The sequence below is a fragment of the Pezoporus flaviventris genome, unplaced genomic scaffold, assembly GCF_033815535.1.
Source record: "Pezoporus flaviventris isolate CSIRO_AGI_PZ_B2104156 unplaced genomic scaffold, CSIRO_AGI_Pfla_v1 ptg000213l, whole genome shotgun sequence".
NCBI classification, from domain to species: domain Eukaryota; kingdom Metazoa; phylum Chordata; class Aves; order Psittaciformes; family Psittacidae; genus Pezoporus; species Pezoporus flaviventris.
The window spans coordinates 15,410,489-15,554,667 of NW_026892761.1; positions in this window are offsets into that span (position 1 = coordinate 15,410,489).

Sequence of the window (144,179 nt, forward strand, 5' to 3'; positions counted from 1 at the left end):
AGAAGTGGAAAAGCTGAAAGTTGCAAAATGAATCATTCTTGTGTTACCAAAAAAATCCAAACCCAAAACTAACAACTGCTCAAAGTTTCAAAGTTTTACCTTAACATCTACCTAAAATATATTGAAAGCATAGGAAATGATGCTAAGTCTAATATCTGTCACCTCTACAGAACTTACACTCTTGAAAGGTGTTTGAACTAACCCTCTGTTAGAACACAAACTAAGCATTTATTAAATAAAATATTTCAGATTAATTTTCCAGCAAAAGTTAATGGATCTTTTAAAATTGTATGTTTAAATATATCTAATATATTTTAAAATTAAAGATTTGGCTAAATACATACAATCTTGTCTGTGGCTGACAAAGCTCATTCTTTTTTGTCTTTTTTTGACTGTTAACAGTTATAATTTTTCAATTACTATCTTACCTACATTTAGACAAGAAAATAAAAACATGTCATTTACTTAAAGTTATCAAGTAACTCAGTTTAGACCTAAAATCCACGTGGTTGGATAAACTTTGCTAATTGTTCTCAGTGAAAATACTGTCAAATTTAAACGAAGGAGGTATGAAGAAATAGTGAGAGATCTGGAGTTCTTGTTATTTTCAGTTCTCTTGTAGGCTTGTTATATAACCTTGTAGGCACAAAACATTCATCTTGTCATACAATCCAAATCCTAACTCATCTATCAAACAGGCTACTTCAATAGCTAATTGAATTGACTTTCAAATCCTGAGCAGGAAAAGGGAGCAGAAACGCATTAGTATTGGTAACCACTAGCTTGCAATTGGATGCTCCTGCACTCTGGAGGTGACAGCACTCACATGCACCTAATGCAGCAAAGAACAGAGGTTCACATATCAGATTGAATGCAAAAACATAAAAAAAAACCATGCCTGTAAAGTAGAGGCATAGTAAAATAAGCACCTATTTGAGTGGAAGCAGCAGCAAGCGTTGGAAGATGTCCACAAGGAAACGATGTTCAATTGGAGGATCAATTCACAACCATAACCTATCTACTAAATAGAGTAGGTTTGTCAGTGAAACTACAGTTCCTGGCTGTGTAGGTGAGTGGATCACAGCAACAGCAGTCCTATAACTTCTCTCTGATGTGGATTTCCAAAGTTTGAAGCTTGTATCAAGAAATCATTAAGTAACAGTAAATATGGGGGGGGGGGTGTAACAGACAAGCTCTTCCCAAATGAGCACACTGATGAAGGAAAAAATATCTATTGTTAATAATGTTCTTGGGGAACGTGGAAGATCTGTCAAAGATGCCAAGTGATTCTCACACACTAATCTGTGTGTGCAAGGGGAGCTCAGCACGCCTCGCGTAATTCTGGTTAGGAAGAGGGACTGGGCAGGAGCCAGACCTGGATTATCTCAAACCGATAGAGAGAGCGCACACATGTTTAGAGAGAAGAACGAGTGCCAAATATGCAGCTTCTCGCTCCCATAAAACATAAGGTGTTTTATTTCTGCATCAGATGTTTCAAACACAATTGACTTCTATTAAGTTTCAATGTAAACTACTTTGCTTTCCTAATGTAGCATAAACTTTAACTGTGGCAATTTCAGAGCCATTACATGGATACTGTATTACCAAAAAGAAAATACATATTCACTGTCTCTCAGAAAATCTTTGGGTTTTTTCCCGTCTGTCTCCCAAACCCGGACTTTTTTCCAGCTTTCCAGCTCCTCTTCACTTATATCCATGCATATGTTCCTGGGATTTTAAGAGCTAATTATTCTAAATACTATATCCTTGTCAGTAGATTCCCAAAAAGAGAGCTGGCAATGTTCTGTTTTACAGGATGCAAATAAAAAGAACCAACATAGCATGCTACCTAGAAGGTATTTAGTGGCTCACAGGAAAACTTCAAGAAGAGACTTTCCCTTCCATCATGAAGGTCAGCTCATCTAGTGCTATTTGCAGTGGCAGTGCAGCTGTGTTAAAATACTTCTGGCAGAAGACTCGTTGTTCTACATTCACAGTTACTGGAATATGCATCAGATTGCATTACTGATCAAAAGACAGGATGGATGAAGGATTTCATTTAATCAGGTGATAAGAGAGGCTGCTGATTAGTTGGCTACTTCTGGCTCACAAGCTAGAACTTGATCACAGGTTTTCTAACAGCAAATTAAAGGTAAAGCCAAGGAAAAGTCAGAAATTGCAGCTGGCAAAGGGTCACGGGACTCTCTTCTTCAGTTTTGATTCATAAGCAAGTTTGCACAGCCTGAGTTCCAGGTCTGCAACTCAAAACCTGACAAGAGAAGGCTGAAAGTCCTGTTCCATGTCAGCAGAAAAGTGTTGCACATCCTGTGAGAGCAATGGTCACTTCAGGCTCAGGGCTGCAATTCCTGCTGAACTCTTCAGGCCAAGGTTTGCAGGTTGCATTTGCCTGCTTCAACTAATCCCATTCCTTCTTCAAGTAAGCAGAGAGAAACAGATCTATAATGAGCTTCTACAAGGCCCCTTCTTAACAAAGGGGGTGGGGCAGAGGTGGATTACACAAAACCTTATCTGGAAGACTGCTACTCCAGCTTCCATCCCACCTGCCATCCCTTCCTTTACAGGAGAGCTCCTGGGAAGTGCCACTCTCTGAGAGGGGTGCCCACAGCACTCCCAGGCTGGCTTGTGTGATTTTGCTCTGGTTTTCCCAAGCTGTGCCTCTGTGTCCTGCCCGCTGCCAGGCTTGTTTGCTCAGAGGACACAGGCACAATACACCCGCACCAGCAACACTCCATCCCAACAATACTACAATGCAATTAGTTCTCAGCCTCAGCTGCCAGAACCTTTTCAAGGGTCTCCAAATCAGCCAGTTAATCCAGAACTGACCAGAAAGTGACCTGAAGGTATTCAGGAGAAAACAGGACCTCTTGAGTAGTATTTATAGCATATTAAGAGGAAGCAAGAGCTGCCAGTGGAAAAATCCATGCCATGTTCTTGCCCTCTGAACGAGGCTCTTCCAGTGTAGTCCAAACCAGAAGAGGAAAATGATGCCCTGTCTTAGCAGTCTGTACCAGCTGCAAGAGCAACCAAGTGAACCCACTGCGCACAATGGATGAGGTGTGAAATTCGTTCTGTCATCTCCACACCCTCACCGGGGTGAACCAGCCTTCCTGAGGGGTTCAGCTGAGCAGGATTTCCAGTTGTTTAACTTGACATCAAGGCAAGAGCAGGCAGGGCCCTGCCCCACTGCTCTTCATTGGGCAAAGTAAAACCGAGGCTTCACAAACCCACCGGGAGCAGAGATGAAGACATGGGGGGTGGCAAGAAATGACCCCTTCCCCTTTTGCTGCTGCTCGTGGGTTCTCATTAGGAATCTGGCAGTGCCACCCACTCCGCGGGAAGGCCACATCATTACCGCTGGCACCAGAAGCAAGCCGACTGCAAGCTGCAGGAGCGGCTGCCCAGCTGGCACAGCCTCCCCTCCGCGCTTGGCCCAGGAAACACAACAGATGTCTGCAGGGCTGGTGTTTCTTTCCCTACCCCTACCCCCTCTTCGTATGACCTGCTGCCAGAGATTACATGTACAAGTGCCAAGGTAAAGGTTCTTAATGGGTCAAAGAAACATCCTTAAGAGGATATTGCTTTTAAACATCTCTACTTTTAAACGGTACATTGAGGCTGTGAATGAGCGTTCAGACTTGTGAGGGACCGGAGAAACGCAGAACCATTCAGCTGTAATTATAGTAATCTAGTATAGTCAGTGCAAAAAAACAATGGCCTTTCCTCTCTTGTTATTTGGAATCATTTGTAGATGTTCATGTTTTAATCATATTTTCCACATGAATCAATACAAGAGAGGGAACGACAGAGAGATAATTATGTGCAGTGAACAAATCTTCTACCTAAGTGAGGTTGGGCTAGGGAGGGTTGTGGGTAATTAATGAAGCACTGCCACACACTTGTCAAGTACAAGCAGCTCTTTAAGGGCGAGCCATCATTTCAGATTGTGAGCTCCCTGAAATTTAACCAAATTGGAAAGAAAACAATAAACTTCTGTGCCATCTCTTACAGCACCGGCTTCCAGGGCGCAAGCAAAGGAGGTTTGCGCATGGAATGCAAAACTTGCCTCTGTCTGGTTGTGTTGTTGAATGCAAAGCACAGCCTCAGCTCTCATGCAAAGGGTGACCAAGAAGCACCATCTTCCCAAAGAGATGTGGAATTAAAAGCAAATTTTACAATGGCATGGGCAAAACGCTCAGTGTTTATTCCAGCTCATCTTTCTCCTTGGAAAGTCTCTTCACTCACACTAAGGAAAATAAAATCTCCAAGATCTGAGTGGGATTTTTAAGGTTCCACATTTGAGCAGCACCTGCCCCAGACCTGCTTGGGGTACAGACCTTAGTGGGGGAAAACACGCCAAACTAGACAGACAGAAAAGCTTTCCTTCAGCAAAACACAGAAGCAAAACTCTGATTCCCAAACTCACAAGCAGCACCTCAATGCCTGGGCTTCCCAACACCTCCCTGTTAAATTCAACTTCCAGCATTTAAATGAATGTTACAGTCACTCCGATGCAGCAGCCATCTAGCTTGAGTTATAATCCACTACCAGCATCATGTGCCAAAAGCACTTCCCTCTCTCCCTTTCCACACTAGTTCTTCTATTTCTCAGCATTTAAATACCCCCTTGTTCTTTCTGCGCATTCATTCTGCAACACAATTTATTCCTGCAACACATCATTACAGCGGGAGAAGTGTGAGAGGAGGTGGGGACAGAAGACAAGTAGAGGTGTGAATGGGTGGTAACATACTATGTGCTATAGTGAGCCTCCAGTCAACACCTTCAGGTCTCAAAAGAAGGGGGAAAGGTGGGGAAGAGAAAGAAACGTATCTTCATGTGCTTAAGTTTCATGAGCGTTGGGGAGCTCTTGTGCCAAGCAGACACTGCCTTACAGAGGGATACCCGCAGTGCACTTCAGCCAGCCACAAATAAAAGACAGATCTGTCCCTATGCCAGCACTAGCACTCCATCACCTGTCCCTTACACTGATGCAGCCCTCCTCTACCTCCTTTCTTTTTGCAAAGCTTCTTTCTCCAAAAGAAGGAAAGAGATGGGGGGAGCCCCTGCCATTTCACACATGCATCCAAAATAGCATTCCCAGGCACAAGATAAAGGCACTAAACAACCATATGGAAAACCTCATACATTTCTATGTTCATAGTTTTTCAAAGCCATTTTTTAGCATTATTTTTCCATACAAAAGGTTCAATAACAACATTCATTTTATTCGGGGGGTTGGGTGAGATTTGAAGGGCCCCAAATTGTCGCTTGCCAACCATTTTAAAACCAGTCAGGGAGAAAATGCAGCTTAATACAATGGCTACAGATTCAGTGAAACATTTATACAGGAAGAGTGGACCACAAACCATCCTTTCTGTGGGTGTGATGAAACTCTACTCTTTACTGACTTCACTGAGGCTATAGCTTCATCCATAAATGCCACAAAAACAGGACCAGAAAAGCTGTGATGGGAGAGACAAGTAGACAGGAGAAAACAAAGAAAAAAAAAGGAGCTTAAAACTATTCAGTATCTTAAATAAATCTCATCCAAGCAGCCAGGGCTGGACCTAATCCAGAGGGACTTGGACAGGCTCAAGAGGGGCCCATGTGAACCTCATCAGGTGCAACAAGGCCAAGTGCAGGATCCTGCACATGGGTTGGGGCAACCCCTGGTATCAGCACAGGCTGGGGATTGAGGGACTGAGAGCAGCCCTCAGGAGAAGGACTTGGGGGTACTGCTGGGTAAACAACTGGCCATGCCCCATCAATGTGCCCTTGCATCTTGGGCTGCAGCCAGAGGAGAGTGGCCAGGGAGGTGATTCTGCCTTTGGTTTGCTCTGGGAGCACCCCCCTGCAGTCCTGTGTCAAGCTCTGGCGTCCTCAGCACAGGAAAGACATGGACCTGCTGGAGAGGAGCAAGAGGAGGCCACAGGACTTCTCCTGCTGTAGAGACTTTCTTCCCACCCCTGTTCTTCCTGTGCATGGTACAGCCATGTGCTGCACTGTTCACTGCTGTGCCTTCAACAGGTATTTTTTCTTAAATGTGAGAATTCTTCCTTTCCAACTAGGCCATCATCCAGCCTTTACAGCACATACATTCCATGAGCAGGTGCTTCACATTGAGCACAGATGCCCAGAAATCCATAAGCCGATACATTTGGGTAAGAAACCTTGCCAGCTCGAGCTTCCTCATTACATCCCAATTCCATCCTAATGCTGCAGAAATGAAGCAAACAGACCTTCTCACAGAGCCTCAGCACTTCTGTAGCAGCCAGGAGTGGCTGTGGTCAAAAAAACATGCAAATCCAGTATATTAAAAATAAATAATGGCCAGGTCCTGTTTTCAAATGGGACTCTCCTAGCAACAGATTATGGATGCTTTCCTTACTCAGCATTCAGTAGGGATCTTACAAGAGTAGCCTGCATTTTTGATCCTCACATGCAGTATAACACACTTTCAACATCTGATCATTACAACTGTGTCTGTGCAGAGGAGGAAATGCATGCATGTGTTCATTTGTACCTGCAAATTGAGCAACAACCAGTTACGAGTCAGCCATCAATGGCTTGTACACAGTGCACATCTTCAAGTGCCAAAGATGTAGTAGACAATTCTGGTCAAATACAAGTGGAAGCAATGTTGAGGCTCATGTACATATGCTGATCTGCTGGCACGTTCATTTCCAAGTGAGCCAATACCACAACACCCATTTCTCATTAGAAACACTATGTTGGTACTTGCAAAGGCAACAGGGTTGAATTTGTGTAGTTTAAGAGTTTCGGGGAGCCTGTTCACACACCTATCATATAATCTCTCCTGTGACTAATGCTGTAGCAACAGCAGCCCTCACTGTTGGTGTGGAGTGCAGCAGCACCAGGAAGAGAGAGAAGGTGGATTTATGGGTGACCTGGTACCTTTAGAAATAATACTCTTAAATTCAGCATTGCTGGAGTTTCTGAGTTATCACATCAAAAGGAGGTGGTTGTGGGGACGGAGCTTGTCTCAAGTCACTCTCTTACTGAGTTGGAGTGGAGCTGAGGAATCACATTAAATGACTCGTTGGTTGGGTTTTTTCCTCCCCCTCCCTTTTCCTTCTTTTCTTAACCCAAGACTCAGGCAGGAAAGCAGCAGCACTTCCCAGCACGGCCAGGCTGCTTTGGGAAACATCTCAACTGGCTTCTGATTTCCAGGATCTGGGAGAGCTTTTCAAGAAGTGCTCAGGACCACCCTCATCCAAAGAGCACAGGCTCCAGAGGAGCCATTGCCAGTCCCAGCCTATTGCAGGACACATGGACACTTGCTGAACAAAATAATATTAAAATACAAAACTGGGAAGGGAACTTCAAAGGGAAGCAGCTGAAGCACGTCAGGAATTAATGATGCCTGGCCGGAAAGACGATTAGTGCCTTCTCATGCTCTGCTTTTCAAGCTATTGATCTTGGACACAGGAAGGAGCTTTCACATTCTCCCCAACCACAGATGGTCAAAAGTGTCCTGAGAGGAAGAGACAAAAAGCAACCAGAAGGGAACTCCAGAGAGTAACAGAACTCATTGTGCGTCCCAGGGACCCAATAATACCACTGAAAGGGAAAGCAGCTTTTTCTGCTTTTCCTTTCTCAGCATTCTCAAACCATTGTCCAACCTTTTTGCCCCTGAAGCAAGTAAGGTCTCTAAGACATTTTCCAACACACAAAATACACCACATCAGAAACACCAAACAAAATACTTTGCCAAGACTTTGGTGCTGTTTTTAGATCTACAGACCATAAATACATGGCTTACAAGCAATACGGTTCATGCAGCAATCGTAAGACAAAGAAAAGGCCTTTCATCTAAACCAACTGAAATCGAAACTGAAAGTAGTAGAATGTATCTATCTCTTTCTGGCCAATTTTATGCACTTTCTGAAAACTGAATTTTTCATGTAAGAGACAATCATTTCATAAAACACAAACTACAATCCCAAAATTGCTTCCAATATAGTCTTGTGTGGGGTCAAGCTTTCTTCTGGGAAGCACTGTCCATTTACATCTCCAATCAAAATACAATCAGATGTAGGAAATCACCACCATTTCTCCATAGCTAAGATGATACATATTATTCTTTTCATTATAGCAAAACCCATATCTTTTAATGAACTTGCCCAGGAAACTTTAAATTATGTTGGGTGATAAAATGAAGATGCACTAAACAGACCAAATTGCTCACCCAGAAGGTGCTGGTGGCTGCTCACATGTCTCTCTCCTCTGAAATGGGACTTGCTGAGCTTCCTGCTCAAGCAGAAGGAGGTGGCATGAGGCTGTTCAGAGGTCCTGCTCTTCGCATCCATTCGGAAATCCAGGCACTGGTCATTCTTCATCCTGAAATATATGAAAACTTTTGTTTCAGTGCCTGTACATTAGCATACCCACACTGGCCAAAATGAACACTCAAGCAATTACATTTGTCTGTCTCCCATTTCCCTTAAATCACCTTCGGTTTGTGCACCCAGTTCCCTCGTGGCAAGGAGCAGCAACTGTAATGGCACAATGACACGCATGGAGCAGCAGAGAAACCAATAGCAGGTGTGTGGGTGAGGAGGGAAAATGGGGGTTGTTTCGGTTGGTGACTACATCTTTAGGAAGGAAGAGAGAAGCTCCAAAATGCCTTCATGGCAAATAAAGCACATTTAAACTCTGAGCAAGAAACTGCTCCTCTGATCAGAACTCTCTTTCTGAAATCGATTCAAATAGCTGAGGCAGCCCGGGAGCTCCTGATGACTATATTAACATTCTGACATTTCTTTGCACAGTCACTGGAACTGCATTACTAGTAAGGATCTAACAGCCTTCTGCTCCATTGTGGAACAGTGTATTGGGAGAGTGAAGAGAAAAAAAAAACAACACAGTAAACACTTTTCTATCCTTCTGACAGTAGTCTTCCCTCAGGAAATACAAACCAGTGCTGCCACTGCCCGATCTGAATATGCCCCCACAGAAGGATCCATCTGAGAAAAAACAAAAACTCAGACAGTTAATGATTTATTTCTAAATAGATATAAATAAGCAGATTTAAGAAAGACATTTATGTTTCATACTAGTGGTTATTCCAGAGCCTCTTTTTCCTACATCCAGGGCTAAGGAAGACAAGCAAAAGACATCAGTAGTCAGAACGCATTACCTGCAATATTCTTTAATTGTCTGGGAGCAGAGCAAGGAAGAAGGGAGAATGAAGAAAAGGAAACACATACCACTCGAACCAAGATCATCCCAGGCCTTTCTACCACAGCTGGCACAAGACCTATCTGCTTGGACCCATGATCTGTAATTCCTTTTCAGGATATTATTTATAACACCCCTGTATAAAACTGTGTAAACTGCTGCCACTTACACATTAGTTATAGAGTTGACTTTTTCTTTTTTTTCCCCCTTAATTTAAACTACTCTAGGGTTTTATCTTCTGTATTTATTTCAGTCCAAAGTTAATGAGAGCCCCTATACTGCTGCCAGATCCTCTGTCTTCCTTTGTTACTTCAGGCCACTGTGGCTTCAAATGAGGTGACCCAGTTGCCTCATCAGGAACAAAGTTCTTATCTTGTGCTGGTATGGGACCAAATGAATAGCTCTGAGAACAGCAGCAGCATCAAAGTGAGTATCCCAGTCTTAGTTTTCCTTGTTCACAGCACTTGTGGTAAAGTACCTCTCAATAAAGGTCTGAGACAATTAATTAGGAAGTACTCTCAAGTGTAAACAACAGAGAATTATCATCATCTGAAGCTGATTTTTATTAATCACTCAAATTTCTGTTAGGAATGGTTACATAAAACGTATTCTATTACACATATTTGCTTTGGGTCTTTCTTCTGCAGGGTAATAAAACTTAAATGCAGAGGGACCCTTTTGCAATCTTTTAAACTCAACTGTTGAATATGACTTTACTAATAACTTGGCCAATTTTGACACCTGAGTGAGCACTTCAAAAGGTTGAGGTAGGCTGTAGAGTAGGAATCAAAGGAGAAATATCAGGTCATTTTCCACAGAATACTAATTTCATTTGGAAGCTCAGGAGGCACGACCAACCTGACGCCAAGAGATGTTCTAAAGAGTTTGATGTTTAAAGCATCTATACTGAGAGAAAAAGAAAGAGACCTTTAGTCTGGATGTCTCAGCTTTTCATATGGGTGGCTGACAGCTGGGCTATAGGGTAAACCATAATGTACCAAGGACCACGGAGCCTGGAGCCAAGAAAGGGATAATTTCAGGCAAGAGTCAGTCTCTAAAGCCAAAACCACTGGCCTGAAAGCTCTTCTCAGAAGGCTTGCTGTTCCCATCACTGCTGGGATGAATTTTAACTCATTATTGATCAAGGGAATTTTAAAATCAATTTTAATTAAATGAAAGATTTCTATCATGGCTTGTTCTGTGTGGAAGTCACACAGACGACATATAAATATATGGAGGCAGATCATGCAGAGTAGATTTGTAGCAGTTAGCCCCTAAACATGTGAGAAAGAAGCCAAAACTACATCAGAAAGCAAATTTGCTATAGTAAATAATCTACAATACATGTCTATTCCCCCCTTTTTGCCTTTACCATTGGAATTTAGTCAAGATCTGTTGGGTTGGTTGGTTTGTTTGCTTTTACCAAAGCAAGTATTTTAATTAGGGTCTCTCTCAAACCCCAAAATGACTGGAAAAGGGATAAGTGAGCTTATGACATGCTAACTACCAAAAGCCATGGCTTGCTCAGTACCTCAGCTGAGGCTCAAACTCTTTAGACAACACTTCTTTCAGATCTCAAACCACTTGTATTTCCAGGGCAGGCAGGTATCAGATCCGCTGTGTGAAACATAACAGACAGGATGGAAATAACATAATAAACTATCTAATGAAAAGCCTGATCAATAGCTTCAAGGTAGTCAAGCAAACCCACTTACTCCTTGCTGCACTGGAGGGAGCCTGGGCAAGCAGGTTACACTGCAAGAAGCAAGTATATGCCTTTGCTCCCCCACTCCCTTAGCTAGACCAGGGCCTGTGTCTGGGGTGCCTGCATTTCCTCTGATTACACCACACAGGAGAAAAGGGGTTTGTTTCATCTTGTTTGAAGTGCAGTTGCCTGTCTTTCCATGCTGCTTATAGACAGGCTCTGTGGGAGCTCCATGAAGATCAACGGACTTCAGGCCCTTATTATAGAATCCCAGACTGGTTTGGGTTGGAAAGGACCTTAAAGATTATCCAGTTCCAACCTCCTGACATGAGCAGAAACACATTCCACTAGACCAGGTTACTCAAGGCCTCTCCAATCCTGCCTTGAACACTGCCATGGATGGAGCATTCATAACTTCCTTGGGCACCCTGTGCCAGCACCTCACCACCCTCACAGGAAAGAATTTCTTATTTCTAACCTAAATCTCCCCTGTTTAAGCTTGCCCTTTGTCCTATCACTATAGTCCCTGATGAAGAGTCCCTCTCCAGCATCATTGTAGGCCCCTTTCAGATATGAAAAGCTCAGAAACAGCCAATCTGCATCTTTCAACACCTACTTACTTTGAAGACCCCAGTTGCTGGCATTCCGCCTCAGGCAGAAGGTCATCACACCGCTAATGCCATGTGCCGTAAGTTCAGTCCCCAAGCTCAAGCTTGGGTTCAACTGAGGCTCCAAAGTAAATCAATGGGAGGTGACTTCATCATACACAGACAACGCTGTACAGGCTCACGAGACTCCTGTACCATCTACCACTAACATAAAGCTTTTCATGTACTACAGGCTTTACAATTATTAATTCATTAGCATTAATTCCTTAGTCTTCACAACAAGCTGTCCGAGTAGCAGTCTTATGCCAGTTCTTTGGGTAAGAAATCAAAGAGCCAAAGGGTTAAGTGACTTGGAAAGGTCAAAGAGAAAAATCAATGGCAAAACTGGAATTAGAACTTAAAAAAAAAAACCAATTCCTTGCTTTGTGTTTTCACTTTAGCTCACCTAATCAAAGGCAACAAATAAAATAATGAAGGTCCCACAAGGCTCCTCATAGCCAGAAGAGCTTTTTTCAGCTGCAAGGTCTCTACCAAGCCCAGTTAGAATCTACAAGGCTTCATTGTGTTTTCAAACACAATGCACACTGCAGTAAATAGGTTATTTTACAACCCTGGCCCAGTTTTCAAAGTGGCCTCAATCAGCGTTGAGCAAAACATTCATGTCCAACCACAAAATTACAATCGGTCTTTGTCTGAGTCCAGCCCCTGTCCCGGGCCAGCAGTGGTTACCCCGAGCTCCCAGGCTCTGGGAACTGTTAGGCAAAGGTTTTTGCAACGCTTTCGCCCTGCCTGGATTTCTCTGAATATTTATAGGCTCCTGCTCTCCAGTGACTTTCATGTTCAAACTGTGTTGGCTGGCGGGGGTGGGAAGGGGATGTAAATAACGGAGAGTGTCACATGTTTTCCACTAGCCCCACTTGTTCTGCTTCCAGTAAGAGACACGTGTTGCAAGAAAACAACTGCAAGGCTTGACTGAGATTTAACTGAGTATAACAGTATTTCTACACACTTGAATGTTTTCAAACATCAGCTATTGTGAAACAAGAGTCAACTGGATGTTCAAGGAAAACTGTGGAATTGAAATTTGTAGCATTGCTCAACATTTTAGGAATGGGGATGAGAAATGTCCCTTCAAAACCTCTTGATGAGGACTTTGAAGTACCGGCAGAAGGAATTAGCTTGGAAAAGCCATAGTGCTTTACCCTGCAAACAACGGATCCCCAGACAGGATCCACAACATTTAGTAACTGCTGTGAGGAAGCTCATCCAGTGTTCACGGGATTGATGAAGAACATTGAGCACATGGTGGTTACTGCCACTGGTATTTACAAAACACCAAATACTATGAAGAAATCAGAAAAGCATGCAGATTTCCAAACAATTTTGTCTACTATGCATAAGGCATAGACAAGACCTTACATCACATGTACCTGCTGCTGAATTCACTCCTAAACATGGCATATGTTGTGCAGAATGGGAGGGGCTGCATATTTCTTACAGGGTCATGTTAGTTCTAAGACACAACATGGAGATATCTCTATTCTGATGAACCCAAGGTCAACACAGGTTCAGATTTGCCATCTTTTGCACCCAGATCCACATAGTAATTGCCTGTACATGCAACCTTGGCTATTAGATGGCTTGCTGCAAACACAAAGCCAGTTTTGCACAGGAGGGAAATAAGCTGATGGCACAATCGAGAACTATTTTTGGACATTGGGCCCTTGTGGGCTGCATCTGCTCAAAACATTCCCAACAAGGGCTAAACAAAGAACATATCATCCTTTCTTATGATGACGGCAAAATATTCTTCTCTTCAAAACTCTGATGAAACAGAAGTCTGTCCATGTGGATGACAATTCATCCTACCTGGAGATGTTCAAGGCCAGGTTAGACGGGGCTTAGAGTAACCTGCTCTAGTGGAAGGTGTCCCTGACCATGGCAGGGGTTGGAACTGAATAAGCTTTAAGGTCCCTTCCAACACAAACCAGGCTGGGATTCTATGAAATGTCTGCAAACCTCAAGTGGAAACTGCTGGGACCACAGAAGTTAACTGTTGAAAAGACACAGCTAAGAAGCAGAAGGGAAGAGAGAACAGCCTATGAACATCTAATGTAAACCACCCATAGTGTCAATATACAAAAGCTGATCCACGTTAGTAACATAAAAGTTTTATGTTGACCCAAGCCGCTTGTAAAATGCTCAGATCTCTGAGGACTGCATGGAGACTTCCTTCCTCTGAGTGCAGGGCTTTTTAGAGAGATTTCCAGTAATTCCTGTCTCCCACTAGGACAAAAGCACTGGAGAATAGTCTGGCTTAGGGTATTTTTAGGGTATTTTTGTACTTCTATACAAATCTATTCCAAAAATCTAGATGTGCACAGGGTCATAACAGGGACAAAGATAAGGAAAGAGAATGAAATAGACAGTAGAGTTCATTTTTATTTGCTTCTTTTCTTTCACAAAAGTTTTGTTACTTACGGTGTAACTGTTCCAAAGAAAGTGAATGGATTTCTAGATGTGGCCACTGAATACTCTTTGCCTGCTACTCATAAAACCAGCTGGATAATTGCATTAAGAGTTCACAGAAATGTTCTATTAATGCAGACTATATTTTGTTTTCCCTGGCAATTCTGAACAGACCATTCGCCCTTACAGCTCTTCAGTTTTGACTGACAAGAAAAAACCTTTTAGCCCGTAGCGCTGATGAAAAGAGCATATTTTCTACAGAAACTACTTTTTGTTTAACAAGCTCATTCCTTCAGTGAAAAATAAAATAAAATAAAATTCAATTTTCCATGAAAACCTCACAGTAGATGAAAAGCCTTTCATTGTTTCCAGCTCTTTGCTAATTCACTTTTAAGCATATGAGAGAGGGAAGGATCTTTCTGTGTTTTGCTGTCATGTTCTGTCCATCCTTCCTGTATTGAACACAAGAGGATTGCACCATTCATCACAACTGCAATACAAACTGGCTGAAGCACGAGCAGTGTGGTGTGTAGACTAAAACACAGCTACATTACAACGACCTTTCAGGATTATCTTGTACTCTGTCACAAGTTAAATGAGGTCATTACTGATGTTACTTGTATTCCTCTTCCTTGGCCCATCACTTCAAAGACTAATGGGCCCCTTATTGTCACTGAATTCTTGTCAAAGTGTTCAGTACAATCAAACCCCTAATAACTGCATGCAGGGTAACAGTCACAGATGAAAAGAACATGCAGACACATGCCTTATACATAATTAATCCTTCCAAAGAACTTCATGAATTTCAAAATTACACAAAATGGAACAAATCCAACTGATAGTCTCCTGTGGGCATATGAGGTCACGTATCCCGCTAGGAGGGTCAGAAAGCATTATTCTAACGTGAATACCCAATAGTGACTTACACAGATTCATTAACTGATGTATTTTCTCTTCCTGCTGTCATCTCTACCACTAACCTGAGCTCTGACAGTGTTAAACAAGACACCAAGACACCTGTTTATCGTCCTAGACAATGATGCATCAAGACGGACATGGAGCTGTTGGAGCAAGTCCAGAGGAGGCCACGGAGCTGCTGCGAGGGCTGGAGCAGCTCTGCTCTGGAGCCAGGCTGAGAGAGCTGGGCTGGGGCAGCCTGGACAAGAGAAGGCTCCTCAAGGGGAGACCTGAGAGCAGCTCCAGTGCCTGAAGGGGCTGCAGGAAACCTGGAGAGGGGCTTGGGACAAGGGCCTGGAGGGACAGGCCAAGGGGAATGGCTTGAACCTGCCCGAGGGGAGACTGAGCTGAGCTCTTAGGCAGAAGCTCTTCCCTGGGAGGGTGCTGAGGCACTGGCACAGGGTGCCCAGAGAAGCTGTGGCTGCCCCATCCCTGGCAGTGTTCAAGGCCAGGTTGGACACAGGGGCTTGGAGCAAGCTGCTCGAGTGGAAGGGGTCCCTGCCCGTGGCAGGGGGTTGGAGCTGAATGAGCTTTAAGGTCCCTTCCAACCCAAACAAGGCTGGGATTCTACGAGTCAAAATAAAGTCTAGCCTCTCAGGAGAGGCACTGCTATCATCAAGGCAGCAAATTCTGTATCTGGCCAGCTCTTGTTATCCACATGATCAAGAAATTGGATTTCTATCCTGAAGGCTTTCCTCCCTGCAAATAACAGCATTGGGAGTGGGGCTGGGGTGAAGGACTCATTCTTGGAATCATGTAAAAGCAGCGGTTGACAATTTTCTTTCAAATGAAATGTTTGCCTCCTTTGTTCCTGGCAAGGCCATGCATATGTGGCAGCCACATGAAAAGCATGGGCACTGGCATGAGAAGCAGCATGGCCTGAAGTGGGCTCTTGTGCTGCTACATGCCAACTGTGTGCTCAAATCCCAACACTCACACTTAACTTCTCTTGTCCAAGCACTTACTAGCTCTTCAATAGCAGGAATCTAGTCTTCTAGATTGCCCAAATATATGAGTATTTTTCTCCTCTCTCTTAGTAATTCCATATCTATCTCCCTATGTGTTACCACTGAAAGGCACCAAAACATGCCAAACATATCAAAATTAATATTTTGCATTGATCTTTCCCAAATTTTATGGAGTTCATTTGGAAAAAAAATACTTTTCTTTCTTCACAAGTAGGTAACAATACTCTAGAAATCTCTGTATTTTCCATATAGAAAACCATCATTCTTCATCCAGCCCCATACAGGTCTTAAAGCCAACACACATCCACAAGTGTGAGGCAAAATCAAACATAACATGTAAGAGAAAAAACAAAGTGGAAAAGAGTCACAAAACCAGCTTTACGCACAGGAGAATTTTAGAAGCTGCATTTCTGGTAGGCAAAATAGCAGGAATCGATTTTTGAGACAGATTATCATAGAAAAGGAAGACTCAAAAGGTCAGCAAGTTCTTCCCCTTGCACAACAGTTGGATAAATATTTCAAGACTGCTCCTGATTGATTTCAATCTAATTTGTTGCTAAAAATGCACAGTGAAGGAAATTCAAAGCCTCCTCGGATACATCTCACAGTGCTTCATAACTTTCATAATTTAATCTTTTCTAATATCTTACATATATCAACTTGCAACTTCACAGTCATTTAATCCAATTACTTTTTTACTTATTCCATCTGACATGGAGAATAATCTCAGTGTTTTCTTGATAAGAACTTCTTACATACAGCAAAAGTAACCAAACTGCCTCCTGAGCTCCATATATGGTACCCTCACAAACAAATACCAGAATAAGATGTCTTTTTTGCAACCACAAACCATACTCATCTGCAGTCTGAAAAGTTTTACATATTCCACACCCTTTCCTGCACTTCCACTAACATGCAGCAACCGTGCATTTCCTCAGTGTCACACCTGGCATTTGCCTTTACTGAATTTCAGTGTCTTAAATACAGTTTAAAATATTTCTTCTATTCATCAGGAAGTTTGGAATCCCAGCATCATGCTAAAGGACACTGGCAGCCCTTCACAATTCACTCTTCTTTGCAAATCTCATATGTCATCTTTCAATACATAATCAAGGATAGCAATAACAATGTTGACCATATGTGCGCCAAGCACAGGCAGCTACAAAACTACTCCTTTGATATACCCTCCAAGTCTAACGTCACACCTTTTTGATTATTAAATTAATGTTCATCTCCATCCCCTTGCAGCAACCATGAACCTATTTTATGGCCACTTAATCCTGACCACATTTCCCTCCTTCCTCCACTCCAAGACACTCTGTCAAAGCCTCACTAAAATCAGGACCTATCATAGAACTGGTTATCCAAAAAAGAATAAAAAATTTGAGCCATTATTATTTCACCTGTAGAAAATCTGGCAGTGAGCTGAAAGAGGAACCCAGACAAGTTCCATCTCTGAATTTACACTTTTCAACTGACTGGTCTTACCTGAGTAATCCAGGACCTGCTCATCAGTACCAAAGTACCAGAAACCCTGAGCATTCTGAACCAGGTATGAATAGCATCGTGTTTAGTGCAAAACAACAAGTACAGCTCTGTTCAATAAAAAACATGGTGTGGGAAGAATACACTGGTAAAAGCAATAATATATTTCTGTGTAATTGTCTAGAGGCAAAAGCACTTCCCCCAGAGTCAGGAAACACAGACCGAAGGCCCCTTTTTCATCAAATGATTATAAACTCAGTGGCCAAGGACTACCTATTTAAAATAATCACCTGCAGCAGGAAAACAATGGGCTATTCAGACCAAGTGCCAAAGCAAAGGATGGAAGTTGCATTTCAAAGGTCAGAGGTGTCAGAAGACTAGTCTTACAGGAGAAGAAGGCAGGAGAAAGGAAGAGAGCAAGGAAAGGAAGAGGAGGGAAGAAACTGTGCTGTAGTGAGATGCTTCTGTGTCCCATTTCAGTATCAAAACGCCTAAGAAGCTGTAACAAAATTTAATGTCCATTCCTGAAAGAGATCTGGAAGCTCAGTGTGTGAAGAGGCTGGGATAAAAGCATTCTGTTGGAAAGATTATTTTGCAGAGAGAAAGCTGTGTTAGACAACTTTCTCTAACAAAGAATACAGCTTCCACTCCTAATAGAAATCATAGGAATTGGGTTTGGTAGCACAAGACAGTTAAAACTATATATTTTGCCCTCAACATTTAGAAGGGCAGAACTATAATCTGGAGCAACCACACATACATTTGCCCTGGAGCGATGGTGTGTCAGTACAACAGCCTGGAAAACAGGAATTTATAGCAGTCTGCACTTAAACTTGAGGTTTTCAGTTCTTCAGTGGTTAGATGAGGTTCAGCCAAATAAATTCAGAAAACAAACAGCAAAATATATAATACTGCAGTAGCAGAGCGGTTAATGCACTCTATCTTATTGGATTTGTCACTATTTAAGTAAAAACCAGAAGTCTGCTGGTACTCCAGTTTGAGAAGTGAGGTTTATACAATTGACTCCAACTGCCTATGACACTTCTGTAGAAAAAAAATGTTTTCAAAACAAAATCCACCCTCTGTGGAAAGGAGATACAAGGTCAGAGTCCTCCCAGAGGAGCCATAAACAACCCCAGATAAGGGCAGAGAATTTGCTGAACGTGTGCTCTTGCACTCGAGACCGACTTCTTGTCCTCTCCTGCAGATGTAACCTTGAAAGGCACGGTCATGTGCTGCTGACTCATGACAATGCTTATGAAAAACAAGCAGAGGGGTATTTTTCCTCTGCATCTTGCAGTTTATCAATCATCTGCTTTAAGTCATACAGAAACTCCTGAGCAGTTGATGGGAGCATACAAGGCCAAGCCAGGACTCTATTGGTCTACACAATGGATGTTGACCCTCACATCCTGAAGAGTTTTCCTGAATTTATAGGGAGATATTTGCACACTTTGGCATGAGATTAGCATTGTCCATGGGCAATGAAGTATCACAAGCAAGATTAGCGCATCACAAGAGATTAGTATTGTCCATGGGCACCTTCTGAAGTATCACAAGCAAATCCCTCATCTTGGTGGCAAACAAAATCTCCAACCTAGACATAGATCTGACGTTTTAAAATGGGCAACCTGTCACCATGCGACTGGGGGAGCAGAAGAGATCAGCAAATCACTGCACATCACAATTTTGGAGTGAATGAAACCAGACTGCATGACAAAAACTAGATAGATAATCCAGCTACCCCCAGATCGCTGCCCTCAATCGAAGTACCTCCCTGTGTCTTTGATGCCCAGGACCCTCAACTAACAGTTTTAGAGGAAACTGCTTCTGTACATTCAGTATCCTGAAAAAGCATGTAAATTCAGTATTTCAAAAATGAAGTGCCAGTCTTGCCACAGATAATATTTGTTATTGGGATTCTATCAGTAAACTTTATTTTGCTCCACCTCAGTATCTTCCATTGAGGAGTATGAGCCTCAGATCTGGAAGATCAGGTCTAATGGCAAAGTAACATTGAACTGCTATGCTGAGATGCCCTAGAAAAAGAAAAAAGCATCTTTTAACGGTTTATACATGTAAACCTTGACTTCAGTAGTTGACATTTTTTAAGGCAAAAATTAGGCACTTCTTAAAAACTGCAATTTTCAGGGATTTAAAAGCTGAAGCCAGACCTAGACAAATGACTACATGTTCAAGTTCTATTTTAAAATCAGATTTTGAACACCAATACCAGCAGAATATCTTTCTGAGGAGCTGCATATAGGCCTTTAGATCATATTATCTCCAGAAACAGATTTTCCCTGCTGCTATCCTTCTTTTGTTAATCTGGGGGATCCCCAGAGACCCTTACAAACTGCATACCAAGGCCTTCAGGAGACTTGAATGTACAGAGAATGCCAAGATTCAACTCAGAAGTATAATAGTTTCAAAAGACTTTTAATGGGGCCATAAACAAAGCACGCCACTATCTACAGAGACTCACCAGCACTAGTCCCCTGCCTGTTTTCCACCCACAGATTCACAGGAGCCTGTACAGGAGACAGTGGCTATTAGGCAACTGCTTAGCTTTTGTGCTGTGTTTATTTTGGGTGGAAAAGGTCATGTCATATAAGCAGTGACAAAATTACAATCTGGAAGCTTTGTCAGTACAACTACTCTTACACCAGTGCCTCTTGCTGGAGTAGTTAAGTTGGCCAAAAATCACAAACCAGCTAACTCTGCTCTCATGTCTCTGTTAGCAGATGTCAGTCCTGCAGCACAGGCTGTTGCCAGAACTATAAGCATAGGTTTTCTGTTACAGAACACAGCCCTGAAACAAACCTGCAATCAACTCAGAACTCAAAGCTGTAGAATAAAAAGAGTAAAAATAAAACCCAAAGTGACAAGCTCTTTGTTTCTTCTAATTTCTCTAATGGTCCCAGATTAACTTTGGAAGTAGCCACATGGAAAAAAGGGTAGAGAATGAAAGCCTCCCAGTTTAAACTGTCAACATCTTGGTACCTTTGGCAGGGATGTAACATTTGCAGGGTCCAAGAACTGGAGACCATTCAGTTGGACTTTTGCATGTAAGACTAAATTCCTTCCCACTTGTATTTGAGGAAAACCTGTGACTGTTTATTTGTTTAAGAGATGGGCCTAGTTTTATCTTCCAGACCAAGTACCAGTGCTCCTCATTAAGTTCTGCCTCTCAAAGTTCCTCCTGCAATTACAGTTGAATCAAGCCCTGTTCCCTCCCTGTCCTTAATGCTGAAAGCAAAACTCAAAGTGCTTCAGAGCTCCACTCCTGCAATGGAGGGAAAGGATGCAATACCCATCTACTGAACAATAAAGAATTTGGCTATTAATATTTTCTCAGTTTTTCATAAAGTTTGAGACTGGGCACAGTGGGAACAAAAAGATGCATAGAATCTTAGAATAGTTAGGGTTGGAAAGGACCTTAAGATCATCTAGTTCAACCCCATGCCATGGGCAGGGACACCTAACTCTAGACCATGTCTAGAACAAAAAGATTTACAGGAATGCAGGTAAGCGGTTTGAAACATTCACTAACAGATAGGAGGGTGAGATGCCCACCATTGTGCAGATTCATGGCACACAGACATACATTCATTTAGCATAATGCTCAATAAACAAGGTTATGAAGTAGCATGACTGGATTTATTAGCTTTTTTACTTCATTCACTGATTTGAAGGCTAGCAACTCGTGTGCACTGGATTAAAGGAAAAAGCCATAAACATTAACTACAAAGCATACACAGTATTCTTCGTAAGTGTTTTAGGAAGACATTCTCCCCAGCAAATAGAATAGACTTTCTAAGTCTATTCTTTCCACAGCAAGAAGGGGCTTCTCAACAGCCAACATCTCTGTTCCTATTACAGCCTTCATCCTTCTGAGTTTCTGCACAGCTGAGAAAGAAAATGCCTAATTTATTTCACAGGAAAAATTCAGTTTGTTATACCTTTTCCCAGAAGAGGAGGCCACCAAAGAGATACAGAAGAGGTAACACAACAAGCTCTACCTCAAGTACTTTCCTATATAAACAGATTTACAGAAGTCATTTTATCAAGGCTACATACTGGTCTTGCTACACCTCTCTGTGTGCTTTCACCCCAGGCTGTAAGAGAAACCTATCCATTAAAAACATTAAATTCAGGGCTCAAGGTAGAATTCAGGTCAGCTCACTATGGCCCCAGGACATGCTATGGAGACTTTTAGGTGCTCTCACAAGACCTTGTTACTCTAATAAAACATTTGCAACCAATGCATTTATCCCACACTGAGACCAGCATACCTCAGAACAAAGCCAATGTGGTCTAGTTAAGATCATAGTGATGAAAATTCATTGTGTCAAATACCACCAGAATGAAGGACCATCAGCAGAGGGACCTCAGAGACACCTGGGATGTGAAAAGCCTTCTCATGGTGGCTTTTCACCTTTACTGACTGGAGAAGGAGAGGGACAAGGAGAATGAGCCTTCCAATACAGGTGAATTATTTAGAGCCTGAAGGTGTGGTTCTGCACAAAGATAACCCTCTCCTCATTGCCTGCCTTCTCCCCTGCTGTGTTTAGGATCCCTCATTTGTGCTGGTGTGAATTTGCAGTGAACCAGCTCAGGGAGCTCAACCAAAAGAAAACTAACTATACAAAAGAGTTTTGTGCCAGCTTCGCTCCCTGGAGGTACTCACCAAGCACTTGACTTGATGCAAGACAGGAGGGGACCTCAATCAGGTGGGGTGAACCCAGGCCATGAGCTTCTTCCAGAGATTATCCTAACATCAGACTGACTTTACAAGGTAAACTTAATGCTCTATAGACACCTGTGTGCAATTTTGACTGTGATTGGTACACAGAGCTTTACACATTCATCTGCATATCACGACATGCCTGTGAATCACTGGTTTACATATACAATGTAAACTTTATTTGCCAAAGAGACTTTAGGTCGCTTAAAGAGTTTAGGTAAAATACATTCCACGCATTGGGTTTTATTAAAAGCAAAACAAAAGCTTGTTTTCTTAAAAGAAGTTGTCTTTTGGAAAGGCTGCAGCCAAAAGAAATCTGGCCCCATTTTCTGGTGGCTTAAGCAGCATTTCCTTAAAAATATTCTTTTGAAGCATTTGAAAACATGAATTCAGGATCACAAGATCCAGACAGGATCCCCAGGACTGGAAGCTTATGGGAATTTGGCCAGGAAAAACGTAAATCAAACTTTTATAGCCAGAATAATGTAAAGAATAAGTAGGAGGAGATAATGAAAGATGGAAAAGAGCTTTGGGAGGAAGAATACTGAAAAAAATGAAAGGGTTAAACAAATACAGGACAACTTCAATACAGAAAAAAGTAGGTACAGACTGAACAAGAACATTTTGAAGATTAAATATATAAAGAAAACCATCAGAAACCACAGAACTAAAATTAAACCAATGGAAAGCAACCAATGGAAGCGTTAGAGGGAGTAGCTCAGATTGACTACAGGCAGAAACATGCTGCCGAAAGGCTCCCCTGTCCCTCTAAAGAGGGCAAATCCCTGCATTCCTTAAAAAAAAGTCAGTTCCGAGTCCTCAGTTCAGTATTTAAATGAAAGCCCACACTGTCATCACTGAATCCCAGCCTCCTTTGTGTTGAAGGGACTTCAAAGCTCATCCAGTTCCAATCCCCTGCCACGGGCAGGGACCCCTTCCACTAGAGCAGCTTGCTCCAAGCCCCTGTGTCCAACCTGGCCTTGAACACTGCCAGGGATGGGGCAGCCACAGCTTCTCTGGGCACCCTACAGAAGTAACTTCTGTAAGTTTCCGTCAAGCATTCTTACTCTGAGCTCAGTTTACGACACCTTCACATTTACATAAATACCTTCTGTCCAATTCATTCCAGTACATCAAAATCAAACCTCCAACCCACTGCAAGAAGTCATCTGAAATCCAAAGAGGAAAAGCAGTTAAAGAGATGAAATTTGCAGGGGCAAGCCATTAATGGCTGCCAGTCCTAAATGATGTTTCAGTTAGGGCCTCTACTGAGTAACGAGGCACAGGCAAAAGTCTATGGGTTGCTGAATTCAAATATTGCCAGCTTTAGCTTTTGAACGCTTGCTTAGCTCCTGTGTCTTTGAAGGACAGTATCTGATAATGCCATTTCCGAAGTGCTCTCAGAGGCAGAGCATCCTTACTCCAGCAACCCTAACCTAACAGAAAGATGTTTAGTATCTCTTCTCATCTCCCATTCATTGGGGGTTTTAATATACACAAGCCCGGTCCAGTTACCAGGAAGGCAAAGAAAAGGTCAACAAACTCCTTTGCTGCAAGTTAGTTTGTCAAACTCTGTTTTCAGCAGCATGACTTTACATGATAATGTGAGTGTTTGCCTCTGTGTCAATAGCCCCTATTGTGTGCATTTGTAACACAAGTTTTATGGTAAAGCTTGCAACATTTTTCAGGCATAATAAGCGTTTATTCCCCATCCCAGGTCTATAAGCAGAGCCCTGACAAGTAATTATTGACACATTGTGCAGAAATAAAAGCAGTGGGCGAGCTGCTGTTACGAATGGCAGCGTGGGTAGGGAGAAGGAGGGGCTGTGTCAAAGGAGTGACAGCCTTGGTGCCCAACATTGTCAAAGCCGAGGCTGACTTGCACTGTTCTGAGTGCCTGACTGTATTTGTGCTCCCTGTCACTTGGGTGTGACATGCCAAAACACAAGGAGCGCTCCTTTTCTCATGCTAATGCTTTGTAATGACAGCTTTGTGATCCCCGGGGCTGTGTTAGTTAGTGCTCAACAAGTCAAGGTGTGACAGGCAGCAGACCCTTTGTCAGCCAGTGCTGTACTGCCCACATCAAACACCATCTTGCTCCTGGACTAAAACGGACCTAATGCCCAGAGAGTACCAGCACCCTGTTGCTGGGCAGACATCTGGGAATATCAACTATACACGTACCTGTGTGCACAGCCCTGAGTGATGCCTGTTCCTGCCTGCTTGCCATGCCAAACCCACCTTTCTGTGCCTATCACAGAGCCTTGCGCCACCATGAAATGGTAAGGGAATGAGTCTGACAATCTAATCCTAATTCACTTTTGATAAACTGCTTCCCTCTTCGGGGTTCAAAGCTGCTTTTCTCTGTTGCACGGGGAACAACTCGATCACTTCAAGCTAAGCCTAGGAAAGCTACGCAGTGGTTTTATGGTGCTTTTGCATAAATGGTAAACTCTGCTCAGCATTAATTCAGCCTCTGAACAGCACAAGGTATCACCAGACAGGATTAGGATGTATTAGCAAAGCAGAGGGAAGGGAAGTTGCAGGGCACCTACTTATACTTGGCTGTAAAACTGAAAGTCACATTAGCATCAAGTTCATTCAAAAAAACAAATTGGACCTAAAACTGTGCTTTATACATGAAAGAAAACTGGGCAGGAAGGGGCAGAGTTCAGGCTGCCTAAACTAAGCAATGAATTGGCTTCATGGGATTTGAGTTTGCAAATGGCTTGGAGAAGCACAGAGCTTGGCTACTTACATGGAGTTTATTCAAATGATCCAAAACTCAGTGATCAGCAAAGCTGGGCTAGGAAACGCGCCAGAACAGGCTTTTCCACAAGATTGATGCTGCTTCCTGCTTCATGTTCCCAGGCACAATCAGGAAGTGAGCTGGGTAAAAATGGAAAAGAGTTTTTAGAAAAGTTATGAATCTTTTTCAAAGGTCAAAGAAGTTCACGGTAAAAATCCAGTGTCAACTTTCAGGTCTTTGTTTCTTTCCTACCCAAGTTTTACCCAGCAGCTGAGTCATGGGTTATTAATCTGAAACGTTCAAAGTATTGATGAGAAAGACAAAGAAGCTAACTACAATCCAAGCTCAAAGCCATCATATTAGCGAGTGAAGGTTACTTACTATAATTATTTCTTATCCCCAGCCATACCACTGGGAACGAAGGATCCCATTAAATTAGGCATCTGAAACACAGAATGACAATCTCCATCCAGCTTGGTCCAACATTTCAGCACATACACATGGGGGGTGGAGAGGGGGACCTGAATGAAAAATACTTCTGAACTGTAGCGTCGCAGAGGTTGTGATTTTCAAAGCTGTCCGTGACATGTGGAGACCATGGCCCCGTACGGAGGTACCAGCTCAGGAATGCACAGGGCCACATCAGAATGTTTTCCTGCTCTATCATCCCACATGTCAGATGCAGCTGAGCTGTGATCTGCTGAGCAGCTGAGCCAGGGAGGGAAAGGCGATGGTGCTGCACAGCAGGAGTGGTGGTGCTCAAAGGACACTGCTTGAAGGTACTTCCCAGCTGCAACACAGAGATGAAGCCCAAGCCTACCACAAAGCCCAGTGAGCCAGACAGCCATTCCTGCCATGTGATTTAACCCAGCACACAGCCCTGCATGTCTCCCTTACAGGAAGTTCAGGTGTCTGCACCCACATCAAGCTTAAGAGCAGCCTTAGGATATTGAAAAATACGGTGTTCGGCTTTAACAGTAAGGGAAGGGAACAGTTTTGCCCTCACACTTCAATATGCACATATATATAGCAAAGCCTATTCAACAGAACCTGTAGTTTTGCATTCCTGCTCCTTGCTTTAACCAATACCTGAAGACACCCACCTGGGGTCTGAACTTCCTGGGTAACATGTCTCAAATGCCAGAGACTTCAGATGGGCCGGGCCACAGGCCTCGAATGCTGGGTACCTGTAGATTTGCTTGGAAAGGAAACGTGAGCAATAAAGAAACATTGGTGTAAAACCCAGCAGGAGTAATACTATCACTTCTGGCCAGGGCCCATCAGAAATACAGGATGCTGCAGCTCTCCAGCAGCAAATCGATGTGCTGATACCAGTCTGCTTTCAGCCACTTGGAACTGCTCTGGTAAACTGTCCTGGCTTAGACATCTATTTTACATTTCCAGTAAGACCCGACATTGCAGCTAAGGCTGCCTAAACTCTGCCTAGAAGCAGGCAGGTAGGGGAGGGAATGTGGGGCTGCCCTAGGGACACTTCAGCCTGGTCTCAAGGGCTCCAGCACAGCCCGTGCCTGCAGCTGGTTAGCGTGGGGCTAAGCAGAAGCCAGCATTTTCTGTAAACAAGAAGGTATTTGCCACATAAATTGTGGTTTAATCAACAAAGAAAAAACTTAGATTTTTCTTAATCTATTTTAATTTCAGAAATGGAAAGGTTCCAGGACAAGAGTATTTTACTGGAAGTGTTACTGGGAGAACTACTTTTGGCGAGGCTTCACTGAAACAGGCTGGATGTAGCCAGGCTCCTGCGCTGTCACAAACAGCCCTATGTCACCAGGCTGCCTTGGGGCCAGTGGGAGACTCAGAATTGCCAGTTTCAATCAAAGACATCACACTCTCAGCGCAGCTCACCCTGCCCATTGCTGCCCGACATGGGAACCTGAAGCATGCACACAAGCACCACATGTGCCACTTCCTTTCAGTGGGAAACCCTTTGGAACACCTCTGCTGTTTTTCTCTTTTCTCCTTCCCCACTCAGAAGTGAGGATATTGATGAATGGGCAAGGTCCTGAATGTGGCAGCCATGAGATACACAAACACAGGGCTCAGCGAGGGTGAGCCTGTGATGTCTGTACAGTAGCACTAGTGTTGTAGGCCATTGTCAAGGGAGATTGTTTTGCACCATGCTGACAGGGAGCAGCTGCTGAGCTCTTTGGAAGCTTTTCCTCTTGGCTATAATCTCCCTGGGGAGCAGCAGCATGGCGACCCAACACCAGCAGCCATGCAGACTCCAGAGAAAGAAGTGCTATTTCCAATTAATAGATATCTGCATGGAATTTTGACAGATGTGACCATCTCCTGGCTAATACATCAACAGAGTTGAGGTGGCACAAGGCGGGCAGACAGTGGCCTCTCATTGTTAGACCTCATGATGGAGAACCATGTCTGATGGGCTGCTCTGCACAACTGACGTGGGGAGAAGGGAACCAGGAGGGTGCGGTGGCTACAGTGGAAGACATCCCTGCTCATGGGCAGGGGATTGAAACTGGATGAGCTTTGAGGTCCCTTCCAACCCAAACCAGTCTGTAATTCTATGAAACTCAAAAGAGATGATCAAATGCAAGGCCCAGGGAATATTACACAGAATGCATATCTGCCTGGGCTTTGACACCAGTTTAAACCATACAGATGTTATTTTAAACTCCAGCGCTTACAAGCAATATTTTCTTTGCTAATCATTAGCGTAAGCCTGCAGCAGAATACTCCCTAGAGTTTCTTCCCTTCTCTGAATGTTAGTGGTGCCAGAAGTCACCATCTCTATCAACAGTGTATAAACACCAAAAAACTAACCTGGAAAAGCAAAGCACGGCAAGCTTTTCCTCAAAAGCTATGGCACCCATAAACAAGACAGAAGTGCAAGTGGGGACGCAGAAGGCAAGAGCAAGCCACACTGTGGGAAGATAATAAAGAACAATGCCCAGGTCTTCCAAGTCTGATGTCACACCCCCATGCAGTCACCTCATACAAATACACAAGCAGCAATGCACATATCCTGCAGGTACATTGACATGTATTCCTAGACAAAAGTGAAATTAGAAAGAAATTTGGATTAAAATTGGGTAATTATTGACATACTGAAATCATTTCAGAAATCAGTCTCAGGAAAATTCAATAGTTAGCTTCAGATAAAATGAAATCCAGGCAAATTACATTTCAATTATCCTCCTGAGTTCACCTCTGCCCCGGAGTGATGCAAATTGCTTTGATTAAGGCATTTTAGTGGTTTGGGCCCGGGGTCACCGACGTTTTAGTGGCACCATGCATTTGGGGTTTTGGTTCTTTTCCAATTTGCTGAATTTGCCTGGTCTGGTTCACACTCGCTGAACTGGGGTCACATCAGCCACAAACTTACAGTTTTCTAGAGGACTGAAGTCTGTTGTTAGCTCATATTTCACAGTTGGGAATGACAGTATCACCATGAAAACAGCTATCACGCACAGACTCATATTCTTTCCTGGACACATTCTGGTCTAATCCAGCTCTCCGAGCCCTTTGTCCTGGGTGTGAGCTATTGCAGTGATTGCTCCATTGCTCAAGCCATTGGGAGCCCAAAGAACTCACATTACTAAATTTAACCAACCAAACACCAAATGAAACCAAAGAACACACATTACATAGCACTGGAAGCCATCTCATTCATAGGTAAGAGCCATTTGGGCCTCCACCCGGATCTCTACAAGGACAAGATCAGACCCTCTGCCAACTGCAATAACCCAACACCACCAGAGCCAGCAGAGCCTGGCTGGCCTCCCCATTTCTGAGGGTGCCTGGAGAATAACTTAAGCATGTAATCAATTAGTCCTAAGCCCTGCCGTATAATAGTAGATGCCCGTGACTGGAGCAGTCACAGTATACATAAGTAGAAGCAAGTATGTGTGTCAGGAGGAGGAGGATTAAGTGTCCAATCACAAATATCTAGTGGAGAAAGTGATACTCCATTTTTATTTTTTTTTCACTAAAGCATTGCTTTCTCAAATGAAGAAATTCATTCTGTCAGCCCCATGAGCGCTTTTTGTAGCCCCACACTGTTGCCAGGTCGCCTTTCCCCATTCCTGTTTATTACCTTACCACAATTAAGCAACAATCAGCAAGAGGCCTCAGAGAGGCAGCCATCCTTCAGGATAACTCTGAGGTTCTAAACTTGCAAAGACCATTTTTTTCAACCCTGAATAAATACAGCTCAAGTTAGAGGCCTCCCAAGTCCTGCTGAGCTATTCTGTTTTCCAGAAAGCAAATGACTTTGAACTACGCTCTTCATCTGACACAGGTATCTGGCATCTATTTACATGCAAATACAAGTGGTATTTGCAGTTAAAGGCAAAATCATGCCAACCCAGCTGTCATGGAATTGGTTTCCTCTTAGCACAAATAAATAAATAAATAAATTACATTTAAACAAAATTCTAACAGAATTATTTAAATAAGAATAAATAAAGTTACTCTGGAAATGTTTTAGCAGTTAACAGGTCCTTGTTGAAGAGGCCAGTCCCCAGATAGGGAAAGGTACCTGACAAACCACTTTGGCTAAAGTAATCTGGACAGATGAATGACTGATCTATCTTTAGGCTGATCTATTTTCCATCAAGTTCAAAATAAGGGAAGGCAAAACAAGGACATCCTTCCCCTCTCATTATTAGACATTTACTTTATTCAGCACAGCCCTCCCTTCATGACTCTGTGGAAATATATATTAAATAGCCTAAGTTTTCCAACCATAATAATTCACTTGTAAACTTCTAGGAAATTCCATTAGTACAAGCTCTCCTCTAATTTAGCTTCACAACATCTGGTGAACACAACAACAGTATCACTTGCAAGAAACCTTTCAAGTTGAACTTGTAGGAAGTTTTGAGAGGAGGCAGTGGGACATCATGGAGAGCGGAGCACTGCTCCACACAGCAAAAGCTGCAAATCCCCCCAGGAATGCCAGGATGATTAAAACCACTTTAGAACTCTTTGCCTCTAATTTATGACAGCTGATATAATTGGGAGCATGAGGGAACAACTTGTTTGGTCAAAAGTAATACAAAGCCTTGGGTATAAAGGGCCTGGTTTGCTCCCATTGAAATCACTGACAAAACTCCACTTGTCTTCAGCAAGGCATAACTGAGATCCTAAGTCTTGCTGATGGCCTAGTTTCCAGAATGCCTTCCTTTACATCCTCATGCTCCTGAAAACACCCACCCACAGACCATATACATCATATACATGATGGGACTGGGCCAACTCCCACTCCACCCCCAGTAGCATTATACAATAGTCCTGTCCTGCTGCTAACTGCCAAACTCGCTGTTAAACCCTTTTTATCTACAAGAATAATTTACTCATTATTGCAAACTTAATGCCCACCAGTCTGAGAAATTCCAGGGCAGAAACACAATTCCTAACATCTGATCCAACCTCCCAGCTGCAAACAAGACAACAGCTTGGCATTCTACATACTTCCTTTCAGAACCACACTAAAATGGTACAGAAATATGAATTAATGTTTTTCTGCTTATCTATTCCTTCAGTGGCTGTTCAGTCTTCCTGGCTAGAACAGTTCCATATACATTTAAAATATCAATCTAATCTGCCAAAAGAGCTATTGATTTATCAGCTCCATCTCGGTGTCACTATTGAATGTCTTCAGAAATCTGCCAAATACATCTATCCTTTCCACTACTTCTATCAGTCCTCCAGCCTCAATGTCAGCTCATCTATTGATCTGAAAGCAGTTCTGCTCTTCCAGTCTACTAGCTCTCTCTCCTTCCTTCCTATTGTAGATATACTTGTAACTGGCACATAAAATTTAAGGGCAATACTCACACTCCCTCCCCAGTGACATTCATTTCATTAGTCCATTTCCTCTGAAATAACATTTATTTTAGGGGGGAGCAATGAAGACAGCATAATTTTTAAATTTTTAAAGTATATGTGAAATAAGGAAGGAGAAAGTGTTCCTCCTGCCCGTGCACCTTATTTGTGATTTCACAGAGTATCCTGAAGGTTAACCTAAATTTGCTGGAGATTCAGTTTCTACTCAAAATCGAAAGAAGTTTAGAATTCCTTGAGTCTACCTTGCACAGTTTCAGCAGTGTGGTAGAGCCCAGCCCATCCTTTCCCCATTACCCTGACCCAAGTCCCTTTGGGGGGGACCCATATCGAGACATACATAATCATAGAATCAACTAGGTTGGAAAAGACCTTTAAGATCATCAAGTCAAACCGTTAACCCAGGACTGCCAAAGCCACCACTAACCCATATTCATCTTTTTGTCCACACATGACATTTGTAGCTCAATTCTGAAAAGACACTTCTGCCCCAATTCATGCAAAATATGCAAAAAATATCCTAAGTGACAACTTGAGGAATTAAAAGAGTCACACATCCCACCAGGTACTGGCTGTTATTTGAGAGCAAAATTAATCTCTAATAAATGATTATTCCCTCCTCACCACTGTGTTCCCATCACCTACTGCTTATCTAACAAACTCCTGCAAGAGCAAAAGGCAGGAAGGGAAGCCGTCATTTGTTTCCATCTGTGCTGCCTTGAGAAGTCATTGACACCTGGAACTCAACAGAGCAGTACAACATGGCAATTCCAGCAGAAAGGAATGGCTCCCATTCACAGGATGTCTTTCACACATGGTTCTGCTGATAACAGAGAAGTGGCCCAAGGACCCAGCTGACAGGCAAACAGACTCAGCTTACCCTGCCATTCCAAATGCCATTTAAATGTTCAACTGATAGCTTCACTAGAAGTCCAAAAGCTTTTGAAACTGTAATTCATGTGACCCCATTTTTCAGTAGTAGGTTTTCCTATGCAGTAAATGCCATATGACAGTAGACTTCATTTCTAGGAAGGGTTTCACAAGCATACCAATTATTCTGCATGCAAACACGCAACAGTCACTTGGGCAAACAGAATCCCAGACTGGAATCCCAGATTGCATTGGAAGGGACCTTAAATCTCATCCAGCTCCAACCCCTGCCACGGGCAGGGACCCCTTCCACTAGAGCAGCTTGCTCCAAGCCCCTGTGTCCAACCTGGCCTTGAACACTGCCAGGGATGGGGCAGCCACAGCTTCTCTGGGCACCCTGTGCCAGCGCCTCAGCACCCTCCCAGGGAAGAGCTTCTGCCTAAGAGCTCATCTCAGTCTCCCCTCTGGCAGGTTCAAGCCATTCCCCTTGGCCTGTCCCTACAGGCCCTTGTCCAAAGCCCCTCTCCAGCTTTCTTTTTGGCCCCATTCATTTTCCTGTTCTCGGTCTGTCAGCTCCAAAAAGTGAACAGAGTTCTTGAGATACATGGCTAATTAAAGACGCAACTGCCCCTGAAGAAAAAAAAAACCTGAAGACATCTTTGCATAGGACAAACCCTTTTTTTTTATCTTTGTGTGGATTCTAGGACTTGGTAAGAACATGCCCCAAGGGAATTACCCTGTTATTGTAAGGTAATGCAGCTAATGCTGCAAACCTGATTGGACACAAGTACAATCAATAGAGATAAGCAGAAGCAGCAGCGAGATTTGTTGAATAAATGAATTCTTGCAAGTTACTTGCTTAGCTGCTCCATCGACAACAAAACTGCCATTGATTTCAGAGGAAAGTGAGATCAGGCCCTGATTTCTGACACTGCTGATATCAGGAGTCTATCGTGTAACAGCTGGTATAGAACTAATTAGAGTTATAAACAAAAAAACCCAAACCCTTTCTCTGTCCATAAACTTCCCTGGACCCCTGCCCCACAATGCATCATTTCTATTAGTAATTTCCCACAAAACTGTAAAGCAACAAAACAAAACGGCAGTGCTAGCATTTCTCTTACGATCTCACAGCTCTCCTCAATAAACTTAAATAGTGGCACTGGAGTACTTTAGGACTGTAGCAGGTTACAGACTAAGGGCTTTCCTTTGGGTGCAATTTTTTATTCTTGCTTCACACAAAAATAATCTATTTATTCCAGGGTCTTTGTCTTTTTGTTTGGCTTGGGTCGTTTAAGCACTCAGTTTAGAGATATCTGCAAACTAATAAACACATAGCTGCCCACTTTATCAGCCAAAAGAGAAAAAGAGAAATTAAACCCAGTATTAATCAACTTGTGTAGTTGATTACACCTTACAGTCCAAGCATCCCTGGGGCTTGGGGAGAAATCTTGACTTGTGCCCTGAAACTGCTCCTTCCACAAAGGCAGGAGGCCATGGGTTAAAGCCAGCAGACAGCCATTTACCTCTGCAGGCATAACTACGTATGGGGGTTAAGTTATATCCCTGTTTCAATGGGTGCAAACCCAGAACAGTTAAAGTTTCTCTAGTTTTCTATCTATGCCAATGAAAACAAATCCAGACTATGAGTGCTTACACATCTTGCTGTAAGTAAAATGGCACATTTAAATGAAAAAGAGTGTGAAAGAAGAGAGGTTATTTCTACCTGCCCAGCTGATCACTAACTGAGTAAAGGGGATGAAGTAAAGCCACAAAATCTTCTACAGGGAAAGTTCCATGTCACAGTTCATAATACAGCTTCACAAAGAGAGTTTTGAAAGCACTCTCCTCCCACTTATAACCTCCCTCTTGCTGATGAAAAAGTATCTCTGCAGAAACAGTAGTAATTGACCCCCTGGGAGATCAAAGTGAGTGTACTTTTCATCTGTCTAACACAATGCAATGACCAGAACAAACCTGGAGTCAACGTGGAACCCCCAGGCCACAGGATGCAAGAGGATGCAGAACCACAACAGTAACAGAGTGCGGAAGGACCACCAGCGTGTTGGATGGACAAAACAAGACAGCTCTTTTATTGAAGAGTCTTGCATGATAAGAATAAACCTTCATCAAAACGCATTCAGTATTATTGCATCCAATGATGCAGCTGATGAAAAATACGCTTAGAGCAGACATTTCAAAATAGCTTTGCATCAGCCAAATGTTTCTAAGTCTGTGGCAGAATCCCCATCAAATTCCTTAGAAGCTGAGTTCAGTTGAAGGTGATCAGCTCTGAAAACCTTTTGACATTCATCAAAGGATTTTAAGAGATACCTAACACCAGATATCTACATCTTGGTTCTCATTGTAAAATCATTTGACACTTCCCTCATTCTTTTATTAATTTTTCTTTTTAAGGTGTAAGATCTTGCTAGGAAAAATCAACTGGAAGCAGTATGAATGAGAAGTAAATGGTACAAAAATAAAGGCCAATAACCTACTTTGTACTATCCCTGGGGCACAAGGAGATGTGTCCAGCCATGTTTGGATTAAAAATAACATTTTGAAGCAATATGAATACCCCAAACCATCAAAATGCAGTTAATTTAATTCACAGTTTTAATGGTTTTATTTATTTCAATTAGACCATGATGGCTTTAGCCCATTACCTAGTTAATAAAGTGAAGTAGCTAATATTAGAGCAGCAGTTAGCACGAGTGCTTTCTATTTTTTTGAGTGTCCAAGATCTATTTGTCAGGAAAGCAGTGCTGTTTGCATGGAGAGACTCAGTAACAGTCTGATATGCGTTTATAATACTGTGGGTCAGTTCTTGATTCTTTTCTTCCACACCCTAGAAAGGGACCAACTCTAAAAGCAATTCCAGCATTTCAGAGAAAGTAATTCCTGCAGGATTAAGCATGAACAGCCAGTACTTTTAAACAGTTTTGTCTACACAAAACTATATTCTATTTAAGACTTTGCTAAAGGCCTTTCTTCCAACATGGACTGTTTCTTACCATACAGAATCACAGAATCATTTACAGAGTGATGAGGTCCCCTTGAGCCTTCCCTTCTCCAGACTGAACCCCCCAGGTCCCTCAGCTGTTCCCCATCACACTTGTGCTCCAGGCCCTGCACCAGCTCCATTGCCCTTCTCTGGCCCCACTCCAGCACCTCAATGTCTCTCTTGTAGTGAGTGTGGCCTCACCAGTGCCCAGTGCAGGTGAACAGTCACTGCCCTGGTCCTGCTGGACTATGCTATATACAAAGATTGCAAAGGTTTTGAGCTAGTACATGTGTTATCTTTCTGCGAGTTTGTAAATGGTCTTATCTACACTCTCATACTGGAGGGGAAAACCATCCAAAACCAGCAGGATCTGAGTAAAATCTAACGTTTTAGTAACGTGGGTTACCCAAAGTGGTATCAAAACAAAAACCACAGGGATGCATGGATTTCTACACAGATACACTTAATATACTGGTCTTTTGCCTAGCTTCTGGAACTCAGCACTTGGTTATACTAGAAAACACATACTGCCTTTTTGTTGTTGTTTCTAAATTAAAGGTTTGTTTTGAGAACCATTTTTACAGCAGGGAGATAGTTGAGGGTGTGGAAATTGATTTATATCTACTTTCTGTAATGACAAAACTAGTACTCAACACTAGGAATCAGAGGATATAGGAAAGGCTCTACATATCATAATCAGGTATATAGGAAAGGAAACAGAATTTAGACAAGAGCTTTAAAATGTTATGGCAATCTTTGCCAGGCTGAATTTGCACATTTTATAAATAAAGTTTATTTATTTAATTAATTAAGGTTTTTAATTAATTTATTTCTAAATTAAGTTCTTCAGACACCCTGTTTACATGCTGTTTCCTTCTTTTCAGTTATTACACAGTCAATGCACTGACAGTTCCTTTGCACTTTTTCTTGGGTGTGCAAGAACTTGAAACGGGCTCAGAGGTCCTTGATGGAAGTCACCCATCTTTTCTATCTCTCTGTCCCTCTTGATGATCCTCCTCTTTTAGGCTGTGTAGGCACAGAAGAAGGGTGAAAAAGGAAAACTCTCATTTATCTCCACCTATCAGATTATCCAGAACATGAAAACAACATTAAAAATGGATTTATAACCTGTAGATTACCAGGAACTACAGAGAGTGGATGGGAGTTTTCTATCATCCATTGTACAGCCTTGAGAGAGTCCATGCCATTTTTACCACTTGTGTGCCAGCTCATGAACATTCCCCTCCGCTGCTTCTTTCTCTATACATTGTCACAGCCACACAAACTCATTTTGCCCTCTGAACTGAAGCAATGACCCATTCCTTGTGATTAAATTAGCGTAAGTAATAAGATATCATAGAGCTGATTGATTTCCCCAGCAATAGTTATTAACCAGCTCAATTCGGAGGAAAGCAGAGCCATTATTCTAAAACATTGATTCCTGAACAGGACTGCAGGAGAGGAGTGTGATCAGACAGATGTAGCATGCATGCAAACAAATCTCAATCAAAAAAAAAATGGAGGATCCCAGCCTCAGAATCAGTTTCCCCTTAGAAAAGGGGAGCTTCACCTATTTCTCATGGCTGACTCTTCTAGTAATGAACACATCTGGCACAGCTGCATCTCTCCAAGATCCTTGGTTAGTCCAATTCGGCACATCCAAACACAAAGACACTTGGCTTCTGAGAACACCCAACTAAACACCAGGATTACTGCTCACAGGCTTGCCCCTTATTCTTCTTCACCCATTCTTCCAGCTTCTTTTGTGATCCAAAAATGCCTGTTAGATCCCTCGTACTGCCTTCAGCCTCACCTCTCAGCTGCTTTCATGCCACACGTCACCATCATGTCAGGTGGTCATAAGCACTTCTGCTTCCCACAGATGCTGCCTTGAGTCTCCTGCCATCCTGCTTCTTCCTGAGCTCAAGCACCCTTCCCATTATAGACAGGATAGAAACAACTTTTCCTTCTCAGGGCTATGCTTCACCTCTGAGAACCTGCCACCCATCCCTCAGTTCTCCACAAGAGAGTCCAGTCCAATTGGGCTGTAATTACCACTGTCTTCTCTAGGGGCCTCACCAAGATTTGGCATGCAAGTTGTACTCTGAAAGGTCCCAGGGCCCTGACAACCAGAAAAGACCTACCTTCTTACTGGAGAGATACCCAGATATCTCCCAGAGCTACACACTAAACTCTTTCAAAGACAACATTCAAGCAATTAATGATATGGTTGGCATAAGGTAGAAGAAGACAGAAGAGTGAGACACACTAACACACAGCACCAAACAGAACAAATTTCCCTTCTCACATCAGTCTTGCTGCAACCAACCCTAGAACAGAAGAGTCTCGCTATATGTTTAAAATAAAGACATAAAAACACTCACTGGGCCATGGGTCTGTCAGGAAGAGGTTCAGGGAGAGCATGACAAGGGGGAGAAGGCATACAGAGAACCAAAGTACCCTCTAAATTCCTGAGTGTGACCGGAACACAGGCTTCCTGAGCCAGGAGGACTTTACTCTGTTTAACAGCCCTATCTAGACTTTTCTTCCACAAAACAACCCAGAAGCCCATGTGAACGTTTCAGGATGTGTGACAGGCTGTGGCAGAGCTGCAGAGCTTAAATCTTCCTTTTTGGAAAAGCAACTTGCACTTATTTTGAACTTTTCCAATGGCTTATCTCACTTGAAGCCCTCCTGGCTCTTGTAAGACAGTTGTAACATAACATACTTGCTTTTCCCTTCCACATGGTAAAGTGACACAACATATACATGGTGTGGGTAACCTCAAGAAAGTAGGACTGTAGGGGCTACAGAAAAAAAACATGTCAGAACCCAAAGGAAGTTCACAGAGCCAGTGAATGAAGCAGTCATACACTGAAGCGATTAGAAACACTAAATAGCAACAAATAGCCCCACAGTACTTCAATTATACTGCCATCAGTTTCAGTTCTGGTCCAAATAGCTCTCTCCTCTTCTGGAATTCAAAATGAGATGTATTACACTTTAAAGAATCTGTGAGAGTGTATGTGTGCCTATGGGATTTTTTCAAGTCACTTATTTGTCTGAATGCCATTGATTTTTCTCCTAATTGTTATTCACTATGCTAATTTCCCTCACAAATCTCACATGCTATTGATCAAAAAGTAATAAACTCTCCAGCAAACAAAACAAGCATTATTGCAATGTTGGGAAAACATCATTTAATATCAATACCATATTTACAATTATCTTTAACCCAAATTTCACCCTCAATGCAATGCATAATCAAAATCAGAGAGATACAGGCAAAAGGGTAATATTAAAAGACTCCCACTAGACTAATTTCTAGTAGATTATAAGAAAAAAGGCTGAAATAGTACAATCTCAAGCAGTTTAAGATATATAGTTAATGCTATAAATAAATGCTGCTGAATAAAGTGTAGCCTGCCTAGTCTGTCTCCCATCTTCTGGTATTTAGAGATAGTCACCATGAAGATAAAGCAGAAGTAAAGGAGGCACCAGTATATGTGCCAAAATACTAACACAGGGAGGATCATTTAAATTGTGGTTTCTGCATTTCATTTTATTTTTTGATAAGGACACACTGGATTTGATCCAGTTTCCAGTTACATGTCTGCTGATTTTTCTCCTCTTCAGTGGTAATGGTAGTAGCAACTAAGTGGTAGCAATTTATAATCATCACAGCCCTGAACCTTGTTCCAAACATTAAGAAATCCCCCAAACTACCGGGCTTCGTTTTACACCCATAATTTTCTGGTTTTTTGTCTTTATTTTCTCCACATTAGCTTGGAAATTGTTGTTCCTTTTCTTCTCTAACATATTTCAATGCAAACTCTAGGCAAGATACTGAAAAACAGTGAACTCAATCTGGTATAAAGTAACTATAAAGAGAAGAGCAGCTCCCGTAGGGGACCAAAGAACTATCCCATGTTTGGACAGTCAAGTCAGATTTTTAATAATCCAAACAGAACACATTCAGCTCTTCTTTTGTTTCCTCTATTCCCAAAGTATTTATTGTTAGAGAATCGACTGTTCATGCTTCAGCTCACTGTGTACATGTTTGCTGCATTCAGATGGGAACTTCACTAGATACGGCAAACTGGGTTTGACTGTGGACTGAAGACAAACAGGGATCACTGGCAGCAGATACATCCAACTTTAACAATTCTATGATTCTATATAAGAAACCTTAAATGTGGGAGGATAAGGCAGCCAGACAAGAGTGAGTACACACAACTGGATGCCAGGACCAAGACACACAGCTGTAGGGAATTCAACAACTTATTTAAGTCCCAGCAGATATCTTTATTTGGCACCATGGCCCATCTTTATTTTCCACATGAGCATGGTCTCTCCTGTTTGGGTCTGTATCTTCATAATTGGTAGGGTTTGGATCAAATGTTCTCGTTCAGTCCTACTCTAAGGGAATCTAAGGTTCCAGTTATTTTTCTATAGTTTTTTCTTCCTGCCCTTTCTGGCCAGTTTAAAATCTCTCTTTGACGAGTTCAAGCACACTCAGATTCAAAGATATCATTTCCAAGTTGCACATTTCCAAGAGCTACATGTCACTGAACGTGAGGAACACAGAAATCCATAGTGTGGGTGGATTTGGGAAAGAAGAGCTTTTGAGCGTGACCCGTCATTCAACTCTGCACCTGGCAAAGAGGGAAAACAATCCCAGCACGCCAATGAAAACACAACAAAGAGCAGGAATGGACTCAGCAATCTCAGGGCAACTCTTGCCACAACCCTCCTCGAGTTTCACGAATCCCACATTGCCTCCAGCTGGAAAAGCAGCCAGGTTTCTGTCACTAACCCAAGCCACCAGCCCTTGTGTGACAGGCCAGTGAGGATTACTGAGGTACTCACTAGTGTAGAGTGGCTTCATGCCAATTGTGACATACCAGCTAAGGATCCAGTCCACGGGTTTTGCATCATAACGGGCAGAGACGGGATTATTTTGTCTCTGCAATTATTTTCTGACTAATTCCTACCATTCCACCTCTGCATCCAGCATGCCCCTGGGAAAAAGTAGATTAAATTCTCTGGTGATATCAAGAGAAGGTGCCAATCAAAGCAGAGGTGGTTAATATATAAATGAAACATGTCTGTAATTAATTTCAGAATATTTCAAACTCACATTCTGTCCCCACACACCCACTGCAGCAGAATTCTGAAAATAAGTCCATTTTTGGAACAATCTGCAAACAGTGATATTAATAACATTCAGTAAATTGATGGCACACCCTTCCTTGGATGCCTGTTTTCACTCACTCTGTTTCAAAACCAGATGCAGCAGAAATAAGCAGCCCAAGAATGGACACGGAAAGGTTTTTGATTCAGGGGAAGACTTCCATATGATATTGGTGAGAAGACTTGATTTGGTGAGAAGACTTGATTTAGTGAGAAGATCAGGAAAAGTGAGCAGCAGCGAGCATGGCACTTGTGTTCTGGTTTATCTTTATAACACAGAAACAAGGGAACATCAGGTAAAGATGAATGAAAATAAATTCAAAACCAATTTAAACGAAAGGAAATTCTGTTTTCAAAGCAGCCAACAACCAAGTTATGGAGCTGGTGCTTCATATAAAATAGTATTTCTTAATACTTAATACTATAAATACTTAATAGCATTAAGCATTTGTAAAGATCCAAAGAGCAATAGTCATTGGCATTGATAATCAAAACAATAAGTTACAACAAAAAGATAAAAATACAGTTGGGAATGTGTCAGGTATTAACTACCCAAGATAAAAACACCTCATGTGCAAGATGTGATTCCACAGTTATAGGGTATCATGTCAGGTTTCTTCTGAAGTGTCTTGGCTGGCTACTGATGGAGGCGGGATATTGGACTAGAAGGCTTATGGACACGATGTGCTTAGTGCTTCACAGGGCAGTAGCTGAAGTACTGTGGAGGTACCATAAACGGAGTTACTACAATGGGTACGAGGAGCATTTTGAGCAGAGATGTCAGTGGATAAGGATGAGAGACCTGAGAATAAAACATTCTTTCTGATGAAGAAAAAAGTCATGTAATGGAGGAAGCTGAGAAAGGTCTGTGCTCTGCTGCTGATGTGGCTCACATTGTGTGCAGCACCCGGACCAACACAGCACCTCTGCTTCCTGCACCTCTTGTGTACACTAGAATTTAAACAGAATTTGCAGCTGTTCAGCTTCTGAGTGCATAAAGTCTAAACACAAACCCCCTGCTCCTCCATAGCAAATGTATGCATCCGCTTCCCCATCTCATGTCCAGAAAAATGGTGTCAGGCTGCCAGAAGGAGGAAAAATTAAGAGACGGCCTGCAAGGTTTTCCTGTCCTACAGAAAACTCAAATTAAAAGAAATACATGCGTGTGTGCATATATATACACACATATATACATGTGTATATATACATATATAAACACATATATACACATGTATATATGTGTGTGTATATATACACACATATACATTATTTTAAAGGTAGTCATACAGTGTGGAAAAGGACACTTCACATATTTCCTCGAAAGCTACAAGCAAGAACAGTGTACATCTTGGTGGTCAGACCATTTTTCATAGATGCAGAAACTTAGGGTCACGTCTGTGTTCTGCCTGATTCAATATCTGATCAGGTGGGCTCTCATGCGAGTTAAATATCCCACTTTTCCCTAGAAATCTTTCCTGAGGAAAAAAAAGTCATCAAAACTCTTCAGCGCTTGGGAAAAGTTTGAAACTCAAAAACATTATTTCAGTAGCAAGGCTTTCCTTCAGACACACAGCTTCAGCAAGGACAAAAGCTCTAAAACCAAATCCAGATTCACCAGAACACCCTAACTCTTCAGTGTGACAACCTTCATTTAGCTTAACAGGTTGTTCATCTTCACTGGCGCTCTCTCCAGATTACTATGGGCTATAGGACATGATCAACAACAACATAACTAAGTAGCCAGTGCAAGCACCACCAACCAAAAACACCTCACAGAACTCATTTGCAGATCTGTATTTAAGAAATGACAGAAGTCCTTTCCAGTTTTCAAGTTATGATGGCACCTCACAGTGTAGAATCATAGAATCACAGAGTGGTTGATTGGGTGCCCCACTGGCAGGGACACCTTCCACTAGACCAGGTTGCCCCCCAGGTCCCTCAGCCATTCCTCATCCCAGTTGTGCTCCAGGCCCTTCACCAGCTCCGTTGCCCCTCTCTGGACCCACTCCAGTACCTCAATATCTCTCTTGTAATTAGAGATGCTCCTCAGGGGACCCCAACCTTCCTTCTCTCCACCCCTATGAGAAGTGGTGAGGGTGTCCTCAGCAATGTTTCCAGGATGACTGCATTGACATTAGAACACTTTCATTTACTGCTGACATGAGAGAACACTTTCTAGAGTGTGTGAAGGATGAGGGGCAGGGATGCATCCATTTGTTTTCACTAAACAACAGTGAACTAGACTACACGGAACCAGTCAGAAACCACACTCCTTTGACTTCCCAAATTCTCTTGGCTTCCTTGCCCAGAACCTGTAACAGAATTGACTGTACAGTCACCACTACAGAGTAGTGTTTTTTCTTACTGAACCAGCTTACCCCGTTTTTCCACTCCCAGTTCAGTCCTCCTTGGTCAAAAGTTATCTTCAACATAGCTGAAGAGCAAGAAACATTCCACAAAGGCTGCACAACATTATTTTGTTCTTAACATACTGGGAAATGAAGTGTGTGGGTTTTGGATTCTGAGATCCAGACCATCTGTTAAACCTATCAGAGGTCTGAATTCTAATTTGCTGTTGATTTAAAAATAGTCCCAGCAGTACCCTGTCATTTTCTGTAAATTATATATTATTTAGTTTGCCATTTTTAAATATTATAGCGTCCTCTTCTCTCTTCTCTTATGGTTTAATTTAGATTCCTTATCATCTGCACTAGTACCACTCTTCCCTCACAGTAACCGATCCTTGCCTCTATTCTATGCCAGGGAATGTACCAGACTACTCACAGGCTTGAAAGATGGCTCAAAACCCAACACTGATGTTATAAGCTGAACACAACTTTATTCCTGCTGCAAGATGTCACCTCTGAATAGAAAGCAAAAGCCAGCACAAGTTTATTCATTCTGTGGATTTCACCAGTTTACCTACAGTCACCATACTAACAATATATCTTGCAGTAACTTGTATTCCTACATAAATGACCATCAATTAGGGTATCACTGACACTGTATTAAACTGACAACCTTCAGAAAAGTTTTCTTTGAGAGCCTCAATCTGTGTTTTTCAGAACTGAGATGGATCTCATGCTCACATTTTACCTTTTGCAACCGGCTGAGCATAGAGCATCATGGACTCTGCCATGGTATTGCCCTCTCAGTCCATCTCACAGTGTTAAATGTGACCTGCTTTCTCAGAACATAAACAAAAGGGCTTCAGCTTATTCATAATGGGCATGCAAGAGCCTAGTTCTGCCCCAAACAACACAGACCTTTGCTGCTGAAATGGCTCTCAGCTAGAGCAACAGAAAACAGATGGTTTAGCTGTATGGCAGATCACCTGCATGCTCCTGTGTAAAGTCCTACAGAAGTTTATTCGTATTCATACACAACACAGAAATGAAAGCTGCTGTTTTCAAGCTCTGGTTGCAGCAGGAGACAGCACAAGCTCACCCAGCAAACAAGAACAGCAACTGGGACTGATTTAGGTTTAATCAAAACCTGACACTGCAGTTCCCCACTGACTCGGCTTACTAAGGAATGATACAGCTGAGCTTTGTGAGGATCAGGACTTGTAACACTTGTTGTCTAATCTCAGCTAAGGAAAGGCAGACTCAAGGTCCATCTCTGATACTGCTTCTGAAAACAGTGGTGTATCTAGATATTTTATTTCCTGGCACATTCTGCTTCCTCACTTCACACACTTGAGAGCAGAACACTTGGCCTGAAAGGGGAGTATGTGCATGCTGCGTCTTATTAATTATTTGTAAAACACACACGTCTAAATCTAAAGCAGTGATTCTCAAACAGCCAGTGTAGAACAGATTTATTTCTCATTACTCACTTGTATTTTGGTTCAGTTACCACAACCGCAGCTGCCATGAATCTGTGTGGCTGCAGATGCAGCCATGTTACAAATGAATTATACAGTGGGTTACAAACAAGCAGCTCCTGCCCTGACGAATTTACAGGCTAAGCAGGGTAGCGGACAGACAAGAGGAGAAAAAGAAGAAACAGGGAAATAAGAATCTGATGATTCTTGTGAGTTTATTTAATACTTAAGCTGATGTGGATTTCCTATTAGTATCAATCCCAAACTCTGCTATCTTGGAGTTATCATCCTGGCACGTGCAGAGCAACAATACCTCTCTGGCGCACTGAAATCAAACTCTGAACAGCTACGTAGCATTCACTGTACATAACAGAGATACTGCCAGTTCTATAACCCCCAAGACAGTTTTTCCCCCAACATCTGAGTTTTCCTACTACAGATGATTACAAATTCAGAGATAATCACCAAAAAGCAAAGTAAAGGGATGTTACAAGATGCAAAACCAGCACTACACCCATCCACACACTGAAACCAATCGCTGCGCCAAGTGCTAAAGATTTGACCATCTGAGTTTACAATGGTTTATAGTGCAAAAAGCTTTTAATATCTCTAAAATTCTAGGTCTTAGTCCTTTGAAATTGTGAAGGTCAAATGTCACAGTGTTGCCCTCTTTTGTTCAGAAGCCATCAAAAAGACATGCTTATTATTACGTGTGTTGGAGATTACAACCAAGAACTACAACTACTGACCCCAGTACTGGAAATGCCAACAATTCCTGCCACTAAGCCAGTTTTCCAAGGAGTCTCTGGGTTGCAGATGGGATTGGTGCATCTCCAGAAGTTCAAATTACCATATTTCCCCACGATTTTAAATCTCCAGTTACAGATTTGAAGACACTTAACTCATTCTTCAGCCATTTTCTCCTTCCACATCAGTAAAACACAATGCAATCTGACAGAAGTTCTTGTCCACATTTAATCAAGGCGCATGCAGTCAGGACAAAGGCTTCTAGGAAATGTACCACAATGAGAAGTTCAACACGCTGGCTCCTACTGCCCTTCAGTGAAGGTCATGGGACAAAATACATCTGTACTGACAAACAAACTAGTAGGGAGAAATCACCAATGAAACAGATGTTTCACCCTGCCAGTTCTTCCCTTGCAGGGAATTAAAGACCAAGAAGATAAACAGAAAACACTAAACTGGAAAACCCCAAACAAGAACAAGTACAGATAATGAGACCAGAGAAAACAAGCATGTGGTAGTAAAACAGACAGCGGCAGACACTTTGTCAGAGAATCATAGAACAGTTTAGGTTGGAAGGGACCTTCAAAGCTCATCTTGTCCAACCCCCCGCAATGAGCAGGGACATCTTCAACTAGACCAGGTTGCTCAGAACCACATCCAGCCAGGCCTGGAATGTCTCCAGGGATGGTGCATCCACCACCTCTTTGGGCAACCTGTGCCAGTGTTTTACCACCCTGATTGCACAACATTTCTTCCTCACATCCAGCCTGAATCTCCCTCTTTTAGTTTAAGCCCATCACCCCTCGTCCTATCACAACAGACCCTGTTGTAAAGTCTCTGTCCATCTTTTTTATGGACCCCTTGTAAGAACTGAAAGGTTGCAATAAGGTCTCCCTGAAGACTTCTCTTCTCCAGGCTGAACAAGCCCAGTTCTCTCAGCCCCTCCCCAAAGGAACGTGCTCCATCCATCTGATCATTTTTGTGGCCCTTCTCTGGACCCTCCCCAAAAAGTCCACATTTATCACTTTCTCAGAAGGGTTTTAATTCCCTTCATGGACCAACTCAGTGATACAGCAGCTTCTCACTGTGCTAAACTTTGGCTGCACACAGAAGGCTGGACCCCTGAAAGCCACGGTGCTGGTGCTTGGCAGGCCTGCTCTGGTGACCGCCACGCTCAGCCTGCTGGCATGCCCCCATCCTCATCTCTGGCCTGGCATTTGGTTCATGTCAGAGGCAGACAAAAGAAAGCTGTGGCAACACACGGTGGTGGCCTCCGGCAGACTCTTTAAACCATAAGTGTACGTTAAAACTTTGTTTTGGCTAGACTCTCTTTTGGGTGGTTTATTTTTACTACTTTTTAATTACTCCGATTGAAGGGGGAATATTTCCCTTCATTTCTCCCATTCAGCCACTTCACCCCCTCCTACCCGCTGCTCCTTTTTGAGCCTCTGCCTGCAAACACCACTGTTAATCATATTTCTGGGTCACACTGAAGGGTGGTTGGGCTTTCCCCCTCCCTTCAATCCTGCTGGAAAATAGAGAACACATGAGTTTCATTAACTCCCTTGGCTTGCAGGCTGACACACCCCACTACTGGTAAACACAGGGATTAGCCAAGCCCTTCTAATAAACAGAAGAGCAAAAAAAAAAGACCTGCCCGCTCTTTATGTACGGGGTTTGTGTTTACAAAGGAGAGTGAGCATATGTGAGCAAACCTTCTGTTTAGCCCTGATAGAAGGAGTGTGGCCCAGGATGAGGAGAGAAAAGCTCTCCTCGCAGCCACTTGAACTGCACTCAGCTCAACAGCACAAAGCAGTGCTCCCCATTCTGGTAGACGAGAGAAGGACAAATGTTTGAGCTCTTGGGTGGTGTGGAAAGGAGCAGGCTCTTCCAGAAGATCTCAGGAAGCATTCAGCACCTGCTTCCCTAACACAGAACAGGCTTCCAAATGCCCTGCAGATTTTTTGCTCAACATTTGATACCCATTTTTCACATCAAATTATTAATTGGCATACACTGAACTCTGATTTCGGCGGATCTGCTTTATTATTTAAGACCTGAAATAAAGCAGAAAATGAGAGAGGAAAATGAAGATCTGATTCCCAGATGGATGCTAAAACTGGGAGGGAGGTGGGGGCACACAGACTAAGTCAGTGTAATTCAGGATTTATTTCTTGTACTGCAGCCTTACTAAACAAACGTTTGGATCAGAAGAGGCAGCATAGTTTGGGATTTAGTAGTGATTTCCATGAATTTTCTGGCTCGAGACCATCTTAAAAATCTGAACGTGCACAAGTCCATGGGTCCTGATGAAATCCATCCGCGGGTCCTGAAGGAGCTGGCAAATGAAGTTGCTAAGCCACTGTCCATCATATTTGATAGATCATGGCAGTCAGGTGAAGTTCCTGATGACTGGAAAAAGGGAAATATAACCCCCATTTTCAAGAAGGGGGAAATGAATGACCCGGGGAATTACAGACCAGTCAGTCTCACCTCTGTGCCTGGCAAAATCTTGGAGCAGATTCTCCTGGAAGGCATGATAAGGCACATGAAAAACAACAAGGTGCTTGGTGACAGCCAGCATGGCTTCACTAAGGGGAAATCCTGCCTGACCAACTTGGTGGCCTTCTATGATGGGGCTACAGAACTGATGGACAGGGGTAGAGCAGTTGACATCATCTACCTGGACTTGTGTAAAGCATTTGACACTGTCCCACACGACACCCTTGTCTCTAAATTGGAGAGACATCAATTTGATGGATGGACCACTCGGTGGATAAAGAACTGGCTGGATGGCTGCACACAAAGAGCTGTGGTCAGTGGCTCAATGTCCGGCTGGAGACCAGTAACAAGTGGTGTCCCTCAGGGATTGGTGCTGGGACCGGTCTTGTTCAACATCTTTGTCGCTGGACAGTGGGATTGAGTGTGCCCTCAGTGACCTCACCGATGACACCAAGCTGTGTGGTTCGGTTGATATCCTGGAGGGAAGGAATGCCATCCAGAGGGACCTCGACACACTTGTGAGGTGAACTGATGCCAACCTCATGAAGTTTAACCATGCCAAGTGCAAGGTCCTACACCTGGGTCAGAGCAATCCCAGGCACAGCTGCAGGTTGGGCAGAGAAGAGATTCAGAGCAGCCCTGCAGAGAAGGACTTGGGGGTGTTGGTCGATGAGAAAATGAACATGAGCCGGCTTCAGTGTGCGCTTGCAGCCCAGAAACCAACCGTATCCTGGGCTGCATCAAAAGGAGCGTGACCAGCAGGTCGAAGGAGGTGATCCTGCCCCTCTGCTCTGCTCTTGTGAGACCTCACCTGGAGCATTGTGTGCAGTTCTGGTGTCCTCAACATAAAAAGGACATGGAACTGTTGGAACAAGTCCAGAGGAGGCCACGAGGATGATCAGGGGACTGGAGCACCTCTTGTATGGAGCACCTGAGAAAGTTGGGGCTGTTCAGCCTGGAGAAGAGAAGGCTGCGTGGAGACCTCATAGCAGCCTTCCGGTATCTGAAGGGGGCCTATAGGGATGCTGGGGAGGGACTCTTCATTAGAGACTGTAGTGAAAGGACAAGGGGTAACGGGTTAAAACTTAAACAGGGGAAGTTTAGGTTGGATATAAGGAGGAAATTCTTTCCTGTTAGGGTGTTGAAGCACTGGAATGGGTTGCCCAGGGAGGTTGTGAATGCTCCATCCCTGGCAGTGTTCAAGACCAGGTTGGACGAGGCCTCAGGTGATATGGTTTAGTGTGAGGTGTCCCTGCCCATGGCAGGGGGGTTGGAACTAGATGATCTTGAGGTCCTTTCCAACCCTAACCATTCTATGATTCTATGAATGACCCTGATTTATTCCAAGTTCTCAACATCAAAACCTCACATTTCAGGGTCTTCCCCTTCCTCTGTTATTCAGGATCATTGGCATCGTTTTACATTTCAGTTCTCAGACAAAGAACTGCACTTTAACAAACCTATCACTACTGATACAATGGAATGCCTTCAGGATATGCGCTGTTATAGGCATTTCCAAAAACAGTGAAAGCGAGTAAGTTTACAAAAAAATCTGAGAGCTCAGTTTGTAACAGGCACTTTACGGATAACATCAAGTTCTTCTGGTCAGGAGAATAAAACTCTCATGCGAATTTTTGTGTAAATCTGCCTTCTCACCGATGCCTTTGGAATTTCCACAACACACCCCCCCCCCCCCCAATAAACACATCCATTCCTCTTTTAAAAATGTTTTCATTTTCTGATGAAAGAATTGGATCCTGAAAAGGTCAGCAGTAGTACCAGCAGATTAGTAGGTGCTTCCATTAATTGCAACTGGGGTATGCAAAACATATCTCATTTCCTTTGAGCTCTCAAGCCAAGGTCTGAATACGGAGAGTGAGCAAATATAGAAGCGCAGCTGCTTTACGCTTCCTCCAATCCTCACTCACAATGAACAAGTGGTGCTCCTGCACCAAACTGTGCTGTGATCAAAACCAGCTGATCCCAAGTATATCAGAATGCTACTGCCTAAATTGCACTTGAGCCTTTACATTTTCCCCTAGTATGTTTTACAGGGGCCCTTGTAAATCTGGTAAAACACTGGAGCAGCTATAGCTGCTAAAGCGTTGCTAATGTTCCCCTTCACATCCTTTTATTGATGCTCTCCACTGCCTCATGCAGTCATTGGGGTTGACTGCCTCCAGCCCTAAAGGAATCATTTATCTTGTCTTTTACCAGGTTTCAACGGAACAGACACCACCACAGGTAACACTTGAAAATCCCTTAGTGTATTAGTGCTTAGCACTAATTCAAATCAAATGAAATAAGAGAACAGATATTGCAAAGGAAGGCAAATTAAGTAATTAAAAAGACTTGACTTAAATACATTCAGCAACTCAAAACAAGGCGGGGCGGGGGGGGGGGGAGGCCACTGTTAGATTAATTAAACTGCTTTATATTAGCAAAGAAATAAAGAAAAAGGGGGCAAAGCCCAGCCTAGCTACAAAGAATATAAAGTAACACAATGAGTGACGTGGAATAGTTTCAAGCCATATGCCACCAGCTTAACTTGTCAACAAGATGACAATTTTTAGTCCTGAGCTTTAGGAACCATGTTAACAACTGCCTAGAAACTCTGAAGTGAGTGTCTAAGATCAGCTACCAACCTCCTAACCCTGGCTATGGACTGCACTTCTCTGCACAGGCTGTGAGCCTCTTCTGCAGAAAGAGCTCAGGAGGGATTTCCCGCTGGCCTCGTGGTAAATCCTGACTTGACCATCACTGGTGTTCCAGAGAATCACCTACCACACACAGTATGTTTAAGATCAGGTCATTAACATGCAGTTCAAATAATGCTGCTTGGAAACTCCTTGGGAATCAGTTGGGAAAAACTTTCCTATGGTTAAAACTGCCTTTAGCTTACAGCAGACTTCAGAGATAAGGTCGCCACCCACAGAGTAGCCTGCAGGGTTTTCTGGTGGCAGCAACGTGAAGCGTGCGTCTTTTCAGGGCTACACTACATTCCAGCAGTGACTATCAGGTAATATTTACAGGAGCTGCTGCTCTAAGTGCGCAGGGATTGTGAACTCTCTTACTCCAGAGCACCAGAAGGATGTCTGATTCACCTGACATGGCAGACAACAAGCAAAGCTGTTCAATTGTCCTCCTTGAACTGAAACTTTTCCAAAGCAACTTCTCTGCACATGAGGAGCTTTGCCCCAACTGAGACAGCTCTGTTTATCCATGCTAAGCCTGCCATGCAGGAGACCATTTCCTCTTATTTCCCCCCCATAAAAAGTTAAATTATTAAAAAAAAAAAAAAAGAACCATTTTCTTGAGTGGTTGCAGGTCACTGTGGATCAGTGAGGTTTAACTTTAGTGTGTTGTGATGAAATATTAATACCAAGTCAGTGTGTTTATTTCTTCAAGCGTCTGGAGCCACTGAGTGTTTATGCCTCAGGATTAGCAGGAAGTGTGCCCATGCATAGCAGCCCTGTGCTTAGAAAGTCTGAGATTTCAACATCTGAAGACTGTCCATGGCAAATCAGCTGCACTGGATAGTGTGTCAGCTCTACTGTGAGACACGAGGCTGTTCCCACAAGATTTCAATCCCATAATGAACCAACAGACTGTCAGTTTAGTAACAGTGTCAGCAAGGCAGGTCTCACTCCTTTTCCACTGCAAAGTATTTGTACTTACCTAGAGGGAGCAAAATTAGGCCATAAACTTACGCCCAACAGCCAAGACAGTAAGAGGGTCCCAAGTTACTCTTTGCGACCACAAATAACCTCTGATCCTGAGGTATAGCTTGCTTTACGTCTCAGCATCTAAGACATCACCTGTTAAGAAGATAGAAATTCAGTTCTCTGAGATTTGAAGAAAATATATGAAACCATTGTATGGTAAATGGACACTGGTGGGTTACAAGAGACACAGCAAACACTTGGATTGTTTGCACAGAAGTCCAGGATACCAAGGGCCGAAGGAGTGCCAGGAAATCTACAGCCCCCCTCAAACCCAGCCTGCACCAGCTCACTCCATAAACATACAGGACAGGAAGCCACTTGCCTTTACCATTTGAAAGGTTACAAGGGTCCTAAAGGAAGGGCAAGCGTAGGAGCAGAGGCAACGTAGAGGAAAAAGGATACTGCAACGTCCTGCCCCAGTTTCACAGTCTGCCTAGGGGCAGATCCACTTCCCGTGTTCCTACAACAAGTGGAAACAGGATTTGTATTTTGGCTAAGAGTGATTTACATGGGGCCATCTCAGACTGAATCCTCTTAGGGCTGTGTTTCACGAAAGGGGTGAGTCACAAAACCAAGGTCCTGGCCCCACAGCAATGTTCACTCTAGATTTCCTTGCTACAGTTTTCAGTCTGGCTCTGACAATTAGTGCAAAGCAGTGAGAGCTGCTAGAAAGGAAGTGCAAGCTACTAGACCAATTTGGCTTTGCTGTACAGGAGGAAATACAGTACAATGCATTACAGCTCACTATGCAGAGCAATCTTCCTCCAAACAGTTCATGTCTACATAGCAGATTCTCCTACAGCACTCTACCAACTGCAACCTAGTCTATATACACACTAGTGTAGAGGATTTATAATTCTAGTTATGTGAGAAAACCCCCAATGGATAGTAGTTTAAAATGGATCATTTCTACTACTATTTACTATCTCAGTAAATATTTCTTTCTAAAGAATGGTCCCAGCTTCACTGACATTAAAACACCTCAATATATATTAAACTAATTTGTACCTGCAATATACAGCTGTGTAAACTGGAGAGCAAGCAGTGATGCTGCTGTGATTCTACAGACCCGTAATCATTAAAGTAGCAGCATGGTATGCAAAATGGGGGCTGGTTCTGCCCTTTTAATAATCCTATTACATACCTGAAAAAGAGGAGAAAAGGAAATATTCATGCCCCTTTAAGAGCCCCTCCACAAATAAAGATATGTATGGAGACAGAAACACAAAGAGATTATCTCCGCTTGACATCAACATTCAGTGTAAGTAGTAAGACGCACATACAAAGAGGAAAAAATAAATTAGATAAGTCATAATAGTACTATAATAAAACTATAAAGCAGGAGACTGCTCCAGGCATTTGACATGCATCTTGGCACTTTTAATGAGGGAAAACAAAAGACTCCAAGTGCATCCTCAAGAGCTGACGTGTGCATGTGAGCATGTGTGTAAGAGGGGAGAAGGCAGGGATGGCTCTCAAGGGGATGAGGGATGCTGCTGCTCACTGAGGCCCATCAGGTAGCAGTAAATCTCCACTGTCGGGTGCACCCCGCCTTGCTTCTCATGCTACATTAGGCATGTTGTACTCCCTTTGGTTTATGGAGGGTTGTGGTGCTAAATGAGCTAGAACAAGAGCTGCAGTACCAGGGGATCGAGTGACTGTCTCCACCAAGCAGCTCCACTAACTGAGGATTTCTCTGTTTCCCTCTTCCTTGCTTAGGATTGTGCCAGGAAAGGAGTCAAACACTCACACACACACACACACCCCCCAACTCCTGCAAGTGATTTATGCATACCCCAAGTTTCTGGTTCTGGATTCTGCATTCCAGGCTCTAGGAAAGGTGTCACTTATCTCAGCCACCACTAACATGCAGTTTTGTCACTTCTCTGTTACTTTGTTAGCCTCTCCTTTGCAGGGAAGCAGAACATCTGCAAGTCCATACCAAATATTCCATACCAAATATTTTTGGACGGACAGGCCATATGGCAGCTTTCCTTGAAAAAGCAGAAATACATGCACGCATCCTTTCAACCCATGGGCTGGATTGTAACCCTAAGAGCTGCTGCTGCCCTCCGGCATTCTCAGCCCCTCCTGGAACCAACTTTCATCCCATCTCTCCCTCATTGTCCTTCAGTTGCCTCTTGACTTTTCAGTATTTTTAATAGATTTATTTTCATGTTGTATCACCTTTAACAGCCACAGCCCCAGTCCAGGCCACCGCTGTACCATTTTCATGCTGTAGAAGATGAAGAGCCAGTTTAGCACATGCACGTGAGCCATGCAGGAATACAGGTGGGCAAAAATCCAAACCCCAATCATTTGCCAGACATTCATAACATTTCAGACCATGGTTTTGTGTCACACTGGGGAAAAAAATCCAAATGTTTTAATGGGAAGAAGAAATGAGATGGGATTTTAGAATAAAAACCATCAGATGGTACATTTTAAATGTATTAAATGTGGACAAAATTTCCTTTTGGAAACTAAAGATGCAACTTCAACCTTTGGTTTTCAGAGCGCTCCATGAGGGTCTGATAGCTGCTGTGTTCTGACCAGTATTATGAAAATGTCACTTTAACAATCACACTGCTGTCTGCATTAAGAAACAGAGGCACTGACAAAACCACATGCAAAAAGGAAACACAATCTGAACTAGACCTACAGGATGATCAGCTCAGTATTAACTCTGAGAATTCACTGTGGTTTTGTCAAGATCTAACCAGTGCTTAGCTATAGATGAAGAGCAATAGGAAGTTAGCAATTGAGAATGCCGAAAAATAAGCTTCATTTTACAACCACTGACTCCAAGATCTTGACCATCACGTGTGGTTCTAGTTACCTCTGAGAAATCTAACACTAACAGTACTAAAAGTACAACAGAAAAAGCATCAAGGTTGAACAGAGATGTACAGGATGGACTATACAGACTAAACAGGCTTCTAAAAAGGAGGGATGGCAATAGAGGTCTGCAAAAACGGAGATCAGTACAGAGAACAACTACAAGACCACCAACCATATGAGAACAGTTATTAGGAAACATATTCACTGGTTCTAGTCAAGCAAGAACTAGGGATTACTCAATGAAACAGGGCCTCAAGCTACAAAAGAAAGGATCTTTTCATGCTATATGTATTTAAACTGGCAGTTGTTGCTAAGGGGTGTTTTGATGTACAAAAAACAACAGCACTAAAAGAAAAAATAGAGTTTCATGAGGAGAGAGGTTGGCCCACACGGACAACAGCAAGTATTTGCTGGGGGCCGGGGTTACATCAAGATGTGCAATGGTGGTCTTGTTGCTGGACAGGGAGCACGTATCTTGGATGTCACACGCTTTTGCAGCAAAGTTTGGTGTAACTGCAGGGCCAAAGTAACCAAACAGACCACAAACTCCCCATCTGCCTTCCTGAACACGGGCAAGCACCCTGGGATGTGCAGGGGGAAGTCAGTCAACTGCAGGACACCCAAGCTGGAGCTGATCACAGGAGGTTTTAGCCTGTAACTTCCTGCACTTCCCCCTTCATCTGGGACTGCCAGAGCCTTCCCTTGCTCAGCATAAAGCCTTTCTGGAGCTGTATATTTCTTGGACACGTATGACATGGTACCTCAAAAGCCAAACTGCGAACCAACACCAGCATCATAGTAGACTTTTAACAGAAGCTTTTATATAAATCTATCCCAATTTGCTATTTCAGGAATGAAAATACAGTATAAATCTTTAAAATGCCTACCCTGACGCGAACCCAATTTTGTTGGTATTTGGAAAGAAAAAGGACACATATTTCATTATTACCTTAATACCTTGTAAAGTTTATGTTAAACTCCAATAATTGAAGGACCCGGGATGAAGGAAACCACCACAAAGGTATAGTTCTGGTTTCTGCCCTCTCTCATGATGCCATTTGTTCACACAGAAGAAACAATTCTCCCTAAATACTTGACTTCTTGCACATCCTGATGGCTACAACAGTCCATATGGAGGGCATTATCAGAGCCCACCAGGACAAAAATAAGAAGAATTATTTAAAGGCAATGCTGAGCAGCACATACACTATCCCACCCTCCTGCTTCCTGACCATCCTGGTAAGAAAGCATTTGCTTGATTGCTTTAAGAAGTTCTTGGCCACACCTCATTTAACTTATTTTGCAGATCAATCAGGTCAAGTCCCTGAAAAATCCCCTCAGGTTGCCTTTTTAAACATTGACTTGTTGCCTTTTAAGCAAACAAAACAGAAGTTTCCTTTTCAGTTGGCATGAGCTGGAGTCCAGATGCAGGGCTCCAACCCAAAAACAGCATTAAGAAAGGACCCACATACCAAGCAGGATGACTGATTTTGCCTGCACTTCCCCTCCCCTTCTTTTCCTGCCTTGGGAAATATTTGGGATGCACAAGCAGGCAGCCTTTTTTAGACGTTGCCTGCTTCTAGGAAGAAAAGAGTGGGTGAATGGATACAATAGGCCCAGAAAGTAAGAGCTGTTTAATCAAAAGCAGTCACGAACAAAAGCAAACCAAGGAGCCCAGGAGGATAATTATATTTCACACCTCAATTAACATTCTTTCGCTGCCATTTAAGAAATCCCATTTAATTGCCCTGCCTAAGTCCTGATTGTGTGAGATGTCGTACGGAAGGTGAATTGGCTACAGCGGAGGGTGCCATGTTACAGGCAGCACATAAAGCTGGATCAGTAGAAAGTCTTGTCTTCCTGGGGCATTAACCCTGCCGGCTCACTTGCATGGATAGCACTGACGTGTACTTAGGCTTAACAGGATCACAGGCAGTGATCCAAACTCTAACCTCAGCCACCCTTTCAGTACCTACAGCATCAGCTCTTCATGTTGCTACCACAATAGCAGCTAAAGGCTTCAACAGATCTATATAAACATAACAAGACACTTTCTCCCTGATAACGTTAAAGGAAGGAAAAAGAAGGGCAGGGAACTCAGGCTTGGATAGACTGAGCACTGAGTGATTTGGGAGTTTGGGAAAAGGCCAACATGGCCAGTGTTTGGCAAACATCTTTGTAGCGCACGGAAACATCAAAAAGGAAAAAGTTTGAAAGCTAAGCAAACCATTTCTACCGGAAAACCCATGGAAAGGCAACCCAAACTACTTTTATGGTTGTTTATTGGAACACATTTAAGCATCACATGGATGGTAACTCAAGGAGCATTCCCTGATGGCCTCCTGGGTCCCACCACAGGCATCCTCTGCAGCAATTCCCAGACCTTCCCTCCCAGCACACAGCAAGCCCCTCCTTCCGGGGTGTGATTCTGTAGCATTTGGAGGTTTAATTTTTACTAATTAGGATATGTTTTTCCAAGGCCATCCTGAAATCCTCAGTGTTGTCATTTCCATGAGAGCACAGACCTGCCTCCCACAGCAGGACCTCACAGCACCCGAGCTCAGCCAGGATGGCTCGTATGTGCCATTTCTTCTACATTCCCCTCAATTCTGCCAAAAAGGACTTTGACTGTGTACTTGCATCTGCAGGGGCACTTTTACTAGCATAAGTGTGTGGACAGAAGGATGCCAGAGAGGGTAGGTACCTCAACAGTACAAACAAGCACATCAAACACATTACCTGAATGAGATCTAATCAATCTCTATCTCTGCGCTCATCTTAAAGACACTCAATGCCTGGACCCCAACAAATCTAACTATTTGAAACGAAGGCTACAAATCCCAGCAGGAATCAAGGACACCACAATCCTTACTGCCTTCAGTCACACATCCATAGCACCTTCCCACCTTCCTTCTCAAATGTAAGCACAGAGTGGCACAAACACTTAAAAATTAAGCAAGAGAGGCTTTTGAGCAGCAGAGACTGCAGCGAGACACCAGGCCCTGCCAAACAAAGGAGAAAATTAATAAACCCACTACACATTAGTCACATCTCTCGCGGCACTGTAGTAAGACGCTTCGAACTATACTAATGTGGGATATATAAGGAACAGGACTGAAAGGAAAGAAGGTTTAATGGCTGAAGGACTTTACTGGGAATCGGAATGTTTTCTGTTTTCAGTTTTCCACAGACCTCCCAGATGGTGCCACAGACCAGCTAATTTGCTCATCAGTTCATTAAGCAGCAGAATGGCGATTACTCTGCTTTCCCATCCCTGCGTCTCTCCATCCAAAATACCTTTTTTTCTATTTTAGGGATGGAACGGAAGCTCCCTGGGGCTGTCACACTGCACATCACAGACAAGACACCCTCTGTCAAAACACTGATGAAATGCAGTTTTGACTATGCTTTTTTTCAGCAAACAGGCTTAGACATCAGTGACAATCCCAACTCAATTTCTCCATTTGTTATTATCATTTGTTACTACAACCTGTTTTGTTAACACACTTGTTCATACAGAATAGGTTTCCAGACTGCTTAGTGAAGAAAACCACTATTTTTTGGTCATCTTTTTTTAAACCCGAAGGGCCTCTTACATGCAGCTCCTGTATGGGGATACATCACCCTGTGATCTGGAGAAAGACGTGGTTCTCCTCACTATGGGCTGATCAGAACAACAGCCATGACCTCCTGCAGTCAGTTCGAGGCTGGTGAAGCCTGGCATCGCATGCCAGAAGCCTGGACCAAAGCCCAGTCATGTCTGAGCTATTAGAGATCTAAGAATGAGACAGAAGCAAATGAAAAGAAAAAAGAAATAAATAAAGGAAGGTGTTTAAAGGGAAAACTACAAGCCCTGTTGGAGATTAAAACTTTGTTCACTGTCCAAAGTCCAAAGGCAGCTCTTCTGTGGGTTGGCTACTGCTTCTCTACAAACAAGTTGGCCCTACTTATAACCTGCATTAATTTATAGAGCCACCACCAGTGCCAGAACCTGTACGAACTCCTGCCCCGCTGCTTGCTGAGCACTGAACTGACAACTCCTTCTGAGTGAGCTGCTGGTCAATGATCCCCTTTCAGCTACCCAGGACACCTCTCGCCCCCCCTGCCACTGCTCCTTCCCCTGGCTGGGACAACCCCAGCTGAGTAACTCCAGAGGTATCCAGGCTCACCATGGAATGTGCCTGACGTGCGGATGGAGCTGGGACTCCTGGCCAGCTCCAACGCAAGTCCTCGTATTGCTGCAAGACACTGGGAGGAGAAATGTGCACAGGAAAGAAAGGTGGGATCACCCTCTCTGCTCCCCTGCTCCCCACTCTTCACCTGGAAACCAGTGGAAAGCCATTTTCAAACACATCCTCACTCTGATAAACATGGTGTGATTGTAATTAGCCCCCAGCATCGTATATTCATTACGGCAGAAAAAGATAATCCTCTTTATGTGGCACCCCAAGTTCACTACTGTTTGAGTTACGTGCAGTGTGTGCTGCTTGCCTGGTGGGTTGCTGTTAGGGACCAAGCTCTGCTATCCAGAGCTTTCTCTCTTTCAAATGAAAGCAAAAAGAAATTACTGGTTTAGCAGGTAATTGTAAGCAAATTTACACCCCTTATAAACTACCCACCTAGTGTGGGCACGTGCGACTTGTGTGAATTACAGGACTATAATCACAGAGTTATGGAATGGTTTGGGCTGGAAGAGACTTTAAAGCTCCTCCAGTTCCAACCCCTGCCACGGGCAGGGACACCTTCCACTAGAGCAGCTTGATCCAAGCCCCTGTGTCCAACCTGGCCTTGAACACTGCCAGGGATGGGGCAGCCACAGCTTCTCTGGGCACCCTGTGCCAGTGCCTCAGCACCCTCACAGGGAAGAACTTCTTTCCCAGTGTCTATGACACCAGTAGTCTTCCTGGTGAATTCAGAACACAGGCAATTACGCAGGGCATTCAAATTTTATACTGAAATTGTCAAACGTAAGTCTAACATACAATTTCAAGTGTCCTGTTGTTAACTAGATAAATACATTAAACTGTGCAAACACAAATGATGGCAGCACAACCAGATGCCAGTGAATCACCTACAGTTGCAAAACTGCTGAAAATATGCACTGAAAACTGAACGAATCAATAACATAATGAGCTTTTCTGCTCCATCATGTACCAATCAGGACACTAAAAGAATCAAATTGTTAAAAATATTTGGAACGAGGAACAGACTCATTTCTTGTGATCACAAGAGAACTGTTCACTCTAGCACAGGCAGTAGAATCTCCTGCATCTGGGCTCCAATTACTACACTGACAAAGTGAGGAAACCAATGTCATTCAAGAGTCAAATCAGGCTTCCAGATCACCACATCACATGTGGTCTTTACGGAAACCCAGCTATTACCTCAATTTGGGACATTATCAAAGATGCTGTGTAATAATACCTTTTGCTGATATAAAAACATTTGAATTGTAACAAAGCCATGAAAAAGCCTCAACATAAGCTACAGTACGTGGGAAGCAGGCGAAGGCAGCCAGTCAATGAGCTCTCTCACAGCAGAGTGAGCCTGACGCAAGGGCTATGAAGTCAATCAGGGTATGAAGTCAAGGTGCACTGTGGCCCCAGGGTTGCACATCCATTTATGCAACCAACCTGTGCAATAGCAGCTCTGCTCAGCTCTAAATTCATATAAAATCATTAGGGAAAAAAGGAGAGCCACTACCCTATTTTGAAGGCTGATTTGCACCCATTGGAGCCATGAACCTAATTCGCATGAGAGGAGATGGCATCAAGGCATCGCTCAATGCCTGCTTGTCCAGGGATGGCTCATAACTCACCCCTCTGCTGAAACACCTCAGAGAATATCCCAGGGGTTCCTGAAGCTCCAACGGGGATCAGAGCTGACACCAAGCATTTTCAGTCTGCTCTTCACAGACTGGGCCTGTAGGGCCAGGCCAAGGGGAATGGCTTGAACCTGCCAGAGGGGAGACTGAGATGAGCTCTTAGGCAGAAGCTCTTCCCTGGGAGGGTGCTGAGGCGCTGGCACAGGGTGCCCAGAGAAGCTGTGGCTGCCCCATCCCTGGCAGTGCTCAAGGCCAGGTTGGACACAGGGGCTTGGAGCAAGCTGCTCTAGGGGAAGGGGTCCCTGCCCGTGGCAGGGGTTGGAGCTGGGTGAGCTTTAAGGTCCCTTCCAACACAAACCAGGCTGGGATTCTGTTATATTATATATAGTTCCCACAGGCAGGGACACCTTCCTCTAGACCAGGTGCAATTTTGAGCTTGAACACAGCATCCTGCAAAACTGGACTGACAGCACAAGAGTATATCTGCTTGTATGCTGGTAACTATCTTCACAAAAGCAATACTTTTTCCCTTTCAAAAGTAAAGCTTCATACTTAGAACATAATGCAAAATATAGCAAATATACCAAAAAACATGGGTAACACAGGTCTGCAATTAGCAGCTCCTTTGGAAATATCTTCCAGCATCAACTCGGAAAAAGTAATCCCCTAAGCAGCACAAACTGTGCAATGAGGTATTATTAAGGGCATAAATGGGGTATAACGTCAATACAGATCCCATCTCAAGTATCATCAATGTATTCATATCTTCAAAGAAATCAGGAAAAATTAGCCAGCCTTTTTTCACAAGCAGAAGCTGCAGTGCTCTGTGTGAACCTACGCTGGGCAGAATTTCAGAGTCTAGATTTGAAATCATTAGTGTTTGAAATGCTAGAAACGCTTTCTTGCCACTTGGAAAACACCGGATTGTCTGGGGAGGGGGGGGGGGTGTCATTCTACAACTTAAGGTTTTGGAGGGTTTTTTCTCTTCAGTAACGCAAAATAAATGCCTGGATTGACTTTGCTCACTATTTTGAAGAGAGCATAATTTTTGACAGTCACCAAGAAACAAACCTTTCAGCCTAACAGGTAATTCCTCCCCAAAGGCCCCAAGCACTGAAAACAGTGTCGTAATGGAAGATGTATTCTACCTTAACTGCAGAGTGCTTGCTCCTGGCGCCTGCTCTATTACACACTGCTCTCTTCAGCAACGCACATAGTGAAGAGGGGCACTGTAGATTACAGATGATCTTTTTTCCTCTCTTTTTTAGTAAAATTATATGGTGCTGTCCATCAGATTACCTCCCTGGCTAGAGCTGTGTCTGAAGGAAACTTTGTCCTCATACTGGAAAAGGAAACCAAAAACAGAGGCCTTGGCAGTCTGGGGCTTTCCTAGCAGCCCACTTATGATGACCACAGGAAAGGACATGGTGGCCTACCTTTAAAAGGCTATTTCTGCCAAGTCACAAAATAATAAGAAAAAGAATTTATGGTATAACAAAAAAAAAAACCCCAAAACTTTAGGTTATGGAAATGATGATGGTGACATCTCCTGCCCGTGTTGCCTGTGATCTATTTGAACATATACAAGACCTTAATTACAGACTTGCAGTAAATGATCAGGCCTAAAGCATGTTTCCAGCCCAAATGGAGGAGCAATGCAAGCCCAGGAATTGAGCTGTATTAAGCAGAAGTGTCAAGGTACTGGAGGGGATGATGAATGCAAGGAGAAGGTTGACTCAAAGGCACCAACATTTGTCTTGTTGCCTTTTAAAAGGGACGATGCATTCCCACGTATCAAGTTTTACTAATTCAAATTAATTTTATTAATTCAAAGCCAAAAAATAAAAATAAAAAACCACCCTCCCCAATCACATACTTGCAAAGCTGAAAATGCAGTAAAAGCAAAACAAACCAAGCTCTTCAATACAAGTATAAAATACTGAAGCCAGCAGAAGCATTCCACATGCTTGCCCTTTCCCAAGCAGAAAACAGCTTGTATCTTCCTCACTAACTAAATGCTTTTTCCTTCAGTAAAACACAACAGAGAGACATGTCACTGCCAAATAAACAGGGGTCTCTCTTTCAAGTTATTTGGGGAACCTGACTTGAGACATCTTAGAATGACAGAATATCTCAAGCTGGAAGAGACCCATAAGGATCATGGAGTCCAATTCCCTGCTCCTCGCTGGACTTGAAGGAACACTAGTCTCTGAAATTACAGTGCTCCTGCTCTCTGGAAATCTGATTACTTGAAAGCATTAATTTGAACAACCCAAGACCAAGGTGCTTAAGCATGACACTTCTCTGAAGGTCTCAGGCCAGAAGGATAAGACATATCACTACTCTTCCATGCTGAAGAAAGCTCTTAACTCCTATAGCACATTATAGAATGAATCACAGAATGGTTTAGGTTGGAAAAGCTCATCCAGTTCCAACCCCTGCCACGGGCAGGGACACCTTCCCCTAGAGCAGCTTGCTCCAAGCCCCTGTGTCCAACCTGGCCTTGAGCACTGCCAGGGATGGGGCAGCCACAGCTTCTCTGGGCAACCTATTACTTCCGTAAGTTTCTATTATCATTGCAAACAAAGAACTTTGATGTGAAACAAACACACACTTTCTCCACAGACCAAACACACGTGACTATAATTAGTGGTTCTAATGAGTGGAGATACAGCAAATGCTGGCTACTACTTCCCAGGTGAAAAAACTTATCTTCTTCCTTATATATGCATGCCTCTCACTGAAAAAAATGTAAAGTGGTTCATCTTTCAGGCTGGGTTTGACTGCAGTAACTGTCCTGACTGACTGTCTTGTAGTTCTAGAGATAAAATGAATGCTTTGTTGTAAAATCAGCTCACAAAACTAGAGATCTGCAGAAACAGACTTCTCAAAAATGATTCAGTTGTGATACAATAGCATCTGTCAGCAAAAGCATTCCAGAAAGCTGTACCTGGCACAATGACTTATTAACATTATTTTACCTTAAAAGGGGTGTAAAGCTCTATTCTTACCAAAACAAGGAAGCAGAGAAGGGAGAATATTCAGCACGATGATGAGAACGACCAACTTTAGACCTTTCTTAGAAATCCTGAAAGCAAACAATATAATCTTACTTTATAAATTACTATCTCGTATTCCTGACCCATGCTTTGAAACCATCAGGCTTTGAAATGAAAGTCTAAGCCTGCCTTTTGTAGGGTAGGGTAAGAGTAAAGGGAGGCTGGGGAGGAAAGCAAAACGCCTTACCTCCCCTATGGACCAAGGAAAGGTTCCAACCCCACACTGTCAAACAACTGCACAAACAACAGGCCCAGGTCTGTTTCACCAAAGATCACCAAATTCAGGCTCACACAAGAAGATACTCAGATGCCATTAAGCTTAATTTGAGCCTTCCTGAAACATCTCTTTAAGATGGTCCTTCATTATCACTTCAATGGTACCAAATAGACTTACCAGGTATTTAGCTTTGCAGCCTAGTATAGAAGGTCAGAAGTAGCAATGGATTTTTGCAAGAACGGTTGAAAATGCACAGGAAACATCAAAGTCCATGCTCAGTTCAACTGGGACTGAGAAAATGGTGCAGAATAGTGACTAAAATTTATAAGATGGTGTCAGAAACGTCTCTCAATGGCCCAGACCAAAAGATCACTGTAAGGAAATAAAACACAAGGAAGAGCTGTCTTCACACCATGGGCAGCCAAGCTCTGCCATTCATGGCTGTACAAATTTTGAGTTAAATATTGTAGCTGAACCGCCAGAAAATCAACCTAATGCTGTGAGCAGTAATAGGATGTGTATCTATAGAAGTTAAAGCTGACTGGATTTCACCATACACAAAGTAATCACTGGAGGGCCCCTCTCCCACCTTTACTGTTACGGGAAATCACCCTGAGGAAACTCTCCATACAGAAGGCTTTCACTTCCCTCTGAAACATCAAATATTGGTCAGTGCTAACATCAGCATGCACACCAGACTGGTGTGGTGAGTCTAAAAGCAAAACCATGTAGGTGCATAGTGCAGCACATACACAGAAATCAGTCCTCACACGGAGTATTTCTGTTTTCCATTTTGCTACCAAAGTGACCTCTTTAAAACTGGAAGTGGGGGAGAAATAAGTTTCAAGACCAAAGGAGCACTAAGAACACCTATTACAACCACACTTAAAACAGGTTACAGAATCCACCCCCAGTGCAGGAAGGCTGTGCGTCCCTCTGACACAACTAATACGATTTTTTTACCTTGAGGCTGACCTGCTGCCTTTTTTGAAAGGCTGAATCTCAAGCTAGAACCCAAATGATGATGGATTTATCACTTCCCTGGGTAAACCAGTCCTATAGTTAATTATCCTTACTATTTAAGTCACGTCTCATTTCCAGTTTAAAAATAACTGCTGAAGGCCTCATAATATCTTTTCTACAGCGTATATCAATATGCATGTGTTTGTGTGCGTGCACCCACACGCATACTTGTTTAAAATAATCCCACTTTAATTCCTAAAGACGGGTTCTTTTTCTAGAGATGCAAGGGTGTATCATCTCCAGAAACTGGATTTCAATGCAGAACTGCTGCTAGACTGATATCTAGCTGCATGACAAAAGATTCCAGTTCAATACCCAAAGTCAGGCTTCTTAAGGCAGGGGACATTTAAACAAAAGCAAACTGACAGCCAACACTTGGATTTCCCTTAGAAAATTAGGAGTTACAAAAGGTGAATATATTCTCTACATTTTTAGGCACAGAATTACATACCTATGTGCCATTCATCAGTTATTGCTGCATATTTCACATTATAACTATTAGAAGGCTGGCCACTGCTTATAACAGTTAAATGTATGCTTATGTACAAGTTTACATCTAGGCTGTGACATGTCTTGATTAGAGACTCTTCAGCCAACTTATCGTCAACAGGATTTTTTCTTGGTTTTCTTATAGATCATAGAGGTTTTTATAGGGGTTTGTGATCCTGACAAGCTTGATATTCTGAATTTTATGAACACTTTTGAAAAGGCTAAAGTTAGGGAGAAGCATCAAGGAGAATATGTAAAAAGAGAGAACCCTTCATCTCCATTCCTGCAGTTCCTGCTGTCCAGCTGCAGTCCCTCTCGCAGACGATGAATCATATGCCTAGAAAGAAACTACATATCTGAGTAAACCACATGCAGTTACTGTCTCTGTTTGGGTATATATTAGGTAAACCTAACTGACCAAAGCACATCAGCTGACACAGAAAGCAGTGGAATTAAAACACAGACATACAAAAATTCTTGTAAATTATTAGTAGGGTCATACAAGGCCTTAAATATTAAGAAAGGCAAAATAATTCATTAATAACTGAAATGCTGATGAAGTTTCTACATAGCCTAAAAAAGAAGAGAACCAGGAGGTACAGTTTCCAAGCTTTTTGTGGTCAGTGAGGTTTGAATCTGATATGACAATGCTTGCATGCCTCCATGTCTGGGACAACCAGGATTCAGGGGCTGAGAGACAGTTCAACTGGGGAGAAACGTATTAAGGAATTATGGATAAGGGGGGGGAACAAAGGTAAGCAAAACACTGCAAATCATTCTAGTTGTATGAGAAGCGTGTGTTTATGCAACATGTGTTTATGCAACATCAGAAGCAGATGAGGTGGTAACAGTTAGACTGTGACCTGACTAGTCCAGCCTCTATCATTTCAACATGCCCTACCCTCTTCATCGGACCGCTTTGTTTTTTTGCTCTCAGGAGATCAGAAATACACTTTGCAAGTTCAAGCAGACTGTCTGGAGAGATGCAATCACTGGGAGGGCTCTCATGAAAGAATAACCAGGGCATACAAAGCAAAAAGAAAAGGGCTCGTCCTGCTAAGCCTCCGGCCTCAGTGGTGCAGAGGTACCACTGCTGCCATGCTGCCAGAGCCATGATCAAAACCATCATCAACAATGATCAGAGGGCTGGAACACCTCCTATGGGGAAAGGCTGAGAGAGCTGGGGGTGTTCAGCCTGGAGAAGAGACGAATCCAGGGAGACCTCATTGTGGCCTTCCAGCTCTTACAAGGGACCTTTAAGAAAAGTGGGGGAGACTTTTTAGCAGGGCCTGTTGTGACAGGACGAGGGGTGATGGATTAAGCTAATAGAGGGAGATTCAGGCTGGATCTGAGGGAAAAATATTACAATGAGGGTGGTAAAACCCTGGCACAGGTTGCCCAAAGATGTGGTGGATGCCCCATCCCTGGAGACATTCCAGGCCAGGCTGGATGTGGTTCTGGGCAATTCTAATTTCAAGGCCAGATTGGACAGGACTTTGAGCAACCTGGTCTAGTTGAAGATTGCTTATTGCAGGGGGCTGGACTAGATGAGCTTTGAAGGTCCCTTCCAACCCAAACTGTTCTATGATGATGATTCTATGATGCCTCCTAGAGCATGCCAGTGTGCCAGAGCCCACAGCCAGCACGGTTACATGAGCTCAGTCTGCTGGCATTTAAACAGCATCTTTGGGAAAACTATGGCATTATGTGCAGCAGGATGCTGTGTAACCTGATCCAGGCAGAGCTCATGTCATCTCAGGTCAGAAATCATAGGGAAAGAAGAAACTGTGGGGTTTGTTTGTTTATTTGGTTTAAATACGCAGCCAGCGCACAGATCAGTTGTCAAATGGAAAACATCATTGAGAAGTACTGAAGAAAGAAAAGAGTCCCAAGAGATGAGCCCTCTGTACCACAGTACAAAATCCACAGGTCCCCACTCTTCTTTAAGGGTTTATCTGCACAGGTTTAAACAGACTCCATACAGATCCTATAAAAACTGCTTTGTATGATGTCCAAATCCCAGCATTAGGATGTAGCGCTGCAAGGTGTAAGCCAGTCTGCATTGGAAAATAAAGAATTCTCCCTTAACATCAAGTTACATGGTAACTGTCCTTTCCAAGAACACTTACACTTCCTGCTGAAGTAGCATCTGGTTTTGGCCACTGGCTCAAACAAGACACTGGGCTGAATGAACTAGCATCCTGAGCTGGTGACACCAATTCCTATGGCTCTGGTGAGCGCCCAGCACAGATACCAGTTGAAGCAAGGCACTTCCCCATTCAAGTGCAAGCCATATGTTGGGAATGAAAAATCAAATTAAAAAAACCATGCAGCATGCCACTGTGATTTCTGAATAATGGCCTGGCCAGCAAGTACACACAATAGCCATCAGCCTTGTTTCTTTTTCTCATCTAGAACTGTATTTCAGAATTATTTTAAAGACACAAATGTGCTATCCACAGCTTTTAAAATACTTCAGCATCTTTTGGAAAAATGCTTTGTTGATAATCATAGAATCATAGAACAGCTTGGGTTGGAAGGGACCTTCAAAGCTCATCTAATCCAACCCTCTTGCAATGAGCATTTTCACCTAGATCAGGTTGCCCAGAACCACATCCAGCCTGGCCTTGAATGTCTCCAGGGATGAGTCAACTCTGCAGTGTCTGACCTGCTTCAGAACCAGGCTCCCAATCCAGTTCACTGCCCAGCTACATACTTTACCTTACCACTGCATTCTCTGGAAGCAACTACACAGCCCTTTCAACAGCCAAACTCTGCTCAAGCTTTCAGCACACTCACAAGTACATGAAGCCCTGCCACAGCAACTGGTCTTGGAGGTGTGTGCCTAGTGCAGTAAAACTGATCTCTCATCAGCCTTTGAGATGTTGCTACAAAATAAGCACTGGGTGGATAACATGGTCAGGGATTTCCCTAAGACAGCAGTGGCATTAAATACCCTTTAAAGACAGTCTGAAGCCAGGCTGGATCACAAGAAAGGAAAAGGGAATGCACCATGTAGGGACACAGCAGCACACGTTAAGTTCAAACCAGCCCTTGAGATCACCCAGCACAACCACTGAGCCTCAGCCTCCCAAGTGATAATCCATCTCCCCACCACTCTAATGGGAACCTGCATACAAGCCCAATTCTCGTATGAATCTCAACCTCGTTACAGCTATCATTCAGCCTATACTACCAAAGTGTCATGTCACTCAGGTAGAAAGCAACATAAAACAGCTGAAGAGGGATTAGAAGATATAAGAGGAGTGTGCTCACCTCTCCTTGACAGATCTACCAAATGGGTAATTTAAATCAGTGTTTTGCCAGGTACAAAAAGCTGGTAAGTGCTGCACAGCAGCGATGGCCTTCCAGCCTGGCCAAAGAGCCACAGGGATGCTGAGCCAATGCCTCAGATGGATCCTGAAGCTACATACACACTAAAAGCAAACATCGCACACTTAAAACACAGCAGCTTAATCTGTGCTGCTAGTCTTGATGCACTGCTGCCATCACCCCTATGCAAAATACAATGTAATTCATGGCAGCAATTCTCAGGGACACTGAAAGCAGAGGACATGTTGAAATGTAATCCTCTTTTCCCCCGTTTGGAAACCTCACAGGCAATGACAGGGTGCTTGATTACTCTGAAAATTAGGCCCCCAGTTTGCATTCAATTACCTTGTCAATAGCTAAACCAAAGATGCAGTTTCCTGTTTTCCAACTGCAAATCAACTGTTGTTGAAAAATACCATGCTTTTCAGGTTCCTCTGATGGTCATTTCGCATACGAAGCAGCCCGTTACTTACCCCTTTTGCCCTATGACATGTATAAAGAACACAGAGAATCATCTACCATGGCCAGTTTCAGGAGAAGCAGAGACAGTCTCAGTTTGGCATCACTAACACTTTGTCCTGCCCAGTCATAGGTGCTCTGCTGTTTGACAGGAGTTGGTTTTAGGCTGGGCAGACAAGGTGGGGGAGGAATTGAAATAAACAAGAACAAATCTGGTAACGTTTTTAGAATGGGATATTCCCCAAATTGAAATAATTCTGTGTCAGTGATGGACTCATCTCTGTCCCTACTTTCTTGAGGCACAAATTATGGCCAGCGTTTTATCTTCAACTGCTATAAACTCACAGATCCATGCTGACTTATGCTGGCAAAGACTGGTCCGTTATACATATGCCTGTGACTAATACACTTGAACGGACTGCTGAAGTCCAAGCAAGCCGAGGGAAAAAAACAAGTTATTACTGCACAGGCACCCAGTCCACAGGCCAGCTGAACAACACTTGAATGAAATCCAGAAGAAAAAAGTTTGGATTTAGTCCATTCACAGCTCCCACGGGACTAGAGAACAAGCAGCAAAAGCCAGATTGCGGCTCAACGTTGCTTTTATCTCTCCCACCTTGTTCCCATTCTCGGAACGGCACCAACAAGATGATGAATGTTATTCTGCAGTGACCCCCTGCTCCACAGACACAGCAAGGCAATCCCTCCCACTCCTTTCATTCCCAGCCCCTTTTCTTCTCAAGAATCACTTTGAAGGTTCATAACATTCAGCCCTGAAGGCAAGAGGGTTTTTCCAATGTAAATTTCTTTTGGTCACTGCAATATGAAGAGAAACCTTGGGCAGCTCTGTTCCGCAACAGGGTTTTCATATTTCCTTTGCCTGCCCAGCTATTTATCATTTTCCAATAATCCTATGCCCTGGAGACAATAACACTCAGCAAACGGCCTTACCTCCCCTCCCCCTATCCCACACACACAATAATGTTTCCATGCCTGAAAGTCTGTCCATCAATGCTGATTGGAAAGGAAGATGTTTATCTCTACATATGGCAAGCCACAAAAGTTAGGGATGGAAAAAGATCTATCAGATCATTGAGTCTGAAACACTGCTGGTGAAGGACAGAGCCCCCAGAGAATACAGAACTGTTGTTAAACAGACACAATAAATTGTCCTTCATGATGTGGTGGCCAACTGAGATATTTCACATCCTTGACTTTGAGGTAGGAGATGCTGCAACGTGGAAGTTTTTCTCCTTTCCCAGGGGATTCATGCTACTAAATTTGTTGTTGGTTTCTGCTAATATGCTCTAGTTTCCAAAAGACAGAGCAACCACAACCAGAATCTTCCATCACTGCCTGATCCTAATTTATTTAAGATACTTGCTGAAGTCATCACTTGGACTGCTCTCAAATGACCCCAAGCTAGGATCACATATGGAAATATGGAAAAGCAATATGTTGCAACAATCCAACAATATCCTTCCAATTAAATCTTAAACTTTGGTAGGTTCAGTCAAACACCATTTTTTTGCCCTCATATGTGTCTCCTGTTTGGTTACAGGCTCACACTCAAACTCCGTGCTCTGAAAATGCCCTGGATGCACTGAGAGCAAAACAAAAAGGAGGCTTCACCGCCGGTGTCTGTTGGCATTTGAGGGATGGGGAGGACACAGCCAGAACTGCGCTTATGAAAAATACAGGAGGACAAACATCTCTCAGAGTAATCCAGGTGCCCAAGAAAGCCACTGAAACACATCCTGAGAGCCACTTATTCTGTGAACATCCATGTCCAGGCACAGTGGCCAGTTGTACCTAACAGATCACAGCTGAAAATGACCTTTGGGAAAGGAACAATAGCACAAAAAGTAGCTCCAAGGTCAGAGGTATGGCTCTATGTTTGGATACAGTTCCAAATACGTACTTAAATGACAGAGCACATGGACAAGACACCCATTATTACCAGACTCATTAACATATTTCAGAAACCAGGAAGTTCAGTTCAATGTTAAATCTTGAGCTATAAACAGCTTTATAGAAGTGAGACACCTCGTGGAAATCAATCCCAAGTTCCAGGCTCATCTAAGACTGAATCAATTTATCCCAGATGGAGACCAAAGCAGGGACCAGGCATGCACATGCACCAAACTGCCCCTCTGCAGGCTCTAAGTGTGAGCTATTTCAATAGCCCACTGGACACAGCAGCACTGCAACAAGACACCACATTCTGGAAATGCTTGAAGTATTTTAATCAACACTTTTTGGGTTTGGTAGGTTTTTTTTAGCAGTAATTAACAGATCGGTGGGAATGACCAGAATAACCTGAGGCAGTTGCACATCCATATATGCTACATAACATAGAAATTGGGTGTGTAACTCCTTTCACTCTCTATAAAAATCCCAGCTCTAATGTAAAAACAAAACAAAAAACAAGCCTTAATTAAAAGCATTTAAGACTATTAATTTTTTAAATACAGCCATGTAGATCCAGATTACCTCGAATATAAGAAGAGTTGCTAATGACTATTCCTCTCTCAAGAGGACGCATTTGGTTAGTGCTGGACTCACTTTTCCCAGCATCCAGAGAATAAATGCAAGTTATGGACCGTTGCAGCCTGCCTGCCTTCCACACCAACAGCAGACCAGCATGGCCCAACTTTCGCTACTATAGGCACCAGCAGAATGTATGCATTTGAAAATCAACATAGTGCTCCACTGGAAGAGAAGTGATGGACACATTCCAGGCCAGACTGGATTTGTTCTGGATGACCTGGTCTAGTTGAAGGTGTCCCTGCTCATTGCAGGGGGTCAGACTAGATGAGCTTTGAAGGTCCCTTCCAGCCCAAACTATTCTATGATTCTATAAAATGTGTGGGACAGATGCAAGTCATGTCAGTTATCACTGTCAGCTCTGATAGCAATGAGGGCCACAGAAAACAGGGAATTTCTGTGCCAGCTAATGTTTCACACAAAAAATATCTTCAGACCATTCATTTTCCATTTTGTATACAATCCTCAATACAAAATTTTACTTCATGTATTGACATACTGGCTCCCAGAAATCTGGTCCAAAACTGCTCTCTCATCTCCCAACCACCTCCACCCAAACACTTGAAGGTAATATTGACACAAGTGCAAGTAGTAGCATTTCTAAATTAAAACTTCTGTATACAGCCTGGGCATACAGTGCAGAGCTTACAAGGCTCTGTTAGGGACATCAAATACATTCTGAAAGACTGTGGTTATAGTGTTTGTGGTATTAGTCAAGTAACATATTGCCTGTCTGGAACTTGTGTAACAAGCACGAGGAAATAAAGTGCTCCAGTTGTGTCACATCTTGCAGTCAAGTCTTCCTGGGTTAGATTCCCAAACAGAGGAAATCCTTCAGACTAGACCCCAGCTTCTGTCTCGAGGGCAGAGCTTGGGCAAATCACACAGTTTGCTGTTTATCAGAACATGGATTGCAAACCCTGGCTTTGCAGTTCACTCTTGAAAACCCAGGACAATGTTGAACCACTCTGTCTGTGCTGGCACTGAAATCCCTTGGGATTTGCACATTAGGAACAGGTTTTCTGCAAAGCTGGAGGACTAAGACAACATGAAATAACCAAAATTGAGGTCTAAATATTCAGTAGCAGATCCACTCATCCCTCACAAGATTATTCAAGAAGAGCAATGAAATCTCCATGGCCCATTCACATTTGGCGCTGCCCGATTCCAGCCAGAAGCAGAGCTGCAGGGTTACCACAAGTTAACGTCTTGCACTCAGAACAGGGCTACGGAAAGTCTCATTAACTTCTCCTAAAAAAGCACATGGGTGGCCTTCTGGGCTGCGAGCGTGCACTGGAGCCGGCTCATGTTCAGTTTCTCATCAACCAACACCCCCAAGTCCTTCTCGGGCTGCTCTGCCCAACATGTGGCTGTGCCTGGGATTGCCCTGACCCAGGTGTAAGACCTTGCACTTGGCTTGGTTGATCTTCAGGAGGTTGGCACGGGACAACTCTCAAGCGTGTCAAGGTCCCTCTGCATCTCATCCCTTCCCTTCAGCGTATCAACCGAACCACACCGCTTGGTGTCATCGGCAACCTTGCCGAGGGTGCTCAATCCCACTGTCCATGTCGCCAACAAAGATGTTGAACAGGATCAGTCCCAACACTGACCCCTGAGGGACACCACTCTTGTTACCCATCTCCAGCTGGACATTGAGCCACTAAAGCTCAAGCCCTGAAAGACTGAAAAGTTTCAGATTTTGAAAAAAACTATCAAAAATTGAAGAAACACTGGGTAACAGCTGCAGTCAAAAGCAGGTTATTTTCCCTTATAAGATGTGCAAAAGCATCTCAGAGTCACAGAGTGCTGAAAAACAAACAAAACATCAACAAAAAAATGGAACCACATCTATGTCTTGTATTTCAGCCTGGCCCAAAAAGCAAAAATAAATACCCTCTGAGATTTCCAATCTAGCTTTACAGTCCCCGAAGACTTGAATCATTAAAATATCACGTAAGCTTTTATTCAGACCAACTACTTTGAAGTCCGTTTATACCAGAGTTGGCCTCAGCTAAAACCTGAGAACAAAACACACACACTGTGTGATACTGAAAACAGATCCAAGTCTTCTTGGTTGGCCCCCTCTCTACCATTTGCCTTGGGTCCATTAGTCAAAGCCCCTCTCCATAGGTGATGGGGGGAGATCCTCTTGCAGGGCAACTGCTTCAGACCTCTGAAATGACAACAGGTCTTTAAAATTCATCTCTCATCTTGACAGCAGAGAAGCATCACAAACAGTGCTCATGCCTACGTTTCTCTTCCCTTCCTGCTGCACCCTAGTACATCAATCCGCTTCTCTAGCAAGCATCCCACCAGCAGCCAAATGAATGCATTGTGAGAGCCGACTGTTCTGTGCAGCACTGCCTGTGCTCAGAGTTATCCCCCCCTTGGAGCTGATGGGGTAAGGGTGCAGTGACCCACCCCAGGCTGGAGCCAGGCAGTGGGCCACTCTATTCTTTCGTGTAGGCTTTTAGGGATATTTTTTCTCTATTTAGCTTAACCATGCCACAATAAAGAGCCTTACAGCTGCCTCCTTCTCTAATTGCATTGGGCACGAACAGCAAATGCTGCTTTTCCAGTAATTTTCCCCTTTTCCCAAGTACAGCTCTACATGTGTATACACTCACACACGTTTGCCTTCAGTCACACACACACACATTTGCCTTCAGAGAACATTTCAAACCTACCCAACCTAAGTAAGGAGAACTTTGAACTGTATTTTCTCTCCCCCTTGATGTGGTGAGATTCACAGGCTGTGGAAAAAGAGGCTGGGAGAAGACACGGGTGCATCTGGAGCGGGGGAGGCATTCTTTTTTGTGGTCGTCTGATGAATTATCAAAGCCGACTTGTAAGGAGTTTGGGGCCCAGAACTTGAAGCAGATAGAGATTTTCCCCTCTCCTTCCCATTCTGTCTCCAACTGTCCTGGGGATTTGACTGAGTCATGTTACACTCACTGTGACTTCAGATCAGTCATATCTGGCTTTAATAACGTCTTTATTTTTATTGCTGTTATTTTTGGCTGCCCGGGTATTCTTACGAGCTTTGTTGTTGCACTTCCAGCAGAGGTAGCAGCAGGGGCTCAGTGATGGGAGCGATGCAGGGACAGGACTGAGCTAGAGACAGTCTCTCTGGGCTCCGCTTAGGGCCAGCTCAGAGCTCACATGGAAGCCCAGAGAGGAATGCCTGGCATTCCCATCCCTTCACACAGGAAGACTTACGGCTCCCCACCTCAAACGTCTCCCCACCTGGGCTGCACAAAGATTTGTTTTAGCAGACATCAAGACACTGGGAGGAGGGAAGGAGGGAGGGGTGAAGGTGAAGAGCTCCTCGGACACGTGAACTGCATGTCCAAATGGTGCGGCTCTGATCCAAGGCAAAGCAAACCCAGCCAACAACCAAGGTCAACCTCAAAGGCTGCAGCTGACGGGAAATTCCCCTGGGGAGGTCCAGGTGTTAGTCAAGGAAGAAAAAACCACCAAAAACGTCCCCCACCCACCTTCTTCCTCTTTTCTGGTCACCATTTTTAGAACCTGAAGTTACATGAGTGTGCCCAACAGAGACAAGGAAAAGGGAAGGAAGGACAGAAGGAAGGATCTTCACAGGTCAAGTCCATTCCATTGAATGGTTTTATTTATTAATTTCTAATAAAAGACACAGTACATCTCTGTTTTATAGGAGTGCAAATACGACAGCAAAGAGCACGCTGCCCAATGCAGGAGGCAGAAAGAAATGGAATGGCTTATTAGCGGCTGTATTTCATCTTTCAAAGGAACATCTTGGAGGCCATCCCAGAAAGATCCTGCTGTGTTTCTATGAAGTGGCTACAGGGATTGAAATCCTAGTCAAAGCTCCTGAAGAACTGAGCCAAGAAGGCAACCTATACCATTAGGGATTTATTTTATTCATGCACAGAAGGGACCAAGGGAAGACTGCAGAAACACATCTTGGAGGCACAACATGCTGGAATACCACAGAGGGCTTTAGAAACTGAGGGGGTTTGCCCATTTCACTGGTAGAATATACAAAATATAGAAATGATTCCTAAACTTCCTCATGCAAACCAGTTCCACTACTAAAATCCTTAAATCTTAGTGCTAGGAATCTCCAAGAACAGGCCTTGGAAGAAATAAAAGTGGCTTTTAGCTACAAACGTAACATCATTTCAACTACTTCCCAAAAAGATTCTGCTAGCATTCATAATACTTTTTCTTCTTTGTATGAGCCATGCAAAGCACAAAGCCTCCAACACAATGGCCCTAGAAGCCAAACTATCACACATTTATAGAAAAGAGAAGGGGAATTTCAAGAGAGAAAGGAAAACATACACATCAAACATTTTATTGGAGAGCAGAAACAGTAACATGCAACTTATGCAGCCATTGCTGTACCACATCTAAAGAAAAACCAAACACCAGAACTAAATACATAAAAGAGACATTGGGTGGAAAAGCCAAAAGTCTGAAAATCCTGAACAAAGATTTTTCATTAGAATCAGTAGTGGTTTATGAACCTGAAAATGGATGTGAGTGACATCAGCTCAGTCACCCATATGTAGCTGCTCACTCCACCTTTGAGTTGGACGCAAGCATTACTTTAAGCAGCCTGAATAAAAGCCCATCATCCTCTCACTCAGTCACCCCTCATCAATAAATTAATGCCACTATAGAGTCGCCCTGAATGAATGAGATTCCTGAAAAGCCTCCGATACTTTTACTCCCCCTTCCTTCTTGAACCTCATTTCTTTTCCTCATCCTACTCCCACCCAACTCCCTCTGTCTCCCTCAGCTAGATACTACCCAAAGGCAGGGGATGGGGACTTTGCCTAAATACACAGATGAGGAAGGAATTAGCAAAGATTTTATTGTGACTCCCTCCCCAAACCTATCTGAAAGCGCAGGTTTGGATTGCCTATGGCTTTGATTCAGGGAGTGATACTGAAGACCACATCCAGCAAAGATTATCTGTTAAGAAATTCTGCTTTGCTGGGTTTGACTTTTTAGACCAAGCTGCAGTACTAACAGTATAAGAAAGTTACTCAAATGGATTAAGTTAATGCAGACATTTAACTTCTGTTTTTCAGGACTCATCATCACTTTGTCTATATCTTTACTGCAAAAAAAAAAGTACATTTTACAAATGTATAAGCTGGCTCGAGGGAGGGGGGGAAAGTCTAGCTGAAGATCAAGTTTATCCTGATTTACCTCAACAAGGTGAACACTAAGTCTTGACCTTCCCACAGTTTAATTCAAGTAAAACCCTCTCCTGTTGAAACCATTAGGTTTTACATCACAGTACCTGTGCAAAGTTAATTATTCCAGAGTTTAAAAGATGTCACATCTCTTATTAAGGCCCTCTTGATTACAGAACTGTTTAAGCAGGTATTCAGACGCATCAGAAACAATTTCCCCCAGGTAAGGAGACAATATTTTTACCACTGCACAGAAAAATACCATTTACTATCTACCAGACAGAACTTTCATCCTCAAGAAGCCTGATCTACTTTACCAACTATCCACAGGAGCTGGGGAGGCCCGGGCAGACAAAACTCACATATTTTATAGAGAAACCCTGCATGGCTAAAGGCAGGACAAGAAGTGTTACCTTGTCAGAAGTTAATGTTTTCCATACTGAAAGCCAAGGAAGTCTGAAAATTGAAACCCAGACAAGGTCGCAGAATGGTTCAGCTATAGCTGACAATGCTGGTAAAATGGCTTTGCCATTCCTGTGTGCCAAGTCTTGTCTCAAAATCACTGGTCAAAGAAAGAAACAGCCCTGAGCCACAGTGGCATGCACTGTGGCAGGCAGAACATGCATTTTGGACAGGGAATAATGCCAGGGGAGTTATGTGAATTTGGATCTCTCAAAGCAAGAACTGTACCTCATAATGACAAGATCTTGATAGCACTATAATACACATATGATACACTTGTTCAGCCTGCAAAAGAGAAGGCTTCTTAAGGGGAGACCTTAGAGCAGCTCCAGTGCCTAAAGGGGCTGCAGGAAACCTGGAGAGGGGCTTGGGACAGGGGCCTGTAGGGACAGGCCAAGCGGAATGGCTTGAACCTGCCAGAGGGGAGACTGAGATGAGCTCTTAGACAGAAGCTCTTCCCTGGGAGGGTGCTGAGGTGCTGGCACAGGGTGCCCAGAGAAGCTGTGGCTGCCCCATCCCTGGCAGTGTTCAAGGCCAGGTTGGACACAGGGGCTTGGAGCAAGCTGCTCTGGTGGAAGGGGTCCCTGCCCGTGGCAGGGGTTGGGGCTGGTTGAGCTTTAAGGTCCCTTCCAACCCAAACAGTTCTAGGATTCTATGAATATATATTTCTTTATAATTCCATAATGTTTTATGGGGTCATAACTTGTCCTGCCAACCTCTACCCAGTGCTTTTTGCTAGCAGTGCTCCAACATCCTTTTAGATCAGACACAGATGCTGCAATGACTCTGAGAAGTCTATTTACTGAATTAGTAATTACCACATCCTACAGCACCTGAGTTTTCTTTGGAAGTCTCCCAGCCCAGCACTGTCCATACCCCACATTGCTTAGCTAGTGAAATCTGACATGTTCTTGGCCAGCAGCAGAGCAGCGTTGGCCGTGTGTCCAGAAATACTCAACCTGCAAAGAGATCAGAGCCAGAAAAGATTTCTAAATAATTTGGCAATTTCACTCCACCCGTTCCTGGTTCCTTCTCATGTTGCTCTTACAGAAAGAGAAACTACACCAGCCTGGTTCAGTTATTTCTGTGTGGCAGCTGGGTGGGTAGGGAGGGAATTCAGCCCGCTCAGTACAGAACACTTCCAAAACCTGGCTCTCAGTTGTTAACATACACAGGTTTGTGAGGCTCCCGTATCACATTTCCCCCTTTCAAGCTCCTCTCTGTAGAAAACACCAGTATTTAACTGGCAGAAAACAGAAACTATGCATAAACAACAATAAAAGAAGAAAGCCCCACCCCTGAGGAGCAGCTCAGCACTGGGTGGAAGGATTGCAAGCTGGTTTACATGCTTTGCTTTCCTTCCTTCACTCTGTTGTCATTGGTTGTTTTGTTGTTTGCAAGGCTGGAACAGAGGGGGAAAAGCTGCATGTCAAGTATTGAAATTTGCCTTTGAAAGCCCCTTTTCCAAGACTGAAAAAGGATCTTCAGACAGCATCTGACCTCCAAAGTTTGACTAGTGCTTTGTCAGAGTGGCATTTGCCACTTCAAGCATAAAGCCCTTTTTAAACACTCAGATCAGGAGCCCTGTTTTCATAAGTCCTCTTAAAAGCACATCCACAGCAGCCTTCCATTCATCATGAAAGTGTGGGATGGGGTTGTTTTGTTCCTGCTTTCATTTGCCAGCTAGGAGGCTTGGAATTCAGCTTGGTGTCCTAGCAAAGACACAAAACTTGCAAAGCAGTACCTAATGCCCCAGTGCTTCGGCAGGCACCAGAGAGCATTTGAGGTCAAAGAATACATGCACTGGTGTGAAGGCAAGTGAGTCTGCAATCACCACCCACTAAAGGCCTGTCATTGTGCAATCGGTGCTAAAACTGTGGTTAGTACAGGAGCAGAACACTGGTGCACAATTTACAACCTTCACATTTTAGTATCTCATCAACCCATCAAAATAAGAACACACATTTACACATGATAGAAATAAGAATGCAAATGATCTTATTCCTAAGGTTTCTGATCCTGGAGGTAGCTGAAAAACCGATAAATACATATTACAGAAGAAAAACTTCAAACAACAGTGAAACATGCCAATGATTGGGAACCATGAGGGAACCATACAGGGAACTCCAAGGGAGCCATCTGGAAGGCACAAACACCTAGGGACAGGGATATTTAAAAGAAAATACAAAATCTTCAGGTTCTATTTCCCACAGACCTCAGACAGACACAACACCAGAACACTCGCCCCAGTCACAACTTGCCAATCACTGGATTTCATCCTATTAATGTTGCACAAATTGGTGCAAGATCTTTTCTTCCAAGGCTGCCATGCGTGGCATATTGGCAAGGAACACCAAGAGGACATCAGCCTTGCCTGCAGCAACAGCTTCTGCAGCCCAAAAAGCGTGGTACAGATGGCACTTCCAAGCCACCATAACTGCTGTCAAGTGAGCATAGCCTTTAACTGAAGTTCAGACCAAGATTCAGACTTGCAAAAACGAGATCAATAAAGGCGTGTCTCAACCACGTTGCCACGAGGTTTGCATCCTCCACAACGTGGAACTTGTGTCCAAACAGCAGTGCAGCAATGCAACTCTGAATGCTGCAACAACCCCCAGTTCAGTTCAACAGGTACCCCAGAATTACACTGAATACTGACGGGGTTAGCATGCAGGGACAAGGAAAGTTTCAGGGCTTAGATTCCCTCTTAGATACCTATAAAAGCCATAAATATCTAGAAAACAATACCTGCTGCAATACCAAATCAAATACGAGTCATTCCTTATCCGAAAGAATAAGATAGTACTGCTATGCCTGTAAATTTGTAACATTCACAGACGCAAACTGCAAGAGACATCGGGCATAGCAGGATTCTGGAGCAAATACAGGAGAAATGTTTCAGGTAAGTATTCCTCTGAAAGAGAAAATTTCATACACCTTTTTGGCATTCCAAGTGCATGCTGGAACAGCCTGTTCCTACCCCACCAAGCTGAAATCTATGCAAAAAGTGAGGAAGAGTTTTACAAATGGAAAACAAAAGCAAGGAAGATGTAGTGGATCCCAAAGGATTTCCTTCAGGTCAGGAGTCAAACTCTAAAGCATGGACCACAACATATTTTTGGGTGAAAACAACAAATCTGAATCTTTACCCAGAGCTGAAATCAAACCTGGAATCAATCTTTAATGAAGCTTAGAAATTAGAGGTATTCAATCCATGCACCATCGAATATCAGAAGCAAGAAGCCACAGTGAGCATCAGTGAACTTACCATTAGAAAGAGAGATATGGTTATTGTCTGCCTGCCCTCTTGCAGCTTCAGGTAGCACCTATGCTTTTCTATACCTCTGGCTGCAGCTGCCACCTCCATTTACATGGCCAGTGAAACAAGTAAGCAGAATCTCTGCAGGAATCAGATCTCAAATATGATTTCTGTAGCTAAGAAAAATCCATATCTTTTGATAAAAGATCCATATAAAAATCAATTTTAAATGACACCACCACACTCTCTTCCTCAGCTACCAACCTGGAAGCTGCAAACAGAAAACTTCAGGAAAAGATCAGAGTAGACAAAGCCTCTTTACCTTGCAATCAGTGGCTAGAGGTGGCAGCCTTAATGATCAATGGACTAAGGCTGTGTGAATTAACACCAATACCCCCTAAAAACAGAAGTTGGCTGCTTGTTGTGCTGGCTTTTTTCCTGAGGTAAAATTGTTTTCTAAGATGAAACCGCTTTGTGTTCCGTGGAGCTCAGTGGAGTCTGCACCGACACCATGGAACGGCTTCCCTGTTTAAAGCATTGACACATGCTCCAAAATCTAAGGCAGCAAACGTAGGGTTCCCACCCCTTTTCTTTGCATTTTAAAGCTCCACTTATGCAGTAACAGAAGGAACTGAGTGCTGATCTATCACACCCACACAGGAACAGAAGTTTTGCAAGAGGCCAGTGGCTGAACATCAGAGAAGCCCAAGATAAGATTATGTGAGCCATTCAAAACTCACCTACCATAAACACCCACCCTCTGATGAAGGTACTTCAAATTTTCCCACTGCCTGCATGGAACATGAGAACCAAAGTGACTAAAGAAAGTTGGGAAGGAGCAACCCAACACCCAGCAGTGACTACTGCCTTCAGTAAGCATGACACAAAAAGAGCGAGCCTCATCAGAGCACACTGCAAGGCAAGATCAAAGTACGCAGTTTTCACCAACTCAGTCACAAGATCTTTTGTAATACATCAGAGGGAGATGAGAAACGTGCACAGGTAGATGTGGTGCAGCCTATTTTGTGAATAAACTTACTTATGGGCAAAATTAGAACCATCTTAATAAAATTCTTGGGGGGAGAGGGGGGAATAATGAAGTTTTCAAGGCAACCTTTCAAACGGTTTCCGAAAGTAGTTTACAATAAGTAAATTAATGCTATTAATGACCCCAATTTTACACTTAATCCCATTTTCTCTGTCATCTGATATTCTTTTTTTCAGATTATGAAAAAAACTAAGCCAGCATTTAAATGGAGGAGTTCTATACACCTAAAAATAACAACCTAACACCCCATTAAATTATTACAAGTTACATTTGATACTCCGACAGTGGTCTTCAAACCACATCTCTGTAATGCTCCTGATGTTTCTGAATGGCTGTTCTGTGATTCTGCTTTGGGGCTAATTGGTCTTCACTGTCCAACTGGTGCTGTTTGCTGACTTGTGATCATAAGCTCAGAGGACTGAGGCACAGAGCGCAAGTGTTTTCAAGTCAGACTATAAGCTTCAGAGCCTAAGAAGAACAATTATGGTCAAGAGGATCCATTCTCTTTGGTCTATATTCTTTGCTGGATTCAAATAGTAACTTCTGAAGCCATCCCCTGGCTCAAATCCTTTCACTGGATGTCACAGGGATCATTCATTAGTATTAGCCTCCTGAAGACCATGCCGCAGAGCTGCCATTCATTAGCTCTGAAGCCTTACTGATTTTCCCTTCATGATGAGAAGTTCTCAGGACATCTCTTAAGGAAAATGTCCGAGTCATTTAGTCCATCTATTTACTGTGCTCTCCTTCTATGAGAATAAAGAATCTCACCATCAGACAGGTTGAAAATCCTTTTCAGGATTTCAGCCCAGATTTCTGGTAGTGTGTGGCTCCTGAGACCTACAAATCCTGGTGTGCCCCATATGGAAAAGAGTCAGCCCCAGGGAAAAACTGATTCTTTTTCTGACTCCTGAAAGATGAGCACTTATCCCTGTGGTTACTGCTGCAGAGGCACATCCCTATCTTCTTGGGATATTTTTAAAGTACATCCAGTCAGCTGGAGCATTGTTAAAGGGTCCCAACATCCCATTTTATAGGTCTGCCTTTCTGTTGAGTGAGAAATGATTTGCTGTTCACTCCATCTCAAAAACATCCTGAACTAAAGCCATATTAGGATAAAGACATATAGTGTTTACAGATATTTATTTACAGCATCCAAAAATGTTTATCTTTGAAAGACATTATGAGGAAAGAAAATGAAAATAACTAACATATTCCTTTACGTGAGGTCAAAATGTGAAACATTTCATCCACTTACACGCAGGTTTGGAGCTTCTCCTGCTCCCTCTTTCTCAGGCTTTCTTCCTCAAGGTAAACCTTTTCTAGGACAAACCCATCAGTTTCTGTAGCTATGGAGTCCTCTGGAGGACCTGGAAGAAGTTCAGTCTTTCCCCTAAAGCTTTTTACTTTTCCCCAGTTCCCTCCATCCCTCCTTCCCTAGATCAGTGGCTTTTTCTTGTGAGGATTTTTTGCATTTTAGGGGCACGCTGCTGCACATATACAAGAATGAGAAACAGAAGCAGGCAAGTACCAATCAATAACTGAACATCTTCCTTGGTCCATTTCTTCAAAGAAAATGATTCCTGCACAAAAGCCCATATACGCACTTAGACAATCACAGATGTAAATGACCACATACACCTGCAGAAAACCCACTCAGAACTCAGTTCAATCCAAACTGCAAGCACACCAGAAAAAAATAAAGGCAGGAATAAGTCAAGAGAAGGGAAAAGGCAGATTTCTCAGTTACTTTTGCAATCTCAGTCTAAGAAAGCTCCATCAGCAATTACTAGGAATCCAAATTAGTATTACACAAATATCACTGAGGGATGAAACACAAGATAAACACCATGGCAAAGAGTCTCCAAACCACTCAGACAGTTTTTGTGCCCTGTTGCAAAAGGTGAATCCAACCTAAGGCTTCGTGGTAACTTTGCAAACCTCAGCCAGAAAGACAGCACAATTTATTTTATTTTAAGCCATCATGAATACATTTAATGATCAATGAAATCTAATCTTCCAAGCCTTACAGAGACAAGTATATTATGAAGACATCCAGGTAGAAGGGAGGCAGAAATTTATACATTTATGAAACAGAGTAATTCAACTAACTGCAAGCCAAAGAGTCACAGCATAAAGGGGCTGAGCCATAAAATTCTCATAGCAGTGAGACAGATCCTCATGCCACCTCTGACAGTGAGAATACCCTCCAGTTCATGATGAGGACTGAGTACCAGGCACAACAGAGAGATCCTGCAGTCTTGTGGATTCGTTGGGAGAAACTGGCTTGAAAACTACAGAAAAAATAGAGCAGGAGGCCTGACTCATGTTAGCCAATCCCACCTGTGGGAAACTGACACCTGGTCTAATTCTGCGAGAATTAGGAGAATGTCCTACAGTAAGTTGCTGCACCCTCTTTTTACCTAAAATGTCTCATTTCTCTGTTCTGCACAGAAATACAGAAGGAGAAGCATATCACAATAGGGCTGGTTTGAACCAACCTGCAGCATGCAGCAGCAAAAGCACAGAGGATAGCTGAAGTGTTACTGCTCACACTTGAACCTGAGGGACACGGCTTTGAAGTGAGTTCAGTGGCTTCACTTTCACCTCCACACGGATTTACCCACCTCACTAGAACCAGCCCAGTCTGACTCCTTCATCTCAGCAGTGGAACAGTAGCACTGCTCCTGCCAGGTGCTGTGGCTGAGACGAGTACAAAAGCTGTAAGACGGCCTTTGAAACGCTTCAGCTGGTGCTTTCTGTTTCAAAGAGGCTGAAGTAAATGAGCCGTAAGACGGGCCAAGCCTGGAATAGCAGGGAAGCTGCAAAGAAAGCATCAAGAAGTGTAACCTGGAACTGTTACTGAGACATGAAGCAAAACAGTAGCACAAGCAGCTCTGTAGATTACACGTATTTTCTTGTCAGAGCATCAGATGGATGAAGGAAGAATTTAGAAGCAAATATTAAAGGCAGGAACAGCAAAGGTACCAGAAGAACTGCAAACATACCCATCTGGGGTTGTGAGGGCCTAAGACAGTCTGTGATGAGATAGAGGGAAACTTTCCAGAAGACAGGTTCCCTCAAACTCCTCTGAAGTACACGGTACCATCACCACCAGACACACAGTATCTGCACAGTGTCTACACACCATGCAGACAAGCAGTGGTCCAGCAATGGTCCAGCTGAGCAAAGCCTCTTAAAGAGAGGCACCTACAGGGACAGCCACACAGGGACTCAAGTGCCTCAGTAGGGTCTGAATTCTCACTCCCTACAAGAAAACCATTTACAAGACATCATTTAGTGTTACAGAGAATCAAGACTAAAAATAATTCTATTTGCTTTCAGGGAGTGGATAAAAATCTCAAAGCAACCCATCAATTCCAAGACAGAGGAAAAACTCTCTTAACTTTGCATTTACAAACTATGCATAATTTGCATGTGAAGAAATGACCAGGAATTCTTTTGCCTGTAGCACAGTTAGTTTCCCCCATACAGGCATAAATGATGCTCATCAATAGAAATGTGATATTTCTGAATATAAAAAAAACATAAACCGAGCTTACTAGGTCTCCTCTGGTTCTCATTTAATTTCTTTTGTCTAATGTAAACTCACTGGGCTATGACTAACAGCTAACATATAATTTCTAATTGTATGGCATTATGTTATGTTAGTACAAAAACATTATCAGAGCCAAGAAAGAGACAGAAGCATACCGTCAGTCTTACTGGGAGTAGATAGGAATGGAAAAATACCATCAGCATCAAGTACATTTGTCAAGGAAGCAGATTAAAAGGCAGCTTTAATGGGAAAAAATTCTCCCCACATTTTGTCTTGCTACTTTTTAGATGATAGAGCTGTTCTACAAAGCAAGCAGAACACATTCACCTTTACAAGGGCTTATGGAAAAGCAGTTGGATAGCATAGGACATCGCTATTTTATTCTTTGGAAGATGTTCTGTGTATTTCAACAGAAATAGCCTGAAGCTTTACAGAGATATAAAGCTTGAGCCTGAAGCCACATGATTAGCCATAGAATCTATTGTCGTCACAGAATTATGTTCAGATTTACATTTGAAAGAATCGTGAGCCAGTCTCTGAAAGAAAAAAAAAGGAAGGGAAAAAAAAATTGGATTAACACCCTGTAGAGATTTCCCTCCCTGGGGAATAAACCAGAGGAGCGTAAATCCAGAGTAAGGCCATGCAGAAGTATATTCTGAGCCTGCAGACAGTCCGTAACAATAGCTGCAAGAACTGTGATTACCCACAGCCCCTCCATGGGCTAACCATGACGCTTAAAACCTGACAAGCTAAATGTCAACGTGATGGACAGCGTTAGTGTTGTTTGTGTACGGCTGGCTCTACCTGATGTTCCTCTGACAGAGCTGGGGCTGGGCAGCCAGCAAGGGGGTTCCCCCCATGTTCCCTCCTCACATATGTGTCAGTCCCATTCATTACAGTTTCAAACTCTCCAGGACAACATTTGTGTCTTGTTATGTATTTGTTCAGAGCTTAGCAGAAGACAGCTCTTAGCTGGGTGATCCTTACCTTAGCAGAAGGCAAACACTGGTCTTGTGCTCTCCCCCTGCACAGGCTGAACATCATCCCCAAACCTGTACAGTTCTATTGCATGAAAAGAGATCATGGCTTTCCATGATTTTTTCAGCCAGGAATCCCAGCATTAACGAAAAAGAAATCCTAAAACTTCATTCAACTGACCTTCAATATCATTGTCACCCAGGATGGGCCTGGTAGCACCCAATCAAAACCTTCCAGGGCACCACAACCTTGATACTATTGACCAGCATTGCTCTGATTTAAATTTCAAACAGCCTGCAATTTTGATTCCTTTTTCCCCCAGCTCTGAAAGCAAACATTATGGATTTTATAGGGAAGAATGCCCTGGCCACACACTTGATTTGCACAAACTGTGCATACGTGAAAAGGCAGTCAATACAAACAGAATTAATTTTAATTAACCTTAATATGCTGATGGAAATGGCGGGGAGTTTTCCTGAACAAATAAGTAAAGCCACAAACACAAAAATACCTGCTTTGTTAATTACACATGCACAGATCCAATAACACAGTCACAATTAATTATAGCACTTGTTTCTGAACTTACATGGTTACGATCAAGCTGAGTCAATAAGCACATGTCCTATTTTTGGCGGAGGAGAACCCGGCACTAAGATTTTGATTAGCAGCCTTGTCAAAGATCTTCAGTTCTCCATCTCATCGTCAGGTCTCTGGTGCCTGCTGGGGATGGGAAGAAACTTATTATACTTTCCCAGCCTGGAAAATCCCCTGGAAAAATTGCTCCTGGTTCACAAACAGGCTCAACTTCAAGAAGTCCTTGGAGTCAACTCATACATGCAAAATCAGGACCAACTACTCAAAACCATGGTTACACTGATGTAAAATCAGTGATAAAAGGCAGTCAAGAAACCAGTCTATAAAATTCCTACATGTAAATAGAAGACAAATACCACCAAGTGAATTGAGATCCCTATTACTCAATTTAAACGTAAGCAGGTATCTAGATTTAGTGAGTATCTGGTCCACATTCTTTCAACAGAAGGGCTCTAAGAGGAGAAGAGGGCATTTCCAAAGACAGCTTCGTAACAGGGTATTTTCCCTGTCTGTTGCTGCAAAAACTTCAAGGCAAAGGAGACCTCTAAATATGAAAGGGTCTGAGGTTCCTCACTCTCTGAAGAAACAAAGGCAGGTCATTTCAACTGGCTGCTTATAAAATGTGTCTCTGCACTCGTTAACATCACCTTTCCATGCTGCCCCTAAGGTTTACCTGGGCCCAGCTGAGAGAACCTAAAATAAAACTTCTACGGAAAGGCTGAAGGAGCCTTGGAAGAGTAAAGCCCTTTTGCAATTGTTTTTGGAAGCATTTGATTCTGAAAACTAGCTATGAAAAAATTGGTTTATTAGCCAAATTTCCAGCTCAGGCTGAGAGGTTGGTTATTTCCCAAAAACAAAATACAGAAAAGGGAGGAAAAAAAAACAAACCAAACAAAGTTTCTTGGCTTTTCACAGCACTCATCTTCCTTATCAGCACAGAGAACACGTGCTGCACAAAGAAAGCAATGCAAGACACAAAGCCAGGTATTTAATGTTTGTTCAGTTAGAAGAAAAATATTGCCAAACCAATGGATTCAACAATAGCAGAGTTATGCCTTGGAAATCATGAGATTTGGGACTCCCGCTCTTTGCTTTCTATATTTTAATCTTCCAGGGTGCTTTTGAGTTACATTTCTACATTTCAGAGCCTGCGGGCTAGGAATTTATTTATTTAAGATGCAGCTAAGAATCTCATTAGTAACATGAATGCAGGAACTGGGTTTTAAAGGAAATATACAGGTAATGCTAAATTTAAAGTCATGACAACTGGCAACAGGGCGTACAATATCAATATCTAGCTAATGGACCCAGGATGATTACTGGTTAATGAGCTGAAGCAGACAACAATAATGGGAAAAAAAGAGATCAGAAGAAATGTTTCTTTTATAACATGGCTGCTAAGAATTATACCAAGTTACTCAGAATTACATTGCTTCCTTAAGTGATGGTAGACTGCAACTAATTCTAATGTCACAAGCAGCTCTTAAAGTAGGCAAATGCTTGGCGATATACATTGATTTGCATCCATATAACCAGGGAAAAAGGAGTGCAAACAGAATAGTTCTGTAGATAAGGAAATTATGATTTGGCCTTAAGATTGTAAACCTTAACACCTTCAACTGTTTATTAGGATAATTCTAAATAATGCTACTGATAATTACAGTTTCATCACATACAAGATCTTAGTGGTGTTAGAGCTCCAGCTGCACCAGGGAGGTTTAGAATGAAGATCAGGGACAATTCCTGCCCCAGAGGGTGCTCAGGCATTGGAACAGGCTGCCCAGGGCAGGGCTGCAGTCACCGTCCCTGCAAGTGTTCACACAGCGTGGAGACAAGGCCCAAGGTGCCATGGGTTAGTGGTGCCCTTGGCAGTGCTGGGAACGGTTGGACTGGGTGAGCTTAAAGGGCTTTTCCAACCTCACTGATTCTGTGAGGAAATTCGCCCCTGTGAAGAACCCCTGTGAGGGTGCTGAGGCGCTGGCACAGGGTGCCCAGAGAAGCTGTGGCTGCCCCATCCCTGGCAGTGTTCAAGGCCAGGTTGGACACAGGGGCTTGGAGCAAGCTGCTCTAGTGGAAGGGGTCCCTGCCCATGGCAGGGGTTGGAGCTGGATGAGCTTTAAGGTCCCTTCCAACACAAACCAGGCTGGGATTCAATGATTAAACTTGGAAAGTGTAGGAAACAGCACTGCCAAAATTCAGGCTTCAGACTATAAGATGCAAGTAATTGTGCCTTCAGTAGCCTGCTTGATGATGAAAACCAGTACTACAAATAATCTGACTCTTCTGCAAAAGCTTCAATGCAGAAGTTCATGGACAGATATGGAAAGTACATTCCAGTCCTTGCAGCAGTGTTTCCCTCTCTTTTACACCTTAATAAATGCATTACGAAAACCAACGTTTACCTGGCAGCTGTCCTTAGAGGAGGTTCTCTCTTTTTAAACCGACTGAGAGCTTTAGAGTAAAAGAAAAAAAAAAAAAACAAACACAGGGGGATGTATACCAGTGGAAGTCTGGAGTTTAATGAACAAAGACACTTATTCCCTCTCAAAGGCAGAGTGATACAGAGAGGGAGATGAAAGCTCCTGTTCATTTTATGTGCAAAACAGAACAGACATCTCCCATAGACATGCTAATGAAACATTGATCTGCTGGGGTGACGTCTGTTACCACAGGGCTCTCCCCCTTGGACTTCCAGGAGCAACGATTCACAAGTAATTAACTCTTTTCACAAATTATCTGAAACCTGACTTGGGCTCAACCCCCCTTCCTGGTTGTAATATACAGACCCATCAATATATATGTGTATATATAAACAAACGTCATGTATGTATAAAAACATTCATTCCCAACTTTTATATATATGTATACACATGAAAACATAGAATGCATTACATAGAATATATATAAATAAACTATATATATAATGGATGTGTTCACAGCCATATAATTGCTGTAAGTACTCAGTTTTCTGCAACCTGCTCAGTGCTTCCATGGGAGAACTTAAGAAGCTCCCAGCACTTGAGGACAAACCCTAACCCACCCATCTCCTCCTCACCAGAAGTTAATACAAACCAATACCAGCTGCCACCAGCTCAGTGCTTCCACGGGAGAACTCAAGAAGCTCCCAACACTTGAGGACAAACCCTAACCCACCCATCTCCTCCTCACCAGAAGTTAATACAAACCAATACCAGCTGCCACCAGCTCAGTGCTTCCACGGGAGAACTCAAGAAGCTCCCAACACTTGAGGACAAACCCTAACCCACCCATCTCCTCCTCACCAGAAGTTAATACAAACCAATACCAGCTGCCACCAGCTCAGTGCTTCCACGGGAGAACTCAAGAAGCTCCCAACACTTGAGGACAAACCCTAACCCACCCATCTCCTCCTCACCAGAAGTTAATATAAACAATACCCCGGCATTTGTCACTAGGCATTGCTCCCCGCTGCCCTGACCACCACTTCAACGGGTATTCTCAGGCACAGAAAGGAGAATGGCACTGCTGTCTCTCCATTAGAACAGTAATTAAATAAGGCAGCTCCTCATCTATGGGAATGGGGATCTAAAGCACACGTGAAACAAGCAGCATTTGGGGTTTCCAGAAGATAGGGGAAAAAGCAACTGCAAAGTTGTTCAAAGGAACAACAGGCACACGCAGCCTCTCTATACACGCGCGCCCTACGGCAGGGGCACACGGACCCTCAGGCCTCCCATCACCACGTGGGTTTATTTTCACCTCCTACGCCCAGGAGCACCTCCACCCAGCACGGCAGCCCGTCCATCGCAGGAGGTTAAATCCCACCGCAGGGACAGTCACTTGCTGCGGCGAGCGGCTCCGGAGAGGACGCTCCAGCACCGGAGCGAGGGGAAACGCAGCCCCCGTGAGCCCCGGCCCTGAACAGGGAGAGCAACCGGGGCGTCCCGAGTGCTCCACGGGACTTGCGCAGGAGCCCCTGACTTACAGGGGCGGTGTCAGGAGGGGCAGCACCGCCCGGGGCGGGTGAAACACGGCCCAGGGATCGCAGCGACCAGGGCGTATCGCGACCGTGGGTGCCTGCAGGGCTGAGCGTGCAGGCCGGGGGTGGTGAGCGCTTTCCCCGGCGGTGGCACCAGACGGAGCCGAGGAGAGGAGAGGCTGCAGCGCAGAGCGCGCGGTGTAGAGAGCGCCTGCACGGGTGCCTTCAGGCGAGGGTGCGCAATGGGCAGGGCTGCGCTCGGTGGAGGTCCTGCAGCAGGGGCTGAGCTGTCATTCATGTGAAGGATGTCGGGGAGCAGGGAGGGAGCTGCACTGCCTGCTCCATGCCTGGAGTGTTCAACCTGCCATTCTGTAGAGTCTTCAGTTTCAGAATGTGAAATAAATCTCTAACTACTTCCACACGTTCCCCCGCTCCTTCCTCCGTGAATAGTATTAACGTGAATTTCAAGCAGGGCTCACCTTCACAACGGCGATTATTGACATGGGGTAGATGATCAATACAGAACAGACTGGAAGCTCATTTTCAGAAATTGATAAAAGTTCAAACCCCAGCGGGGTTAGATGATTTACGGCAAAGGTTAAAGCTCTGCATTCTGCTGCTCTCAAAAGCAAGGGGTTTCCAGATGTTTCCAAACTTCTTTTTTTTTCTTTAAATTTTAAAACAAATTCGTTTTCTTTCATAGAAATCATAGTTAGAGTAGAAATCAAGTCTGCTGAGGGCTAGCATCTACCAGCACCAAGCTGTACTATTCCACTTGTTGCTGTCTGGCACCATCATGCACTGGCACTCTGGTGAGTGGTGGAAGGGAGCTTAAAGCTCATCCAGTTCCAACCCCTGCCACGGGCAGGGACCCCTTCCACTAGAGCAGCTTGCTCCAAGCCCCTGTGTCCAACCTGGCCTTGAACACTGCCAGGGATGGGGCAGCCACAGCTTCTCTGGGCACCCTGTGCCAGCGCCTCAGCACCCTCATTGTAGAAAATTTCTTCCTCACATCCATCCTGAATCTCCCTCTTTTACTTTAAACCCATCACCCCTTGTCCTATTAGAACAGGCCCTGCTAAAAAGTCTCTGCCCATCTTTCTTATGGGCCCCTTTTAAGTACCAAAAGGCTGCAATAAGGTCTCCCTGGAGTTTCCTCCAAGCTGAACAAGCCCAACTTTCTCAGCCTTTCCTCACAGGAGAGGTGTTCCATCCCTCTGATCATTTTTGCTGCGCTCCTATGGTCCCTCTCCAACAGGCCCATGTCTTTCCTGCATTGAGGACTCCAGAGCTGGATGCAGGACTGCAGGGAGCGTCTCACCAACCACGAAGTGTACAAAAATAACAAGGAAAACAGTAGCCATCAACTTCACATAGGGTTGGGGATGTGCACTACTGCCAGTCCAGCCAAGTGGAAGAGGTGGTCTCATGAAAACAAATGGAAACTGCAGGCAGTAACAGCCCTCCCTGTGATCAATGGGTTTGTCCCTTTACAATTGCACCTTCCCACCCACCCTCATCTCCTTTTTCCAAGGCATCTCTCCTCTGATTAGGAGGTGGCAGCAGCAGCAAGTTCCACACTGCTTTCTTTCCCAGGTCTCACTAAATGAAGTGCTCTGGCTAAAGTAACTAAACAAGGGCCAGTGTAGAGTTCCTGCTAGTCCTGGCTCAGTCCAAACCCTAATGTTGATGTTATTATATGAAAATACCACAGAGTATGTAGGGCAACCCTATGTCTGTCGCAGCAGCCAGAGCCATTTCATACTGTGTGCTTTTAATTATTTCACTGACACCCTTGGACTTGATAACTGCCTGAGTTTTCCTGTCAACACTCTGGTTCCTGATTGTCTTAATTAAATCACAGTTTCAAATGACTCTCTTTATTCCACCCCCATCCCTCTTTTTTCCTTTTGGCTTCTAATGCTCTGAATACCCCACGCTGTTTTAAATTACATCCTCGGCTCAGAATATGCAGACTATTTATTTAGGAGGCAAATTTCACAGTCATCTGAAATTAATTTCCCAAACCCAAAGTTCCTGGGTACCAGCTTCCAATCCAGCCATGGAATTTCCTGGTGGTGCTGCGTGGCTCAGGTTTCTCCGCACCTCCAGTGGGCCGCCCCACCACTCCCTCTTGCTTCTGTTACTCCTGACTGGCCTTTTCAACAGAAAAATCAAACCCGCATTAATTCATTTGTAGGTATTGGTAATAAAGCAGACTGTGCCACTCTTAACGTCAAACCACGTCCTGGGGTGGGGAGGCGTTTTCAACAGCTGAAGGGAGCACAGCACTTCACAAAAGACTCAGCCTGGAAGGTTGTTATTAATTATTGTGCCAAGTACAGTAACAGACAATCCTGCCCTCTATGTACAGCAACATATTTTTTAGCAGTATGAGTTACCCTTGGTGACTGAAAAGGGGCTTTGGACAAGGGCCTGTAGGGACAGGCCAAGGGGAATGGCTTTAACCTGCCCGAGGGGAGACTGAGATGAGCTCTTAGGCAGAAGCTCTTCCCTGTGAGGGTGCTGAGGCGCTGGCACAGGGTGCCCAGAGAAGCTGTGGCTGCCCCATCCCTGGCAGTGTTCAAGGCCAGGTTGGACACAGGGGCTTGGAGCAAGCTGCTCTGGTGGAAGGGGTCCCTGCCCGTGGCAGGGGTTGGAACTGGAGGAGCTTTAAGGTCCCTTCCAACACGAACCAGGCTGGGATTCTATGACTTCACCTGGGCTTTGGGTGCCATCTCTAACATCAGTGCTGTGGGCAAATAAAAATTGTTTCACAGATTTCAAATGTAAAATTAAATCCTTCTGCTGCAAAAAAAAAAGTCTTGAATTTTATTTTGTGCATCTGTAAAGAGTCATCTGATCGGAGAAATCTGGAATTCCCTTGTTGTTTTGTTAAGTGTATCAAAACAAGTTTCAACTGTAAGAGAGGTTATAGCTTGTTTCAGGAGCCCAATTTTTTTTCAGGCAAAATCATCTTTTCTTAAAATTATTTGTTCATGTTAAATCAATTGTGACATTAACTTGAACGTGTTTCTCATTTGCAGATGGATGCTCTTCCAAAAATGCCATAATTGGCTTTTTGGAAAAAAAACTCACTGATACAGTTTCCCTCAAAAGCTTGTAAGAGCTTTGGAAAATTTTCCACCTATAAATTGATGGAGAACAAACTGTTATTTTAAAAGTGAGGGAATACAAAGGTTTTGCAAGATCAGACCAATATTTAAAATTTTATTTCCTGGTATTTTGCAGTGACTGAAAACCGTTTTTATGTTTGTAACCGGAAAGTGAAGATTTCCCATGAACTTCTCAATTACTGTGATTTCAGTATTCCCTGTGAGTAAATTACTGCGATCTGCTCCTGGAGTACTTTGGTTCTATGGTTACACTATAGCCCTTAAACAAGGGGCTGTCATACACCTAAGACTGAAGCACCTCTTACATAAAAACTCTCAAGAGTCATCTCACCGCAGACAGTTGAAATCGATCATTTCATGTGACAGGGCATTTATCAGAGATCTCATGAGAGACGATTCCCACCTCCCACTCCATCCCATACATAGCTTAAAGGGAACCTCTGGAGCCTGGAAACCCTCCACGGGCGGGAACTGGGGGAAATCAAATAACCTTGGGGATTGGGTTTTGGATTTACCTTACTCCACTGCTACAGAGGCATCCAAGGACTCACTACAGGGTGGGCAGGGGAGATCCCTCCCATGCCACAGAAACCTACTGAACAGCCCCTGTGCCCCCAGATCCCACACCACTCACTTCCCTTCTTGTCACTCTTCACATACGGACTTAGGGAAGAGGAGACTTCTACACCTCATAGTTTCTTTTCTTCCTTTCTCTCTCTCACTTTCTTCCAAGCCACCACCCCCAAAGCAGCACTTACCACAGTGACAAATGAAGCAATAATAAGGTTAGTCATTTAACTCCTTGCATCCTTCTTAAAAATCACCCTAATTACTGTGTAATGGGTCCACAGAGGCAGAAGAGTCTGGGTGAAATCTACCTGGAGGGCACCAGTATAGTTCATCTGTCCATTTCCTAATAGCATTCTAAAGTTCACCCTTATAAACATGTCACCTAGTCTATAATTAAGTGACTGGTCATTAGGTAACAGATGTGGTACCTGTGGGTCACATATCAGTCAGCTGGTGATGGATCTTTACCCAGAAGCAGCTCCATAGCTCTCTCTCACTACAGCATTACTCCACATGCAGCACACAGAAGAGTTTGTATTGGGTTTTTGTTAAGCAATGAACTCTGTGGTTGTGAAGGGTGACAAACTGGGGGGAGAAGGGAGCAGAAGGACTGTTACAGTTCAGTCTTCATCCCAGAAGCATGATAAAAAGCCGAGTTTTTTCCTATGTATTCTGCAAGTGTATTGGCTCCTAAAGCAGTCTTCATACTTGGCTGACAGGTGAATTCCCCATCCACAGTCAACACAAGTCAGGATTGCTAATCACTAGTTTTTTTTGAAAACTGCTGAAGGACATCCTCTTTCCTGGTCTGATTTTTTAAGACTAACTAAATAAATAAAATATCAACTCATTCTTTTTAACTCCGTCAGCTTCCAGCGATGTGCAAGGCCGTGATGGCAGAGGGGAAAAACATCAGCAGAATTTACCCCCAGTTTTACCAAGAAAACTGGAAGTCTACAAAGTAAATCTGGACAGACTCCAAGTAACGGGATAAACTTCACACCCAGGCTGACCTGGCCACTCATCAGTATGGGCACATGTGCAGAGAAGTAGAACCAGTCTCACTGCAGCTCCCTTCCTCCCCTCACTGCGCAACCTGTGGAGTTTCACGAGAGCAGGCAGGCCATTCAACTCCAGTTTTTCCCCAGGAAAGCAATGGTTTCCAGCATGTTTTGTTGTCCCCTGGGGACAGAAAAGGACAGGTTGTGAGAATTCTTGAAGTTCAGACTAGAGTTATAAGGCCCATACTTAACTTCTTCACAGAAACACAGAACCCCAGCCTGGTTTGTGTTGGAAGGGGCCTTAAAGCTCCTCCAGTTCCAACCCCTGCCACGGGCAGGGACCCCTTCCACTAGAGCAGCTTGCTCCAAGCCCCTGTGTCCAACCTGGCCTTGAACACTGCCAGGGATGGGGCAGCCACAGCTTCTCTGGGCACCCTGGGCCAGCACCTCAGCACCCTCACAGGGAAGAGCTTCTGCCTAAGAGCTCATCTCAGTCTCCCCTCTGGCAGGTTCAAGCCATTCCCCTTGGCCTGTCCCTGCAGGCCCTTGTCCCAAGCCCTTCTCCAGCTTTCCTGCAGCCCCTTTAGGCACTGGAGCTGCTCTAAGGTCTCCCCTTCAGGAGCCTTCTCTTGTCCAGGCTGACCCAGCCCAGCTCTCTCAGCCTGGCTCCAGAGCAGAGCTGCTCCAGCCCTCGAATGCATCAAAATTCTTACAAAATTATTCTATTATTTTACAATTTAGAATTCTCTGAACTGTCAAGAGATCGAAAATTAATTTCTTTGAGGTGGGACCACAGAGATGTTGCCACATCACCCAGACAAAATTTTGCAACCCATTTTATACGGGTACAAGCAGACTGTAGCCCTGCCTGCATGTTGTCTATACCATTTTCAAGGAACTTACATTTTTACCATCAGCGTTCTTGGATACAATAATGCAGTTAAGAGCTGGACCACACAGATTCCAGATGGTCAGTAAGATTTGAGCTAAGCTTTTCTGGGTAGGTAAATTATAAAAGAAAGGAAAAAGAAGACAAATGTCTCATGACCACAATGTTTAAAGGTTTATAATTGCTAGTTATTATCTCCAAGGAGAGTGCCCAAAGCCATGATATTGTGGCCAACAAAACAAGACCAGACCTTGAAATCAGCCCTCTGACCCCAGCTGTTGAAATGTGCCTTAAGTACCACACCTAGTAACCTCCCATGATGTCTTTTCTGGCAATGCACCTCTCTGAGGTTCACAGTAAATCTCTTGGGCCGCCCACAGCTTTGGTCACACAGGACATGGAATATTTGGCAAAAGCATTACACTGGCCAAATAATTCCAAGAAGAAAATTACAAGATCAAGAAGAGGTCTTGGAATGGTCAAGATCCATTGAGGTACGTAAGCCTCTTCTAGGTCCTGGAATTTTGTAGTTACTGTATAATTGTATTTAGAGATACAATGCAACATGAAGCAAAACAATGCAATATTGACTCAAATCCCACTGGAAAGATAGCAAAGCTGCTCAAATTTTGCCCCCCAGAGAATGTGATTTTGTTAAAATCTGCAATCCAGGAAAGGATAAAGTCTAAAGAAATGCATTATTTTGTGTGTTTTGTAGAGAAAATGCCTGTCTGTCTGGCCAAGAGAAGAAATGCTAGACTGGGACATGCACTCCTGAAAAGGCGATTCATCCCTCATGTTCTTACTGGATTTCAGTTAGTTTCTTCATAACCAATCACATCAGTTTCTGCTTTTCTCATAACAAGAAAACATTGTGCTGCTTTTGGACTTGCATGATTTGCATATTTTACCAAATTCTCATTAGTCACAGACAATTTTAAAATAAAGGTCGAGAAATACCTGGCTTAAAGCTCCTGTCCAAGAAGGCTTGTACGGGGATTCCTCCTGCCTGGCTTGTTCTTCTATCATACGTCAATACCATAATTTGAAATACTGTTTGAGACAGCAGAGACAGCTCCTACCTTTCAGACTATCCAATAAAGAATTCAGACCTTTTTACCTGGGGGTCTTTTACTCTACAAGGCACCTCTGGGTCTAGTATCAATCACCCTGTGATGGACAGACACCGCATACCAGGGTCATTCATACCTCCATTGCTTATTGAACTGTGACACCTCATCCTCATTGAATACTGACAGCTGATCTATATGATTCAGGTCCAATCAGAACAGTGATTTTTCAGTGTTAAGGACTGAAAGGACTTCCACCTGACATGTTTGCACTAAGAATATAAAGGATCAAAATGGAGCACAGGAGAACAGCCCTCAAATCGGAGGATTAGTAAACTATTTCTGCGTGTCTGCACCATAACTCTGCATCACAGAAAAAAAAAGAAGCAAAAAAAAGGAGAGAGGAAAGCAGGAACAAGGCTGTAATGAAGAGTCAGTGCTGCTTATTCATGAGCATGTGACTTTATCTGAACACTTAGTTGAAACATATCATTAGCACAATTCTGCTTTGGGAGTTTGATCACTAATTGGCACACACAGGAGCCCAGCACAAATTAAACTTACCCTTTGGCATAACCAAATATAAGAAGTCAAGTTTAGGGAGGATGTGAAAATGCAGAACAATAGAGAGGGTGGATATAACACTGGGAGAAGCACTGTGAAGGTGGTGAGGTGCTGGAACAGGCTGCCCAGAGAAGTGGTAAATGCTCCATCCCTGGCAGTGTTCCAGACCAGCTTGGACAGAGCCTTGAGCAGCACAGTCTAGTGTGAGGCATCCCTGCCTATGGCAGGGGAGTTGGAACTTGATGATCTTAAGATCCTTTCCAACCCAAAGTATTCTGTGATTCTATGATGCTAAGTTTTCAGACAAAAAAAAAGAGAATAGACTAGTTAGAGTGGAGCCTGCATTGAGAAAGACTGCTCAGAAACCTGTAAATGGGGGGAGAGATATGAGCCTACTTAAGGGAGGAAATGTGGCTCTTTTTTTTCTATGCACTTGATAGGTGCATGATACACAAGCAAAGGATTAAGATAATCTCAAGCAATTTTGTATCTAAACAGAATTGAAACAGATTCCAAAGAAAGAAATAAATACATGGGTTTAAGATAATTTGCCTTTGTTTTTATCCCTGATTAGATGCATCCATAATAGTGTCTTTTCAAAGTCAATAAGAGAAACCATTACTCAAACTGCAATTACTTTTTGTGCCAGTGAGGTGGTCTAACTGCCTTTTTTTTTTTGGCATTGTCTGCTGCATTCAATGCAGCATGTGCTCTTCCCGTGCAATTGCCATGCCTTGAGCAACATCTTAATGCTGACCCTAAATCTCCATTTAAGCTTAAGCTTGGTTTCCTCACATACCTGTGAAAGTGATGTGGTAAGATCTGAGTTTTCAGCTGACCCGTAAGAGCTGGCTTTATACTCTCTTGTGCTTACAGCTGCTCACACTGGTTTACTGCAGTGTGAAGAAAAGGGAGAAACACAAGAGACTGACATAAGGAAATGCAAACAAAGGAAAACATTGCCCTTGTTTAGTGAACATGGCCAGAAAGACACTGGAATTTTCCCGGAACAGGACATAGAGGGACCAATTCTTTACTGCGTGCATCCTGTCCATTTTTTTCTCTGCAAAGGCGATGCAGTTCATTGCTCTATTTACACAAGTATAGGTGACCACACAGAGACAAGGCAAGATATAATACAGCCTTTAGAAATTAAACTTCTGCAACTCATTCCCCATTTAATAGCTCACTGGGTGGTCTTGAGCCATAAATGAAAGGCATAGCAAATACTCCTTTACACAGTAATTCGAGGGCCCAGCCTCTCCATAGCAAAATATTTGCACTTTCTTAGTTAACAATACCTTAAGAGTGTTATACGTTTGGTCTCATTAAAGTTTAAGATTATTTTGACTTTGTTTTGCTCCATGTAGTGAGAATTTATGTGTCCTTAAATACTTGTAAGGGTCTCAAAAATAACTACCATGATGTGGAACAGGAACATTGTTCCCACTTCACAGAACTGAAGACAATATCTGCAGGTCCGCAGGGTTGCGGGTCTGTATTTTCGTATGTCTGACAACTTCATAGAATGCCCTTTGCAAGTTTGCATCCAGATGAAAAGCTTCCAAATGCTTCGAGAACCCAGTGCTTCCCAAAAAGAACTCAAGTTTCATAACAGAAACCCTGTCAAAGATGACCATACAGACACATTTCTGTTTTTTGTCTTAAACATGCACATCTGACACAAAGAGCATTTTGATAGGTTTTTTTCCCTCGTTTTCTGTGGTACCTACCACAGAACCAATCTGAGGGCAGGTGTTTGTTTTATTTTTATTATTCTGCTAAGCACAGCATTCTCTGCAACCTTCAGGGAAGGGGAATGTGGAAGAAGAGCATCAACTTCCAAGAAAACAGCAAAAGCTAATAACCACCTGAATTTTAATCCATAGCCAACCCCAAAATAGCTCACTTCATATAGACTTCATACTCCTGATGAGGAGAAAAGGAGGTGCTTAATTAAAGAATCACCTTTAAAGGGGAAACATATTAATAATTGTGAATTAACACTGATTCTTAAGGATTGCACTTTTATTCTTTTGCAGGAATTCAGGCTCAAACCACAAATAACAGTTCTCATGCGAATGCATGTTTTAGAGAATTTTCCTATTTAGCTTGCACTCTAGACTCAAATCATGGGCAAAACAAGTCTCTAGAACAACCTATGATAAAACCCTTTACATTAATGGGCTGATTTTAGGATCACATCCAAGGGGCGGCATTTGCCCTGAAGGGTGTGTGAAGCTGGTCATTGCACGCACAGAGCCAAGAAGTCAAGAGCATTCGGGCACAGTCCTCTGGCGCCTGATGTGGCCACTCCTAGTTGACATCAGGCACTGAAAAGCTACTCCAGTACCTTAGCAAAGTGGCCATGCAATCCTCCCAATATCATACCCATGCAAAGAAATTAGCTTATAAATTCCATCAGCACCTTGACATTCATCCTGTTGAAAATCTCTTCTCTAATTCGTCTTTTCAGTCCTCCAGCTGTATTAATTTAATAGGGGTGAAAGATGAGTGTATTTATGCAGCAGAAAATACCAAATAATAAAGATCACTACAACACTTCCAGATTTTTGGAAGCCCATTGGCACAAATTCAAGAAGCAGCACAGCTCAGGAGTAAAAATAGGAACTGCAGCACAGAATTACTTCATCTTGACAGGAAAAACTAGCATACTTTTAAATAATGTTACTGCTTTCAAAACTGCTACAGGATTTATAGACTCTGCCAATCTACTGTTACCTTCTGGTTCTTTGTATAAGCTTAATACAACAGGTTGAAAAATGAATAAGCATAAGAGTTTCACTGAGATAAATTTTGAGATTCCCTTTACTGCTTTACCTGCCAGTTTTGATTTTCTATACTATTTATTTTGTATTACTATCACCTTTCACAGACAAAGAAAGATGCTGAAAATCATCTGAAGGGTAGTTTGGCACAGATTACAGTCATTATCCAACACACCAACAACTTTGCCATCACAGCTGTGTAATTACAGAATAATATATATGTCTTCTGCAAAGAAACTGAAGAAAGCTCTATCAGGATGGTCCTCAGAAAAGTATGTATGAAGAAGACACAGGTATTGTCATAGGTGACAGCACACTACTTGATGTGGTCACATTACTCCACCTACTGATGACTATTTATTGCCCCTGTTCCAGTTGTAACGAGCATGTGAGCCCTGTAGCTCTGACCAGTTTAGCAGTGTCAGTAAGCACTTTAAGATGCCCCTGAAACAGTTAAACTTCAGTAATCTCCTGAAGTGTTTAAGTGGCTTAGGCCACTGATAAGCGGATCTTCTGAATTAATCAGTAAGGCTAGCTAATTAGGACAACAAGCTATTCACCAGTACATCCCAATGAAGAAAGACAATTACACTCTTAGAAGTTACATACTTCTGTGATCCCCTGGAAGTCAAACCACTTGTTTAAGCATTCCCTAAATAAAACGCACACGTACACAAAGCAGCACAAATCTGATGTAGCTTGTGTTTAACTGTTCATAGCTCTGTGTTTTACATGCAAGTATTGATCTTATTTTGCGTGGTGGTTGCATGACTTCATCAGCTATATTTTGCAAAATGCACGTTCTGCACCACCACCCTGGCCAGTTTCCTGCTGAGGGGTGCCCAGCCTGAGTGTTTCCTCGTACGAAAAAATCACCAGCAAAAGAGTTTTCAACATTTCCTCAAAACTTCAAAATGTGGAGAGAGAGAAAAGAGCAAAGAGCACCTGAAGTGGCTGAGCTCCATTATTTTCTGAAGCTGCTCTCTTTACATATAAAAAAATACCTAATAAAATAGACATTTCAAGTTACTTGCTCTTCTACTCTAACGAACACAGTGGTCTTAAGAGTTATTACTGCCACCACAAGAGTCCTATTAAGTATATATTGTTCAAATGTAATGGAAATTCCACTTTTTCATTCAGAATGATGTTCATATTTAGTTTCTGTTATTTGTTCAGTCAGACAACAAGAAAAGGCTAGCCAATAGATCGGAATTCAAGCACCATAACAGGCTGCCCAGGGCAGTGGTGGAGTCACCATGCCTGGAGGAATTTAAAAGACATGCAGATGTGGCACTTTGGGACGTGTCTTAGTGGTGGACTTGGCAGTGCTGGGTTAACAGTTGGACTTGATGAACACAGAGATCTTTCCAACCTAAATGAATCTCTGACTCTATAAATTCAGCTCCTACTTACTTAAAATCTTGCAAAACCAAACACCCTCTATTGTCATCATTCAATAATAAATTAAGTACAAATTCAGGGTTAAACATAAGCTTGTCAAAGCACGTGGTCCTATGTAACATCACAAAATCGTGCAAGTGAATCAACAGGCTTCATATTTAATTGTGTCAGACTGTTGGAAAGCCATTTCCAAGCTTGCAGGTTGAACTGCACATGTGATCAGGGGATCAGACCACACATCTACTACAGAAGTCTGGTCCTAATTTTCTATTATGAATTGCCAGTATACCTCAAGGAGAGTCTTAACTTATTGGAAGACTCATTATAAAAATGTTAAAATAGTTTCAATGTGTTACTTGTGTTCAAAAGCACCATTCAGGGGGAAAAAAGTATCTAAAACATGTCATCTTTCAAGTCTTTGCCCAACAAATGTTGATAGGGACAGGCCAAAATTTTAGGCAAACAAACAAATACTTTATTTGGGCAGGGTTGGCAGAACTACCCTTGCTGACCCAGAGCATAAGGAATTCATCAGCCTCATGACAAGTATGCAAGTACAGATTTAATAGAAGGGAAGCAGCCATTTGTTGAGTCTGCTGAACTTAGGCTGTGTACAAGTTCTGTCAATGGGCGCACAAGCATTTTCTGGTTTTCTTTGTTTTTTACAGTCTCCTTCCTTGCTCCTAAATGGAGAATTAAAATTAACAACCCCAAAACCTGCATGGGTTGCCAAGCGTCTCTCCTGGCCTGACTGAGTCTGGGACAGAAAAGATTTAACCTGAAAAAATTCAGGTTGGGAGTGACCTTCTGCACTGATTGACTTTAGTGGAATGTAAATGATGGGCAGTAAATCAGACGACATGCACGCTGCGCAGTGAATCATACCATTCCCTTCAATCCCATCTAGAGGGAGAGACATAAATCCTCCCAGTTCAAGCCAGGCCATGAGCAGTCCTTTATATTTCCAATTAAAGATGTACTGTCCTTTGCCCAGCATTCAGCTGGGATGCTGCACATTAATATGGCAGTCAGCAACACAGCAGCAGGCCATGGGGCTTCATTGACTCTGCCGCATTCATCCCCAGGCTTCTTCCCAGCTAGGGAAAGGAGGGTTTGGTGCGACAGGCAAATCACTAGAGATGACAGAGAACCCTTCATTAGAACTGATTTTAATGCCACACTGCCATTATGCAACATGTTTTGATCATCAAGGCTTTCACACAGATCCTCTGGGACTGGAGGCCAGGTACAGATGCTTCCCAGCACTATACAAACAAGTGCATGGATGGCTTGAATATCCATCAATCACCCTAACATCACCCCACAAGGACTGTAACTTTGAGACTCTATCTTATGGGAACATCTTTACTCCTTGTGTGTGAAATCATGGGAGGTTACAGCAGAGAGAGCAACCCCATGGCTGGGAAGCACTAAGGGACACAACCTGCATCACAGTCCTGCAACCACCACCAGCATTTCTCTATTGGTGAAGGCGATGTTAGGTTGGCACAGGGTGCCCAGAGAAGCTGTGGCTGCCCCATCCCTGGCAGTGTTCAAGGCCAGGTTGGACACAGGGGCTTGGAGCAAGCTGTTCTGGTGGAAGGGGTCCCTGCCCGTGGCAGGGGTTGGAACTGGATGAGCTTTAAGGTCCCTTCAACACAAACCAGGCTGGGATTCTGTGATCTTGGGGCCTGGAGAGGACTGCCTCTGTACAAGCATCTGACAGCAACGACCAACCCTCCTGTTGAGCACTTTATGTTCCTGATGATGATGCTGCATAACCCAGAAAAGAAGGAAAGGAGCTGTGCGGGTGCAGGTGTTGGCCACTTACTGCACAGGTGTTTGAGATTGCCCAAGTGAAGATGGCTTTCAGCACATGACCAGAAGACAGTAAATTTTGGACCCTCACAGGCAACTGCAGGAAAACTTATTAATGAGAGATTCAAGTTAACAGACCTGGGATTTCAGGCAATGGAAATGAGGGCTGGATGGGCACAACAAGTACAATATCAGGGACAGATTGCCAATAAACATGAGCTGGGGAACGGATATTTGTTGTTTTCACTGCTTTGGCTTCAAGCTGTTAATGGAATGACTGACCCATCCACCCAAACACAGGTGAATGAACTTTAGGCCTTTCAGTAGAAGCTGAACATGAATTCACAACTGAAAACCTCCAGGATCTCCACAAAATTTCTTCTAGAAGGATGCCATTATTTACACCACTTCATCACTCCTTTTGCCCAGAGCTTTTGTAAAGAGTAGATAGAGTGTAAACAAACCCTAAGATCAGGGGTTAATATAGTTTGGAGCTGACTTTGTACTCCAGCCCCTCCAAGCTACACTGCATGCGGTTCAGCCACAGTGCCAGTGGTAGTCCCAGGGCTCTCAAGACCTGACACTGCTAGCAGTGGGCAAAATGTAGGTACCTAGCAGCTAAATCATCACCTCCTGCATGGGTCAGATTGGGATGGCTAACTTCGCACTTAGATCATGAGGTTAAATTAAATGGTTGCTAGTTGCTTCTCTAGAAAGTGGATTCAGTTCTGCTGGGGGTAGCCTTGAATTCCCATGTCCAGACCTGCAGGCAAGAGGTGTTTGTATAAACGTGAGTGTTTTACCTGCTTACTGGTTCACCTGTAGGAGGCAGTGCCTTCAGATTTCTTCGGGTGCTTGAGTTCAGGGAGGGATTTATCTCCCTAAAAAGATAGAGAAATTGCGGCTCTAAGAGCACCTCCTCCCACCCTGGCCACCTTATCCCATTCCACTCTCTCTTCAGTACTCTACAGCTATTTTTAACATCTAATTTCCTCACATTATGGCAATTTACATACTTAAACACATCACATTAGTGTCCAAAATATAAACAAAGTGAGATAATGTGCTGTAAAGAGAGCATTTAAAAAAACCCTGCAGATACACATGCAGGGGCTTTTGGAAATCAGGCAGTTCTTTGAAGCAAAGCAGTTGTCCTGTATCAGTAATAGGAGGATTTCTCAGCAACACTTTACAATAAAGCAGAGTTAATGAGAGCTGAGCAGTGGTGTAATTCCTATGGAATTGCATATTGAAAGCTACATTCATACCCAAGGAGCCCATCAGAACCGGTATTGTTAGCATGAATGCTGAAGGAATTGCAAAATGAATTGCCGTTTTGTTATCAAGTGCTTCCGATTGGCTCTATCCTGCCATCTGTGTCATTTGGAGGATGTGAAGTAGCACAGGTCCGAACTTGGGCATCTGAAAGGTGGGTCAAGGGGAAATTCTATGCTGCAGCATCCTCTGGTTCTTCACTGAACAAGTCCAGTGCACCTGCCTTCCTGCTGCCTTTGGAGCAAGAAGGACCAGGATGGAAAGCAGTTTGCCAGGGAGTGGGGAAGGGAAATTTTCTCCTGAGACAAACAGGGAATGCCATTTATTGATCAGCTATACAAAACCTGGTGATAGATCCTAGCAAAACCCTGCTTCCAAACAAGCAACTGCAAATTACCTGGCTCTTCTGAAGCCCCTGCAGCCTTCTATCTTTCTTCATGATGCCACAGTAAATGTTGTAAGATGCAAAAAGCCTCTAAAGGCCCCAGAAGAAGAGGACTGTGCAGGTGATGTCTCATTTAGCTCTACAGAGAAGAAGATATCAAAACCTTTTTGGTGATCTAGAAGCTAAGTCACTGTGCCAAAACATCCAGATCACATCTAAGGTCACTTGCCAGTGTTCACAATTCAGTCAGGGTTTGCTTATCTGCTGCTTTTGAATTAAATGCACAAAACAATTCTTTTTAACATTTTAAAAAAAACTTTCATTCCTTAACTTCTGATGGAATAGTCATTGATTAAAAAAAACTATTGCCTGTAAAGAATGTCTTTGTTTCACCACCTTGTTCTACAGTTGAGATACTGACACTCCAGTAAGTTAGATTTGGTATCTCTTTATGAATTCCCATTTTGTTCTTCTACAATTCCCTTTAAGCCTTCAAGATAAAGAATTACTATATTGTTCCTCTCCTTATGGTGGTATTGCCACATGTTGGGATGTTTTGCAAGCAGGAAAACGCATTTCGACTCTTGGCAAAGCCCTTCACCACTAATAATCTGTAAGCTACAGAGCACTGCATGTCCTCAAAATCCAAGAGACATACCAAGACCGATCCATGTATATACACATGCTGGAGCAAACCACAATACCTTTCATTTCCACTTCTTTTCATGTTCTTCCAGCCTGACACCTCCCATCCTGTATGGCTGCTCTGTGGTTCATACAAGGAGAGAGCAGGCACAGCTGCATGCTCCTACAGGGGAAACGTCCGTACCAGTTGGGCATCTGTGAGTGCAGAGTGTGGGTCTCCACCATGCGCAGCACCAAGCTGCTCCCTGCCCCGGGGCCACAGGCACAGCAGGGTTGCAGAGAGCAGATGCACTGAACTGATGCTGCTGGCACAGAAGTCCAATAGCATGGAGAGACGGGGTTGTTTCCTTGCATTACAGACTGGTTTGTGTTGGGAGGGACCTTAAAGCTCCTCCAGTTCCAACCCCTGCCATGGGCAGGGACACCTTCCACTAGAGCAGCTTGCTCCAAGCCCCTGTGTCCAACCTGCCCTTGAACACTGCCAGGGATGGGGCAGCCACAGCTTCTCTGGGCACCCTGGGCCAGCGCCTCAGCACCCTCCCAGGGAAGAGCTTCTGCCTAAGAGCTCATCTCAGTCTCCCCTCTGGCAGGTTAAAGCCATTCCCCTTGGCCTGTCCCTACATCCCTTGTCCCAAGCCCCTCTCCGTGTTTCCTGCAGCCCCTTTAGGCACTGGAGCTGCTCTCAGGTCTCCCCTTCAGGAGCCTTCTCTTGTCCAGGCTGACCCAGCCCAGCTCTCTCAGCCTGGCTCCAGAGCAGAGCTGCTCCAGCTCTCAGAGCTGGATGGAGCCAAATGAAAGCCATCACTTGCCTCTGTCCTCCTGCAGTTTCTTTGTGGGTTGATGCAGACATAGGATCCACACCAATCTGATGTATTTCAGATGGTGACAAATGCTGTGCAAACACTTACCTATGTTACAAATGTTACAGCGGTGCTTATGAGTTCATTCTGCAACAGTCAATTGATATGACAGAGCAGAAGAAACAAGTTTTTAGAAAATTAAATTCTGTAAATTTACAGTACTATAAAAAATGAATGAGCTTAAATATTTCCAGATCTACTAGAAGAATTATTCAAACTAAGAAAGTTTATAGGTCTGACTTTCCCATACATCACTAACTCAGGAGGGATTTCACTAGACCTGTATGCAAGTAATTTATGATCTAATGGGAAATGTTCTTCACGTACCGAGAGCTGAGTTCCCTGTGCAGAGTCAAGGTCCCAGTTCAGCAAAGCACACTCTTAACATTACAATCCAAGTATCACGTATTAAAGAAAAAAGATTAGCCACCTCTAGAAAGGCTTGGTTCTAGTTCCAGCGATGGCAGTAAATAACCTTCCTCTAGTGCAAGTATTACTCCCAGATCTGTGCCTACATTCACCATCACCTTGCCAGAGATACACACAAGAGAAGATGTCTGTCTTCCTTTCAGCATTATGACACCCAAGAACAACCTGATCCTGCAACACTGGCTCACAAGGCCACCTGCACCAGCGTCAGAGAGAGGCACTAATGAACATCTTCAGAATGAAGCTCAAACTTACTAGAAAGATACTTGCTTGATAGTATTTCCTTTCAAGAAGTTTCCCCCTCTTAGCAAGTAATTGAGCACCATCTCTAGTTTGTAACCAGGAAGAGATTAACCCTTGTATTTAAACTGTTAATACTTTGAGCACAGTGTCTCTATCTGTGGAATTGGTTGGACTGTACTTTCGTGTGCCCTATAAAACGGCAATGAGTGAACAACAAGGGGCAACTCAGAAAAAGCCTGACTGCTCCCCCCTTTTGTCCTTTGAAAGGAGAAGGGGAGACATGCATCTCAAACTCTGCATTTCAAAGTTATCCCTTTTCTTTTTGTTGGGGGGTTGCAAAATCAGGCTGTTTAAAGAGTTGTCTAATGATATTTTAAAAGGCTTTGGTTGCACTGCCTGGGGGAGTTGGATAAAACAAAGGTAATTCAAAGATAGTGCACAGGTTTGTGATCTGTCTCGGCTTGGCTGCTCTTTCCCTTAATTGCATGCGTCCTTCCTGCAGGGATTTCAAAGGAAACTTCAGCACCTGAAATACTGATCCCTGCCTCTGCACTGGGGGCAAGTCCTAAACCACAGTTTATGCACATACAGCTCAAATAAGTGAGCAGTCTTAGGTACAAGTCACAGGTCAAATGCATTTAGGCACTCCCTGCTTTATGGCAGCACATAGGCTACCGTAGGCTTTATTCTGTATTACTCCTTATAAACAGTATACACATAAAATGCATGAAAGAAGCCAGGAGATACACATGCAACCTGGTTCCCAGTCCACAGGGATCTCTAGGCTCTTTGCTATGTCCCATTCCTGCTTGCTATTGAAATCTTGGACCAGTTGCTGAGTGTAGGATTCATCTTACCTGAGACAAATAAAATAGGGACATCTACAGGCAGGTGCATCACTGAGATTCCCATCATGATCAACGAGGGAAAATGGTGTTTCCAGAACAGTTATTTCCTTCTAAAGGGGACAGGTAATAACAAATCCTGTTCCAGGAGTGCCTATTTCACAGTGCTCCAGTGCTTCACATGGATTGCTCATGGCGGTCAGAGAAGAGCTCCAAAGCACATGCATTGGAATGAATCCCATTCCTGCAGCCTTGGGCTGGGCCTAACAAAGGCAAGTTGGAAATTCACATTCATTGCAGTAGGCACCAGAACAGGCATCCAGCATACCTGGTAACGTGGGGGTATCGGTGTTTGGTTTGCAGTTTTGGTGTTGGTTTGTCTTTTGATTTATTTTCAATTGCTTTTAGCAGTTTAATGATTCCCCCAGCCAAGGCAGTTCAGAGTCAGGAGGCCAGTTCCATGCTGCAGGCTTGGGAAGCTCTGAGCCAGGCTGACTTTAAAAGATGTTACGGCTCCCATCTCACATCAGTACAGAACAGAACCTGCTATGTTTTGCTTTTCTAGGGTTTGCTCCTACTGTCACCTCTTACCTCCTCAGGTATTACAACTCATTTAAGCACAGTGTTACAGATTAGCACTAAAAGAAGAGGGTTTTTTATTTAGAGAATTTTTATTCCTGTTTGGAGTAACTTTGGGAGATACAACATATTTTCACTTAGAGAATGCACAGTTTGAATTCAGATAAATGTGACAGAGCTATTCAGATAAATGAGACAGAACTTATCTATGCCTGTTTCACTTGTGAAAAAAAAATCAAACCCCCTCACTTTTTAGAGCAAGAGAAAACCGATGTTCCCAAAATAACAAAGATAAACCCAGCTTTGAATTGAGCAGGCACATTTCTACAGCTGCTCAGTACACGTGTGTGGGCCAGAGATTTAGACACAGGTCCAGTTACAAGTAAGTGCCAAGCTTCGGCTTAGTCTCAAATACATATAATAGCGAGACACAGCCAGCTGTAGCTGTAGCTGTCTGGGCTCCAAGCTAATGACATGCAAACCCGTCCTGCTCTGAAGCCAGAACAGGGAGGATTTGGCTTGTTTGCACTCTCTTTAATGTACCTGAACAGTTTTGAGACAATACTGGGTTCCAACCAACCATCTCAGGTGTTGACTGACCATGAAGACATGTAGAATGTTAATGGCTTTGCCCTGCTGGGGCAATGGATTTGCATCTTCCTGCTATTTATTTTTACTACCATAAGTGGAATTTCCTTATTTATCTAGGCTTAGAGGTCTGTTGTGGATAATTAGGAACTGATCCTGCAATGTACACATGCACAATTTGAGTCCTAATAGTTAGAGCTGAGAAAAAGTTCTGAACTCAGAAAGTTTGTATCAAAGATCATTCTGCACACAGATACCAAGTCTAGCAATTAACAGCATAAGCCATATTCTGGGTTAATTATAGTTTAAGAAACCAAATATAATCCTTTTCATGGCTATGAAAACACACTTTTTTCTGTGTATGTCATGAAATTTTTCACTTTTGATTCACCTTTAGCTTCTCTCTGGCTTGTATCAGTTTGCTGACAAAATCTTTATTATTTAGGGTTTTCCTTTTGGAACAGGACTGCTTTCCTGCATTTGAAATATGGCCAGAGAATGTTCAGCATGGAGACCTTTCAAAAAAGGTGGTTTTTTTCAGCTAGAAGGGTAGAGATGGCTACTTCTGACAGGTTTCATGCTTCCTGAAATGCCTTTTCACCCACAGTGTGAATGAGTGATGACCTTATGTTCTGATCCAAAGGTCTGGAGCAGAATGGTCCTGCACATTCTTACAATTTCCGGAGGATCTGGTGTGATGCCAAGTTCGTTTCAGTTGCTGAAGGAAACTGTTGTACCTCAAGTTCAGCAGCAGTAATAGCCTTGAGCCCATAGCATAATAGCATTATTCTGTATGTTAGATGGTGCAGAAAATGCATTACACCAATATTTAAACTATCATGGAACTGACCAACTCAACAACTGTATCAAACAAAAGGAAGCTCAGTTTTGAAATACCCAATCCTGGCTTTGTTCCAGTTAGAGAATAGCTAAAATAGATAAATGCAATGACTATCAGTTATCTGTGTATTTAAAACAAACCCAAGCCCCAGCTGATTGTGATCTCAATGCATTTGATTTTAATAGTTAAAGAAAACGGTGAAGGTAAAACCAGGATGAAATTTCCAAAGAAAAATCAAGACGGTTTCACTCAAAACCAAAATCACAAACAAGTCTTTGTGCTTTTCTTTCAAACTGAGATATCATCAGAATAAAGAAATTTAGCAATTTATCCTGATTTCACTGAACTGAATTCAGATGGAGATCTACCAAAGTTTGCAACAAGTCTGTATTTTATCTTGAGCTTTAAAGCATTGTCTGGATCTTTAAACCACTGAAAACCACAGGAGTTATTCTCAGCAGTTACAGTTAAGATAGGAATCAAACCATGCATCTCCTTATTCTGTTCAATAAAAATGCCTCTGAGTTTAGATGCTTGCCAGTCTGCTGTAGTATCATCTCAATAATTCCTTTGCCTTGTCTAAGGAGTCTCAATAAAGTCATAAAGTCCCACTACTTTGATCTTATACAGAGATATCAATATCTAGATATATTTGTTTCTGCAAATACTGAATAATCTGCAGGCAAGTATTAGATATTTGCTACCAGTCTTACTGTATTTTAGCTTTTAAGTGATTATTGTATATTGTGAAAAAGCATTTCAGCCTTTAAAATGTCCTGATGCTATTCGAGTGCTCTTAACTCATGTGCATTTGAAATGAAGACCCTGTTCGTACACTCACACTGCATTAACAGTGTTAAGGAGACACATAACTCTGCGCAGGCAATAGCAGTCCAGCATTTTTTCTGTATTAACACCCACTGAATTAAGGTAAAATATCTATCAAGTTCCTTCTAAGATGCTTATCTGTGTAACGTCAAGGTACCTTTCCAAACTAAGGAACATTCATGATTAAGGGTCTGCTAACCAGCAGCAATAACTGGATGATGTTTAGCTTATTTGATGGAAGAGTTGTCTTTTTGATTGCCCTGTCTACCAGACAATTAGGGAAAGGGGTTTCCACTTCCAGAATGAGCTATTTTGTTACTTCCTGCAATTCAGTCTACGTAAAACCCTCCTGTTCAACCTGCCATCAACCCAAACCCACAGCTGCTCCCCAGCCTCTCTTCCCCCAGTCTGTGCGCATAACTGTGTTGATATGGCCAGAATTAGACTATGTATATTCATAGTATCTCCTTTTCAGCTTTCATATGTTTTAATATGAAGAGCTTCAGGTGTCTGATCCTGGACAAAGTAGAAAGAAAAGAAAACAAAACAAAAGATTTCCAGGTACTACTGAAAACACCATTCTTTTCTTGAAAATGTTGGGTCTTATCCCCCCTTACACTAATCAATATTTAATAAATAATATGCTTGTTTATTTCATTACCAATGATAAACAGATCAATAAAAGGTTATGATTATGAAGCATGATAGCTTCCCATTGATATTGTAATACTGCTCAGTTAATAAGCATTGCTTCTTTGAGGACCACTGTTGGCACTGCAAACAATTTTGCAAGAGAGATAGTAAAACAGAAATTGATGCAAGGAAGAACACATGCACATGCCCACCCAACCTGCTTTCCCCCAAGAAATCAGAAAAGCCTGGGTTTTAATACACAACAATTTCCAAAAGTGTATTTTCATTGAAATATTTTCTTCTTACTGCTGCAAATTGTGCTCAAAAAACCCATGAGAAATGCTTGTAATATTTACAAGATGTCAATGCAGTAAAATATTAACAGATTTCTCTCCTTGAAGAGCAACAGTGTATGCCTATTTCCACACAAATATGCAATGGGTTTATTAGAGCAATTCAACATGCACTGTACAAGCCTTTTCAGCACACACATTGCGCCCAACACTAACTAGGCCTAATGCCAATACTATTTGTACTGTGGTAATCTATTAGATTCAGACAGACTTGCTGAAGCCTGAGGGGACGAGACAGAGCAGCTATACTGGGAAAGATTTGCACCACCCAGACCTCCAGATTTGCACCTGCAGGAGAAGGAGGAGGGATGATCCCAGCACTTCAATGGGTTCCACTAGCACTGAGCATTGCTCACCCTGCATCACAGAGGGGACAGCATCTCCCCCTCAGTGCTATGTCCATCAGAGCCTCCTTGCTTACCCAGTGCTGCATCAGCTCCTTTCAGCCTCCAATTCCTCACTACTTATTTGACCAAAGCCTACACAATATTGCCACCACTTACAAGTTATCAGAAATTCCAAATAACTGCTGGCTAGGAACACAAAAATTCACCATTTCACAAGTTCTACATCTTCAGTGTCTCCTTACCTAATCCTTCGCCCTTCTGCAGTTCCATAGGAGTGCTGACAAAGCGAGTATTTTGGTCACAGATGGCCTCAGGCAAGCTGAGGTTGGTTGAGGTCAGCCAGATTGGGCAGCTGCTTCTTGCCAGCCCAGCCTCCCTGCTCAGAGAACAGGCAGCATCTTACTTCTTTTACTGGCCCCTTCCCAGGCCACGTGCCCACAGAGGGAACCGAAGGTCCCCTTCTCATCTCAGTCATCCTCAACTCAATGGAGGTCTCCTGTTGGAGTTCTTCCCCAAGGTTTGACATTGCCCCAGGTGCTGGGGATAGAGTTGGTTAATTTCCCAGAAGCTTTTGGACCCTTCCTTGGCTCACACAGGGGTTGTGGGCTCCACCAACTTGTCCGTGCCAAGGCTCCCAACTCCCTAAGCTAAAACATGCAATGCCCAGTTTCTGGGGACTAGGGAAGAAGCAGCACAAACTCAGTCCGCTCTGTCTGGAACAACAGTAAATATGCATGCTCTCTGTTTCTTTTAACATCAAAGAAGAACAGAATAGGACAGCTGGGGCTGTTTCAAACACTTTCAAATGCTTCACAGGCCAGCACTTGCTTATGTTGTTATTCTTATGCTTCTGAAATAAACAGCATGGAAAGAAACAATGCTAATTGACAACAGCTTACAATATGGCAGCCAAGTAAACAGAGCTCAGGATCAGAGTGGAAAGGTTTTAATTATCCACCCTTCCAAATCTAAGGACAAGGCTAAGAGTAAGTATACCCTGGGCCCTATCTACTAGCTTCTCTCCCAGCACCCTAAAGTTAATTATCACTAATAATTCTAACATCATCCCAGCCTTTACAGCTAACATTAGAAACTAAAGAGATTCACTTAAGATAAATCTGCCTTATCTGAGATGCCTTCATTTTGCAGGTTTGGGCTTTCTAATAGCTTCTGTCAATGCTTGTCTGTTGTTTTCATTAGCTGATACTATTGGAAGTTAAAATTCACTCAAGCTTACAACATTCATTTTACAAGTCTTCTTAAGTAAGGCTTGGGTGTGTAACCTGCAAGTAGACAAGAAAATGCACTATAAATTGAGTTTATTAGCATTTGTAAAGAGGAAGTCAAAATGATCTGAGAACTTTTTCCTCTGAACTTCCAGAAGTGAGAATTTATTAAAAATGGTGTGAGGTAGGGAAAGACCTGGAAGGAACATGAAAAGAGAAAGGAAAAAGGAACAATGGGAACACATAAATGTTTTAAATTCGTATTCATATACCATGTACTCCACAGAAGTGACATGTATTACAACAGGTTTACAAAACGAATGTCGTGAGGAAAAGGTTTCTGACTAGAAAGACATCTGGCCATGCTTCCTTTTATCCCAGAAGGAACCTGCTCAAGTAGTACAGAACTTATAAAGGCCATGAGTGCGCACAAATACAGTCCAGTGACCTCCAGTGTCCTTGTCACCCGCATATGTTATTTATTCATGTGAGGCTAATTTGAAGCCTCTCTGAGGCTCCCATTCATCATTAGCCCATCAGATGCTGTCTAGACCATATATCTCTACCTGAATGCTTGCTAATCTTTGACTATTAAATGGATAAACCAGAGATTTTATACTGGGGGCCTGTCGCTCAACTATTTGGATCTACTTTTTGGCCAGCTCCTTCTGTAAGAGAGCTGAGTATAACCTTCATGTAGGACTTGTCCTGTGCCCATAACACGCAAGAGCATTCACAAGCCAAGTTTCCAGGTTATAATCATCAGTGTGGGTCTGCTCAGTTCAATGGAGTCATGCCACATTACACCAGCTGAGGAACTGGCCATACATTTTCAAGGTACTCTATAAATTAATTAAGCTTTATAGCAACCTTGCAAGGTTCAGCAGCACAGCAGTGGGAAAAGCGCAAGAACTCCAAGCCAATGGCACACAGGAAATGCTACTTCCCAAAGGGCAAATATCCTGACTGCTTTTCTTTTTAAATGTATGTTTTGTCCTTCCTTAGATGAAAACCCTCTTAAACTCCAAAGGGAGGGGAGTCCCCTGGACTGCCAGGGATGGGGCAGCCACAGCTTCTCTGGCAGCCAGGTATCACCACCCTCATAGGCGAAGAACTTCTACCTAAGAGCTCATCTCAATCTCCCCTCTGGCAGGTTAAAGTCATTCCTCTTGTCCTATCCCTACAGGCCCTTGTCAAAGGCCCTGTCAAAATGCAGAACAGAGTTTATTCAGGGCATCTTCCTAAGCCACAGGCCAGAGTCCTGCCTGATGAAGGTGACTGAAGAGCAGCTAGAACAGGCTCCATCACCAAAACAGCTCCTTCACTTCAGCCCCTCTGATCCCGCAGCACAGCGTGCGGAGCAGGAGCAAGTCTTCAAAGGCATACCCTGAGCATCAGCTTGACCTTCGGCATCCAGAGCAGCCTCGTGCCTTTATCTGAAAGAGCACAAACATCCCACCAAATTTAAATCACAGCCTTTCAAAGACACAAGTGTTCACAGTTACAAAACAAACTCCGGTGCAGCTCCAAGACTCTGCTGTGCCACATGCTGCACGGAAGGTTTCCGGCTGTCGGTCGGAGTGTATAATAGGCCTGATTTATAGTTATCAGCATGGGACTTGATTCGAAAGCTCAATCACCGTGACTCCTCACAGTGGGGTTTGCATGCTGCAACGGGCCTCAAAATTGGAGAGGAATTTACCTCCCGCTGCCGAACATTACATAACAATCAACAGAAAACAAGCGGAGAGCAGCAGGAGGTCCCGTCATTAGCCTGCACAGTCATGTTAATGGAGATGTACACACACTCATCTATCTGCACTTATTATGGAGCTTGCCAGACTTGGATTACATGGCAAGGAAGACTCTGGGATGGAGAGAGACACAAGATATACAGGGAAAGAGCTTCCAAATTCACACCTATCCACTGAGATTTCCATATTACCACGAGAGATGGGGGTCTGGGAGGGCTGAACCTCACACATAGCAGGAACACTCACAAAGGCTGGGAGATGTGTGCCACCTTAGGTGTTGCAAAATACTGCTTTTCCTCTACAGACAAAAGAGCACTACCTTCACCTTCCTGCCTCTTTCCAACCTGCTGCCAGGGTGACAGTTCCACCTCCACAGAAGGATGTGACGTGCCCACAAACTTTTCCAGAGTTGCAAACTTCTATCAGCATGCCTGCATTGGTCTGCATCCCAGAGCAGTCACAGACCTCAATGCCAATTAGATGGTTCAGATTAGACAAACAGTAGTCCCTGTAGGTACTTCTGCTGGCTTGGCAAACAGACAAAAGAAAGTGAAAATGTAGCATCATTAAACAAGCCATTTAGACCAAAAAAACGTTAAACCTTAACATTTTGGATAGCGGTAGCTTTGTTTTCACATAATATCTTCAATGCTACAAAACATACCTAAATCTCACAAGAATGAGGGACGAAACAGTTCCGTTTGTGGGCTTTTTAATGAAATAGTGTTTGAACACGTGATATGACTTAGCAAAGGTGAACCGAGCCATCAGCAGCAGACAGCCACATCACACCTCATTCGCCAGCCACCACTTTGGCTATTATAAATATTCCCTTTCCCCTCCCAAGCCAGCCATTTATTGTTCCCCCACACAGGGTAAAACCAGCAAACTCGTTCTAAAACTTGAGCATACAAGGTTAAGAAAAGGTCAAGACACTCTGAGTCCCTTTATGCTAATTTAGCATGAAGGAGGCAATCCATTTCCCTTTCCCAAACATCCACTAAGCATGGAACATATCTAATGGCCCGGGAGTTTTCCCCTTGACGTTTCAAATATTCTTCCTCAATCACTAAGCTATGGATCTAATTCATGTTATTTCTTTTAACAAAATTAGAAATGACAGTTTTAAACAATCATTATGTTCTAATCAAATCAACTGGAATGTCATTAGCTTCCTAGATTGCCATTTTTGTTTTCTGATTAATACTGTAGTTCCTGTAAGAAACACTCTTTTCTTAGCCCCCATAAACAAGTAGTGCATTAACCCACTCAGATGGACTATTTTTCCCTTGGACCAATTACTAGCCAAAGGATAGGTCTCACCATTTCTCCCTCTCAAAAAGCTTTTTACCTGTTTCTTCCCATCAATAAATTGACCTAGAAATATCTGACAACTATTGGTCATTTTATATTTTTAACTGAACAGCCCCCTACAGAATTCAGCCACGAACTGATCTGTTTGCACAAAGGTCCAGAATGTAATGTTGCAAAGATGAGACATGACAAGACAAACCAGAAGCAACGGAAGAACCCCTTGCTTGCTTCTGATTATTTTTCTTTTATACATCCCTTATACAGAGTAAGCCACCCTACTTATCCGTTTCACACCCCTTTAACCGAAATACTCATATCAACTTTGTATGAAGAAATAAATTGGTAGCACCAAGAGCTAAACAGCAAGGAACTAATATCTAACTGAATTAAGAAAGTGGTTAAACACCTTTAGATTCTGCTTCAGCTATGTTACAGAGCTGCCTGTTCAGCAAATGTTAAGAGAATTCTGAAAATCAGGAGTCTCTCCATAACATCACTGAATTGTTCTTACTCAATATTTCTTTCCCCGCAAATCACCTCTTTGTTCTTACCCTACTCTTAAACTGCTTGTACTTGGAGCAGGATGGACTTCTTGTTTTGTTTCTGAGCAAGCCCAGCAGGAACCATGACTAGCAACTACCAGCAGACTGATAAAGTAAACTAAGAAGCACTAGAGAAGAACTAAGACATACAAATTACTAGTTTTCAAATATTTAATTTCTTAGTTTAATGTCAGGGGGGAGAAATTAAGCAATAAAATCCTTCTCTGTTGATTGTTCTTTGTTTTCACAGACAAATCCTCTTTGCTACAATATAATTTGGGTCAGAAGCCCATCTCTATGTTAACTAACCTTAACTCAAAACAGCCAGGCGATGTTAACACTGGTAAGCCAAAGCCCTGCTGCTTCCATTTCAATTGCTTTTTCTCTGGGAGATCATCCTAAGTAATCCAGAAATACATGTCAAAATGCTTCTTGCCGTAAGCCACCAGTGGCAAGTCTTCACTGTCCTGCCCTCAGTGTCAGTGCATTACTACAGTGATTTAAAAAAACAAACTCATTATGAATTTTGAAACAAAACATAATTTCTTGAGGAAGAGAGAGAAAATCAGCTCCGTAAAAGCACAGAAATTAGAATGTTTCTGTTATCATCTGCAGTTAAAAAGTTCTCTGTGTTTGCTGTAACACTGGCATGTCTTATCTTCAATTAAAAATTCCTCACTGGCTTACTTCACCCAGGTTTCATTCTTAGGCATTAAAGTCCACTTAGGCCAAGTTGGTGATACTAAGTTGGTGAACAGAAAACCATGAGCATTGAAGAGCATCCTTTACCCTTGCTGCTTACTGCTGGGTCAGCGTAGTTGCAGTAACAGGCAGGGAGATCAGGGCTGAACAAGGAAGTGTGGGTCTTGTCCTGTATGAGAAGCACAGAGGAGGGACCATCTCGGTTGTCACATCGGCATCTTTCCGTCTCCCACAGGACATTGGCACCTGCTTGCTAGGTGCAGGATTCCTCACTGGAGATGCTGCAGCTCTGCTCTAACAGCCTCGCAGAGCAGCGTTTGCCAGAACAGAGCCTGGTCCTGCTCTCTGCACAAACACAGAAATTCAGGGGTTGAATTAGAGCTCCGTGGTTCAGTGGAGATGCTGCCCTTTTGCCACACAAAGCAGCCACTCTGGAAATCAAGACCTCCAGTTCTGCAAGACAATCCTAACTCCCACATCTCCATCAACAGCAAAGGCAATTCAAAAGAGCACAAGACTTTGCTTTTAACATATCCAGAGCATACCCTGGGCAGGGCCAGGACATACATCAGTTGGGAGAAAAATACTTTAGCCGCTTTTTACTCTTGTTTTTACCCTATTTTATGTTGTGCGACTGTGCCGAACACATACAACTTAAAGAAGCAATATGAATCCTGCCTAATATTGCTTTTAGATTAGGAGCACGCATGGCAACAACCAATCAGAAACAAGGGACATCACAAGATGTTACACTGCAGCACAAGCTACTTTGGGACCAGCTCTAAACCCTGTGCCTTGTTATCCATAGTCGCACCACAAGATGAAGTCAATGGATGGTAAAGCCCCATCCTGCAGTGCACTGGAGTGCAAGTGATTTAAGAAGGCATTGTGGAAGACATTGTCGTCTGTTTTAAAATCGAAAGTTAGCACCTAGAGTACAACTGAACTACTCTGTATATTCTCACATGCCACCTACTGGTGCCTTGTTTATCTACCAACTGTATCTCATAGAAAGACACAGACATGGTGCCTTTATGAATAATGTTCAAACTCAGTTTTTAATGGACTCTAATGGAAAGGCATGAGGGTCAGCTCAAGAGACAGGAGGTCCCTGTTCAGGTGCCTTAAAAGGTGATTAACTATTATTGCTGACAGCTTCAGTCATTACCCGAGACCTCACCAAGATGGCGAGAAGCAACACAAAGGGATTCAGGACAGAAAAAGCTTCTCAGTACTGATGCAGATTTCCTGCGGGAAGGGCAGGAAAACCAAACAACCCCACATACACACACCAAGAGATGGCATGAAAGCAAACCCCTGCTCACTGCTCTGCAGAACGTTGCTCCCACTGCAATCCCAGTGCAGGGATCGCTGTCCACAATGCCACTGGCAACACTGCTATTTCCTCAGCTGTGCATTGGGGGGGGGGGGAAGTCTTGTTTAATCAACCAAAACTACTTTTATTTTTTATTATTCAAGAGGAAAAATAAGAAAAATAAGAGTCTGTCCTCCTCTATTAAACAGGAGAGCTGTCAGGTTCTGACCTAAGTCTAACCAACAGGAGGGATGGGGAGGGGAAGGGGGGACTTGAGAAAAATCAATGAATCTACGCTAATAAAGGTTATAGGAGTAAAATTTACGTTGGATGCAAGTATGATCCTGTAGTCTTTTTATTTTTTTGGCATGCTGCCCCAGCATGATTTACGTCGAGATAACATGATGGAGCCTCCACCATTGAAAGGAATTAAATAAAAATGCAATAAAGGAGTACAAAATCAATCCGCTTACAGTTTTGTTTAATAAAAATTCATGAAGGATGGGCGGGCAGGCCCATAAGAAATACACCAGTTCAATGAGGGGGCTCTATCAAGCCCACAGCCATTAGAGTGTAGCAGCAGGATAGGATTATTGAACATTAGCATGAGTTAGCTGTGTGCCAGTGTGTTGAATATGCCTCAGTTCCCCCATCATTCCAAGCTCTGTCATTGCTGCCAGTCAATAGCGCATCTATCACCTGAAGTAATGGCCAAGAAAAGTACAAAAGATGGGGATTTGACCTTGGCTGAGCTGATCCATGGGGATTTTCCAACAGGGGGGCTATTTATTCACCCAGGATTCTGGGGAAAAAGAATAACAGATCTCCTGGCCACCGTCTATGCCTGGGTGTTACATGTGCTTTCCCAGGCTGAATTTGGGCCCTGAGTTATCACTTTTCAGAGATGAGTAATCCTCTGCCCTCCAGTTTCTTTAAAGGTAAGTTTGCATTTTTGCATTCATTTTCCTAACTCGAGACTGAATCCCGAACACACTCAGGCAGGCAGGTGGGCTGGGTGGCACAGTGAACGATCATTCCGAAATCCCATAGCAATGAGTTCATAAAAAAGAGCTGCAAGGCTTGGCTTCACGCTTGCCCTCCAATGGGCATCGGAAATGCTGACAGCCATCCTGACAGAGGATTTTAGTTGTCACGGGTTACACAGGATAGCATCTGGGAACAGAACATTGCCAAATCCATGCAGCATTTCTGAGGTTTTCCATCAAATGAAGGGTCTGACTGATACTGGAACAGAACTGATTCAGTTTCTACCAGAGCAAGACCTTCTCATTTTCAGAAAATTCATTTGCTCTGTGCCAAAATCCACATTCTTTAGTTCTTTTACCATCGCATGGAGTTCAAGTACAAACATGGCTGAAGAACGGACTTGTGCACTGCATGAGCAAATCAGGTTTGCAGGTCGGGTGTGAAACATTCCCCCTGGAAGTGCTCACAAGATAGGCTGAGTGTGTGATGGCACCTAGTGGTCAGGACACACGGGACTGACAGTCAATTCATGTTTCAGCTAATTCTTCACGAGCTGAAGGTACGTGCTGAAGCTCCCCGGGATCTGTGTCAAATTGAGACCACTACAATTAGGATGAGACAGATTTAGGTTTACACACACACCTGTGATGCTATACACAAGGAACAAACAGTGGGATGCAATTCATTTCCTCCAACACCGGTAACTAATAATGCTAATACCAGACTCCTTATTCCCTGTTCTCGAGTCAAGCCAAAAAAAGTTAAATCAAGCCTTTTCAACAACACCAGTGATATCATCATGTTGCAAGTCTGCAAACACCCAACAGTAGATAATAAAAGCACAGAACTCATCAGTCACTGTAAATTATCCCTGTGTCTGCTTTGTGGATGGATTTCCTCTCCAAGCTTGCCTGAGCCCAACATGGTACCCTCAGACATGTCCCTGCTTGTGCCAACCACATGCTGGACTTACAAGAGTGGGTGATGTGTCCATATTCCTCTCCCAACACAGGGAAAGAATGCCTAGGAAAGAACTTCAGTTTACACTTCCCATACACCAATCTAGAGGCAGCTCAGCTTACTGACCTCAGTTGCTTTCCAGATCTCTCTGCTCTAAGCACTTAACACATATTAACAAAGACAAAAGGCAAAACGCCACATCAGCCCACTCCTGAGCATCTCTGAAAGAAGCCTTAGGCCAAGGAAAACTGCCTTACCAGTGATTCCCTGGTAGGCTTTTCTCTGTTCCAGTAGGTTGACTTGAAGGACAATAACCTCTAGGTTGTTTAACAACTTGTCCCTGCTGTGTAATTACACTGCTTTTAATTGGCTCTCGGGGTTTAACCATCTCTTGGGACCCAGCTTCCAGCGTTTCTCATTAACTGCCATCACACATCCCTCTTCTGAGGCAGGGGATGTGCTCCAGGACAATGCACTGGGGAGGGGCTCAGGCTCAGACGTCGAAGGCTAATAACAGAGCTTACAGCCATGCCTGGCCAGGCTTACAGCCACTACATCCCATCCTGCAAGTCAGCTGCATCCCATCCGTAAGGCACATAGCCTTACTATTATAAAATACTATGAGCCTTGGCTCATCCTTCACTTCCTCTAGACTTCAGGCAGAAAACTATTCTCAATCATGCTCAGGCTTTTAGAGACCTCAGACTAACAGTTCCAGAGGAGAGATGAGGTTGCAGTGGGCAACTTTTTTTACACCGAACAGCTTAGCTCCCTCACAGTTTTGTCCTTATACCAGCTTTGTACCCACATGATCTCCTGAAATAGTGGATTTGTTCTGGTACAGCTTAAATTGCCTCTGATGGGTGAAAGGAAGACCACCAAGGAACAAGTAACTATTTCCAAGGGGTCTCTGTGTTTTTCATTGAATTTCTTTCCACCAAATTCAAATCTTATTCCCTCATACTTTTTCAGTGTAAAAAGGGAGAGGGATAGAATGAGAGAAAATTATGCTTCTTCTCAATATTACATGACATAGAAATCATTGCCAAAATCCATCAAGAATCCCAACACTTCTTAAAGTAGAAGTTAGTTTTTCTTAATAATGATCCACAAGTAACCATTTCCAACCAGGTATTTGTCACACACACCAGAACACGCGTGTTCTCCGTTCTGGTCCGCACAAGCCATAACGCAAATCACCTGCTGGTGGCACATGTAACTTACCTTTTATTATCCCTGCATTATGGCTTTCTGCATGGAAAGCCCCAACTACAGCAGCCACTCACAGTGAGTGTATTACAACTGGCTGAAATATATTACAAGGGAGATGCAAACTGCCTTCCAGTAAAGCAAGCTAATGTCAAATCGCAATCAACCACAGTACAGCCAAGGTTTCCATAGAAGAAACCATGGTTATTTCTTTCCTTTTGTTACCGTTTCCTTCACTATAACTGAGAAATTGTAGTTTGAGCACAGGCTACGTTTGTGTCTTTTGTATTGTAAGATATGCCATAAAAATGCATGCTGGGCAGCACAGTGGGCTGTACAGAGGGTTAGGAAGCCTTCGCAAAGAGCTAGCTGCTGCATCCCAAGCATCCAGCACCAAAGACTGTTCACAGGAGGATGAGCCAAGGACACAATACATGGCAGAAAATGGAAAAGGATATTTGACATCTGGTAAAGGAACAACACTGTGTTAAACTTACACTGGCAGGGCCTTGAGAGCCACGTAGTTTTCTATTACTTCTCAGCCACGCTCGGCAGGTTTGTTTGATTTTTCCATCAGAACCCTGCAGCTCAGTTCGCTTTACCAGAGGGGGAAGTTGCTAGGAACGGGACTGAGAAACAAGAATCTGTCAGAGAGTTGTTTTATTTCCTACAGCACTGGCTGACTGACCAAAATCCTATCAAAAAAAAAGAAGTCAAATTCGGGAAAAAGCCCTGAGTGTGTCAAGGCTTTTGGAACAAATGGCACAAAAGGTTCTTCCTGTAGCTATAGGCATGTATTTCTTCTTATTTTTTATTTATTTATTTAAGCCCCTGTAACACACCATTTCCCCCAAAGGGCCGTAAAGGTTCAAAGGCATTGAGAGCATCAATAAATCATGGCCACATAAATGTCCTGTAGTGAAGTTTGATTCTTATTTACCCGGGGTCTTTGGGCCAGTGCTCAGACTGTGTTGGAAAAGGCAGATTTACTTCTCCTGAGATGCCCTCAATTCACAGAGTGCTCATCTTTCAAGCAGCACCACTCCAGGCCTCAGCTGCCAAAACACTTCTAGCTGCAAGTTTCCATCATGTGCTTTATCACACTTCCCCTTCCCTTCCCAGATACCGGTCTAAACTAAGTTATGTTTAGAAACACCTTGTGAGTAGCCAGACTGTGAGTCAATGAATCTCTGTAAATCACTGCCATATGCAGAAGAATTTCTGGGTTTACAGAGCTTTCTCCTTACGCCATCTCTAACTATGATTCCCTCTCTAAAATAATGCTTAGGACTACGGCATATTGTACAGCATGGTAGGATTGCTCAGCACATGTATAACGAGATTACAAAAATGGGGCATAAGAAACAGAATGATAAAAACTGGAGAAACCCACTGTTTTAGATTAATTGGGTGGCCAGTTCTGTCCCACAGGTGGTAAAGCAGCGTAACAGTCTCTACTCCACAGCAGCAATGATCTATCCATCCAACTCCACTAAGAGGAAAACAACATCAGCAGCAGAAGTCCCAACAGTTTGATTAATATAAGCACCTGATATTGTAGCTGTGTCTCCACGTTCTTCTCAGTTAGGATACTTAATGATTCATTCTTTAACATCAATTAATATTTACATGAAATTCACTGTGAAGCACCCTTTTTAATTATTCAGTGATAAGACAGCTATATATTCACCAGCTATTTGTGAACAGAGTTAATTGACAAACCCATGTTAGTCAATTTAATAGGAAGTGATTCAGACTGGGAATGGAAACAGTACCTACTGAAGTAAATCAACCACATTTCTGACATAAAACTGACACACTACAGATTTCAGATTATTTTCAGATATGTAAATGGAAAAATTAGAATTAATAACTAATTACACCGAGCCATTTGGCTATAAAACCCTGAAGTTATTGAGAGAGAGACAGAGTGTTCAAGCACTTCAGAAACTTCCCAGTTCATTCATTCATTAAAGAGAGATAAACTTGCCAGACCTATTAACTAAAATCAGCTCCTGGATTCAGTAGAATGTGACTGCGATAGACATCGGTACAGGTTCAGTTGCACACAGAGAATCTCATCCTTAGACATAAAAAGCCTTGACTCCTGCCTTTTAGGAAAGGCCTTTTGTCATTAATAGAACCACAGAGTCATTTAGGTTGGAAAGGTCGTTTAAGATCATCGAATCCAACTGTTAACCCAAGTCCCTCACTTAACTTCATAAATAAAGAAGACTTGAAGTGACCGGGTGAGATGGGCCAGAAGTAAAATGGTTTATAAAGAGATCTCTCTTCTGCTCATTGTACCCTCACCTTCTGGAGAGATTTCAGCCAATAGTTCAAAGTGTGGCAGGGAAGAGTTGGCAAAATCCCAGCAGCAGATTTGAATTAATTAACTGTAGCCCAGAAAACAGGTGGCCATATTAATCTGCAATGAAGACCACTTCTTTCCATCCCAAAAAGCAAAGTCTAAATGAGGATCTAGCACACTCCAAATTATATCTTTTTGAATTTTATTGAATTTGCGTTAGCTTTCCCCTGGGCTCAGCAAGATTAAAACAAATAAACCCTGTATATACTAAGCTAACCAAAAGGGCTGCAAAATGATGGATCTATGGAGGATACAGTGTTGGGCCCAGGAAGGAGGCTCTGTGACAAAAGGCTCAGAGGGCTCGCACTGGTAGTAACCAAAAGTCAGCAGTCAGTCTGCTTATGTTGAGAGAGAATATTCCAGACCGATGGAACACAGCTCAGCAGCATAAGACAACGCAATGAAGCTTGGCATCTACCTGCCTTGTACATAGACGGAAGCCTCCAGGCTCTGGGCTTTTTTGTAACAGTTACAAACTTGCTTAGAACTATTTCAAAGGAACAACATTATTACTAATGAGAGCTCAGTAAATTTAAGTAATAATCACATTCAGCTTTGTATTTTTTCCTGTCTCTGAGCAAACTCAAGAAGTTGGTCTGTAAAACTTAAACACTAACAGGGAAAACCAGCAAGCGCAGTTGGAGAGGGAAGAGCACAAACAAGTCATCAGCAAACCAAGCTTTGCCCATTTTTTTCCATATAACTCAGGTAAGCGTTTAATTTCTGGATTTCCATTTTCCCAGCTGTAAAATGGACAGGAGGCTCAATCTATTAATGCAGTAAAGTAAGAACCATGAAAGTGCTACCTGTTAGCAGAGCTTCTGAATTCCTACTCTCTTGTGTCTAATAAGTTTTGTCTTGAAATTGCAAAAATTCCTGACCAGAGGACATGCTCTTTAGCTGAATTACAAAGCCACATAAATTTAAGGTAATGCAATGCAAATACATTGGAGGCTTTTTTTAGTTGTGCCATCCTATCTTTTTTTTAATGAATAAATGAAGGCAGCCAAACATTTGCCATACAGTCAAATCTCTTAAGCTTTCTGGTCAATGTGGTGACCATGTTATGCTGTAGTGTTTGCATTGTGTGCACTGGGTGATGAGTTCGTTGGAAAATGAACAAGAGCCCATCTCCCAGTCACCGACAGCAAAAATCCATCTTTAACATAATGGACAGATATAATTGTTGTGCACCCTGTTAGACACACCAAGTGATTGATACAATGGAAAAAGGAGCGGGGTGAAATTATGATGATCTATAAAGATCTTGCTGGAACAGAGAAAGAGGAAGAAAATCATTTTTAATATGATTAATACTGCAGCAGAGAGGGGGAGAAAGGAAAGAGATGGGATTTGTTCCCTCTTATAACACTCTACTCCCATGCAATACTGCTTAGCAGGAAAGCCTTCCAGCTGAGGGCTATGAAACAGTTATCACTGTTAGGTGATTAAGTTACTAATTCTTCGGGGAGAAGACATTTAGAGGCCCATATTAAAGGAGAGCGAGGCAAAATTACATTCCATTTCAATTTAGTTTAGCAATTCTAGTGATTTAGTTAAATGAAAAGCAATTGTTCCAATTAATAGTATTGAATGTTATTCATCAAAAGTGTCAAAACAGCTGTGTTGGTGCATTAGTAGCCTATTCTCTTGTCAGAGATATGGATAATTCCCCCGAATTGCACCAGGGAAATGGCAGAGCAGTCAGGAGCCTTCAGAGGGAACCGCACATCCTGCAGCAGTAATGACTGCGGGTTCATGGTGCTGCTGTCAGGCTCAGAGCAGCATTGCTCCAGGGTGGAAAGGACAGTCAGCTATGGGGGGGGGTGGTTCTAGAGTAAGGGGATGTTCCCAGCGCATGACTTAAATCTGGCTTTCACCCTCTTCAGTGCCATCCCACAGATGTCCTTCGGGACAGCCTCACAGGGTAGAGCAGCCTCACACTGCTCACAAGAGCAGAACAAACGCAGCTGCTGCCCTCCCTCTATCCCACTCTTTCCTACTCCTTCCTCCATATTTAGCGCAGGGAAGGGTAAGACACCGCCCATCCTTGCTTTGCCTAGAGCTGGTGCAAGAACAATTCAGAAACCAAGCCTCAGCAAGTGCCAAGCGACCATTTTGATCTATACTGAGTCCTCCACAGCACTGGCCAAAGCAGCTTTTCTCATGCAGCTCATCCATCAAAACAGTGATTTAAGAGCTAAGAGGAAAAGTTTGAACTTAACAGTGAATACAATGGGGTAATAAAACACAATGGTGCTGCTGGCCTGGGAATATGACACTCTGGCACAAGACAGCACCTTCTATTTTGGGATAAACAGACCCTGGTCTGAACATGGCTGGGGGCATCCTGAAGCTCATTAATCTGTATGGGAATGTCAGAGACAGGATAACAGGTCTGATAAGGGTTTCCTCCAGCCTTTTCCTCACACCATGCAGGCCCCTGCAGCTATCCCTGCTATCTCCACTCAATAAGGCTTTATACACTTCCTCCCAGGACTCATAATTGCCATCTCAGTGCAGGCGATACTATCATCTTCCTTTCCTTTCAAATTTCCATAGCCTTTTTATGGGAGATTAGAAAATCCTGTCTTTCTTGGACACCACTCTTTGTTTTCCCCAGGAGCCAAAGAAAAATAAATGCATGCTGTATACCTCAGCCGGTGGGCAAGGGAAGAAAAGGATTCTAAGGGCCAAGAAGAAACCAGCTGCAACGAGTGCTGCTTACCCAGGACGGTGTCTTCGCACTCCTCAGGAGCAAGGCCAGTCCCACTCCCCAGTACAGCATGGAGCAGCTGTGGGATACTCCAGGTCACACCACGAGCCAAGAGCTACAACAGTCTGATGTGTCTGCTTTTTTAAATGATAACAGACAAAAGCAACAAAAACATGGGGGACATTCAAGGAGAAACAGGGCCTGAGACAACTCACGAGTGAGTCAAAGAACCATAGAATGGGTTGGGTTGGATAGGACCTTAAAGCCCTTTTAGTTCCAGCCCCCTGCCACGGGCAGGGAGACCTTCCACTGGAGCGGGTTGTTCAAAGGACAGCTCTTGCTTTTTGTCCCTGTCTCTGAGGGTACCCTTCAGCCAACAGTCGCAGTCCAGCCTCCCTCACAAAGGTAATAAGATTTTACAGTGTGATCTTACTTCCACTTCCTCACTCCAGTTATGGCCACAAATTACACCCAGCCCTTACCCTGCTCTAACACACACTGAAATAGCCAGAGCCAGATAGCTCACGTTGAACATGAGCTTGAGTGAAAAATGCAGGGTACCACACCTTAGTGGCCGTGCTGTAATTGAAATGTTATTTAATGGAGGGGGGGAAATAATATCCCTTATCTATGCATTCTGTAACAGTTTGGCATCACCTGCTCACGGGCAGAGGAGGGATACTCCAGAAACCTGTAACTGTAAAAGCCTTCCCCCTCAAAATAAATAAATCAAGTACCCTTACTAGGTTTGGCGCTCCACAACATTCCCTCTAAGCCCTGCCTTGGAACTGTACCTACATCTGCTTTTATCATAAGAGCTTGAATGCTCAAAGAAAATACCACCTTAACTTACTTGCTCTGCATTTCGTTATGACTTCAGGTGCTTTGCTGCTTCAGTAATGAGGCTGCTGAAACAACTTGAAACGAGAGCGATTAACAGAATCCCTACATGCTAGTTTCAGCACAGGCAAACGCACATAGGTGCATGCTTAACTTTTGAAGAAGTTGGAAAAACAAGCATGTTAACTGAGGACCAGTGAGCGTAAGAACAGAGAGGTACTGTGAAGAGGCTTCCCGATATTACAACTCAGGCTTTTGGCCTGAAGGAGGCTCCTGTTTGACAACTCTTATTTTCTCATTCCTGCTCAGGATAGTAGGATTTTAAATGCCTGCAGGGGATAGAACGTTACTGATAATAAAACTGTGCATTTTAATGTACCACAGTTACTGTGAGTAGATATGCCTATTTTGGTGCACATGGCTCCATCTTAGCTGTATTTCAAACATGCCACATAACATTTATTATGAAGGAGAATTAAAGAGCCCTTCATTAATTATTTGTATTACCATAGCACCTAAGGGCATTAATCACACATCAAGGCATGGTTCAGCAAACGCTGCCAGAACATGGGCTGCCGAAAGTCAAATTCAGGGGGAGAGAAAAAAAAAGGGCAAGAAACTGCACAGAAATAAAGGAATGCAGCAGTGTGGGAAGCACGGTGACAGCTTCCATCAGCAGGAGAGGCAGCAGACACAGCATGACCCCCCCCATGAAATTACCTGTACACATCCCAGGGGAGGAAATGATTTAAGAGGTTGGGTGAAGACTGGCACCACCCCCCAAGTGTTCTGCATATTGGAAACCAAACCTGAGGAGGAGCTGCGGAACAAAGGGCAACTATTGTAGAAAAGAGGCTGTGGAGACAACACTGAGCAGTCAGGTACAGTTTGAGTCAAGTTATGGATCCAGAGAACTCTGGGAAGATCCTTTCCAAGTTCATTCCTTTGATTTGTGATATTTAAGAATGATTTCAAGATAGGTAGGGAAGTTCTTCAGTCATGCTTGTTAAACTGGCCCAAGCTTTACACGTTTCATTAAAAGCTATACCGACACTATTCCCTTGCTCTGAGAAATTAAAAGCTATACCGACACTATTCCCTTGCTCTGAGAAACCAAGGCATAGATGTGTTGAGAACTGCACCTTCAGCCGTAACAAACCCTACACAGCAAATCCAAGATCCAGCATACTCTCAAGATCATTATCTTCTGCCAAAGTTAAACAGCAGGGATAAACAAATATCAGCTTCTGGTATTAAATGAACCTGAAACAGAAAATTAAGACTCAGACTCTGTCTAGATGGAGACTAGTGATTAGTATACCAGATAAATTCCTTCCACCTTCTCAGTTCAAACACCTGCAAGTCCCCCAGACCCCAGCACTCACCCAGCACAGACTGGGAGCATCCATTCATTCTTAATCATCATTTTGATTCTTACTACCTTGTCACTTGCAAAATGGATGGTTCCTAATGGAACAGGCAGCAATTATGTAAAACAGAAGTATGTTGTGAAGTGCGCTGGTCAACAAAAAAAGTTGATTCCTCCTACCTGCACAAGCCTTTGAGGCTTTGCGGTATTAAATAAAGGCAAATTTAAATCTGAAAAGCCACTGTATTTCATATGCCCATTTTCCTCTCAAAAGACAGCTCCTACATTACTCCACATCTCTCAACCATGCACTGCTGTCCATAACCAAGGGTAGAATGGAACAAGAAGCTGGCACGCACAGAGGTAACAGTGAAACATCGAATTATTGTAACATAGCAAACTGGAACATAGGAATTAAAGGACTTCATTTCCCAGCTGAAACTTTTTTAAATTTCCATTTCACCTTTTTCTAGTTGTTGGGTTTTGTTTTAAAATAAAATCTGGGTTATGGAGAGGAGTAATTAAAAGTGTTCTTTTGAATTAGAAACACAAACAAACAAAAAAATACCACAGTTTTCCACCCAGAACTCAGAACTGCTCTTCCAAACCTGACTGGGGGGAATTTAGTTAACAGAAAAGATTGTTTTTTATTCTTTAGGTGCATTCTCAGAAGTTATTAACTAATCATCTCGATTTCCTAAACCAAGAAAAGGCCAGATACAGTAATCTGTTACAGGCATGATATAATTGTACTGTAATCATAACAGAACAATACCTGCACATATGCTTTTGTTAAGCATAGGGCACAGCCTGACACTACTCATTAAGAAACAAATGGAACATTCAACTACGGCTTTCATTTGATCTTACACAGATAAGCCTTGGTATTGTTACTCCAGATTTGGTGTGTGAAGGGTACAAAACCAATCCAGATTGGTTTACATGGGGCAATTGATAAGGGGAACAGTATATTCTGCTGTTATCACTCTGGAATAACTTAAAAGTCACTCTTTGAGCACTGCATTAGCACCAAAAAAGCAAGCCTAAAATGGTTATTTGTCTCCTCCTGCTATAAACATAGTGGTCATTTTTCTCAGACAGAAAATTGTTCACTTTCAGATCCAATTGGTATTGTAATTTGTATTGTATTGTATGTAGTATGATACTAGTATTGTAATTTAAATCTTGTTGATGCTTTCTGTATGAAAAATTCCCAGCATAGCTAGTAGTTATACCAGAAAGGGGAAAAATCAGAGATGCAGCTAATGATACTTCAGCACTCATGGAAGGGTGCGCCTGGCAGGAAAGCAGTTAAAACAGGCAATGTGAAATTGCATATGATATAGCACAAGGATGCTGCTGCATTATAAATAATGCTGAAGGATACATTATTTATATGTTTAATATTGGGCTCACTTATGAAGTAAGTTTTTTTCTGCAGTTTGTCTCCAATGGTATTAGTCAGGCAGGATCACACATCAGAGCTTGGAAAGGATCGTGATAATTCAGGGAAGTTTGGGACACAAGACACTGAAAAACATTGAGTGGTGAGCTCTATTGCATTTCCTCAGGTTAATAAGAATGTGGAAATCTCAGAAGGGTAGAAGCTCAACTTTCATTCATTTAAACATTCAACAGAAGAAACCCTTGGATGTTTATTTGAGCCTTATCCCATGTCTGTGTCCTTTAACAGCTGCAGAGCTGGCACGGAAATACTCAGAGATTTCTGGCACCTCCACATCTGATCACTGTTATAAACCGAAGCTGGAGAAATACTCTCTACCCTATAAAAGTGTTTATATTGGCTCTTGCAGAAGGGTGGAGCCTACAGCCCCACAGAGAGCTCAATCTTTTAACACACTCATTTTCTATCCCTGTGGTAAGTGCAGCACTTGCATAGATCCAGTAGAAATCCTATGGCTGCAAACATCTTTCTGTTGCTGCATTAAAGGCTACAGCAGCAATTTTTAACCAAACAAATCTGACTGTAATCCCCAGTCAGAGCACTAACAAGGGCAAAAGCAGTTTTTGCTACCACCAGCCAAACACCCTGCCCTTCAGACAGAAGGTACCAACTTTGTAGAAAGATGCCTGTAACCAGGATTTCACCTGCCCCTTGTCCCATACAGTTTTGGTGTGAGTGCGAGGTTATGAACCACAGCCATCTTTTATTCGTATCAACATAGGAAGTTGTAAAAAGTGGCAGCTGAGGAATGAAGATAGAACTTGTTCATGCATTGCTACTAGAGAGCAGTCGGGGTTAGCTAGAGCTTGGGTGCACAATCAAATTTGTTTGCAAAAATATCAGTCAGTTCCAGTAGGTTAGAAACTGCTCTCCACAATGAGCAGAGGGATGGTGTAGAAGGTAACAAGGAATAACACTGCCTAATCCAGCCTACACAAGCCAGAGCCTCGGGGGGAAATAAAAGCGTTCTCGCACTTTGTTTTTGTTGTTCCTTCATTCCAGCTTTCCTCATAAAAGCAAAATAGGCCTGTGCCTGTGCCTGTGCCTGTGCCTGCGCCTGCGCCTGCGCCTGCGCCTGTGCCTGTGCCTGTGCCTGTGCCTGTGCCTGTGCCTGCGCCTGCGCCTGCGCCTGTGCCTGTGCCTGTGCCTGTGCCTGCGCCTGCGCCTGTGCCTGTGCCTGTGCCTGTGCCTGCGCCTGCGCCTGTGCCTGTGCCTGCGCCTGTGCCTGTGCTGCTGACAGTCACAGAGCTCAGCGTTCCTGTGCCTGCGCCTGTGCCTGTGCTGCTGACAGTCACAGAGCTCAGCGTTCCTGTGCCTGCGCCTGCGCCTGTGCTGCTGACAGTCACAGAGCTCAGCGTTCCTGTGCCTGCGCCTGCGCCTGTGCTGCTGACAGTCACAGAGCTCAGCGTTCCTGTGCCTGCGCCTGCGCCTGTGCTGCTGACAGTCACAGAGCTCAGCGTTCCTGTGCCTGCGCCTGCGCCTGTGCTGCTGACAGTCACAGAGCTCAGCGTTCCCGCTTCAAGTTTTCCAATTCTTGCTGTTGAAGATGGTAAAAGATAAAAAAAATAAACGCCCTGAGGACTGGAACGGGGCAATGAGCTGGGCCTGGTTAGTCTGGCTTCCAGACAGAATGAATGATACTCAGATTGCATTACACTTCTGTCAGTGCCACGATACTTGGTTTACACTTCCACACAAATAATTCCTTAAGCTTGGCATGAACAATCAGTGCCATTTCCACTTCGGGTTTCGAAGAAGGATGCAGAGCTGACACTGACTTCTCCCAAGACGTGAGACCTGACAATAATTCATTTTGCACCCTCAGACTCAGTTTGTGTGGTCACTCCACTTGTGATCATCCTCAAGATGAGGAACTCCACCTGGCCCAAAAAGCTCAAAGTCAATTCATACAAAGGAACTTCGTTTATGCTAAACAGCCATTTCCAGATAAACCTTTGCAGTCAAATCCACCCAGCACTGTTGATCCCAGTTCTCCACTTAGCTATGCAATATTAGACATAGCTTAAAGCAAAGAAGCCAAAAGAACACAAAAAATTAAAAACCGCTTACCCCATATTCCACTCAGCAGCTGTCATAAAGGAAATGCAAGGCGAGTGATTAATTTTTCCACTTACATTTCTGATGCAGGAGTACCAGCCTCTCAGATTTGGGCTTTATTACTATGCTCTGCCACCCCAGGCCAACTGTAAGAGTCAACTTTTGACAAATTTCATACTGTGAGGCTTTTAAACAGTCAAATATTGCTTTATTATTTAGAACATCCTTTTTTGGTTTTGTTTCCAGCTGTATGTAGTACTGAAGTTTGAGTTAATGCACTGCATTATATCATCCTTATCAGACAAGTTTCCAAGGTACAGCTGATTCTCCTTTTTGATTTTCTACAAGAGCTATTAAAAATGCTGACCAAAGAATATAGATTTTCATTAATATTTCCTCTTCTTTTGATCTGTTCCTTTGATTTACCTGACTCTACGATCCAAATAATCAGAGGAGTTCCTGTCTCTCATGAAACAAATGTAATGCCAAAAGTTAATCAAACCAAGGTTTTTCAGAAGGAAAAGAAAAGTACATTTAAAGTGCTTTTCCTCACCCTATCTCCCTGGATGACTTTGGGAAAAGCAGGCCTCAAGAAGATCTACCAGCTAAGTATTCAACATCATCAGCATCTTCAGAGGACATTCTCTACTTTGCAGGCATAAAATACACTGCTGCAAACAGCAAAGCTGCTAAGGATTAGAAACTTCAGATTGAGGAGACAACCTTTTCCTTTTGGCAAGATAAAACAAGGTGTTGCTCCAATGTTTCTCCATGCCGCCTCTTCTTTTAGTTCAGTTTTCTCTGCTAGGTTAAGTAGCTGATACGTTCTCAGGACATCCAGTTGATTGTACGCTTGTTTTTCAACCCTGCTTTGGCATAAGGTTGCTGTTCTTATTCCTTTTGGTATTGTTCCTGCACAGGAAGGCAGGAAAATATGTTTCCAGGCTCCTAATATATGTTTGTTTTCCTTTATTGTTGTTCACTCTGTTTACACAGTGGTTGTTTTTCTTCATCTTTGATGATGAAATTTAAACTCTCTTCTAATAGAAGGAGAGAGATTGCATGGAGTGGAAAATACAAGGTCAGACAGAGTAATGAAGCAAAAGACTTGGTTTCCAGTGGTGTTTTCTTGCAGAGTCAACCTTGACCCCAAGATGTCCAAACAAGTTGTAGGTGTAACGTGCACTTTTGGGCTACAATCAAGTGTTTTGGTTTTATACTATTTTTATAGTAGTGAATGAGGGAACAGATGTGGTTCAGAGGAGTCAGTCATTAAATCACCATCAGAATAGCTTTGTTCAGGAGTCATTCAGTTGGTTTCACGTGACTGCTGCTTAGGCCTAGCTCAAATGTGTACCTCAAACCTGAGAAGAATCAGGGAATTCCTAATTCATCACCTTCTGAGAGTCAAAATTACTTAAAAAACAGATTCCTGCAGATTGTTGAAAGCAGCTATTTGCAAGGGATAGACCTACCTGTGCATGAAAATAGCTGCTTGTGTACGTGTTTGTATGTCTGTATATACACAGCCATCTTTTTTCCCACATTTCAAGTATTTACTTGTTGACACAATAATCTCTATATGCAAATGCTGGGGGATATTTGCATAAGGCAAAGGATGAACAGTCTGAGAAGAGGGGTATGCTAACTAACACGAGTTTGGATGAGGTATACGAGCAAATAAAAGAATTTTGCAGCTTCCAGCCAGCAAAACACAGAGCAAATCAGCTTTTCTGGATAACCTGGGAGAAGTCTTTCCCTCTTGTTTCTTTTTTTTCAGCAAACAAGAAAGTTTGAATGCACATAAATATGGGAATAAAATAAATAATCTAAAGCCTTTTACCCCTCACAAATGGTTGCCCCCCCACATCACCCCTTTCTAGTGTAAGGCTTGAAGCTTCACCCTTCAAGCAAATGCACTTAGATTCTTCACAGAGAAGGACAAGAGGCCTTTACTCTCCCAGTTTCCCTCAAGGAGAGGGTTGGCCTCGTTCGTCATCTCCCTTTGCCCCTTTCACGGAACTGCTTGATGTCCCAGTTGCGTTAGTGGTCCACCTGGGGTTCTCCTCATAGGACCAGCACACCCCAACACAGTCATTTCACTCAGTATCATCCATTTTCTTTGCTCTTACAAGGGATGACCTCATCTTAGACCAGTTCTGTTTTCTGCAGTGATACAATTTCCATACCTAATGCCGTATGGTCAGGGTCAGGTTTGAGCATGAGTAACCTCAAGCCTAAGACCCAAGGTAATGCATACGACTGATAGCCTATATTGGTCTGGGGCCTTCCCCTCCTCTTCCTCCTCCCTCCCCACCCCCCCCCCCCCATCTAACACAGCTTTACAGCTAAAAACAGAAACAGCTTTTCGTGTCCCATTGAAACTAAGTTAGAATGAGCCCACAGGATATTTTGGAGACATCCCTGGACTGTCAGTAAAGTGCCAGGAATCAATGGCCAGCTCAGGAAGGCAGAGGAGGATGCATAAAAAAAAAATACTCCCCTCTGCATACCATTATTGTTAATATCACCATTCCAAATCTAAGAGATAAATTTTCAAGTGTTACAGAAGGTCTCAGAACCCTATTAATAGAAATTAGAGTGAAGTCTAATAGAAAAAGACAGAGAGGAAGACATTCTCTCCACTGCTCCCTGGGGAAGGTGAGAAGAGACTGAAAGATGACACTTTATCTCTTCTAATTCCAATGGGATCCATAATCACAGCATCCTTTCAGCAAATAATAATAATAAATATGGTCTGAAGTGACTCCAGCTATTTCAGCTTTAATAAATGGGCTGAAATAGGGGCAAATTCAGATACAGAGAGCATCTTTTCAATAAAATCTGATAGGGTTATTAATAACATTAATGGAGTGCCATGCCGTCTCCATTTTGTTAATAGTTGTTTTATTCTCCCCCAGTCCATTCCCCACTCCCATGCACAGACACAGAGAAATACACACATTTTTCCCTCCAGTGATGACAAATTCAGACTGTCAGCTTTCTGCTGGCAATGCATCCCAAGAATTAGTCAAATTTGACATGATTTTATTGTTTTATGGGAACTGCCAACAGGGATTTTTCTGCCTGAAGTACATTTATATCCCTGTTCAAATCAGATCCTGGCTTAGCTCATGGACACAAAGAGGTTAAGCCAGGAAACCTGCAGCTCCAAGGACAAAAAATGTTATGACAGTGATGGGATGCTCAGAGCCTCACTGCAGGTACTTGTGCCTTTGTTTGACTTGTCCCTTACTCCCAGGACAGCTTTGTCTTTCATCTGAGGATTCTCCTATCTGGGAACCAATCCCAGTGCATGGCCAAAATATTTGGGCTGCTGGTCCAAAAGCAGACTTTTAAACACCAGTCAAAGTCCTCACACACAGTTTTAGAAGAGCCAAAACTTTGTCTGCAGAAGAACAAATTCAAGCAGGTAGGTACACCTGGTCTCTCCACTTCTATTCTAAATGCACAGCCTAGAAAGACTCCCTCCTTCCCCCTTTTTTTCAAGTAAAGTGTACTCCCTGAAAACACAATTATTGTCTCCAGTTGTACAGGACCAAATTTTAACTGGAGGCTCCTGGTAATTTGGAATTCACCCTTGATTATCCCATTTCACATCAGCCTTCAGCAGTGTTTTCCAAATGTCACGTTTTTACAGACTTAATGAGATTAAAAAAACATGATCTTTTCCCTTTGCATTAGATGCTTTCAGCTGTGACTTCCATAAGATTATTTTGGTTAGCAAACAAGATGGCTAGATGATTAAAGAAAAAAATACATCTCATTTTCCCACTCCCATATATAGATGCAGAGAAGGAGCAACCAGACCCAAAGTGGTTTATATCACAGCACTTCCCTTGCGAGGAGACAAAAAAAAGATAAGAAGAGAAAGAGAATTATTGAGTTGCAGGGAAATGAAATGTTTGAACAGAAAATAATTTCCCTAACTTGTAGCCTCCAGGCATAACCTGTCATAACTCTGCATGAATTGAACAGTCAGGGAGTTCAAGTTTTCTGCAGCTTACCATAAACTAATCTGCTTCGTCATATCATCCTCCGGAGACAAGGATTTGAAGGAGCCACTGTATTTAGAACAAAAGAAAGTAATTCTGTGGTTTAATAGAATTAGAGGGGACTATAAGAAGCCCAACACAACCCAGTGCAGAATGGAGACTATATATGGATGGTGACAAAAATCCCAACCCACACCCCACAGCAAAGACAGAGGAGTTAAGTGGCAATCCTATTTTAAGCTTTTCTAGAAACAATGGACTTATCAGTTCATATTATACAAGAATTACACTGCCTTACATACATACACCCAGAATGACTGACAAATTGCCACTTGAAACAGAGAGCATCCTACTGTGAGTCTTACAATGCAGAGGGTCAGCCTCAGAGGCTGCTGTAGACCAGAGCACAAAGTACTGCCCCAGAGCACAAAGTACTTTCTGAAAGCTAGACTAACAGTGCTAAGAAAAAGCAAAACACTCGAGGAAGAATTTAACTACTTTTAAATCAGCATTGAGAAGAACAAGCAAGATTTTCTTCTAACCTTTACATCTGCAGTCTCTTCTCCCTTGATCTTTACAGGTTTACTCAGGTCTAAAATCAATGCACGAAGCACACTGTGGTGCAGGTCCTAGAGGCTACTCCACAAACAAGACACAGATGAAAAAATAAGTGTTTTTCCAAAGATATTCTCTGCCCTCCAGCCTCTTCAGGACCATACATATACTGTGAATAGCTACAATCCTAAATACTGCAGTCCAGCCCAACGCTAAAAAAGAAGAGAACTACTTGTTCTCAGAACTGCTCGTGGGTCAGAACCAAAACATAAGCTCTGCCAGGGACACAGTCTAGATTATGAATTGGCCACTCTTGCCTGGTTTTCCAGGCTAAGAAGAAAACACTGAAGCCCCTCTAAATGGTGGGAGGAGGCATGTTACATACTCTCAGTCCAAAAATACTCCACTATACTACGCTATGAAAAGTTCTCACATACAGAAAGAAGGTCTTTACTGAGGAACCCCTAGAAAGTCATAGCTGACCTGATGCCAGATCTTCTCATTGCCCAATTGACTCATTTTGCTCTTCCCATGCTTCAGGAGACAAATACCCCTTCTCAGGATGTGTTCCAAGCTATCACAATTTAAGCCTCAAATCACTACAGATATTCCAGGCCCTTAAGAGATCCAAGAAGCCCAAATATGTATCCTTCTTTATGGTGCTTGCCCAAGCACCCTTCCCAGTTAAGTTCCTGGCAATGTCCCTCACTGCAGTTAAGAACAGTCAAGCCTTTGGATACCTCCTTCAGAGAAGCTGAAAGCTGTCCTCTTCCCTGTCCAGATCTCCATCCTCTTCAGTTCATCTTCTGAAGGTTTCTCTTCACTTCCTTTGTACCAGGGTTTTGTGACCTTACACTCTTTCTGCTCCATGAACAACAAATCTCTGCTGTCCCTACCCTTCACTGCATCTTTCTCAGAGAAAAGTAAAGTCTTCTCCCATGCGAGATCCCATTCTGACAGTAGGCTACCTTTAAAGGAAGCCCATACTGCTACCCTCCTGGCCCAAGCATAGCAGATCCCTCAGACACTTCACTCTTTCATATATTGTGATGTCCATAAGTGCCCAGCCCTAAACACTGTATAAGATACAGACTGTAATATATAGCAATGCCTCTGGCACACCTGAATGAATCTTATTTGCATAGGAGAATGGGTACACAGCTCTAAGTTGCCTGTAACTCACAAGTGCTTTCATCACTCATCTCCACAGGGTAAGGTAGCTAACTTCATTGCTTTCATGTGAGGTAATGTTCAAGTGGGACAATTTGTTGAAGGTCAGAAGGGAGTCTTAAGTAGATCTGCAAGCTGCACCCAGACCTCCCAGTGCTCCATCTAGCATTGTACCTCTGGACCTCTTTCTCTCCAGGAAGACTGTTTCCTCAATAGAGGAAAATATCAGGAAAATGGATTTCAAAGAAGAGACCAGCAGAAAGCAAGAGAGAACGAGGAAAAGCAGAACATACATCCCTGGTGGCGTTCAAGGCCAGGTTGGACAGAGTCTTGGCTGACATGATCTAGTGTGTGGTGACCCTGCCCATGGCAGGGGGGTTGGAACTAGGTGATCTTAAGGTCCTTTCCCACCCAAACCATTCTGTGATTCTATGAACCTCATGCACTCACACAGAGCAAGATGCTGTACCAACAACTGCCCCACAACTTCAGTGCTTGCTTTACTCATTCACCCCTTTGAACAAAGGGATGACACACATGATGTGACCTGCACAGCAGCAGGGGCTTCTCCAAAGCACTCCATCTGACCTCAGTGTAATGAATAGAATTAATATGGCAAAGCCTCTAACACGGCACCGCTTCCCAGCAGCACCGCCACAGCCTCTAATTGATTAGTCCATAAAAATCTGTGCACTAAATTGAAAGGAGCTGCACTAATTCTCTTTTATGTTAAATTTCTGTCTTTCTCCTTTATCGAATCCTTCGTCGAATGTCCCTTCTGCTGCCTATTTTGGGCTTGCTCTGGGCCTGTTTTCCTCTTGCCCAGATTAAGTACCTAATCAAAATCTTGTCTCCCTTAATGGCATAAAATTGAAAGATAGATATTGCACTTTACACAGCTGATTAAACACTAGAATGTGGCTAAATGTTTTACAGGGCTTGTTACATTAACTAACTCTGTCATCTGCCAGCTATCTTATAATTGCATATGCTCATGTTGCCACTGGTGAAGCCAAGGTAAGATTTCTTTTCCCTCCGTTACCTCTTTCCACTTTCCCTCCCTCCACATTGCTACCCAACAGCTGCATGTCAGTTAGGAGCTAAGAATGCCCCTGCAACAACCACCTAAAGAAAAACTGATGCCTGTAACATTTTCTTCTATGCTCACCTGTCAGTCACTGGTTTGTGACCATCTGAAGTGGCTGATGCGATGGAAAGGGGCAGTAAGTGCACACAGCGGTTTTTTCAGAAGGAAGTAGGGATAATCCTGCTTACAGCCATTTCTTCACAGCTTTGGTGCTGGACACCTTGCTCCAGAAATCTGAAGAAAGCAAGGATTGGGATGTGTGTGTGTGTATGTGTGTGTGTGTACATGTGTGTGTGTGAAACACGCCAAAAAAAACACAAGTACTTACATTAGCTTTTATAAGAATGCATATGAAATAGCCTGAAATTCCCATTGGCTTGTCAAAGCATGAGCTGACGTAGGTATCTGATGTTGCACATCTTGGCTTTTTCTTACATTGTAAAAGTGATGCAGATGGACTCTGGAAGACTTACAAGTCTATCCCACTTGATTTGCTTTCAAAGGAAAGTTTCATCTTATGCAGATGATTCCTAGATACACTCAATTGGATTGCTTCAAGGAAGAGACAAACCAACCAACCCAAAAAGGCTTTACCAGAAAATTCTTTGGAAGGAAGAAAGAAAAGCAGGAGAGATTTTTTTTAAATGCTCCTAGGAATTATTAACAATTTTGTTTAAAGATACAAACCATGTTGCCAAATATTCTGCAGGTCAGATTGGTCTTCTTTGTCATCCACAGCACTTTTGGAAACAGATTTGCTCTTTGGAAAATACTTGTATATAAATTGCTTCAAAATAATAGCCAAAACCTTATTCTCTTTTAATACAGAAAATAGGCTACACATTACACACAGGCTGCAAAATGTGGATAGCTGGTTCAGTTCAAGCGTATCCCTTCCTGACCCCAAGCTTTTACAAAGAATCTGTTTGTTAAGCAAGAAAATAATGTCATCCATTTTGGGGCCTATATTACCCTGACAGTCTTTTTCCTTCTCTGCAGAAGGTGTTAAAGTCACTTTTTGCCACCTTATTTCCTATTCTGTACCTTACTGTACAAAAGCAGGACTCCAGCCAGGCAAGGAGTCCTTGTCTGTCTGTGCAGGAGTCAGCACACCTCCATGGGCCTGCCTTCACAGCCAACTAATAACACTAACACTAAGCTTTCCCCTAAAAATACCCAAAGGTCCAATTGTCTTCCCATGGGTTAAGCGGCAAGGGTTTGCCGTGTGGGTCCTCCCTCCCCTGTTTCCACGCTGGCTAAATCAAGTAGAGCTGAAGAAGACAATTCTGCCAGCAATTAATAATTGATTGTTTTCTTATCCCACAAGGATTCTGCACCCTCCCATCTTCCATTCTTTGGCTCTGCATAGAAACCACACAAATTAGTTCATCATACCATTGTTAATGGTTCATAAAAGCTTACTACATGCTATTATGAAATCTTTACTAAGCACTTGCTTTTAAATATTTATAAAAGCAGAACATATATTTTAATAAGACATGTTGCAAGTTACAAAATTGAACCCTGCTCTAAGCATTAAGATCCCAGGAAAGACTCACCTGAAAGCACAAGACTGGATATCCTCAGAAGAAAGGCACCCCAGTGCTCTCCTTATTCTTAAGAACCTGCCTTGTTCTTAACTCAGGAAGTAATCTTGTCAATTCTTTTCATCTGCAGTTTCATATTTGCTAAAAGTCCTTTATTTAACGTAGCACACAGATGCTGAATTTCCTTCTCCCATTCCAGCAGAATAGATCCCCTTGATACCAGAACTGGCATGCAATACTGGATAGAAAAACTGATTTGACAGGCTTCAAGGAAAAGAAATAATTTAGTTAAAGATCAACACACAGGTAACAAAAGTAAGTGGAAGTTTACCCAAGTATCAGACAGCACAAAGGCCATCTCAATCTGGTCATTCAATGCAGACTCTTCTTAACCAATAAAAGCTTTCTAAAGAGAAAAATGAGTGGCTCCGTGACCTGCCACACTATTTTTTACTGCTGAGTTTTGAGTTAGCCCCACAAACTTGTACAGATCATAAAAGCAAGACCAAGATTAGCAATTTTGTCCTAATGTTTAGTGGACATTTGGCCAAAGCCACATTCACTTGGCAGTCATGCAATTCAGCATAACTGTCAAACCCCTTCTTGCAGAGGTATAACATAGGAGCTACTACAGCAAGGCATTAAGTAGACTTACAGAAAAGTAAGAATGGAGAAACAAAGCTTTTACCAGGCCTAGTTATAACCAATGCCATCAATTCCTCACTTTCAGGATCAGATTCACAAAGTTATATATTAAATCCTTTTATATGCATAAATCCCAACGCTGTGATCCCTGCCAAGCACCTATTTCTGCACTGAAGCATATTTGGGAACCATGAAATTCCCATAATGTACTCTCCAGCATGAGAACACCACCTGTACCAGTGTGCAACCAGAAATGTTAGCTTTCACAAGCCTGATCTGATGAGGTGCTAAACATTACTGATGGGGTGACTTACCAACACCGCAGCAGCAGCATGATTCTAAACAATACCCCTGCTACCAGCCAGCCAGAATAGTGCCATTGTGCCCTGCTCCGTGCTGGCCTGGGTGGTCCAACCTAGCCCGGCTCCACACCTCCCAGCCTGAAGCTTGTTCATCTTCCCAGAGCCTGAGCAGTGTTACCCACATAACTCTGCTACTTTTGCAGGAGAAGAAAAAGGATGGGCTGAAAACCTGATGAACTTCACACCCACCTTCTCTCCTCCCCACCCCAAAAGGGTCACAGCAGGTTAGAGATGTACTGCTTGGGGGTTCAGAGGGGTTGGGGTGGGGGTGAGCAGTGCAGGGGTAAGGGATCCATACACTGGGGACAGAGAGAGAAGAAAGTGGTTGAGAAAGTCCCACTCCTATTCAGTTACCCACTTTTTCTTTTTTGCAAATGGTTTTCCAGTGCAGGAATATTTGGAGTTCCAAACAGCACTACTTTTTAGTGTTGAACAACATGTGGAAAGCTGCTCTTACCTAAATGAGAGAGCAGTTAGCAGGCATATCTATCAGCTTCCATGCTCAGATCTGTCTTCTTCAAAAAACCTTCCTGGCAATGAGTGGCTTAGGGCACACTGGTCACAAATACCACAATGGAGGAGTCACAATGAAAAGCCATGGAAGAAAAGTCAAAGCAGTCACAGCTCAAGTCGTACTTCAAGGCGATGTCTTCGAGCTGAAAGAGGGTAGATTTAGATTAGACATTAGGCAGAAGCTCTTCCCTGTGAGGGTGCTGAGGCGCTGGCCCAGGGTGCCCAGAGAAGCTGTGGCTGCCCCATCCCTGGCAGTGTTCAAGGACAGGTTGGACACAGGGGCTTGGAGCAAGCTGCTCTAGTGGAAGGGGTCCCTGCCCGTGGCAGGGGTTGGAGCTGGATGGGCTTTAAGTTTCCTTCAATCCAAACCAGTCTGGGATTCTATGATACAGTCCCATCTCTGGAAGCCAGGGAAGGAGACACTGTTCTACACAATTTAGCTGGTATGTAATTATAGTTTGTTCCATATATTAAAACAAAGATTGGCAAAGCTACAGAATACTGAAGACTTTCAAATTGTCATCATTTTAGGTTAAAGGCAGATGTTTTCTAAACTTCAGTTTTATGAAAGCCTTTAAATTTATACTGATTTGAACATAACACTGTTTGCTCCATTGATAAATGCAAGATAGCCATCACCCCCAAAAGAGCATAAACAAGTAAATAACTGATAAAACCAGAATCTACCATAATGAATTCAATCCCTTTTACTGTAAAGGGAAACTTATGCTTGCAGGCATAGTTTGGGCCTTGTTTTTAAATGCAGAGAATAGTAAAATAGATGCAACACTTATGAATTATTAAAACCTGCACAAGGATTTCTTTTCCTCTTCCACAGCTTCTTGTTTAATCCGAGTTCATTGTTGGAGGCTCTGGGGATGACTGACATTTAACACACCTCTGTCATGCTTCCTTACACACTGAATGCCTGGCATGGGGAGAAAGAAAACCCACATGTACACACGAGCATATGCAGATTACAAATGCTCTAACCAATTTTATTTCCCCTCACCTCTCACGTTCCTTGAACCAAGTTTCTTTCAAAGAGGAGAAAGAAACATTGCCATCTGGAAGAGTGTCCCAATATCATCGCTTCATCTGTTATGTGAATAAGAACCTTTTCACACCTTGTAACTAACAGATATTAGGAAATTAACAAAGTTTCGGTGTTGGTTGTTTTTTTTTTAAGTAATATCCGTGTTTTGTATAGGCTTTGGTGGTAAAGCAATGTGTTTTCACGCATGATATTGTTTTATTTTTGAAAAAAAAAAAGATGCAGGGGGATATATTTAGGAATAGAGCTTTATAGATATGCAACCTGGAACTCTTTGGGCATCACATCACATACTAGTCTTTAGCTCACAAACTAAGTGATCCCCACAGAGCACAGGCTGTCAGGGTCAGCTACTCCATTATTACACAGGCATCTACAACCTCAGCTGCAATTTAAAACCTATTTCATCTTTTCCCAGGAAACAAGAACAACAAAGTTCTAGGCGAGAATTAACCACACTCATATGTAGAATTTTGAACCAATTCACTACCAGCAGCAGTATTATGGCAATAATGGTCTGAGCATAAACACTACACCTGCTTCCAGGTGAAGCAACTGATGTAAGCAAAAACGGAAATCAGTCAAGTTTGGGATTCAAAACTACAGCTCTTTATACCCAACACCCACTACATCAGACGCTCAGATCAGAATAAGATATCGCCTTCCCCGATGGAGCCTGCTTTCTCTAAATGGCACAGAGAAGAAGATAAGGAACCCACAACAGCAGCACTTCTAGCATCAATATAATTTTCCAAAAAAATGATTTAACAGGTTTAAGATTTTGAAACTAATTCGGAGTATTTGAGTCATTGAGGAGTTACAAGCAACAAAAAATAACCTGCAAAAAGCTGTACGACATTGGAC